This window comes from Trichoderma reesei (assembly GCF_000167675.1).
Source record: "Trichoderma reesei QM6a unplaced genomic scaffold TRIREscaffold_2, whole genome shotgun sequence".
Lineage (NCBI taxonomy): Eukaryota > Fungi > Ascomycota > Sordariomycetes > Hypocreales > Hypocreaceae > Trichoderma > Trichoderma reesei.
Window position 1 is genome coordinate 983,789 of NW_006711149.1, and position 119,829 is coordinate 1,103,617.

Consider the following 119,829-nt stretch of genomic DNA (forward strand, 5'->3'; position numbering starts at 1 on the left):
CGTTTTGTCTTTGCAAGGACCGAATGACCAGGCCAGCCGCTGGCTGGGTGACCAGTGACCAGGCCCAGGGACGGCGCATCGCTCTTGTTCGGGCCATGTCCACAGCAACGCGGATCTTGCGAGGGGCCAGAGCTTTTTGGTGCTGGAAATCCAGGGTCCCCAATGGGTCCCGTACCGTATAAAGAAGCATATCTATACTTTGCGGGAACCAAAAGCTGACCTGCCACTTGAAGTCTCGGGAGCCCTATGAGCTTGCTGGTGTGTGTGCTCCTTGCTCTGCTAGTTCTTGCACGGCAGTCCATTACATTACATACATGGCATGCCAAACTATGCGATTCACTGCATCAGCACCAACAGATGTGCAGAGCAGCGTTTTGAGGGTGATTGGGTGACCTTTACTAAATTGCTGCAGCTCTGCGAGATCGCCTTGGCCTTGACATCATTGTCTTGTCCCGGAATCTGTGCGCCATACATACAACACGTCAGTCTAGACCAACGGGACAGGGGCCAGGCAGCACAACACGACACATCCACCGAGACTGCCGCATGTTTTCACGAAGGAGGAATTCCGTACTTGCGTGTACAGAGAGCGAATCAGAGCAGCCGGGCAGCAATGGGGCCAGACGCCTCGCGATGCCCAATGAGCTGGTGGCGCCTCTTGCTCAACAAAGCCAACGCAATATCTATGCACGCGCCTCATCCGCCGTACGAACCGATTCTCGGCAGTGCCGAGCAACAGACCGTCTTTTTGTCCTTCGCTTTCACATCCAATTAGTACTCCGACAGCAGCTTCATGTGAATCACTAGTGCTGGGTATCACTAGGACGATCCTCCAGCCGATACTGAAGATCGTCTGGGCGCCGTCCGTGGCCTAGAGCCGTCTGGAGCCTCATTTGCTGCGGTCCGAGGTCACGCCTGCAAGAGCAGCTTCTTCTCTCTGTACCGGCCCGGCATGACATTGCAGACGGGCATGTCGCACAGCATGCTGCGGGTATTAATTACTAGTACATACCGTATGTATGTAAAAGTCAGACTGTCGCCTGCTTTAGCGAGACGCAGGCCCCATTTTCGACATTTCAGACATTGAGCACTAACTTGGCTCATCTCCTAGGTAGGAATACCCAGTACTAGTATTAGCTTCTCACGATGTAATTCGCGGCATGGAAACAGGGCGCTGGGTGGCATGGTTCGTGCAGAGAGAAACTCCGTGTTAGTATGTGAGTCTTTTGTTCTTGGAGAAGCAGCGGCACCTTCGCTGCAGCATCGAGAAAGTCTTCCTACTGTACGACTATTACTCGATACCGTGAATTCCGCAATGCTCGACACTCCATCAAGGATCATCCATCACAAGTGTTTGCGCGGGGAGCGATGTGGGTTCCGTTACGGCTATGTGAGACGACGTGTTGAGTTCGAGCGGAGCTGGTTCGAGCCTCGGAGAAGTGCTCCGTCTTGTTAATAACGACTACTACCACAGTATGTACTGGCACTGCTAAAACCGATGGCTATTGCGCCTAGCAATTCTGAGGTACCTTTCAAAGAAGCGCCGATGAGGCAAAATCACACACCGGGCGATATGATTGTGAGATTCCCGAGACCGCGAATGCTCTATGTGGCTAGGGCCCGCGTTGGCTTTCAACCAGGCTTTGCCGAAATTTCGCGAGCTTGACACCCCGGCATCGTCTCCAGGTGTTCCGAGAAGTTGCAGCGGCAGAGTTGCCATTGGAATTCACGCCTTCGGCTCTACTGCTACTACAAGTAGAAAGGACATCGGGACTTGCGATCACAAAATGTCGAGTTGATACTGAGCTCACATTTCGTACAGATGAGGGAGAGCCACCCCCCAGTCTACTTGCAGGTAGTGATGAGCCTCGCCAAGCTCGAGAGTCTGGAACCTGATGCTGCCAAGAGGAAAAGCAAGGGGAGTTCTTGGAAGTACCAGAGCCGGGTCCGCAGCTGCATGAGTGCTCTGTAATCAAGGTTGACGCCGTATTCGTGTCTCCGAGTCACGATGCCCCGTCCATCAACACCCCGTCCAGAACCGCGCAGGCATTATCCTGCATCCAGATTCGAGCATTGAGCCTTGGGGAAGTCGGTTCGCACTCACACGCCGTCGGTTGTTAGCTTGGCAAGCTTGGCTTCTAGACTTACAAGTTGGGAGTGAGGGTGACGTCTGACACAGATCCAACGACAATGGAATCCAAGCTGGGATCGTCCAACTGTCCAAATTTATCATTTCCGGAGCCTTCCGGACAGGTCGTCAAGCCGCCAAAGCACCGTCGTTGGCCCTTGTGCTCCATTTCTCAGAAAAGGATCTTGAAAAGGCAGCAAAATAGCCACGACGAGGAGCCGGGTCCCACCAACCGTTCCAACGCCGCGACTCATTGCCGTCGCCCTCCTCCAATGAGAGGCGCAAAGTTTGTTGCCATTTGCTAATGAGGTATTCTTCTAGAACGATTCGCCGGCATGCCAAACGACACCAGCGCCGGCATAGAACGAGGCCTCTCTAGGGAAGTTTCGAACCGCCTGTCAGCGGGCAGCGTTGTTACGGAACAGGACAGGCTGCTTGGCCAACCAGATCACTTCATGTACGATGATGTACTTGTGCGCACATCGGTTGGCACCTCTGTACAAGAGGCGGCCGCTGTCTGCGCATTCCCTCTACATACTACTACCACTGCATGCGACTTGCGGGTGCGATGGATGAATCCAAGGAATGCAGAAGCGACATATTACTAGTACTGCATGTATGCATCCAGCTGAGACCTACAGGACAACGGCCGGCTTGCAGGAAGACATTTAGCCGAAACAGTGCGTTGAGAGACAATCGTTATCAAGGCTCCTTGTCTTGATGTTGTCTGTCCAGAAGGCTCCTGCATGCGTGTACCTGGGTGTTTCCAGCCTCGCTTACACCGGCCATAACAGCCTTCCTTCAGGGGGGTCTTCAACGGAAGCCAACATGGCGAGCCTCGGCATAATGATGGTAGCAAGGGTCGCCGAATTGGCCACAGGCACCGCCTCCGTACGTATCATCGGGCAGCGGCCAGACCTTCAACCAGTCACTGTCGAGAATCAGTTCAAGAAGAGTTAAAATGTCCGAAGAGTAGTCCGCCTCCGCCACTGTGCTAGATGCCGAGACCAGCCCGGCAGTTACGGAGTAATATTGGCCGGTGCGGCGATTCATGTTTGTTGACATTCGCCGTCGCCTCTTCACCGCGAGTCGTGCAGCGCTCAATCACATGCCGCATAACACATCAACACGGCAATGTTACATACGAGTCAAATTGTCCTACCTGGCTTCTGCCTGGGGGGCGTTTAGGCGAAGACTTTGGGGTAACGTGTCCGTTTGGCTGGTTGCAGCGTGTCGATCACGACGCATCCGGTCCATGGCAACTTGCTTATGATAGCATGTTGAGACAATATCGTGTCTAACAAATGTTCGAGTCGGATCTGCTTGACACCACGATGCAATGTAGCTACCTTATGAGCTGAAAGGCGGTTCTGTTGCCTCCATGCTGCCAGTATCAGCGGACCATCCAGCCGCAACAAAGGGAGCCAGTTGATGAGAACCTTGATGGCCACCGGTCGTTTACTTAGGCAGAACTACACCAAACTTGATATCACCCCTTAACAACCTCACTGCTTCATGTATTCAAGACAGCCTGCGGGAGCACTGCCAGAGTCGCACATCCGAATCAAGACATTGGACGAAAAGAAAATCCCCAGAATGGTTCCAAAACAGTCTATGTATTGCGCGCGATATCTGCTCGCACGCCGCGAGTTGAACCTGTTTCCCAAAGACAAAACACCCATCCGCCCAAAACCCCAGAATGAACGACATATTAGTCCCAGTCGATGCCCGTCACCTTACCGCCCGTCAAAGAAGCAACGCGTCCCTTCGCCACGATCGAGCGCCTTTGTCCAGAGCCCGGAGTGCTGGCTTAGACGGCTGCCTTCGTGCAGCAACTCATTCCAGCACAAAGTGTTGCGCACGGCATCTGGCAGTCGGAGCCACCGTTTGGTGTGTGTATGGACGAGCCTCTGCCTGCAATGGGCGCCACGGCACCTTCTGTCAGCGCCTTGGTGTCATCCGTCGGCGTCACGCCTGCGCTCCCCGTGGTGGCTCCGTCGTCTGAACTCCGAGAAGCCGGTGTATTCTGAAGGGGAGACTGGTTGGGCGCGCGCTGAAGGCGCACTTCAGGCTGCAGCGTCACCGAGTGGATATCGTATGCGTGCAGGCATTGCCTGATGGTCTTGGCCTTTTCGGTGAAGCTGCGGATATCGTCGACAATGACATGGGCGGACGCGACGGTCCTGTCCTCATCGAGTTGCCAGATATGAAGGTCGTGCACAGAGTCGGGGCCGGTGGTCTGTGAAACAATCAGTAATGGGCTTCTTCTTCATCGTCACCGGTAGTCCGGGAGAAGGGAACACTAGCTCACCATCTGGATATCATGCTTCACGTCTTCGGGGTCCAACGCCTTGGGAGCAGTCTGCAGCAGGACAAGGCCACTCTTCCATGAAGCTTTCATGCCGGTGTAAAAGATAATCATTGAGATAAACAAGCTAACAGCAGGATCTGCATAGTATCTCTTTTCTCCGTGGCATCGCCAGATGATGAGGGCCGATGCTATGACGCCAAGGTTACTGATAGCATCTCCAATCAGATGCAGGAGAACGGCAAAAGCTCCATGATTCCTATGTGGAAGGGGTCGTTCGAAAGAGAGGTGCCTATGCTCATGGTGGTTGTCGGAAGCCTAGGCGGTTTGCTTGTTAGACCAGTGTGCCCGTGACGGTTCCGGCCGAGTTCGACGACTCTACTCACCGACGTGACCCCAGCTCGCGGCATTCCATTGCTTGTTCCTGCGGCAGCCTCCAGCTCGTCAAGGGCCTTGTGGTCTCCTTTGGGCTCTGAACGGTCATGTGTCAGCCATGTGCTCGAGGCGTCGTAGGAGGCTGGCTTTGACAGCAAACTTACCATGGATGATGGCGATAGTCAAGAGGTTCAGACCCAGGCCAGCGCACCCCACAATCATCACGATCATGGGATGCTCGACCGCTTTTGATGGATTATGCTGTCAGCTCCGATTGATCGATTTGGCAACTCGGGTATCAGAACTCACCAGTCATATTGACGAACCGTTCGATGGCTTGGATAGAGATGCTGACACTGAGGGCCAAAAGGAAGACACCGTTGAAGAACGAGCCCAAGATGGGCGCACGCGCCCAACCAAAGGTGAAGGCTTTCGGCGGCGTCCTCGAACTTTCAAATAGCTAGGGGGAAACATCAGCTCATGCTGCACTTTGTTTCTGTCAAGGGAAGGGAAACGGACCACGACAGCCTCCAAGGCTACCACAAACCCGATCAAGTCGTTCAACTGGGATGGGTTAGCGACGCCCTCGACCAGCCATTGGGCCTGTCATACATAGTGGAACGCATCGGCAACCAGGACGAGAGACTGAGTGTAGAGTCCGGCTTTGCATGCACGTTAGAACGGCTGGTACTCTGGGACCATGGCGAGCAACGTACCAATAAGCTCGGCCACGAAGAACGAGAAGGATATGGCTATGGTCGCGATGAGCCGCTGTTTGCGACTCAGCCGCATCATCATCTTGCCCCGGGAGTAATAGACGCAAAGTGTATCGTGCAACACTGGAAGAGGGGGGGGGGGGGGGGCGCGGGATTCTGACAACCGAACAAAGGGGCGATTTGGGCCACAGCCAGACTCTGTTGAAGGAAAAGAAGATGAGCCAATGTTTCTCAACCGAACACAAGGTACCGTATGGCTATGAAATAATCGGTGAGAGAATGGTGTCCCCTCAAGAGCCCGATATGCCGGGAAGGGGGCTGTACTAATACTTGAACACCTCTGCGACGGGGCTTGGAATGATGCAAGTAACTTGACTTGAAAACCATCAAGGCCTCAAACCAAAAAAACAACTGCAATGAAGCGCTCAATGGCTCAGGATTTCCCAGTGCCCTGCTTCGTTTGCCGGCGGGCGCTCCGTACGCCGCGCGGGTAGGGTCATTTGCAAACAAGGATTCCACCAGAGCAGAGCATCAGGCCAGCTCCAATGCTACAGCGATTCAGCAAAATTACATTCACTCGGTGCGCTCTATAGGGAACACGGATGGAAGGGCTCCGTTTCTGAAGGGATTGGCTTGGTAGCCTCACGGTATCGCCACTGCTGAGGAGGCCCACGGAAGCAGAGGGCCGGGCTGACGGCGGACCCTTTTCTACGGGAGAGGCGCGAACAGAGGCATTCTTTGACATAGCGATGGAGCCCGGGGAGCAGAACAGATGCTTCCGCGGGCAGTGAATGATTGTGCCGTTGCCAGCTTTTTGGCTTGAGCAAACGTCGTGATGGGCTGCCAAGAGAGCTATGACACGGTTTGATTGTGTGTATTAGAAGAGGAACAGCCTGATGACAGCTTGCGTTGTGGATGGGCCTTGTTTCAGACAACTACCGAGATATGCGTTGAGCAAACTTTGAGCCCTGTGTCACAGAGAGGAGGAGGAGGAAACGGTGTCAGAGCAGGTAGGAGTGTGCAGAGAGGGGTCAATTGAGTGGGAATACACAGGTGACAGCGTCATGTCGATACTGGATCCGATCACTGGTGTTGCTCATGCTTCATCTTGCCATGATTGGGAGGCTGGTTTGACTACCTTGGGAGTATGGTGATGAATCGTGTGCGCAGGCAGATGACAGATGTCTGCAGACGTTTGCTCATACATGAGCATCTACATGTAAGGAGATGCTGCCGGATCCCGGGTCTTGTATTGTTTGCCCGTCCGGCATGTCCTGTGAGACAGACCTGCTTGACTGTATGATTCAGATTTGGAGTTTTGGGAGCAGGCAGCCCTCTAAGGAGAAGTGACGCTGAGGGGGTCATGGCAAGGCAAGGGTACCTATGAGATTCTTGTCCAACATGCCATGGTCTGTGGTCTCTCGTGAGAGACTCCCCCAATTGCATGTCAATATGAGAACAATAAATCAAGACGAGAAGTCAATTGATGAACCTGTTGTCACCTACCACTATAGGTACATGTAGTACGTGGTAGGACTACAGCAAGTTGGAAGTACCTGGCAGTTCTGTCTCATCCGGAGAATTGCAGTCGTGTGAGACAAGAGCCATTAAAGTACAAGGTACCTTTACACGCACCGTCTTTGTTGCAGTCCTAAAGTTGCGGATACAGCATATCTGCATCTCCACCATGTGCATGACAGGACCCCACCAAGACATGTCGCTGACGAATCAAGCAGGCGGTGAGGCTGCTCGTGCTGCCATCAAGCTCCCATTCTGCCGCCATCATTCAGCTTCACTCATCCAACCGCCATCCCAACATCAACCGGCATCAACCACCACCGAACCGTCACGCGAACACGCATCACCAGCCGCAGCTGGCAGACAATTCTCGCCCAACCCCCCCTGAGTCACGGGCGATGCTCCCATAACCGGATCTCTCCCCTATGATACCCGTCCCCGAGCCGATTCCATGTCCCGAAATGTCGGCGCAGCGCCATCGGCTCCGCGGAGGGGACCGCCGCAGCTGTCCCGTCACCTGCGCCAGACGAGCTCAACCGCCTCAGACCGCGCATCGGAGCCGGCGCCGGCATCGCCCAGGAGCGTCTCTACGCATTCGACCGTGAAGAACGTGCGGGACGAGAAGCCGCGCAAGGCTGGGCGGTACTGCACCGTCACCGTGAATGACGGATATGCGCGCGACGAGGTGCTGCTGAACCTGGACCTGCTTGGGGGCGACGTCAAGCCGGGCACCTTGATGTCCATCGCGGTCCTCAAGCCAGAGTTCTTGAAGTCGTCGGGAGGCATCGGCAGCTTGAAGAAGCAGGCGCACGAGGACAATGGCAGCTTGCGATTCCAGAACCTGGCAAGTCCATGCGACCGCAATGACCTGGGTCACCAGTACATTTTTGTCGCAAAGGATATGCCCAAGGAGACCAAGGCGCGGCATCCCGAAGCTGAAGTCCACGTTGTCAAGCACATTGCGGACGTCTTTGGGATGAAGAAGGGATCCATTGTTCTGCTGAGAGCGGTTCGTTTAAACCCCTTACAGATTTGCAAAAGCAAACTCGCTGTGCCAGCCATGGCCGACTGACATACTTTGACCCTTAGGTTGACAACGACCATCCGGTTACCGAAGCCTCGCACGTTGAGCTGATATTCAAAGACCAGTACCTGTCGCGGGCAGACATGTGGAGGGTCGCCGTCGGGGAGCTTACGCAGCGGACGGTGTACAAGGGTCAATCCCTCCTCTTCATGGGCACCATCAAGGCCCATGTCTCGACGGTCTACGTCGACGGGAACGCTGTCCACTCCGCCTTTTTCAGCCGCGAGACGAGGCCCATCTTCCGCAGCGAGTCGGCCAGATACGTCCTGTTCATCCAAATGTCCAAGGAGATGTGGGACTTTGACTCCGAAAGCTCTGGCGAGATCATGTTCAATAAAGTTGTCAACGGGTTTCTGCCAGCCCTATTTAAGCGATGGGCGCTGCTCAAGGTTAAGCACCTGGTCAGCATTGTGCTGTTTGCTCGCGTCGAGTATGACACGGGCTTGACAAACGACCTGGAGGCGAGCGCCCTCCAATCGGACTACTACACCGGCGTGCAGTCCTATGGGAATCGGCGGCCGTACAAGGACTTTTACCGGGTGGTTGTGAGCGAAATGGCGAGCATCGAGTGGACCAGGATTCTGTATCAGCTCAAGAAAGAGCTCAACTACTTCCGAAGAGACATCACGCTGCATCACTTTTCGGCAAACCCTACTACTCAGCCTCTGTCGGGGAATGAGCCCATCAGTCGAATAAGAGCCGAGTCTTCCTTTGCCATCCATGGCAACATCCTCGAGGCCATCAACCTCGCCTGCGCGCAGTTTTCCCACGACTACATCGATCGCGACTTGACCCGGACAGGCATCTCCATCGCCGTCATCAGCCCTGGCGCTGGCATCTTCGAGGTGGATTATGAGACACTGCGAAGAACGACAGAAGCCCTGGTGGGGAATGGCATCGGCATTGACCTCATCTGTATGGCACCGATGCCTCTGCACTCGGTCCCTCTGTTCAGATATCGAAACCCGCGATTCTCGTTAGCGGAAGATCCGTCTCAGGACCGGCATCATTCGCTGTCGAGATCGTTTCACAGCCGTGACAGCACGCCGAACCAACCGACGCCCGTAATCGGAAGCTACCAGTCCACCTCGGGCTCTTACTCGCCGTCCAAAAGCAGGGACATGATGCGCCGCGTCGAACACCTGGATTCACAAAGTAGGCGTGACGAATGGTGCTATGTACTGCCTCAGTGGCTGCACGTTTCCTTCTGGACGGGCACCTCCAACGAAGCGCTCTCGTACGCGGGCGTCGCCCTGTCCGTATCCAACAGGGTTGACCAAGACGACGACGAAGATGACTTTAGGATAAGATGCCGGATGTACGATCTTCAGATGCGGAGCGCACTCGATACGAACGACATTGAAATCACGCCGCTGCACTCAGATCCTCACTATCCCAGCAACATCTTTGAGAACAGCAGTCTCACCAAGCGGCGCCAAGAGGCACTTGGTGATCTCTGGTACAATCCCCCGGCCCGTCTTTCTGATCACTTGATCGAGAGCATCCATGGGTTCCAGAGGTTCGCGCCCGAGAGGCATGCGCGTCCCAGTGAGCGCTCCTCCTGGAAGCAGCTGCAGGAGTTTGATGACTCCAGAATCATTCTGACTTACCGCAAGCGCCCTCAACACTATCACCATGGCTCTGAAGCAGGGCTCAGGTCCGACGACAGCCGTAGGCACCATTTAGAGGACATGAATGTCTTGGGATCTTCACTTCCAGAAAAGAAACTACACACCAATGTTCCTTCGGCGAGGAAGCTCTCAATGAACCAAGCAGAAATCGAGAAGCCCAACATGTTTGTCAAGAAGAGACTGCCAGACCCGCCGCCTTCGAAAGAACCGCCGTCTCCTAACCCGCCGGCACTGCAACCGCCAGCTGTCACCAAGATTGCCTCGGCATCGAAGGCGCCCAAATTCATGAGACAGATCAGCCTTGGGCACCGCGGATTTGGCATAGCAGCCCCCAAGATTGCAGCGGCCGAGGTCAAGGCAGAGACTGTCAACGCGGCTGTGTCGAAGCCAAGCGCGCCGCCACCGTCTACTCCGCGGTCGCGCCCGGCCCTGAGGCCGTCTACGCCTCTGACTACGAGGAGCCAGTCTCCATTCTCAATCAAAAACCTTAGACGGGATGCCGCCGATCCAATCCTTGAGAGAATGTCGTCGACGCCGAGCATCCCTATCCTGGTGAAGAACGGGTCGAATCGTCACGAGATGAACATGTACGATTTGAAAGTAGGGACTCCCGCCCATCACGCTTCTGCATCGCGGACACGCACCGGCAGCTTTGAGGACGACGGCGAGCTGCACCATAATATGCTCCGCACGGAAGATCACAAGGTGGTCCTGAGCAAACTACGAGCCGGCGTGGGCGTGACGCCGGAGCCTGCACCGACGATTTCGCCGACGTCAGCCATCAGCCCCTGGCTGGTGCTGTTGAACCCGTCAGACCCGGACAAGAACCAGATTGACCCGGCCAACCTGTACACGCGCTGGCAGCACATCTTCCCTCGCATATCTGAAATGAAGATACAGAAGTGGAAAGCCCTGTGTTGCCCTGCTGCAGTTCCATTGACGACGGAGTACTTTCCCACTAGGGCGCAGTTTGATACCGAGTATCAGAGGCACCCCTACAGCGTGGATCAGAACGCAGATGATGAATCGTCTGAAGAGCCCAAGTCTCGACAAGAGTTCATCAGCGAGCTCATCAGCCTACGATTCTCACAAGGTTTCCAAGTCGTCGTTGGGCCGGCCGTGGCGAGAGCGTTTGGTCAAAAGGTCATTAAGCTAGGAGACATCTTCTCGCGCGACCAGGTTCTTGAGGATGGGACAAGCATATTCATGTCTGTCGGCAACATCATTCATCAGCTCTCATGCGTCAACGGGACAGAAGTCGACGTCAACATTTACGTCAGAAAGCCCACGGCCGACATGTCTGGGCTGCCGGAAGGGTTCTCTCCCATGTACAGGCCAGCCATCAGAACGCTGTTCGACACAGATTACGAAGCTCGACAAATAGAGCTGCTTTCTATTCCGAGACCCGATCTCAACTGGAACCTGATCGACTCATACGCCGCGGGGCATCACGAAGAGATGATGGAGAGCTTGCGCTTCTGGAGAGCCCGGTTTGTCCTCATCCCGCTGGTGGCCCAGAACCCCTCAGTGCCCAGGACGCAAACCGGCCTGTATCCCGAGGAGATCAGGATAGAGGGCATCAAGCGCCTGGCGCAGCTGTGGCAGAAGAACCGCTACATCCCGCCGTCGGAGCGGCGGTTCCAAACCAAGAGCCGGCTTGATCGGAATCCCTTGGACATCATCTACAAGACGGAAGATCCGTCCGTCGTCATTGCGGCCGAGCTGGAGACACTGCCCCTAACCGAGGGCCTCGAGGGCGGGATGGCTAAGAAGCATCAGCTCGTGACGAGGAAAGAACGGTTTGAAAAATCCAACCTCAACCTTGCTGCCCTGGCAGAAGCCATGCAGCAGCCTGTGGAGCAGGGCGGTGTTCCTCTGCGGAACCGCCGCTGGCATCTCCGGCTGCATTACCACTCCTTTCTCGGGTCCGATATGACGACGTGGCTGCTGGAGAACTTTGACGATCTCGAGACGCGCGAGGACGCAGAGGAGCTTGGCAATGCGCTGATGGTGCCGCCAGAGCCCAAGGGTAAAGAGAAGGACAAGGACAAGGACAAGGAAAAGGACAAAGATGGAACCGACAAGGACAAGGACAGGGACAAGGACAAGGACAAGGACAAGGAAAAAGAAAAGCCTAAGGGGCTCTTCGTGCACGTCGAGAAGCGCCATCGGTTCCGAGACGGCAACTACTTTTACCAGTTCGCCCCTGAGTTTGCGAAATACCAGTCCGGCTGGTTCGGAAGCAAGAAGAGAGAGGGTCCCCTACCCCTAACGCCCATGACGGAGGCGTCAATAAGCTCGGGCAGGACGCGATCGGTCCACGACGACCACTCACCGTCGTCGCTGACCAGCACGCCCACGCTGTCGGCGGCGAATGTGGGCAAGAGCCGGCCCCGTGTCGTCCTCAGCAAGGTCATCAAGTATGACGTGGACCCTAGGAAGAGGTCCTATCGTCCTGAGCGGATCGACCTGCACTACGACCGGCTGCACAACCCGGACAACTGCTACCACGTGAGGATCGACTGGATGAACGCGACGGCCAAGCTCGTAGAAGACGCCGTTGACGTGTGGGAGCGCGAGGCCAGCCAGTACGGCCTCCGTCTGGTGGAGGTGCCCATCAGGGAGGCCAGCAGCATCACGGAAGTGAATCCCTTTAGAAAGGCATATCCCATCAAGCTCGCGGTGCAGCCACCAGACAAGAAGCCCGAGACGTTTTACGATCCAAACTCTTTGGGACCCCAGACGGTGCCGACGAGACACTTTTACCAAAAGGCCATCCTGCGGCACTGCGACTTTGTGCTCGACACCGAGGCGGCGTCCAACTACCCCAGCAACGTGGACATTATCTACTCCTGGGGCCGCCCGGACTACCGATACACCCAGTACATCCACCGCTCGGGCCTGCTGCTCGCCCAGGTGACGGACGAGGGCAGCTTTCTCGTGCTGGCAAACCGGCTGTACGGCAGACGGGCGACCAAGGAGCGAGAGGTGCCCGGCCGAAGCTATACGCCTATGGAGCAGCAGCCGCCGCCGCCTCATCTCATGGCGGACAGGCTCATCGGGCTCGGCCGAGTTCCCTCGTACGACTCGTTCAGCCTCTCCGAGTCAGTCATGGCGGGATCCGCGCTGCAGCACCACATGGGACATTACCAGGGCGGACCGGGAGGCTATCACCATCCCACTGCCTATATCCAGCAGCAGCAGCAGCAGCACGACAAGCACCACCAATACCACCACCACCCGTACCACTACCACCACCAACATCACCACCCGTACCACCACCATCACACCTCGCCCAGCCTCAAGGGCGTCAACAGCGCAGACGACCCCCTGAGCAGCAAACCAGGCCACCCATCCACGTACACCTCCTCCCAAGCGCTCGAGCCGGAAACCATCAAGTCCGAGTTCGAAGCCTTCTGCTCCGACGCCCTCGCCCTCGAGGCCTTCTACAAGGAGACGCTCGAGCGGGGCCAGCACATCCAGGGTACGCCGGCGATGATTGCGTCCACCACGGCGCCGTCCGGCCTGGAGGCGGTCCCCGAGGCGAGCATCCCCTCGCTGGGACTGCCGCCGGGGGTGCTGGCGTCGCTAGATGCCGCGAGCGCGGGGGGTGCGGGCGGGCCGCAGGGGGCGGCGGCGGCGGCGGCGGTGAGGATGGGGAGTCCGATGATGTTTTTGAGAAGGGGGAGCGTGCAGTTTGACGGCTTGGGGTTGGGCTCCGGGGGGAAGAAGTGAGGGCTGCTTTTTTTTTTTTTTTACCCTGCGGGGTGGGGGGGGATTATTCGAGAGGATCTTGAATGTGAGATGGTGATGGGTGGATGGATCATGAGATGCGGCGAATGCCGGGAGTTAATGTAATGAGGCCATGTATAGTATTTTGTTATCAAGCAACTGTGAATTAGCGGAAGTCGAATATCAACGACTAATTAATGTGTTCAAATGGGTATTCTTGATGGGCTGAGATTACGTTCGAAACATTGGTACTTGCATTGAAATTTCATAAAGTGACGCTTAAAGGCTTAGGAGAGAAGGAGAGAAGGAGAGAGGCTATTAGAAGCTCCTGCTCTTCTCAAACTACCTGTTACACTTCATCATAGAGCCAGATACGTACATACGTACCTAGGAAACAGGTATAAAGTAGAATGCCCATGCTATCTTATAACAAAAGACCTCTCAATCTACATACCTACTCACACAGAATGCTCTTTCTTACATAAACAGCTCCTCCATCATCCCATGCAATAAAAAATCTCACACAGATCTGTTTCCATCTCTAATATGCAAAACATTCATGTGTAGTATCTCCATATACTTTTTTTTTCCGTCGAAAATACAAGTATCTAGTACATCAGTTCCACCTCGAAACTCGAAGCAAACCCCCCCTTTCATGAAGAATCGAATCGATATGCGTTCTAAAAGATGCGAAAAGAAATAAGCGGAGCGTCCTCGTGAAACTCCAGGTCATGAATAAGTAAATGCAATCTTTTTGTAACTGTTTTGATAATTTCTTTTCTTTTTCTTCTTGTTTATGCGGTCAAGGTAAAGGTGTAGTGTAGGTAGAGTAGTAGTAAAGTTCTCATTAAATCCCAAAACAGACATTAAAAACGGAGACAAATCAACCGTAAGGCAAGAAATCGAGTGGTATCAAAGAAAAAGAGAAGATGAGAAAGCAAAGATGCGAAAATTGAAGAAAATGGTCTACGACTGAGGACCAGTGTCCTGATCGGGGTACCCTAGGGAAGGATTAGCAATTGTTAAAGAGGCATATCAAAGGTGGAATGATTGCTTTGACAACTTACAGAATGCGCAGACGGCGATAATGGCATACAGGCAAATCAACAGCCAGCCCTCGAGCCAATGGCTCTTTCCATCGCCAATCAGGTAGTTGACGAGCAGCACGGCGACAAACATGACGGCGACCTGGAAGGTGTCGAAGCTGAGGTTCATCTCCTCGATGCCCATGCCCCAGCCAATGACGACCAGCAGGGGAATCAGGAACAGGGCGACCTGCATGCTGGAGCCGACGGCGACGCCAATGGCCAGGTCCATCTTGTCCTTGACGGCGACGGTGACGGCGGTGGCGTGCTCGGCGGCGTTGCCGACAATGGGAAGCAGGATCAGACCGACAAACTCCTCGGACAGGCCGCCGTTGGCGGTGATGGCGTCGATGGAGCCAACCATGAACTCGGCGCAGAGGGCAATGATGGCGGTGGAACCGGCAAGGAGACCAACGGCCACGTAAAAATGCAACTGGGGGTCCTCCTCCTCCTCCTCTTCATCCTCGGGGTTCTCGACCCGCTCGCCCTCCTTGTTGACGATGCCGCGGCTGACGACGGAGCCGGGCACCAACAGGCCCTGCTTGATATCCGGGTTGGCGGAGCTGCTGCTCCAGGGCTTGGCCGGCACCTTTTGGCTCTGCTCGGAAAAGACGGCCTGGTGGGTGCCGAGCTGGAAGGCCAGGTAGGCGGCGTAGACGATGAGCAGGATGACGGCCGTGCCGCGCGACAGCTTGGCGACCTTGTCGGTAGGCGTGTTGGCGGCGGCGTCAAAGACGGTCGGGACGATGACGGAGGCAGCGGCCAGGGCCAGCATGGAGGCGGCCGTCTGGGCGACGGTGGTGTTGAAGTACTGCTCGGGACGGCGCAGACCGCCAAAGAAGAAGCAGAAGCCCATGACCAGCAGCAGGTTGGACAGGATGGAGCCGATGAGCGAGGTCTGGACAATGGCCACCTTCTTGTCGATGAGGGCAATGATGGCGACGATGAGCTCGACGGCGTTGCCAAAGGTGGCATTGAGCAGGCCACCGAGCGTCTCGCCTGTGCGGAGGGCAATCTCTTCGGTTGCGAAGCTCAGCAGGGCGGCGAGCGGGACGATGGCGATGAAGTTGACGACGAAGACGGCGATGCGGTCGACCGACTTGACGTAGTTGAGGGCGATGCCGACCGGGGCGGCAATGAGCAGCACGTTGATCCACGAGTTGAGCAGGGTGCGCTGCAGCTGGTTGGCCACGGTAAAGGGCTCCTTGGGCTGCACGTGGCGGATCAGGCCCGACTTCTTCTTCTCGGGCTTGTCGGGCACGGGCTCGGCGGCGGCGACGGCGGCGGCGACCTCGTCGCGGTCTCCCCTGCTGCGGTTACGCAGGCCATCGGTGTCGGTCGGGGGCTGCACGATGAGCGGCCGGTCGTGGTTGTCCTCGACCGACTGCTTGCCGGTTCCCGAGGTCGACGTGTCTCTCAAGGGTATGCTGTTGTTGTTGGCCGGGTAGGTCGCAGCATGGGTCAGATCTTCGCCGGCGGCATTGTCCTCGCGCTGGGCCTCGAGACGGGCGCCGTCCCAGGTCTGCGACCGTCTCTTGTTGCTATCCCACGAGAGGTGGCGGAAGAAGTTCCATGACTCGCCGCTCTGGCGGCTGACGAGGTGCGCCTTGCGCTTGATGTCGGCGTGATTGACTGGCAGCAGATTGGTTAGTCGGTTTCTCGCCGGTTTGCCGTCCGTCGCCTCGTGTGACGACATTCGCGATGCGTGGGGAGGGAGCAGAAGCGTGCAGCTTCGAGGGCGCGGAGGGCAAGAAGCATGAGACGGCGAGGTAAAGGAGGGTAGAACGAAAGAAGGTGCAAATTCAAGGAGTGACGGGTTAGAGGGGAGTCAGTCAGTGAGTGAGTGGGTGAGTGAATGAGTGAATGAATGAATGACAGGGGCAAAAATGCTGTCAATTCAGCCGTCTGTTGGTGTTGGTGAAGAAGATGCGTCGGCTGCAGTGGAAGAGACCCGACGAACCACGCCCACAACAGACCCATTTGTCTCGAGGCAAGGGATGGGGATCGTCGAGCCCAAGTAATCAATAGGAAATTGGCTGGGCGCATAAAAACACTGCATAACAGCACTCACATGATGACATGGTCCAAGTATTATTCGACTCAGCCCCGGTTCGACCAAGACTTGTTCCCCCACTGAGCGATTAGTGCTCCCGTCTGATACAATCAAATAAAAAGGGATCGGGTTTCGATTTCGGGCTCTTGTCACCGACTTGGCGCGCGCGTCCGTATGTATGTAGATCTGTGTTCGGTGTCGGAGAGGGTCTGTGTAACGAGTAGTATGACGAACCGACAGGATCGCTGAGAGACTTTGTAGTCAGGATCGCAGACGGGCGGCCTTCGAGCTCTGCTAGAAGCAACAAGCTTCGCCTCAAAACGCCGGTCCTTTTCCCTTTTGTCTCGGTGGCTTTGCCTCTGCGTGGGACGCGTGGTTCGAACAGCTTTTCGGCGCCGGTGATTTGGAAACGAGCCTGCGTGGGAAATTCTAGCAAGCAGGAGTTAATTCCAATTCCACTTTCTCCTGGGGCTGTGGCTTGAATGGCGCTCGCGGGCGGAGAGGAACTGAACTAGTCCCGCAGGAGTAAATAGGCAATATCCCGGGAACAGCGCCCCCCTGGCAAGGCTCCAAAACACGCGTAACGGGACGAGGCACGGAGTAGTAACTGATGGTGGTGGTGGTGGTGGTGGTGGTGGTATTACCTCGAAGGGCGGGCTGCTGTCGCAGTGACCTGAGACCTGTGCAAGAGTCGCAACAGAGAATTGAGGGCGAAATCTGGCCTTTATTTTCTCCCGGGAGCACAGGCGTATGGCCGGCGAAGGACTAGATGTTTTTCGTCTTGTTTTTTTTTTTTTTTTTCTGAGGGATGCCCAATGCGCCGCTTCTTGTCGCGCTGCTGGCGTCAGAGGGGTCGCACGAAAAGCCACTCGCTCGTTCGGATCGCTGGCCCGAGGTCTTGGCTCTTGGCTCTGGCAGATCGTGAGGCAGACTGGTCGGATTCAGGCAACCAAGACAAGAGGAGCCGGCAATAGGGCGGGGGTTGTGCGTCGTTGCGTCGGTCGGGGTCGAGAGAGGCGAACGAAGGAGGCTGTGCTGGTTGTAGCGGTAGTATAACGAGATGCGAATTGCCGGCAGCAGCAAAGGCGATGATGTGTATGTAAGTCGTAATGAAGAATGGATGATGAGAAGTGGGAAAATGAAAAGAAGGCTATGCAGAGGAGAGAGGAGCTTGGAAGCTGTGCCTTGTGTTTGTGCTGGCGTTGGAATTGGAATTCCTTCTCCTGGGTTCCGACTGTGCGCGTTTGAGTGAATGGCGGAGAAGCGCAGTTCGGCCGCGAGGACTGGATATTCCTTTCTTTCTTTTCTTTTTATTTTTCCTCTCTTGGCTGCAGGCGCACAACAAGCGAGAGATGAAGAAGAGGAAGAAGAAAAAGGCACGAGACCAGGCACACGATGGTCCTTTTTTTTGCAAACGGCGCGCCCTCGAGCTTTTTGACTTGTGGGAATCCGCCAGCAAAAGAGGGAGATACAGTACAAGTCAATGACGGCCTTTGCTGATCCCCTAGAATTCAAGGTTGTTGTGCCACCTCAAGCTTAAAAAAGCTTGCTGTTGGCGCATCCATGGGTAGGTACAGGTAGGTCACTTTTCTGTTTAGGGGGTTACAAAGGGCTGCTGGTGGTGCTTTCCAGGTTGCTGCACCGCTACAAGTGCCCTGGGCAAATCAAGTGCCGAGAAAGTACTGCTCGGGTACCTACTGCCGCCAGGAGAGAGAGAGACAGACAAGCAGGGTCGGTCTTCGATCAACTTCTCTTTGATCTTTGCACAACCACAAATGCTTCAGATGATCTCACCAGGTCGTCGTTGACGTGAGCGTATCGTGGTGGTACAAATACGCAAATACCTGCATTCCTCATTTATCTTTGTCGGTGCGCTGCATGCCTCCCGTCTCCCTCTCCTGTACTCCCAACAGACAGACAGCACAGGACTGTCCTCCATAGAACGACACCCTCTCTGCCAGCGCAACATCTGTACCTATGTACTAACTTTAGGTGTACAGTAGGTATCTACCTTGAGTTGCTTGTTCAAGCCATAGCCAATGAATCGTGCAAAGGTGACAAGGCCAAGTATTTCCGGGTCGCGCACGGAGGCCTCCTCTCACCGTCTTGATGCGCGTTGTTTGCCCTTGGAGAGAAGAAAAAAGCCGGTGCGGCAAGCTTGTCCGCGCAGCAGCTAAAACGATACGACCGGTGACCCGTCTCAGCCACCGTTTGAGCCAAACAATGTCAACCCAACAGGACGCAGCACACAGCATAAGACGCCAAACAAAGGGGAAAAGCCTACCTATTACTATATCAGTTCAGTTCAAAGGATTCAATCAGCGCGCTCCCATTAACCAAGATTGCCTAGACACAAACAGAGTACAGAAGAATAACTTTGCGAATCAGACATGGACACAAACCTCCCCTCGCATGTCCAGTCTGTAGAACCGCAACAGAGTAGGTACGAGTAGTACTCCCACGGTACTTGGCAGGTACTCGTCACACCAGATCCGCTTGCCTCCACAGAACAGAAAACCGGCGCATCACCAGCCGTCGAGTCGTTCCCCGATCAAGCCTAGCCCGTTTCCAGCATCCTCCCCCCGTCCCGCCCCTTGATTGACCGGGAAGGAGCCAAACTTCTCTTCTCCTCAGGCACAGGCACAAAAAAGAAGAATTGGTCATCATGCTCGTCAGAACTGTAAGATAATACAGCAAACTGTCCCAAGATAAAGAATGGACTCAACCGCTGCTCTATATATAATTCCAAGCATCAAAGAACCCTACAATCAGTAGGTAATCACCATGCCGGCTGTCCAAGTTTTCAACACAACACGTGTAACAGGTGCATACGATAAATCCCCCCACCCGCAAATTGGAAGCCAATCATTCCTCCACCCAGTTGCCCAACAAGGGAACCGTGGCGCCACACCATTTCATCGTCCCTTCATCACCATCAAAAACCCAATCAATGAAGTCAGCCACACGCAAGAAAATCAAGTTTCAATCTTCACTACCATTCACAACCCAAAACTCAACCATCACAACTTGCAAGTACGTCATTACGTGTCCAAGAAAATTCAAAGATCACACAGTAGCTCCTCTAGCTTCATGCACTCCTGCGTCCACCCCACGAGTACTGCATTCTTCCATCGAATCTCGTAAGAATCCAAAGCTTACCTACAGATACCCAATCCATACACACACAAAAATGCCACCCCCCTGACGTCAGATGCAGACGACCATGCAGCCAGCCAGCCAGCCAGCCAGCAAGCAACTCCCTACACCCTGCATCTTGTCTTCATGCACCTTTGTTAGTAAAAGAAAAAAAAAAAAAACTTGCAGCTTTTTTGGGCATGTCCATTGGAGTCCTGTTTGGACCTAAGATGCGGGCGCAGTCCCTCTTCGCCGTGTTCCTCACGTGGATTCCAAATTCCCCAATCGCTGCGTCTTACCTTGCATATCTCTCTCTGCTTGGCAAGGCGACACCAAGAGAGAAAACGACTCCCGCACAGCCTTGGCAAACGCCATCTAGAAGCCCATCCGTACCTTACCTCGAATGTCAGTTTATATATATATACATATATATATGTATGTATGTATGTATGTATGTCTGCGCATCAAAACAGGCAAAAGAACCAATCTTCTTCACCCAAATCTCTCGTCAGCATCGCCAGGTCCCCTTCCCTTCCTCTCCATAAACAACCCCATTACTACTCCTCAACGCCCTAAGACAAAAGGGCCTCTTTGGCTAGACATCCCCCATCCAATCCCGTTCCGCCACACATACTACTTACTACCTTGGGTAGTATTAGCAGTCGTATTCCTTCTCGCATGTTTGCTTTCAAAGTCATGCAGCTACTTCGCGCCATCACAGTCCACGCTGTCCAAACAAACTACCTTACCTACCCTAGCACCTTTTCTACCCGAATCCCAAATTCATGCAACGACCTAAATCATGCCAGACTCGAGCTTCATAGATGCCCTGTCATGTCAGGCGCCAACAAGATCCTCCCGACGCTACGAGTCAGATGCCCATGGGAGACACAGCATGACAGCACGTAGGAGCACAGCAGCCGCGTCCCAAACACCAGCTCACAAGTCGCACAAGACGTCATCTGCAATCGGTAATACATCGTCAATACTAGTACTACCAAGATTCTACTGGTTTCCTTCTTGATGCCTTTCAAGTCTTTGAGGCAAGGAAACTACCCGAGTACTCTATCGTACCTAGGTGAATCGACCTAGCAGGTATCATCGAAAATGCCCTTGAATCGTGTCCTTCCTGTAAACGCCGTATCTGCCATCAAATGCGTTCCATCCGTAGCCTTTCCTATATGCTGAGCAAAATGCACGCCCCCAGCCTGCTTTATCCGCCGTCAGACGGTACAGAAGCGATCGTTTGACCAGCCGCGCCCACTGCCGCTCCCGCATCGAAGCAACAGGGAGCAAGTAGTGTTTAAAGAGGAACAAAAACCGTTTGGCGCCGTATGTGCCGCTAAGATCAAAGAACAACAAACAAAGGGGAAAAAATGAAAAAAGGAAATGTGATGCGATAAAGAGAAATCAAGCAACGTAGGTACCAGATCGACCCAGATCGAAACCCGTCCTGGGCTCTCTAGATCCAATCCATATCATCATCTTCATCGCGTGGCTCCGCCGCTTTGCGTGGCCGACCCCGTTTGCGTGGCTGAGATCCCGAGCGAGCGCGCTTCTTGCGGCCTCCGGGAGTGCCTGCGCCTTTCCTCTTGCGACCCCGTTCGGGTGTTGCACGGTCAGCATCGCCTTCGCTAGGCGTACTTGGCCCGTCCATGGCCATCTCCTCATCGTCGTCCTGCACCTTGAGCTCCTTGTCGACGTTCATCAGCTCCACGAAGGCCTTACACTTGTGTGCCATCTTGCTCATAGTCTCCAGGCTGCCCACGTGCGCGGTCACCTCGTCCCAGAATCGCTCTCCATGAACTCCTTGCACCTTCATCGGCATCTTGTTGAGATCTTTGGCGAGTGCCTTGGCCTTGCCGTCGTGTCGGCCCGTTCCCATGCCATACAGGCGCCGAAGATGCGTACGGGCTTCCCACAGACAAGAGAGGATGACGGCGCCCGTTGTCAACTGACGCAGTCGGCCCGGGTCTACCTTGACGCCGAGAAGGATATCTCCCTCCGCAACCGCCTGCGCTTCAGTCGTCTCCGTCATGAGCTGACCCGTAACCTCATCTTGTTCCGTTTTGTCCGGGTCGAGCCGCACGTCAAAGACCTCCAATTCGATGAGGTGAGCGAGGGTCGCGCCGGTTGTGCTCACAATCTTCTCCATCATGCTCACAACTGTCTGGAGCTCTCCAACCGTCTGATACTCGAAAAAGGCCATGTTCTCAATGATGAATCGGGAGTAGTCGAGATGCGGGGGCATCTCTTCCGTTGCGTCAAGCTGCGCAATGTCAAAGTCGATCTGTCCACAGAGCTTCTCCAAAAAGCGCTGCCTGTTCTTCATCTTGCTGATCTTCAACACCTCCATCATGAGGTGCAACTTGGGCTGGAACACTTCGGGGATGGCTCCGTGAGAGTCCTTGACAATGTCTCGCTGGTAGTTGTATGCCGACTGGATAGCCTTGACGTATTCGCGCTCGAGCACCGACTCGTGCTTCTCGTGGAGTGACCGATGCTCTAGAAAGGCGAGCTCGGCAATCTTTCGGTTTGACGACGTCTCCAGCGTCATCAGCGTCACTCCCGTCTCCTTGGGATGTGTCAGGCCTTGGCGGTTGATGCTTCCCAGAACTTCCATTGCCAGAAAGGCGTGCTCGTCTAGGCTTCCCAGAGCGATGCGTGTAATGTCCTTGAGGAACCTCTGGGTAGTAGCGCTGGCCACGTCGTCAAAGTTAGTGCCGCCCATGACCGTGAGCTCCCGTTTCTTATCAGTCGCCCCGGATTCGGCTCCCTGCTCAGATCGGCTCTCTTCTGTGAGCAAAAATTCCTTGAACGACTTCAAGATCATGGATTCAAGCATGGGAACCTGTTCTTGGAAGACCTGCTGAAAGGCCGTGTAGACTTGAGCCAGGACGTAATTTCGTGGCCACGACTGACAAACCATACCAATTGCATCAAGAGCCGCCTTTCGTGCCTCCAGCGGCTGGGAAGGCGAGGTGAATGGCGAGAGCACATCTACAATGAGCCGGGGAACCGAATCTCCCTCCCATTTGGGAAGACGAGCCCGGAACACTGATTTCTGCTTATCCAGGTCGCAGTGCTTGCCAACGTTGCCCACGATGATGGAATAGGCCGAAAAGAAATTGATCTTCTTGCTGTCCAGCAATGCACCTCCAGCCCTCAGCTTCTGAATGCCAAGTATGCCTGAAGCGACCAGATTGGCCAATGGTCCAAAGTCGTTGAGCAAATCGCAGACAACCTTTGTGCATGCAATTAGGTCGTCCAAAGCACCGCGCGAAGCAATTTTCCCGATACCCTTGAGAAGTTGCAGGCGAATTTCCACCAGAAACTCATTGGGCACCGTCGGCAGCTGAGGCAGGACGCGTTTGTAAATCACCGTCACTGCTCGAAAAGCTGCCAGTTCGTCGATGCCGCTGAAGCTTGCGAGATGGGGTTTCAGAAGTCTAATCTGTTCGAGACTGAACAACTTGGGATCGGCCTTTGCAAAGATCGTGAGCACTTGCAGGGCATCACGGCCAGTCGGGCCTCCTTCTTCCGATTCTCCGCTGTCGATGAGGCTAAACATGCTGCTCACCAGCTGTGAGCAAACAGAAAATGGGCCCTCTAGCGACTTGTCCTTTGGTCGGAGAATAGACTGGAACACCTTGTCTAGAATTTCCGTCACGTTGCCTGTCTTGACTGTCTGAATGATCAGAGCCACATGCTCAGCTAAGGAGGTCTGAAAAGCGGCTGAATTGTCACGGCCGTAGAAAGGCGCGAACCAGACCTCTTCAATCATCTGGCGAGCGAGGTCGCGAACGCCATCATCAGGATCTTGGACACGTCGGAGCAGGCCATTTGCTATAGAGCTGCGAAGTCCGTTGTCGTGATTGCGGAGGTAAATGTCGCGGGCGAGCTTCATGGCTCGCTTTCTGACACCCACGCCAGCATCTTGAAAGCGGTCAATGACTTTGGGCGTCAATGGCGCTTCCAAAACAGGCCGAAGCGCGATGCAGCTTCCCAAAAGGCCAAGAGCAGAGTCTCTCACTTGCGTAGACGAGTCGCTCGAGCAGTCTAGGATAAGCTGGATCACCATGGAATCGCCATCCAGGATAGAGGGATCCGTCTCCAGAACTTGATTGATGCTCTTCAAGCTCTTGCTGCGTACTGTTGCTTGATCACTTGCCATGGAGCCAAGGAGAATGTTGAGGATCTTGTTGAAGGATTCAAAGAGCGGAGACTGCAGCAGGAGAATGGAGTACGAAAGCTTGGCTTGAGTCGCGCTCACAGCTTTGAACGTGTACTCGTTCGAAAGCCACCGGCGATCCTGGATCATCATTCGAAGGCGGTAGGCGAGGCGGCCCAGTTCCTGGTCTCTTTCAGCGTCATTGTCCTGAATGGCATCGTATCCCGTGTGCACCCGGGTGGCCCAGTCAGTGATGAGGTACGACACGGCGCTGAATAGATAAGGGTCGTCTGACAATCGAGCCTGCAGGAACTCCAGCGTCGCTCGATAAGGTCCGTCCCAGGCAACAATGTGCTCAATGGGGCTCTTTTGCTCAAGAACGTGGCACGCCAGGGCAGCCAGATATCGTGACAGCTCGTCGACGTTGCTAACCTCGAACAAGTTGGCAGTCCGCTTGACGTGGGACCGCAGACGCGATATGGCCGCGCTCATGTGACCGAGCATCTCGAGAGCCATGTTCTTGGCGGGCGCGGCTGTCCTGGGCGCCTCAAAGAGCTGGACCATCATCAACATGAGGAGGCGCAAGAGCAGCTCCGCCGACGGCCAGTCTGGAGAGTCGAGGCATGTGGTGAAGTCCTCGACGAAGAGATCCAAGAGGTTTCGGTACGGGGTGTCGCCTGACTTGGTCGATCCAATTGCTCGCTTCACTATGTAGTTGATGATGTACGAAGCGTTTCGCGCCGCGCTTTCGCTGAGAGGATCAGCAGCCGCCTCCAGCTCTTGGATGGCGACGGCGTGCTGCTGCGCGCCTTGTTCCTCGCTGTTAACAGAGGATAACATTTCCTTCTTGGTCGTCTTGTCAGGGAGCTCATCCTCGCTATCGGCATCCTCTTCCATCTCATCATCCTCATCGCCGAGGCCACGGAGTGCAGCAGTGCGACGTCCCTCGTTCTCCTGAACCCTTCCAGAGCTGGCCTGGACCAATCGCATGAGGAGTGCAGACACTGGCTGAATATTGCCGCCGTCGGCTAGCTTGAAGTGCCTGGAGCTCTGTTTGCCCACGGGAAGCTTCTCAAGGGACGTAAGAATATCGTCAATGATGCCCTGTCGCTGATCGGGCTTGATGAGGAAGATTTGGCAGAGCATGTCCATAGCAACACTGCGGATACCATCAAATCGCTGCACCCCGACCACCGAATCCTTCTCAAAATAGGCGTTCTCGACGAACACCAGCTTGGACGCGGTGTACTCTAGAGCATTCAGAACGCTCTCCGAAAGTTCAACTTTCGTGATCAACTCCGCAAGGGTGGCGAACAGCCGTTGACAGCAGACGAAAGTAGATGACAAGGCCTTTTTGTGCTTGACCATCATCCGGAATAGGCTTGCCGAAGAGGACGAGTTGCGAAGCTCAACAAGAGGGATTATGATGTCTTCGGTGACGGTCTTGAAGACGTTGAAGCATCTGGTCATGGCGCCTTCTGCGTAGAGCCGCTTATCCTCTCGGCCTCCGGACAAGATCCGCAGGCATGTACGCGCAGCTTTCATGCCCAGCTCAACATCTGGTAGCTGTTGAACCCAAGATTCAAGGCTGGCTTCATCCCAGGTTTCGTCAACCCGAAGTTCCAATGCTTCAGCCGCCCGGACGCTGTTATCGCTCAACTTCATGATGTGGAGGAGGTCCTCAATAGGGACTCTGTGAAAACATTTGAGTGAGATGGCCTTCTGCATGGCGCTCTGTAGCTTCTGGTGCATTCCGCCGTTCATGATGACCTCGTTGTGATTGTTCAGCGTCACGACTTGGTCATGTCCCGGTTCCATAGCAATGGCATGTCCAACCGCCGCGAAGACACTCCGCATAAGGGTGTTGATCGACTCAAGGGCGGTTTCTGCTCGCTGCTGTTGGCCAAGGCTGACATTGCTAACGAGGCCTTGGCCGTCTGGAGCTGCGTGCCGATCATCTTTGCGGGAAGAAAGGTTATCGGGGGCAGACGGCACATGTGCAAATTCCAGATACTCGTCCTTCTTGATATGCGACGAAGGAAGCTCGACTCGGAAGGAGGCATGGTTATAGTTGACGTTGTTTGCATCGGAGGATGCAAAGTCAGCATTAGTCTGCTTATCATCCAGGGTGGTGGGCACGGTTGGTAGTGCTTTCTGCACCGGCGATTCAGGGGAAGCCTGGACGTTGGAAGAGGCAGTGGCATCGACATAAGTTGACGGGTCAAAGCCTCTTCTGGCCGGAATCAGGACCTCAATCCTTGACCCACGAGCCTTGGATTTCGCTTGGCCATCTGTAGGAGCTCCAGGGTTCTCGGGCGCACTGCTTGGCACCGCCATGTCCGCTGCGAGTGTGTGGCTCTTGTCGCCGTTAACGCCAGCAGCGTGAGGGCCCGCAACATTCGGTTTGGTCGCCTTGAAGTAGCCCCCGACCTTCTCATAGACGACCCGCGCAATGGGAGACAGGCCCTGCGAGAGGCTAGCAGACCGCGGGTTCGGCTGCCCTGCCAGTACGGACTTGAAGTTGCTACGCAAGATGTTAGCAACTGCACCTCCTGAACGAGAGCTTCAGACATACTAATGGGTCCTCTGAGAAGGCTTGATTTCGTGCAGGACGAGGTCAACGGCTTGCTTGGTGCTTCGTGGAAGGTGAGGCTGGCCGAGAGCCTCTTTGTTCAGTCGCTCGTATTCGCTATGTGGAAAGAGATCTGAGATGGAAGGAGCGGGCGAGCCGAAACCCAGGCTAGGGTCGGGGATGATTTCTGGAGGAAGGAGCAGTGTGAGTAGCTTCCCAGCATATAGAGGACGGCCGTAAGCTCCAAGATGGAGATGATGAAGCAAATATAGAGGTAGGTAGGAAGCAGAAATGGGTGGAAATATCAAGCAGGGACACGGTGGTGGCTCACCAGAAACAAACGGCACGGTTGAGGTTTGTGGAGAGTACGGCAGAGATTCCTGCAGCGTAAATGGTCGCGAGATCGCGTTCTGAGGAGCGGCCGCGCTGTGGTTGGCACTGCCGCCCTCGTCGGAGCGTTGCATGTTGTTCGGCTGCATGTCTGCCAGAGTCTGGATGCTGACGAGACCTCACCACGGACGCATCGTCGACACGGGAGCTACAGGCGCAGCAGAGGCTCCTCAGCGTGTCATGGGAGGGATTGGACGGGCAGAGGTGCAGCTTTTTGAAGGGCCGGCCGACGGAGGGAGGGAGGAATTGAGCGCCGGAGCGGCGGCCGGTGGCGTCGAGGGCGACGGGAGGGTCGAAATTAACAAGGCATGAACAGCAGCTCAAGCGTGGCCTCGATGCATGCCCAAGATGCTGCCGGTTGGGTACGATGTTCTGGTTTCGTCGAATCCTGGACTCGCGCGCATCACCAGCCTGGAGAATCCCGACAGCCTCGCTGGACCAATCTCGTCAGCGCAAAAGACATCCAATGGCCCGTGCGGGCCGGCCGCGGCCAATCAGGCGCGCTTCCGGCGCGCGGTACCTTGCCTTATCAGTTATTCCGGATTAGCAGGCCCCTGTCAGTGGTCCTGCAAGATCTTTTGCCAGTTGTCTTGCATGACAATTTTTGTACAGCTGGTTCCACGCGAATCCCTCCATTCAGCGCTCCCACGTAGAAAATTCGTCATTAGGCTCTGCGCTGGCAATTTGGCTTGAGAAGATCCTTGGAAGAACAAGAAAAAACAATTATTGACAAGATGGCTGCCATTGGGTCCATGGTCTTCTGCACCGACTGCGGAAATCTACTTCCGGCGACCAAGGGAACCGAGCAGAATGTGTTGAGCTGCGAGTGCTGCAGCGCCGAGAACAAAGGTTTGAGAGGATTGGACGTTTTTTAACACGCACGAGAAGGGAGGAATTAACGAATGAGATCCTCAGATACCGGCGCCAAGATCATCGTGACACAGTCGAAGCCGTCGGATTTTCCTTCTTTCCTGCGCCAGAAGCTCCAGTCCAGCGTCCAAGCCGTGGAGCGTCACACGCTCAACACCGAGAGCACCGTTCGCGAGCGATGCCCCAACTGCGGCCGAGAAGAAGTCAAGTACACCACGGTGCAACTGCGAAGTGCCGACGAAGGATCAACTGTCATCTACAATTGCGAGTGTGGTAACAGCTGGCACGAAAACAATTAAGGCTCTGCATATCTCTCTATGTGGGAAATTCTACGAATCAGTAACGGGGAAATTTTTTTCTCTTCTTCTATTCCTTCCTTTCCTTTATGCAGAGGCGCCGGCCACCTCTGGGATGAGCGCATACTCCGTCTCGCCGCCCCTCTCATACTCGGCCATGTCCAACGCCACAATAACGCTCTCGCGAACAACCTGCTCCTTGTCGTGAAGGAAGCGCTTAAGGATATCCTCGACACCCTCCTCGTCTCCGAGACTACCCAGCGCCTCGGCGGCTTCGTGGCGCACCATGCTAGCCTCTTCCTGATTGCTCAGAGCCTCAGTGAGGGCGGGAATAGACGCGGGATGTGAGAGCTGGCCAAAGACAAAGGCAATCTCGTGGCGGAAGAGTGCTGAGGAATCGGCGAAGCCCTTGGCAAGGGCGTGGACGGCAGGGACAGCGGTCGGGAGGTCTGGAGGAGATGCAAGATCGCGGAGGGCAAACATGGCACGGTATCGCATGAAGAGCGGCTGGTTGGCGTCCAGCAGCACTCGCTCGAGTTCTTCAACCGACTGTTCGGACTCGGGCATGGGGGGCGCCGGGTCGACTGAAGCAAAGTCGCTGGATTATAGCATTAGCGAATTTGAACCGGACATTGGGAATAAAATGGTATAGAATAGGTACCTCTGACGCAGCTTCTCCTGCTTCCTTGCCTCAGAGTTTTCCCACTCAATGCGGTCAATGGCAATTTCGCACGTCTCCTTGACGACAACCTCCTCTCCAGCACGATCCCTAAACTGCCGTAGAAGATCCAAGCTGGAGGCCTTGCCCAGGGCACCCAGAGCCTCGGCGGCCTCGTGTCTGCACATGGGGTCCTCCTTCAGATCTGACAAGACATCTCGCAGAGGTGCAATAGCTGCGTCGTTCCCAGTCTGCCCCAGGCAGTACGCAACTTCGTGCTTCAGAAGCGCAGACGGTGAAGCGAACGCAGCGGCAATGGCTTCGATGGCCGCGAGGGCCTCGTCGGCGTCGGACGTCTTTGCGACATGCTTGAGGGAGAAGAGGGCGCGGAAGCGGACGGGGAGGGGCGTTTCCTCTGAGCAGAGGCTCTGTCTGAGGCTCGCAATAGTGGTGCTAGCCATTTTGAATGGTTTTTTTCTTTGTCTTGTTGTGTCTATATGCAAAACTTGAGGGTATCTCGAAATAAAGTCAACGGAGACCGAGCCGAGTTGCACGCACTCTATCAAGGAACGAAAATTTAGGTGGGGTGGTGGGGTGACAGTCTCGAATTTCTCTTATCAGATGCAAAAAGAGGATTGGGGCGAATGATTGGAAAAAAAAAAATCTTGATGTGGTATCCTTTATAAGGCTCAAATGCAGCTCACTGGGCATGCCATGAGAAGTGGATAACCACTTCAGCGGTTCCATGGTCTAACGGTTATGACTGCGGATTCTGATTCCGCCAGCGAGGGTTCGACTCCCTCTGGAACCTAGATTCTTCTTTTTTGTCTTTTTTTTCCCCTGCCTTTCTAATCATCACTTACCCTGTATCAATTTGCTAGGAAATGCGGGCAGGCTTATTCCTTTAACAATCTCTTCAGACATTTGTTGTTCAATGCAAATAGAATATTGGATCGTCTCTCTTCAAGTGTCCGTATCGTTCATTAAGTTCTAAAAATCTATGTGCTATTAGTAGTTGGTACCCTTGGAAAATATCCCGATCTCGGGCATGATGGCTTACCAACTCTAGCTTTCCACTGGTGTAACTCCCATTATTAAGCCTTAGCCACTCACCTCTACCACTTCCGACCGAAATACATCAACTCTTTTTCTCTACACAACATCTTGCAATCCTCGTGCCACAGTCCAATCCTGTTACTCTATTTTCTCTCTAGAACCTGGAAGAAAGACACAGGCAGTCATTCCAATCGCCGTAGCCACAAGGAGCCGTCACTGCGTCCTGGAACTCACACAACCGCCGCAATGGCGCCTTCATTAGAAGAGCCAGAGGCCGTCGCCGATGTCATCGCCAACCCCCTCAAACAGAAGCCCCAGCTGGTCGCTCCCGAGCCGGAACACTGCCCCGGCCCCGAGTCCGAGCGAGCCGGCACGGCGTCCTCATGCGAGGGCTGTCCCAACCAGGCCATCTGCGCATCTGCCCCCAAGGGCCCCGACCCAGACATCCCAATCATCACGGCGCGGTTAGAGAATGTCAAGCACAAGATACTCGTGTTGAGCGGAAAGGGTGGCGTAGGGAAGAGCACATTCACAAACCTGCTGGCGCACGCCTTTTCAACGAACCCGGATAGCACGGTGGGCGTCATGGATGCCGACATCACGGGGCCCAGCACGGCCAAGATGCTGGGCGTGGAGGACGAGACGATCCACGTCAGCGCCACGGGCATGTCGCCGGTGTGGGTGACGGAGAACCTGGCCGTCATGTCGATCCAATTCATGCTGCCGGACCGAGACGCGGCCATCATCTGGAGGGGCCCGAAGAAGAACGGGCTGATCAAGCAGTTCCTCAAGGACGTGGAGTGGGGTGAGCTGGATTTCCTGCTGGTGGACACGCCGCCGGGGACGAGCGACGAGCACCTGAGCGTCAACTCGTTCCTCAAGGAGAGCGGCATCGACGGCGCGGTGGTGGTGACGACGCCGCAGGAGGTGGCGCTGCTGGACGTGCGCAAGGAAATCGACTTTTGCCGCAAGGCGGGCATCCGGATCCTGGGGCTGGCGGAGAACATGAGCGCGTTCGTGTGCCCCAACTGCAAGGGCGAGAGCCAAATCTTCAGGGCGAGCACGGGGGGCGGGAGGGCGCTGGCGGAGGAGATGGGGATTCCGTTCCTGGGGTCGGTGCCCTTGGATCCGAGGATACGGATGGCGTGTGATTACGGGGAGAGTTTCTTTGATTCGTTCCCTGATAGTCCGGCTTGCGTTGCGTTTAAGCAGGTGGTGAGGAATGTAGGGCGGCAGCTGGGCTTGGACGAGGAGAGTGTGCTGCCAGAATAGTGTATCATAGCGGAAACAACGAAAATGTACATGTATATAGAACAGATCTAGTCAAATGATTGGATATAACATGATGGATGGACATAGCCAAAGCAACAGCGTCTTCCTCCCCATTTCCGCAGGTCCTAGTATTTCTCCGTGGCCAGCTGCTTGGGAATGTCCTCTAGATCCTCCGCCGACTCTATATCAATGACCTTGTTGACCTCGGCCGTGTTGCGTATCAGCTCCTTTGCGCCGGCGTAGAGCATTCTCGTTTCGGCGTTTGTCGTGATGGGGAGGTAGTAGAGCAGCACGTAGGGCACCGATAACCGTCCGTCGGGCTATATGTCATGTAAGCCAGTCTGATATGCTGCATGTCTGTATAGAGACAAGGTGGGTAGGTTTAAAGGAAATGAAACTATCGGCTTACCATTGTCAGGGGATAGCTGAGGAGGATGAATCGGGGGGCATGGTCGGGCAGGTCTTCGGCTATCTCGTCGAGGGAGGTGTACGTGGTCTTGTCTTGATCCTGGTGAATCTCGTGGGTCGTCTTATCGATCAGGTCTGTTCCGTCAGGCAAGTGCCAGTGATTAGCATTGGAATCGAGTTCGAGCAACGTGTTTGTCGTGTCGTGTCGAGCCGTGTCGTGATAGCCGCGGCCTTGGACGTACATACAGATGACTGCTTGCGGCTTGCTGGCGCGGGACGTCGTCAGCCGGAACTTGCGCAGGTGCTCCTTGGTCTCGCCGGAGATGTTGTAGAGCCTTGATTCGGAAGCCTGTTTGTCGCCACCAGCCGCGAGTTAGCACTCATACCAACAACATACATGGGCTTGGGTCAGGGACTTGGTCAGGGTCGAGGGGCATCGTCGGATCGTATCATGATGGCGGGGTTCTGAGGGAGTGACTTGCCATGGCTGTGGTGGTATGAAGCTGGTGACGGAGAGAATATATAGTGTCACAAGGCAGTATTGAAAAGAACTGGGCTGCGATATAGCTCCAAGAGACTGTTAAGGATGCAGACAGCTAAATGCTGGACCTTGACGTGATGCTGGTATCAGCAAGAGGTCATCCCATGATTTGGACCCTAATATTGCTTTAGGTACTTAGACCACTGTACGAGTAAGTACCTTGGAGCTCCCCTCTTCCGGGTCCCCGCTAAACCACTAACCAAAAAAACCCCCCCACCTCTCAACCAAATCAATCGCCGGCCTCGCTCGCGGATCAATGGCGTCACGGGCCGTCTTTGATGCCTTTCTTGCTCGAATTGCGAGTTTGAGAACCGGCTTTGGATGCTGGTTTTCCCCCTTCATAATCACAGGCTTGAGGCATCAATTACTCTTCAACAAAGTTGACATTGACGAGAAATCATCAATCACTTGCAGAAAGACTGATAAGAAAGACTAGAATATTTCAAGCACGCCCTCCATCTAATCGGCTCTCCCCCCACCTCTATTATCCATGTTCTCACGGCTATCCAAGGCCGCAAGTCATCGCTTACCCACCGCCGCATCTCACTCCTTCATCTCCCAATCCCGCGTTCGTCCGGCCGCTTCGTACCTGAAAATGTCAGCTGCCGGGGACCGCCTCATCCAGACGGCGGCGTGCCTGATTATTGGCGATGAAGTGCTAGGCGGCAAGGTGTGTTTTTACGGCGTGAATCCTACTACATAGTTGGCCAGAGGGCAAAAGCTAACGGCTTCGAAACAGACTGTTGATGTCAGTACATGGGCTTGAAGTCTTTTGGGGAGGCATGAGATGGAGAGGAGGTCCTGAGTTGACGCTTTCGCAGACGAATTCGGCGTACCTGGCAAAATGGTGCTTCTCCCTGGGCATCGTGAGTTTGCAGTCTCCCATCGATATCCGTGACTCTCTCTGAATACCCAAATGATTTAACCTTCTTTTTTCCGTCACAGGGCTTGAAACGGATCGAAGTCATCGAAGACGACGAGAGTGAAATCATGGAGGCTGTCAAACGCATGAGCAACCGCTACGACTTTGTCGTCACCAGGTGAGCTCATGAATATCCAAATCGGCTCTATCCCCTTAACTAACCGCCATGAACTCAACCTATAATAGCGGAGGCATCGGCCCAACGTAAGAGACAAAAAAAAAAACCCCTTCTCTCCAATCCGTAGCTCCTTTTAAACATTCTCACAAACGTCCTCAAACCTCACAGACACGACGACATCACCTACCAGTCCATCGCCAAAGCCTTCGGACTACCCCTGAAGCTCCACCAGGAGGCCTACGACAAGATGAAGAAGCTCTCCAAGCCGCACCCCAAGCAGCCCAACTTTGACTGGGACGTCGATTCACCGGCTCTCAGGGCCAGGCTGCGCATGGTCTACCTCCCGACGGACGAGTCTCGCCCTCTAAGCGAGCAGTTCATCTTCCCGCAAGAAGACATGTGGGTTCCTGTATCGGTTGTGAACAGGAATGTGCATATCCTGCCCGGAGTCCCGCTGCTCTGTGAGTCGAATACATCACCAAGCTTGCTTTAACACTCGCATAGAAAGCCCAAGGCTAACAATTTGTGTCTGTCCTCTCTACCATCATTGCATAGTCCAAAAGCTGCTCGATGGACTGAAGCCTCACATCCTCCCCCGCCTCGTCGACCCCGAAGGCAAAGGAACCCATCGAATCATGATTTCGACGCCCCTGCCCGAAAGCGCCGTGGCAGAGTTCCTCACCGAGCTGGCCGCCAAGGTCGAGCCGCACGGCGTCAAAGTAGGGAGCTATCCGCGATGGGGCAGGAAGCGCAACACTGTAACGCTGGTTGGAAGGTAAATATTCACTTCGATCCTATTACGGCCCCTTGAACCTATCCCTTTCTTCATATTCATTCATTGGACGGGGTCTTGGCTAACGTCTGTCTGTTGTATAGGGACAAGGAGTATCTCGAAAGTCTCGTCGCAGAAGTCGAAGCAGCAGTCCAAGGCAAACGCGTCTCCAAAGAAGACGAACTCGACGAGCCGGCCGACAAGAAACTCTAGACGGTCCACTGCTCACACGGCTAACTCGCAGTGTACATACTGTACTTGTACTTGCACGCCTTGGGTACCTTAGTATATATACACATTAGAGCTCTCTACACAGCAAATGTCACTGTCTCCTGATTGCCTGCCTATTACTTTGACTTGTTGCTGTTCGCTTCGACTTGGAAGTCGCTGAAGGGGTAGCGTAAGCTCTACGGCCGTCTTTTCGCCTCGCCACTTGTCGGACCGCGCCCTTTTCGGATGCAGTATCACGTTTTGTTTCTTTCGTCTGTCCTCGTCTGTAGCTTTAACCGAAGCGAGCGAACTTTTTGTTTTCCTCTGTTACTTGCATCTACGAACCTGCTTAAGACTTACCTCACCTTGGACCCTAGAGGCCAGGTATGGCAAGACAAGGCACTGAAGAGCATCTTTCAACTCAACGTCACAGACCATGACTTCTCGTCATCACGGACTGCATTATTTGCTGCCGGTTTCGGCTCGGACTATCCGAGTAAACGTTCGGATGTCTCAGTCAGTCCGTTGCAGACAATAGAACAAAAGCATATAGTAGTAGACCCGAAGCCCGTTGTAAAACCCCCAAAGAGACAGTGCTTGAAACCATCTACCTACTTCATGCGAGAAAAGGGGGGGCGTGCAAAGACGGGAGATGCACGGTAATACCAAAGTGCTTGTGTGCTGTAAAGGTAGGTAGTATGCGTATCTACCTAGGTAGGTAGTAGTATCCATGATCGCGGAAACGTGACTCTGTAGTGGAAATCTGAATCTGCAGGTGTGCAAGTAAGTAGTAAACGCTGTGAGCCCGCGATCCAGCCTGGTGCTGCGTTTTAGCTAGCTCGTGCTCATGTGCTACTAACGTTCTTGATCTACGGCTGTGTGCCGGGCAAGACATGTCTGTGACTTGGAGGACGGTCATTGGAGAGGCTTGGGTTGCCGCGTCATTCCTGGTTTCAAAGCTGCATGTTGACCGAAGCATTGCAGATGATAATGTCTGTCTGTATACGATAGTCGCTCCAAAGTGGCATGTACCTTGGATGAAGGAGGAACCAGTTGCCTGACTGACTGGTCTCTTCCACGTCTGTCTGTCTGTACCATCTCCGCCTTTCTGCCAACGTTGGTTCCTTGGGGCTGACCAACGAGCCCGCGAGAAACAAGATGGGTAGGTATCGACGAGCCGCTACAGGTACATGCTGCATCAAGCAAGTCAGTTTCCATCCTGCGTAGCATCGTGGCTCCCAGAGTGGCATGTCGTCAGCTTGACTGGACTTGGAATCTGGCCTGGTTCCTTCTCCTCCCCTTTCGAGCTCATCCCTGTCCGGCAGATGATGGTGGAAGCCGATGATGAGCTCACGGATTACGGGCATGCTGGCATCGAAGTTCATCGTAAATCCCAACCTAGATGGCCTTTTTAGGTTCGACTTCGAGACTGGATGCCGTGGCCACGACGACGCGCTAGACAGAGGAAGACGCATCAAAATCAATGTATTGTGAGTGCGGACTAGAGGAGAAGCGACATCCAATATCTGTGTGCTGAGCATGAGTGATAGCGGAAAAGGAAACGGTAGCAATACCACGTAGCATTCAACTCATACCTACCTACTGAATGATCATACTTTGTAAGATTCATGGTGGCCCAGCGAAATTCGCCAATCTTGCAGTTCCAAGGCCAAGCTCACTTGTACAAGTTCGAAAATCAGAACGAAGCAATCGACTGAAGTTTGGTGCGGGCAAGGGGGAGGCCCCGGCAAGAGTAACGATTCAGGTGCATCATCGGAAACACACCATGGCGATGAACGTCTCCGATCATACCTAGTAGTACTAGTACATAGTACACACCAAGCCCGTCTCCTGTACCCTGTATTGCAGGGAGGTGAACTTGTTGATGACGTTCTGTCAGGCTACAAAGATGCGTGTGCCTGTGCAGTTGCAAGTCGAGTCTAAGCTCGTACCCTGTACAAACACATGATGACCAGACGAGGGTCCGGCAAAGGGCGATGTGCATGTAATACTGTAGGAGTAAAAGGGGGACAAGGAGCAAATGGTCAACCGGGAGGGGAGATGAAGAGGTTAGCGGGAACGGGTGTGTGTGGAGGCGTCGGTTGTGGAGAGCAATCATTCTAGAAGGCCGATAGAGTGGTACGAAATGGAGCTTCGTGCTTGGCCAACGCTTCATTTCGCCTTGTTCATGTCCGATAGATTCAATTGTCATCTGCTGGAGATGAGACTTGAGAAGCGATAGGTCAAGTGTCCAAGTGAAAAATTCGCCAAGGATTGCGATCCAGCCCAGTTGTAAGACATGAGATGAAGCATGCTGATGATGGACAGCAAAGGCAAGGACCGACAGGGGAGGGGGAGAGAAGTCGACGGAAAGGGAGAGGGATAAGCGACGGATGATCGCTTGACAGACTCGGCCGACAAGGAGCAGAACAGCAAGAGGGGAAAGAGAAAGAAAGATAAGGACAAAAATCCCCCGAGAGAGAGGTGAGAAAAGGTTACCCCAGATGCCGGGTCGGCGCAAATTGCTGATGACGTCCAAGGCCCGGATTGCGTCCAGGGGTCGTGCCGTAACGAAGAATTGGCTTCCAAAGTTGCGATCCACCTGCGACGGGATCGTCTTGACAGAGCAGACGGCAAGGCGGGCAACAAACAGGCAAACGGAGAGGCAGACCAACTGTGACTGACTGGCGGAGGGATTAACTGACCGACTGACTGGGTCCAAGGTCTCGGTGCCCGGACCGAAAATAAGCAAGGCGGCATCACGACTCGCTCACGATTCGACGGACAGGGAGCGGCTCCGAGACAGTCGCAGAGACAGAGATAGACAGCATATGGTGTTGCAGTCGGTTCGATATCAAGCAACAAAAACCGAAGCCTGACTCGCTGGTGCGCCTTGCGTGTGCGCGCGCGTCGGGATGCACCAAGCTCCAATCGCGGCCTCACTCTGGAGCAATAGTCCGGATACTAGCAGGCAGTAGCATCGTCGCAACGGGCGGCGTGGCATGGCGGAACCGTTGATTCTGGGTGAGTCGGGGGCTCAGCAGTGGCTAATATGTGAAGTAGTCGTGGCCATGGCATCCAACCACCAGACATCACCAACTCAGTGGACATTTCGACAGATATGAAAGTGTACCAAATCAGGCAGCGGCGTTTGATCTGTCGCCAGCCCCGTTGGCGCCAGCCAAGAACTGAGGGCCAGCCGCTGGCTGCATGTCATGTATGTACGCAGTCCGGCTGCAGGTCGCCTTGCCGCCCGCCCACCTCGACGACCTGCATGAGGGTTCATGTACCCACGTAAGTTGTACGAGGACTTGCAGCTGGAGCTCAAGCGTCTGGTGTCTGATGCCCAATCGCCACCTGCAAAAGTCCGCGCGAGGCTGCATAACATCATGTCAGTCGCGCTGCTGTGCTTCCCCAGCCGCGGGCCTCTGCCTGAAGTCGGCGGCAATAGTATTAGAGCCGGCGTCGAGTCGTGTGGCCTGGAGGCGGGATGCAGATGGTGTCCATGTCCATTGATCCATCAACTTCAACTGGAGGCGACTGCAGCCTCGGTGAGACCCCCCACCGTAAGAGATATCACACGCATGCCTATGGCCAAACTTGAAGCGATCGTGGGCACCTGGATGGCGGCGAACGAGACTTGGGATTGACGGCCCCTCCACCCCCAAGAGACGGACGGGTGTGTCCTTGTCCGCTCATGGATGGATCGAATCGGCCTTTGACACGGTCTGGGCGCCTGTCGAAATGACCCATGATGCCAAAACTGGAGCCCAGTTTGATTGGCGCAGGGGTGCGCAAGGGAATTGCACCTCCACCGCGTCGTCGGACTAGGACTCGTCTGGCGTAGCAGCAGCCGATTATTAGCATGAGCGATTGAAGCTGCAGATTGAAGCTGCATGCGGTGCTAGTGACAAGAAGGCAGTGGCTTTGGGTGGGAGTGGGTAGCACGAACTGCGTCAGGGGCAGCAGAGACGAGAGACACGCCGTTGATCATTGAAGAACCTTTGGTTCCTTGTGGCTTCAATGCCCACGACGTATGGCGCCATCGGGGAGGAGCAGAGGCCACCATTGGGCATCAACTGACGACCAGGGGATGCCGCCTTTCAACAGCGCAGGGCCAGCAGGCGTGGGCGGTTGAGCCTTGTAGTACTTGTGATAGCAGTCGCACAGGCACATTGTTCTAGTATTTGCAACGTGAGCGGTAGAAGAAGAAGAAGATGATGATGATGAAGAAGAAGAAGAGCCGGCTCAAGTTGCCGCAACTGAAGACGGACCTTTTTCTTGTTGTCTCTCCCGGAGCATGTCTCTTCATCATTGTGCGTTGTTCTTTGTATCACTTGTAGATCGGTGTACCTACCAGAGAAGAGTCAAAAACACAAGGGCTTTCGATTGCCGGAGGCTGAGTGCACCGCATCCAGGGGCTGGGTAGCGAAGGATGATGGGATTAGGCAGCCAGCAGACGAGGCCGGACAATCGTGTTTGGGAGAAGTTGAGCTGAGTGGCAGGATGGACATCGAATGGTGTAGAGGCAACATTTGAAGGTGCCTAATAGATTCAGGTACCAAGTGTACCAAGGGCTGAACCGCAGGGCAGATGGAAGGCGCGTACGAGTACCTACCACGACGACACAAGGCCAGCCAATCGAGATATTCGTACCTAGGTATACCGTTGATTCTACCAGTTTCTTTTTTTCATTTCCCTCTCGTCTACGCATCTATTCCGGTTACCTGGCGAAACAGTAGGCTTGGACTCTCCCGAGCCTGATTTGATGCCATCGACGCAAATCAATGCCAAACAGAGAATGCGAGCAACTCTCTAGAGTCACACTCGGTCCGCGTAGTGCTACATTCATTATGTACTTGCCTGCAACTGTCTGTGCTGGCCACAAACGTGACCTGGAAGATGACGGCTGGCCTGCCTGTTTGGCCGATGTCAATTTCACAGGACCTGTCATTGACGGAAATAACACGACGAGCAGCATCATCATCAAGGAGGTTAGGCCACTGCGTGTCGGCCAAAACGCGGCATCCCCCCATTCCAGCGAGGCACGGACACAGAAGGACAATGAAGCTTTGGGACGACGGACATTGCCTGAGACTGCACGTGCTTTTCGTCAAAGAGGACGGAGGATTTCTTCTTTGTTTTTTGCCGTGATGGAATCTGCATGCCAAGGCAAAGAGAAGGGGAGAACGAAGAATAAAAGAATCGATAGGATGACGAGAGGAACAGTATGTAGATGGATCCATGGGTTGATGCCACACACTTGCTCTGGGGTGTACGGATATATGGAAAGAGATAATCAATGTCCAACACCACAGGTCAACTCTGTGCTGCCGCTTTCAACATCGCGAGAGGCGTACTCGTACAAGAGTCTTGTAGCTCGTGTGATTTCCAATAAGCAAGTCGATAAACATACGGAAGAAAAAGCCAATCCGTGATAATGGAAGCGAGGAGCTAATATCAAATGGATCAACGACAAGACGCAAAATGGAGCTCACGCCCCCCCTCCCTTAAAGAGCCCACGAGCCACGGCGTGCCACTTGGGCCGATTGGTAGACCGAGAGCGAGGCAGGAAAAGGGCCTTTGACGAAGGGATTTCCACGCATGCAGATCGTAGCGAATGAATGATTCGATTAAGGGTGTCCGTGATCTCTCATGATGTAGTAATACATGATTTAGGAAGAAGCAGAAAGAGCATGTGCTTCAAACAAGCAAAAGGGAGGGCCCAAAAGTCGGAGAGAAAGATGCGGACAGAGAGTCATGGGAGCTGGTAGAAGGACAAGAACCGAAGCAAGGGGGTGTTGCGCTAACAGTTCAAGTTTAACATGCAATTGATTTTGATTTGATTTGATCCTCCACTCTGGGCGTGTGTGCTTGTACAAGTATTATTACCTGCTGCTGCTTTTGTCCAAGCCCATGCGTATTTCCACAGTGGCTAGAATATGCTGATGCTACCTCGACTCGACTTGATCGGTTTGCTCTGCTCTTCTCGATGCCGATGCATCATGTTCAAATCTCGGGGTGGTAGAACGGCATTGATGCACTTCAACTGTGTGGTTACATGGTAAGGTATCTCAGGTATGAACTACCTAGATAGATACTAAGAGACGGAGAAGATGTAACGGATACGGACCCTTGACATGCACCTCAGACACGATGCACCCTCCAGGGGAGCTCTTAATACGTTAGTTGCAGCGGCAGACGCGCATGTATGGAGTCGGTCGACGGTACCTGTCCAGGTATTTAGCTGCACGGTGATGTGATGGCGGCAAACAACCTGATTCGCAAAGACGGCTTGATTGATCAGAGTGGAAGAAAAAGGGACGGGAAAGCCAGAGGAGAAGACGGATGGAGAGAGAGAAATGGAGTCCTGGGCAGACCCGGCCGGAAGGGGTCCGGGCGTTGAACAAGGGGGGGGGGGATAGCAAGGGAGATTGGGGTCTAGGCGGGTGATGAGAGGGTCCAGTGGCTGGTTTTCTTGCGTGCGAGTGAAATAAAGCTGGGAAATAAAGAAGAAAAAGAAGAAGAAGAATCAACAAACGAACACCGGTGAGGTTGGAAGAAGCGTTATCATCCGTAGTTGGGGTTTAGATACCTGATCTGAGCCAAAGAAGAGGTGAGAGGCGCTGTCCCGAAGTACAGGTACTTGTACTCGCATGTGGTCTCGAGTCGCGATTCGAATCCGCCCGATGCCCTGATGCAAACAACCTTGGACGTTGGACAAACATCAACCACATCAGATTTCCCCGTAATACTTTGTACCTCATCATCGTCATGTATACTCTTGATTAGGTACCTACCATCCTACATATGTACATTCTCCTGTAATGTTCCGAGCAGTCGAGGCAAGGTACGTGTATGTGGACTTGTCTCGATGCTCTTTTGTCACGTTGAACGTCTACACCGCACTTACAACGAGCACTGGCACGTTTGACGCGCTCTCTCGAGAGCAAAATCACCTTGGATGGGGCCGTGATAGGGAATCGAGAGTGCGCTAAAGCCGGCACCCCATGCTTCATGTTCACGGTTGCTCGAATTGCTCCGTCCTCGTACCTCAAGGCGCCTTGACGGGGTTGCGGTTGGGTGGATGTATCGGAGAAAGGAGTATCGGGTACCTTCCAGACCGTGGATCGTGTGGAGTGCGTGTACCTTACCGTTTGTTCCCCTTCCCTCAAGTACCTACAGTATTATTCCAGTGCCCCAAAGAATCCGAGGATGTCGGTGGTGAAATTCCCTTGTTGTAATGCATCCTCCATCATTGACCGGATGAAAACGTTCTATCGTCTTTCCATCATCTTTTCCTTCATTTTTCGTCCACTTCTGACCCCTCAACCTCGTCTCCTGGTTTGCTGCTACTAAACCAGGGGATCCGGCAAGCCACTCGAGCCGCTGAAGCAGCCGAACCGCGCCGCTTCTTCCCACTTTGTACAGAGTACCTACGGAGTAACAACGGAACATTTTCACTGCTCTCCAGACCACCACCAGCGGGCACTGCTGCAATTGACTCGAGATCCCTGGAGGAACGACACATACAGTATAGGAGGGACGTCCACTGGCAGGTACCCGGTACTCTCTGGCAAGTACCTACCTCCTACCTCATCGCCTGTGGTGCTCGCAGTGAGTGAGTCGCGCTGGTGCCTGCTAGCCACACAGAAACAGCAGCAGCTCGACCCCCCCCCAAAGCCCAGAAAAGGGCCCTGAACCAACTGGAACCTCACTAAAGCACCCCCCCCGATCGCCCAATCCGTGCCCGCCAATCCGCCCGACCTCCCCACACCTCGCCAGTTCTCCACCCCCCTTCCCTTGTGCCAACAACATCGAAGCCCGCCCAAGCACAGGCACAAGCACCCGTACCTGCTACCTGCAGCCGGCGCCGGTGCTAAGGCGGGCAGCTAGGGGACCATTGCAGGCCCTGCAGGTGTCGCTAGGGCACACCGACCAGTGCTGGGGCCCCTGGCTCGCGCTCTCCCCCCCCCCCCCCAGCGCGGCGGCCAGCCAATCTCTCAGCACAGGGCCGTCCAGCCTGCCGTTTAACCCCAAATTGTCGCCCGGTACGAAGCACCTGTACTCGTGGTTGTAGCTGTACCTGCGCGGTTCCTCGTCCTCGCCCAGGCCAAACCAGGCGTGTCTTGTCCCAGCCTAGTCCCAGTCCCAGTCCTTGGCCTTGTCTGCTCTCTCCTTCACCCTTTCTCGCCTTTTCCCCTTCCGCTGCCTTTTCCCGTATTCCACCCCTCTCCCTCCCCGTCTTCCATCCAATCTCTCCGTCTTCCATCTTTCCTCTCCCTCATTCATTCCTCTGCCAATCCCGCCCGCTGCGGCTCATTCTTCTTTTCTCTCTGCATTTTGCATTGTCTTCTGGCCAGCTCTGATCTTTCTTCAATTTCCATCCCTCCTCTGACCGACTTCGATCCTCTCGCAGAACCGTCGTCGTCCTCCTCTCCCTTTCCAGAGTCCGGTGTTCCCTTGTCCTTCATTGGCTGAGGCGCACCTCCTGAGGACAAGCAGGAAAAATCAAAAATAAAAAAATTCACGAGCTGCGGAAGCAATCCTTCAACCGCTAGCAATCCTCATACAGTCTCGTTCACAATGGCTACAGCAGCAACCAAGGTACGTTGGCGACTCTTGCGCGCGCGGTTTTCGCTTGCCAACCTCGTCTTTTCCCCCCTTCTCTGTCCCTTGCTTTGGCCTCTTCCGAATAGCTAACATTGGCTTCTCTGCGTGTCAGTTCCTGCGAGAGTACAAGCTCGTCGTCGTTGGCGGTGGTGGTGTCGGTAAATCTTGCTTGACCATCCAATTGATTCAGAGCCATTTCGTCGACGAGTATGATCCCACAATTGAAGGTTCGTCGCCCTTGCCCCTTTTCTCCCAGGCTTCGCGACTCGTGGATACGCATCATCCACCCATCGCTACCTCGTCTCCCACTTCCTCGACTACCCGATCCGAGCCCTTTGGCTAATCCGTCGACAACCTAAACAGACTCTTACCGAAAGCAATGCGTCATTGACGATGAGGTCGCCCTGCTCGATGTTCTCGACACCGCTGGTCAGGAGGAGTACAGTGCCATGCGAGAGCAGTACATGCGGACAGGAGAGGGTTTCTTGCTGGTCTACTCCATCACATCACGACAGAGCTTCGAGGAAATCACGACCTTCCAGCAGCAGATCCTGAGAGTCAAGGACAAGGACTACTTCCCCATGGTGGTTGTTGGCAACAAGTGCGATCTGGAAGGCGAGCGAGAAGTCACCAGGCAAGGTAAGCATGCATGCTTCGTCACCAGCGACATGCCGCTCAAGTCCAGGTATCTAACACGTCTACAGAGGGAGAGGCGTTGGCGCGGTCGTTCAACTGCAAGTTCATTGAGACGTCTGCCAAGTCCCGAATCAATGTCGACAAGGCCTTCTACGACATTGTTCGCGAGATCCGAAGATACAACCGCGAGATGCAGGGCTACTCAACCGGCAGCGGCACCAACTCGGGCGCCAACCCGCCCAAGCCCATGGACATTGAGGGCGAGGAGCAGGAGGGCGGCTGCTGCAAGTGCGTCATCATGTGAGAGCCTTTGCTGTGCAAGCCAGAGATGGGAGGCTGCATTGTCTTGTGATTCATGATGACTAGAGGCGACATTCATGGTGGAAACGAGAGGCTTTTGGACGCTCGAATTGAACTACAGCGCGCGGCGGACGGCCTTGGACGATCGACGAGCACACAATACCTCTCAATGCATCGGACGGGGAGTCGGGTTCTGACTTGGGTCGCGCATTCGGATTTTCTTTTTTCTTCTGTTGCCTTTTTCATTTTTTCCCTTTATGTCTTGTGTTTATTTCGACGAAAATATTTCTCCGCGCGTTGTTGCGAGATGAAACCGACGGGGTTAGCTGTGTCAAACGGCACACACACAGCCTGGCGCCCCTTGCCAAAGCGCGCGCGTGCGTGCGGTTCCGCAGCGTGCCGACGAAAAGGGGGGCCTGTTCGTTGCACCACCAGGAGGAGGGGAGGAAGAAAAACAGACGAGGGGAGGCGCTTTTGAATGAATCGGGCCAGGCGAGGGCGGGAGAGCATGATGACGAGGGAACTTGGACTCTGCGGCATGCGTGTGTGCACGCAGACAAAAAGAAGGCCTCGGGGAGGCCGCGGCCATTAATTCTCCCTCGTGGGCTTTTTTTGCGAGGATGGTTCTTCTCTTGACTCTGAGAATACGGGTCATACTTTCTTCTCTTATATCCCATTTATCTCACACGTGTAATTTGTTTTTTTCTTCTACTTATTGACTGTTAACTTGCATGGTATAATGAGGATTCGCTTCAAGATTCTGCTGTCCTTTTGTATTTAGGACAAACAATTTTACGGATGCTTTGGCTTCCAATTTGGTCTGTGTTGATCTTTTGATACCTCTGCCTTGATCCTTGCTAACCTTGTGTGATTATACTTCTCTTTACTGCCTTTGTTTTCTTCCTTGGCTTTTTCCTCCGATTTCCTCTGGCCCTTGTCCTGAAACTTTTGTTTTTCTGCTGGTGTTTCCTACATATACCGCTTCTATCTTGTCAGGTAATCTCTACACAAGCAGACTTCTCAGTCGCACATCACAAGTTTTGGGCGTAATGGGTGTTTTTTTTTTTTTTTTTTTTTTCGTTCCAAAATGTCAAATGTGTCACACCATGATACAAACATACCGTTACATGTACCTACCCAGCCGTGTGCGGAGGATGGGCTTTTTCCATGCCGACGTCCTTTTACTTGAGATGACCTCCTCTCTCCCCGTCATCAAACTCATCTGACAACAAACGCTTCTACAAACTCGCATCTCCTATCTGGAATACCAAAACCGAACGTTTCTCTCTCAAAAACAATTACAATACTCCAGAACGCCTATGCTGACTCTATCTATCTAGGAACCTCTAGCAAAACAGACGTTGCCTCCCATTCGCTCAACTCCAGGAATTGGCCTGACAGTTGCCTCTTTCCTCCGCTTCCATACTTAACCTTGACCGCTTCAAGGTGCCAAACTCGACTTCGCAAATCTCGCACAATTTGCAAGCCTCTGTGATTCTGGCACGGGGCAGGAAAGGATTTGGCATCGTTGCGCAGCCGCTATAGTGCGAGTGCCTGCTCGGTGGAACGGACTCGATCCTAACCTTTGTGCTGGTGCATCACCTGGGTATTCATGGCATGAGCAGCGACATCATTGCGTCGTCCAGATCCGGCGTGTCCAGCAAGCCTGTTCTGGGATCGGTGCCGTTGTGCACGCTGCGGTTCGTCCCGACCTGGAACTCGGGCTCAGCAAGAGGATTGAGAACGGGATCGAGATCGAAAGCGGTGTTCGCTCCGTCGTCGACCTGGAACGGGTCAAAGTTGGGTCGGCCTGTGTACAGGTCGAGATCAATGTCCATGTCTGCGCTGTCGACAGCTTCGGTGACTGGAGTGGGGTTGAAGTCGGTGTATGAGTTGCCGTTGAGGTTGAAGTCGATGTCGGCCATGGTGATGGCGTCGATGTCGTTTACGTTGATGTCATTCACGTTGATATCGGCCATGTTGATGGTGTTGATGTCATCTATGTTAATGTTATTCACATTGATGTTGTCAATGTCGATGTCGTCAAAGTTGATGTCGTTGACATCCATCTCGACTTCAGGAGCGGGGACTTGAAACGGGTTGAATTCGGGGTTCACCGCGTACGAGCCGAGATTGATGTTGGCGTCCATTCTTGGATCGGGGACCGGAACTGCGAAATGATCAAAGCCGACGTTTCTCGTGAAATGGGCTGGACCTGTGAAGTGAGCTGGACTTGTGAAATGGGCTGGACTTGTGAAATGGGCTGGACTTGTGAAAGGGGCTGGACTTGTGAAAGGGGCTGGACCTGGATGGAAGTCCATGTTGGGGTTGAAGACAGGGACGTTGAACGAATGGAAGTCGACGTCGGACATCATCTGGCTCGAATATAGCGGAGCGTCAAAGTCAAACTGCTGCTGGGTGGGCATATGCATCCAGGGGGTTCTGAACTGAGGTGCTGCTGCTGTTGCTCCATCCGGACGGTTAGTGATGATGTTTTCTTGACTGATGTACCCCAGGAGCCAGTGAGAGCTATCTCCGTCGACCTCGAAAGGTGTTGGAGCTGGACGGGGTGGGCTTGCGATGGCAGAGAGAGCAAGGGCACGAGCGGCGGCGATGCCAGCAGCATTGATATGGGCACGCTCCTCGTCACCGAAACCAGCTGCGTCGCGCATCAGCGTATCGCCGCTGCCGCCTTCACCATTGTTGGCAACAACGATGTTGTTGTCACCGCCATGACCGCCGTCATTGCCAGCGCCATTACCGTTGTCGTCGTCGTCGTCGTCGTCGCCGCCATCGTCTCCGCCATCTCCTCCAGTTTCGGGTAGCTCAGGGAGTCTCACCCCGGCTCTTCCGGCGCGCACAGCCTGGACCTGCTCCTGTGCCTTGTCAACGTATTCTTGATAAACATCATACTGATTCATCGGACGCGCCTGGGGCCACTGGGCCTGGATCAGCGCCGCAACCTGCTGCCGGGTTATCTCACTCGCTCGCCTGGTGAGGAGGCCCCCCTGACTGACATCACCGTGAGGCGGAGCCCCGGGGGGATGAAGTCTGGCTCGCAAATGGGCACCCAATGCCGTCAAATATTCCTTCTTCTGCCTGTTGGGAAGCATGCAGTAGACGTTGGTCGCTGGACCTACCCAATGCTCGATGGCGGACCCGTCCTTGGGGTCGTCGACGCCCTGCGGCCCATATCCCAGGGCCAGGTAATAAAGAGGCCCAGGAGGCGGGTCCAGCCGGCCGTTGAAGCAGTATCGGGCCGTGACGCCCGTGAACTCGTCACACTCATCGCCATGCTTGACACAGGAGTTGCAGGGGCGCTGGAGGTCACAGTTCCTCCCGTGCCTTGTGCAGCACGAACACTCGGGGAAGGGCATGAAGCCGCCGATGCCGACTCTGGCCAGGTCAAAGATGGGATAGTGAGTGTCGTCCTTGCTGTCGATGCAGTCGATGCCCAGCTGAGCGCAGCGGTTGCAGGCGAAGCCGTACGCGCCGGCATCGACGCGGCAGTGCTCGTGGCCGTCCTCGAGACACCGCTTGCAGTTTCTGCGGTGCGGGTTGATGGCCCTGCACTCGATGAAGCCCCAGTCAAAGACCTGATGGTTGAGGGCCCACGTCTTTGGCAGCGTCAGCTTCGCGGGACTGGCCACGATGTTGCCGCCGCTCATGCAGACCAGGTTGTGGGCTTGACAATAGTCGCAGGCCCGATCCCAGGTGGTGCGGTCCCTAAGCCAGCTGCATCCCAGCGTGGCCGTGCCCTTCTTGGTCTTGTTCTCGCAGACTTGGCACTCTCCTCGCGTCCAGCGGACGACGTTGGCCTGGGGCCGGGGCGGCTTCTCCATCGGCACGCCGTTGACGGTGCAGGTGCCCTCCCTGCAGGCCCTTGTCGTGGTGCATCCGTACCCGAGGATCGAATCAACGTTGCACTGGTGCTCGAACCTGTCGCCGCGGCACGCATCGCACGCCGCGGGCGAGTATGTCGTCGGGTCCGCGATGCCGTACTGGCGCCAGACCTTGTTGATGTTGGGGGGCTGGCACCTGTGCTGGACGCCCGGGTTCTTGGAGCGGTGGTCGGCGCAGTTCTGGCACTCGATGTAGTTTTCCTTCCAGATCTTGGTGTAGTCGCAGGGCCGCTCCTGGAACATGTCCTTGCCTACGGGGTCGGCGCCGCAGAACTTGCAGCGGTTTGGGCCTCTCCTCCTCTTGGGGGGTGGGCTCTTGTCTTTGGGGACGTTGTTGTCATTGCCATCTCCGTCCTTGTCTTCGTCGTCGTCGTCGTCTTCGTCAGCGCCAATGGCGCGTTTTCGCTTTGAACGACGAAGTTTCGGGGGTGCTTGTTGCTGTTGCTGTCGCTGTCGCTTTTGCTGCTGCTCCTGTTGCTTCTGGCTGGCTGCTCTGCTGCGGGTTATGCGACCTGTGTAGGGTGCTTCAGCACTGGGCTTGGATGCTCTTGTGCTGGGCGCCATGGCTGACTCTCTTTCTCCTGAGTCCTTGATGCGAAATGGCGCTGACGGTGAGAATGGAGCTGTCTACGGCATCACAGAGTTCTACGGGTTGGGCAAATTGAGGGCATATTGATTGATATACAGATTCAACTGAGTCCGAGTTCTTGTCTTTGAAGCAGCCCCTTTCCTACATCCATCTTGTCGAAGTTGCTAACTTTGAACAGGAAGCCCTGGCTGGCTTTACTGAAGGCTATGTGAACCTCAATATTGAGAAGCTGAAAGAGAACAGACGTTCAGGGGCAAAGGCTGAGTGAACAAAGAGGCAATAAGGAGCCATCATGAGACAAGACGACACAAAGACGATTTACACGCGCTCAACAACTGAAGACCACCAAAAGACTTGTTTCAAAATTGATGTTCATTACAATGACCTGTCTATAAGCTGACAGCAGAACAGACAATGTACAAGACCCAGGCCAGTCTGAACATGAGTCCCATCTTCCAACACACACACAACAAAACACCAATCGTCCCATCCACCAACCCTCCCACCAAATCCCCTATCCCATACCAACTACTACATCCCGCACAACCTTTACTACACAAGATCCTTCTTCATAAACACAAGCGGGACGTCAATTTCGACCCCCGTCTCCCTATCGCGCCACTTGGCCAAGCCCGTGACGTACCCAATGACCTGATAGCCCTGCCTGGCATACCAGTCCTCGTTGGAGCGGAACTGTTCCACGGGGAGCTCGGCGCCGCGGATCTTGTTGAAGATGGCCAGGTTCTCGGGGGTGGCCTGGAAGTCCTTGGTGAGGGTGTCGAGGGCCATTGTCGTGGCGCGGAGGGGAGGCTGGGTGGCGAGGCGCTCGAGGTGGTGCATTGCTGAGCGGCCGAAGCCGCCGGCTTGGATGGCCCTGATTATGTGTGAGACTTGCAGACTTTCAGGGCCTTGGAACTTCCAGGAAGAAATCTAGGTGATAGAACTTATAAGGCTGGGGCTTACCATGAGATGTAAAGCGACTTGATCCAGACCGTGCTCTGAGGCAGCTTAAACTGCTCGTTGCGGTCTGGAAACAAGTCCAGCGCGATGTGGCCGATGGGGATGAAGGAGACTGATGTTGGTGTTCTGGGGGCTTTGCCGACGGTTTCTGCCGTGTCGACGATGGCTTCTTTTTCCTAGGTGCGTCAAGGGTTGTCAGTATTGTGGCGGTTTCAGTCGTCGTTGAGAGTGAGTTTGTCTGTTCTTGTTTTTCTTAGATGTGGCTTACGTTGGGATATCGTGCAGTGTGCTTTGCTAGAAGCTCTTCTTTTGCGGGCAAATCGTCGTTCATCTTCTGTTTTATTGCTCGTTGTCAGTCATGTCCATCTAATTAGATATTCTCTCATTCCGACCCTCATGCTTCATGTTCATTCAGTGCACACACACACACACACTCTCTCTCTCTCTCACACACACACACACACACACACTCACACACACTCTCACACCAACTTGCTGCTGCATTAAAAGCCGAGGCCCAAAAACTCACAATCCAATAGAGAATCTTGTTGCCCTCACGGACTTTGCCCTTCCACTCGTCAATCAAGTCCTCGTCCCAACTACACGCCACGCGCTGGTCGTATAGGCGCGCGCAGTGGCTTGCGTTGTCGGGGTCCCAGGGGATGAGGTCGACGGAGGTATATTTCCTTGAAGGAACGGCACTTTCTTCCGGCGTCATGTTTCTTTTTTGGTCTTTTTTCTTTCTTTTGTTTTTTTCTCTAAGTTTCTATGACTTTATGTTGGAGAGTTTGTTGGGTAATTGCGTGGTTAGTAAATAGTACTGTGTTGAATGAGATTGCTCGACTCTTGTATTGATTCGTTTCGTTTAAGGGAAGAATAAGTGGTCGTATAAGGACACACGGAGCCGGCCAAGATGAGAAATATAAAGGAAACACATCGCATGAGATCAAAAAGGACCGGTAGATACCGAGTCATAACCTACTTTATCTGAGCGGAACGGCGGATGACTCTTTCGGTCCAAAGTCAAGCCATCCACCACCCTCTAATAAGCGGTTGGCAGAAGAAAAAAAAAAAACAGGGGAACAGAGCAATTATGTGCCTACATAAAAACCAACCATACGCACACAAATGCGGCGCTCACCACCAGAAAGCGATTCCCAAATGGTGCGCGTATTAGCTCCAATGTGTGTTTATATTTATTCATGCACCACATATGTTTTTACCAAGTGCGTGCTTGCCTTCCATATCTTCCTCCGTCGTTTATCTTGACATTCGTTAATACTATTCACATGTTCTATACCTGATTTGTTTCTTTCAATCCGTTTCTTTTCCATCTTTTTCTCCTGGTTGAACAGACATCGTCCAATTGACAAGTCCTGTTCAAGAATATACGCCAAATGTCCCGCCTTAGGACTACCTATGTACAGGGCGCGCCCTTCGTTAACACGTTTCAATCTGATAAAAGTACTGTCAATCCTTTTGTAACCCTCTGAGTCATCCTCGTACGCTCGACTTTCTCATACGGTATCAGTAGTTTTCTTCCAGATAGGTAGTTCAATATGCCACCGTCATCAAAGAGAGAATACCTAAGAAAAGACTGGACGCTCAAACATGAAAGAATAAGCCGAGTTGAATAGTAATCAAGTAAAGCACCACCTCTGTTCAGGATGCCGATTTTCCGAATCGGGCATTATCCTTTTTTTCATTTGCGACCTTGTTCCCGTTCAACCGCCTCTTCTTACACACATCATCAAAGCGACATCTTTCTATGCTTGACCCCCCCTTACATTTATTGTAGGTACCATTAGGTACTTCGCCCTAGGTATTGAACGTACAACAGTATCCTCTGTAAGCGTCTTGCATCTGCAGATTGAATACACCAACATGCCGACATTCCCCATCGCCCACGACACCACAGGCCAGTTTCATATGTTCGGTATTATTCCTACCTTGTTGATCTACATCCTCCTGGTAAAATATATGTCTCTATCTACGGTAGTATTTGGATATTTGCATAGTCGTCGGCAGCCCTCCCGTACAGCACCCCAGATCAGGTTCTTCCTCCAAAATCCCTCCAGTTGCCCATTCATCAACATGTCGTTCAGTGTCGTTCCTTTCTTCAACGGCTCTTTTCTTTTTTGCCCTTCCTTGACTCCGCGCTCAAACTCCATCTCCGGCTTCAATCTCTTACAAACAATCTCCCAGTAACTGCGCGCCTTGTCTCTCTCAACACGCCTAATCGCGCCCTCGTACTTCATCGCCCTCCCGCCTAGATCGAGATTGCATGGATTGTAAGCACCTATGCCCACCCACTTACTCATAATCTTCTTCTTTTCGCCTCTGTCACTGTTGCTGTCATTATGTCTTATCTTCTCACTCTATTTGCACTCACTCGGCAGCTTGTCCCGACCCACCTCAGCCGGCAAACTGGAACCTGGCCGCCTCGAGTTGTCCGAGGCCGTCTCGAGGCGCAACGTTACGGCGCCGATATGTGTTTGTGAAATCTTGCAGCAGCACCCTCACGTGCCGCATGCCCCCCGCCTCATTCGCCGCCAGTCGCTCCTTGATCTTGGACAGAAGCCTGTTTGCCTCTTCCGGGGATACGGTGCCCTGAGGCAGCAGCTGGATGGTGCGCGCGACCCATTCTGTCGTCTCCACGGGCAGAAGCTCAAACAGGCTAAGCAGGACGCCGCTGCCGTCCGCAAAGCAGTCCCTGGGGAACGTAATCATCATGCCAGCCATGCATTGCTTCACCAAGTTCTCGCCGTGGCTCAGGAGGAGATTCTTAATAATCGTCCTAATCTCTGCCGCGGTTGCCTCTGGCAGCCCCTCACTGCTCGCCGGGTTGTCGCCACCATATGACAACAGATCCCGCAGGAAGTGGAGCGTGGAACAGAGGGGATCCCGCTGCTCCAGCGTCAAGGCGTAGATGGATGCCTCGAAAATAGGTGCCAGAAGCGGGGAGGGGATGAGCTTCTGGGGATAGTACAGAAGCGCGTCGATGAGCAGCCTGAAGAAGTCGTCAATCACGTCTGGCAGCTCCTTGGGCTGAAGCTCAGTCATAACTCTCAGGAACGTCGTCAACTGCGCCTCGAAGAACGTGTAGATGTTTTCAGTCGTCGCCTGATCCACGTGCTCTCGTGCCTCGGAGAACTCTCGCAGAATGGCGGATGTGACCCACAGGAAGCAGCCCTCCCTAGATGCGTTGAAGCCGCTGGCCAGTTTGTTTGCCATCTCAGCCAGCAAAGGAGTGATGGCGGTACGGTAAGAGATGACCATGTTCCTCCAGCACCTGCACACTCTCTCGCAGATGGGGGAAAAGGTAAGGAAGTTCTCCAGGACCGTAGACAGGATCGGGAAGACCTCCTGCCAGTACTTGACGGCGGGATTCTCCTCTCCAGGGTTGACGGGGGGCATCACATTCTGCACGAAGATGGTGATGAGCTGAAGATGATCTACAATTTGGCGGTTAGTTGAAGCTGAGTCAAGGTGAGAGAAAATGAAAGAAAAGGGGTAATTTTACCTGCTACGGCCAGTTTGCCGTCGTCTGTGGTCGCATGGTTTGCCTTTGTCATCAGTCTCTGAATCAGGGGGTCGCAGTACGTCTTGAGCAGCCGATACGTCTCGGAAACGGGCTGCACAGCAAGAACGTTGGAAACACCCTCGGTAACCTCCTCCTTGCTAATGTCCGGCAGCTTGTCCAGAACCTGGTCGTAAAATGTCTGCAGCTGCAGCACCTGGCCTGAGAGAAGATGCTTGCAGTCGGTGCAGAAAAACTTGAGCGACAGGGCCGCCGCGCGGATGATTTCGCGAGAGTCGGACTGGAACGAGTGGACAATGTAGTTGAACTGAGGCTCGAGATACTCGGGATGCGCCGCCGTCCATTCCGTGTAACGGCCGAGCACCATGATGGTCGCAAACTGCAGCTTCTCGTGGCTGGGCATCTGCACCAAAAGGGGCATCAGCTGAGGCAGCACAATGTCCTCCTCCTTGTCCACCATGCGGCCGAGGGCGCGCATGGCGAACAGCGGAGCCTCGAGCTCCTGCCAGTGCGGCACCGTCGTCTCGGTGACCTGACTGGCGTACTTTTGCGTCCACACCTGGATGGCATGAAGCACCTTGGTGAGGCACTCGGTCACGCCCATGACCTCGCAGCAGTCCTTGAGTGTGTCGCCCATCTGGTGTCGGAACTCGCGGAACTTTTCCTCCTGCTCGCGGTCTCCGTCAAACAGGTCCGTTTCGCTCCCAGACTCGGGCCGCGGGTACTGCAGGTGTGAGAGAAGGATGTCGACAAGCTTGGAGAAGACGTCCACCAGCTCCACCCTGCCCTGAATGTATCGTTCCAGCACCAGATACTGCTTGAGCTCGTACCAAAAGTTGAACGTGTGCTCGATAACCTCTCGGTCCTTGTCGCGGGCGGCGCATTCGAGGACGGCGTCGACGAGCGGCCGGAACTGGGTCGGCTGACGCGCAATGGCAACCACCCAGCTCTCTGCCGCCGTTGCCAGAACCTTTGTGATGGACTTTAGCGATTCGGTATCCTCCTCCTCGACGAGAGTGGCGATGCGCGATCTCAGACTGACGACTCGAGGAAACAGCGTCTGAATAATGGCTTGGGATTCGTCGATATCGCCCGTCTCTCTGAGCATTGTGCTCAGACACTCTGCGGCCTCTTGGCTGCACCCGTCGGATGTAACCCCATGGAAAATGGCGTCCAGCAGCGGCGAGTTGGCAATGGCAGCGACGGGGACTTCGCGAAGCCACGATGTGATGCACTCCATGAGGAGCGGGTTTTGGGACGCGGCAGCTAGACAATCACATGTCAATTCCCTTGCGCTTCCATGGGACGTTCACGACAATAGGCACTTACGTGAAGACTGTGAGTAGTTGATGAGGAGCTGCACAACCTGGTCTGCGTTATCTGCCAGCAATGCTTGCGTCCGCAGTGCAAGGTCTTCTTCCTATATCCAAACAATTAGATTTGCTCTTCGGGTTGATTGCCGGCCCGCCGAGAGATATTCGCAAATGGCCAGGTGCCGTGGCGTTTTCAGAGGTTCGCGATCCACGTACAGACAAGGTTATTTTTCGACCTTCAGTCACCTCTTCGGGGAGGACTCGTAAGAAGTCGAGAATGCAAGCATGGCTCTCGGGGCTGTCGCCAAGAGACTGGACAACCGAGGGGAGCACGTCGTCCCAGTCCTTCATCTGGATGGCCAGAATGGCCAGACACACACACAGCTGGACTCGGATAGGTTTGGGGCCGGCGGCGTAGTGCTTCAGCAGAAGAAGAATCTGGTTCCGGAGAGCTGGCAGCTCGTTGGGGGGCACCTGCGTGATGAGGTCATAGGTGATCTGGTGTCGTTAGCAGACCCGTGAGCAGGAAACGGAGAGTAGAGAAATAGATGCGTGTAGAGGTGAGTGAAAAACGAACCTTGCCGCGCAGTGTAATGGCCGCGAAGAGAGTCGCCTCGGGCTCGGCCTTGGACTGGAGGATGCCGATTACCGTCCCCCACGAGTCCTTCTATACAGCAGATGTGACCATTAGCGACCCTGTACCAAATCCGACAGCGCGTCGAGCAGCAAAACCAGGCGAGCGCCGACGTACCGACTTCTGGAACCTCTGCAGGTATTCGTGCGCCTTCTTCTTCGCCTCCTGCTCCCCGCTTCGCATCGTCATGACAGCCCCAAGGACGTCCGTAGGCGCAAAGGCCTCCTGGGTGCCATTCGTGGCCATCTCGGGTAGTGCGACAGGGCGCGCAGCTGGGAGCTCCCGGGGGGGAAATGGTCGGTATCAGCGCGATTTCTGGGTATTCGAGGAGCGGGCAGCGCTCATGGGCCACCAGCCGGGGGGGTGTTGCTGGCGGAGAGTCAAAAGCTGTAATATGCAGTCGTGAGTTGAGCTAGTCGATCCCTCGTCGAGAGCGTGCCGAGGCGAACAGGCAAGGAGGATGGCGAGTAGAAGCAAGAGAAGAGGGGAAAGGAGGGCAAACGGACAGCGAGAGAGGCCTGGAGCGTATCAGAACCGCGGGCTGAGGCTGGAATCCGGATGACTGGCTCCAGGCAAAATCATGGGAGGTCGGCCTTGCCTTTGACGAAGTGGCATGGCTGCTCGCATTGGCGGGGCAAATCCGCTCGAGGAGCTCTGCAGCCGCCGCCGCGGGTTTTTCCGCTCCGGAGGATGGGAGGTGTACCTGGCTCCGCCGCTAGTGCAGTATGGGCTGCCTTGTACCCTGTCCAGGGGCCTTTCATCTGGTCCATGGAAAGGCACAGAACAAAGCGGGCGGATCATCACCAGTTGACCAGGGCCTTGTTGCTTCTCTGCCGGTGTGATGCTGAAGTGACTCTGAGATCGTTTGGATGTCCGTGTGATGGCTGCCGCTGTCAATCGTGCTACCAGTTGCTGAGAGCTCAAGGGAGGCAGAGGCGCTTTGGCTTTCGTCTGAACAGTGGTTGCACACATGAGGCTTTGTTACCATATCCTACCAAAATCATACCAAGATTCCGTGACATCGGATTGTCTGTTGACAAAGAGATCAGGACGCAATCCGTCAATGACCAAGTGCATTCCAGAAAGCTGTTCGATGAAGGTTCATTATGCGCATCGATCTATCCACCAAACGTCGCCTTCTCCCATCTCGACCACACAAAGGCTACCCTATCTTCAAGCGTCTCAACTGAACGCGGCATCATCTGATATTCTATCCCTTCAGCTTCCAGCATGCGACAAAACTCCGTGTCGTATGCTATCCAATCCTCCACATCCTTCGGCATGAGCCTGACTCCGTCACTTACGAGCCAAGCCTCTACCGTCTCACATACAAAGACCAGCGACAGAGACATGCGTTCTCTCAGCTCCTGCCAGTGATCAGATGAGGTCAGGAGCTTGACTGCTTCATCTCCAATATGGCGTGATGCGTATACAATGGGATCAAGCCCGGACCTATCCGATATGATCCATGGATTCTTCGCCAGGGCCTCGCGCTCGCTGTTGCGCTGAGCTTCCAGGATGAGAGACTGCAGCTGCAGGCATCTGGCGGGATCAGAGGTGATGTCGCTGGCTGTGAAGCCATGAGTTTTCAACACCGAGCGAGCGACTTCTCGTACGATTGTGGGAGGTGTTGTCTCGAATACTTTGGCAAACGAAACTTCTAAGGCGTTGACGAGCGAGGTTTTGCCCGTACATTGAGCGCCGATGATGTAGATGTTCTTGGGAATGAAGCTTTGAGGTGCACTGACAGTTCCCATTGCTGAAGTCTGCATCCCCGTGATGAATAAGGTAACCAGACTTCATAGGTAGGTAGATATCTATTGTAGAAGCAACACAAGAGACTTCTAGAGCTCCGTCGGCCGAATTTGAGTACTTGAATGAGGTAGTACTTCATGCAGGAGGCCTACAAGATGTACCTCATGTACCTATCACGGCTGCCTCGTGATGCGGAGAAACCCAGCCCTGCTGTGCAACCACACTCCCCTCTCGGATGAATTACCCCAGACGAGATGAAACTGTGCTGCTCAAAGGTCAACTCAACCTCAGCAGCATGTCTTCAAAGTTCAAAGGCAGTACTCAGGACATGTTCTCGCTTGCACTACTCCGAATCAACCGCATCCCTGAGCTACTGAAGCCTCACAACTTTCAAGATGCCTCGAGCCTCGTCCAGTCCCAAGCACTTTGAGCATGTCCTCCTCGACAAAATCTCCATCGATGACCAGAAATGGGAATTTCAGGTCCCGAAGCTTCCCACCGCCGAAGCCACGAACAAGCTGAATCTCATTAAAATGGTCAGCCTCTCGACAAAGGACGCTCGCCATCGTCTCGACCTCCGCTATGGTCCAGTGGACATGAACCGTGCCATCCAAGATCTCCCTCTGGATCGGTATCTCATCGTTTCCCTCGCCGAGTTCCGCTCCCTTCGAGGTGCCAACCCTTCGTCATCGTCAGAGGGCGCAGCCGACAAGGTGCTACAGCCAACGACCGCCAGAGAATGCTCAGATTATGCAGTCAGGCTCCTCAAAGCGGGCATCAGCATCCACGGTGTGCACTACAACTTCTATGGCCACAGCAACAGCCAGCTCAAGTCGCGGACATGCTACCTCTGCGCAGCCTCCAAGGAAGACATCTCAAGAAAGGTGGAAGCCCTGGGCGACTTTACAAAGATGAAGACGGTAGCCAAGAAAGCAAAGCGAATTGGGCTCCTGTTTTCAGTCGCTCGAGCAGCGATGCAGGTCGATCCGAAAATGGTGCAGGATATACCGGATATCGAAGTAGGAGACTTCATCTTCACCGATGGCTGCGGACTAATTGCGCCGCACCTTGCAAAGGAGCTTTCACGGCGCACAAGGATCGTGTTTCGAAACATGAGATACACCCCTTCGGTCTTTCAGATCAGATATCGCGGCTACAAAGGCGTGGTGACGCTGGATCCAACCATGGCAAAGGGGGTGCCCTGGCTGAAGATGAGGAAGTCGATGAAGAAATTCAGCGGAGGCGACGACTTGTCTTTTTCCGTTGTCGAATACTCAAAGGTGAGGTAGTCTTCCCATCTGATATTGTTATAGCTGAAGAATATCTTACTTTGTCTATATACTGACAGTGGATGCAACAGCCATATGTGTTTGGGCATCTCAACGACGAGGTGATTGTGCTCCTGGATGCTTTGGGCATCAGCCGACAAACCCTTCTTCGCAAGCAGCAAGAACACTTTGAGTTTTTGGCCCAGGCATATCACAACCCAATAGTTGCTTTTCGGATACTTTGCCATTTAAACATGCCAGAGGATGCCGAAAAGGTCATCATCGATTCCCTGGATGCTGTACGCCCGACAATCAACAGGCTTGTCAAGGCAGAATATGACAAGATGCTGAACAAACGCGATGAGCAAAGATGCCGCATCCTCATCCCGAAATCCAGACTCTTGTTTGGAGTCTGCGACGCCTGGGGCGTCTTGAAACCGGGCCAATGTGCCGTCAAGGTCACCATGGACGGGGACGGACAGCCGTATGCGCTCAAGGGCACGAAGGTCTTGGTGACGAGAAACCCCTGCTTGCACCCAGGCGATCTTCAAAAGCTTGACGTTGTGGAGAGGCCTGAGCTTGCGCACCTGGTCGACTGCATTGTGTTTCCTACGACGGGGCGGCGACCAACCGCGGACATGATGTCGGGAGGTGACCTGGATGGCGATACGTTCTTCGTCACCTGGGATCCGGACATCATTCCGACGACGGTTTCCCAGGCCGCACACTATCCGGGAGTTCGTGAGCCCCTGAGATTCTCCCCCATTACGGATGAGGACCGCTTAGTGTACTTTGCCAAATACACAAACGTGTCGTTGGGCCGCGTCAAGAATCTCTACCTCAAGTGGGCGAGGGCCACCGGTGCCATGAGTGCAGAGTGCCAGGAACTCAACCGCCTCTTCTCCCAGTGCGTGGACGGAAATCGCATCAAAGAGGATCACCTCAAGAAATTCGAGAAACCGCCGGAGCCAGACGCAGAAGCGCCCCCTTTTGTTCTCGACGAGCTGCACGAAGCAGCCAAGGACATTATTATTCAGCAGAAACGCAATATGCAAAACCATATGGATGATATGGATGGGTATACCTTTGACGGTCTCCAACTGCTGCTGTGTAGAGAGGACGTTGCCATTTCTGAGCCTGAGCTGATCAGAATGGCTGTGAGATGGTGCAGGAGGACAAACACTTCCTTCTACGAACTGATGCACATGTTTGACCTGAACTCGCTGAAAGCAGAAGACAAGGCATGGGTGCTGGCTCAAGTGCCTTCATACAGCGACGCGCCCAGTCTTATCTACAACGCTCTCTGTTCATCGAGTCTGCTCACGGAGGCGGAGCTGAAGCATTTCCATCTCAATTATCCAGGTCTGCACTGGAAACGCGTCTACACATCCGAACAGGACCGGCTCGCCACGTTTCTCGAAGCAGCAACTCGAAACCTCGAGCTCTTCCACAAGAAGATGATTGTGTTCCGGCCAGATGATCGGCTGACATTGGCCATGTACGTGCCGCAAAAGATTACTCCCGCAGATGACTTCAAGGTTGGCAACCAAGTCAGGCTCTTCGCCTTTCCACACTCCCAGGGAAGGGAAACGCAGAGTAGGCTTTCCTTGCCGACCAAGAAGGAATATCGCCTATATTGCGATGAGAACAGACTGCAGCTGTTTGACGGCAACGTGAGGAATACCTGGGTGTTCATTGGCCGCGGAGGATCCAACGACAGCAGCTATCGAAATGCTACCCGAGAACAAGACCGCCGGAAAGCAAGGCAGGAAACGCTTGCGAATGGAACCAACTTCGACTACAGAGCCAGCATAGCGCTGGACAAGTTTAGCAGGAACCTGCAGACCCATATCGGGAGGCTACAGAGACAGGGCATCTTGGCTGCCGAGATATACATCATCAGCAACAGAGACGTCAACTCAATGCGCAACCTGGATTTGTGGGAAGACTACATTGGTACAGAGCAGACACTACCCCTATTTCCGCGCGAGCCCAAAGAGTACGACGTCCCCAAGCTGCAGGATGTTGATTGGTCTCTGGGCGCGCAGCCTCCTCTTGTGGTTGAAGTTGTGAGAAGGGGGAATTTCTCGGCTCTGCAAGATGTGTTGGATCCTGCGAGTTTGCATGAGCTTTTCGACTGGCTGGTGGAGCATGAGCAGCGAGGCTTACTTACTCGCTGCTACGAACACTTAATTGCGAGCATCAAGGACGACAAGGTCATGGCTCCGGCAGAAACCCTATCTACCATGACCGAACTTGTGCACAGAATGCCCTACGTCTCGGCTACCTTTGCAATCCTAGGTTCATGGCGAGGACTTCCCGAGGACCTGAGGGACATTATGCAAAATAGCAGCCTAATTCTGCTACGGGGCATCATTCTCTCGGAAGCGGAGTTTGGAGAGCTTGTGCTGGCTCCTTTTCACACCATCCTTGACAACGTGGAGTGGCTTTCGCTCGCCTGGTTTGCGGACATTGTCGAGTTGATTGCGCTGACCGTCCATTCGTCGTCTACAGCGCTGGATCTCCTTCTCGAAGGGCTTGATAGACAAAGCTTCAGGCTGTTGACAGGACGGCCAGCCATTGTCCAGAACTTTGTCCGGAACATGATTGGAATTGCCGTGGAGCACATAGGGGCTGTTCAAGAAGAAGCCAAACTTCGAGACGAGCTCCTGAACATTCGAACTACCACCGACACTCAAGCAGCAAATTCACAGCAAGGGTCTCTAGTCGAAGTGTCTTTCAGGATAGATGCCATGGGCGGAACTCCGATATCCAATACCCATGTACGACTCATCACAGCCAGCCCGCCATCCAGCTCGATAGTGGACGGAAGCTATTCGATGGACGGACTGGTGGTCGAGAGCAGGTCTGGCTACACAAAGATCCAATGCTTTCATCCGCCGCCGACGTACATTGAGAAATGTTCGTGGGTATTGGAAGAGTGCGGCTTGTTTGTGACTGCAAAGACAATGTTGGATGCTGTTCGTGACCTTGCGACTTTTGAGCACGCATGCTGTGGCGTGCTTGATCAAATTGTCGGCATCCAGCCTCAAGCAGCTTCCCAGACTGAGGACGACGATGTGTTTCCGAGTCCGAGTCCACCAGCCGAGGCAGATGCTTCCTTGAACCCCAGCCAAAGAGCCGCAGTAGAAGCAGCCCAACGCAACAACCTCATCTGTCTCTGGGGGCCCCCAGGAACAGGCAAAACGCAGACCATTGTCGCAATCATCCGCACGCTGCAATTCGACCCCCGTAGCGCCAGGATCCTCGTCACCGCCCCAACTCACAATGCCGTGGACAATGTCATGCGGCGATACCTCAAGCGGATCGAGCAAGAAGACGCTCTGCAAAACTCCAAGATTGTACCCCTGCGCGTGGCTACAGAGGTCCGTAAAGTCGGCGAGGATCTTCGCAAGTACACGTGTGATGCTTTGGCTGGCCAGGAGGTGTATTCCAGTCAGGATGCCATGCGAAAGGCGAAGAAGCGTGTCAAGGAGGCGGGAATCATCTTTACGACGTGTATCGGAGCCGGACTGGGACTGTTGAGGGATCAATTCTTTGATACGGTGATTGTTGATGAGGCGTCGCAGCAGACGGAACCAGCGTCTCTCGTTCCATTAATCAAGGGGTGCCAGAAGGCGATCCTTGTTGGCGACCACGTCCAGCTGAGGCCTACTGTGCAGAACATTGCATTGGCGCTCAATTTTGACGTCTCGCTCTTTGAGAGACTGTATACAAGACAGGAAATGACTCGTGGCATGGAGAAAGTGATGCTGGACACGCAATATCGAATGCATCCGTCCATATGCAGCTTCATCTCAAAGGAGTTTTACGACGGAAAGCTGCTGTCCGGGCTGACAGGCAAGGACAGACCAATGCCGCCTTCATCGTTTCCCTGGCCAGAAGCGCCGAGTACCAGTAGCTCGGCCTCGGCTCCTCGGATGATCTTCATCGAATGTGCCGGAAGAGAAGATTTGGGCCACAAGTCCAAGTCGAACAAAGAGCAGGCAGACCTGTGCCACTCAATCTGCAAGCTCCTACGCACGTCTGCCGCCGGGTCTTCAACCGAACCAGAAGCAAACGACGATGCATCCATAGCCGTATTAACGCCGTATTCACGCCAATCAGAGGTCCTGAAGAGACTCCTGAGCGGGATCCCCAATATCGAAATCTCGAGCATCGATGGGTTCCAAGGGAGAGAAGCGGACATTGTCATCTTCGTCACTGTACGCTGCAACGAGAGCAGGGAGATTGGCTTCCTCAAGGACCTGCGTCGGATGAACGTTGCTCTTACGAGAGCCAAGTACGGGATGATTATCGTAGGCAACAGGGCGACCTTGACGGGAGGGAGGGAGGAGGAAGAGAGCACGGGGATGTGGAGGAGGCTGTTGGCGGACCTTTCCAGTGTTGTTCTTGATCTCAACGCATGATAGGAGCAAAAGCACCACGTCTTGAGCATGATTCCCACAGCCTTGGCTGAATAAAAAGAAAACAAAAACAAGTGGTATCATGATTCGCTTACTGCTTCAACTGCCTCAGCATCCGGCGACAGCTTAATCTCCCCATTGCCCAGGATCAAACCGTGCAACTTCCTATCAAACTGCCCCATAGGCACCGGCTCATCCGCCATCGGATCAAGAAGCTGCTCCTTGAGCGCCAGCCCGTAAAACCGCAACACGTGCTCCCCGCCCGCCTCATCATGCGGCTTCGTAGCAAGATACCTGTTCAAGAAGAAGTCATAGAACCCCTTGCCATGGCCCAGCCTCCTCACGCAACCCCTCTCGTCGGTATCAAACGCCACGCCCGGCATGAGAATCAAGTCCAGCGTCGTCGCCTGCTCCGAATTCTGCGCACCATCAGGACCGCCGCCGCCGCCACCACCTCCAAGGATCCGCTGCCTCAAGTGAACCGTAGCAGGGTCAATGCTCGGGATGCCCCATGAATCCCGCTGCAAGCCGTCGTAGTCGCGCACGTCGCGCAGCTGGACCATGTCCATGACGCGGGCGGGCGTGCCGGGCTCGTCGAGGGGCGACTTGTGTAGGTAGGGGACGAAGACCTGCTTGCCCGAGGCGAGGGCGTGGCGGACGATGGCGTCGGTCTGGATTTCGGCGGCGGGCATGGAGAGGTAGATGCTGATGCGGCGGGCGTCTTGGTAGGGCTTAAAAGACTTGAGCATTTCGAATATTGTGTTGCCTTTGAAACAGTCAGTTTGGGTATGGTGAAAGGAAAGGGGGGGGGGGGGAGGAATGCTGTACTTTGAGCGAGGATGGATTCTTGAGAGACTTGGGAGAGACGCTGTTTGAGGAGGCGTCTGAGCTGCTGTTTTGCGGCAGCTACTGGAGAGGTCATGATGAGTTCTGATGGAGGACTCTGGAGTTATTTGATTGAGAGACAGAGAGAGAGGGGGAAAAGAAAAAGGAGTGTGTCTGGAGAGCTGCAAAGTGAGTGTAAGAGTTGGCGAGTGAGTGAGATGAAATGAGGCATGAGATTTGATAGGGTGAGAAGTTGAAGCCGATGGCGGGGAGAAATCGGATCGGAGGTCCGTGGTCCGGCGCCGGGGCTTTGATCTGGTTCATTGACATCAAGATTCGCATACAGGCACGAGCACTATATACTTGTAATCGGTTTCGGCCATTGCAGTTAATTGAGTTGCATCTACATGAAGAATGAGGGTGAGTTACACAGCAGTTTTTTTTTTTTTTTTGGATAGATCTGAGGAGCTGAGCGAGTTGAAGATGCCTGTGTATAAACCGGAAAGGTACATGTACTGTGGATTGAGCCGGAGTAAGAGTGGGTAAGATGGTAGAGCTACATGTGCTCTGTTGTTCAACCTCTTGGTATCGAGGCTGTAGATGCCGTTTAGTATCTGGATGATTTGATTGAAATTGATGATCTGCTACCTATGCTTCTTTGACTCGTCTTGTCTAGCCCAAGCCATTGATACTGCTTCATAGTGGTCGTGACAATGTCTCACATGTGACATGATGCACTCGCCGCATTCATCCGACAAAGAAACAAGACCACATCACGTAAGCTCTGAAATACACAGAAGGCGAGTGGTTCTCATCCCTGTTCGTACAATAGACAAATAGCAGAGCTGCAGGAATAACAGTTGCAAATCAAGTCGCGCCCATTGGGCCATCGGCAAAAGAATCAACATGCATGCATATGTATAGATTGCCGGCGTGACTAACTCAATGTCGCAGGGGATTGATCCAATGCAATGCTTCCACCTTCAGGCCAGGGACTTTTGGTGCATGTGGGATTTCACTAGCCGGGATCCGGGTGACGCTGCATGCAGCTGGAGAGATACACGGTAGATTGGAGAGTTCTTTGCAGCAATTGACTGCTCATGAAAGAATAGAAGCAAGTCTACATGCAATTGAATTCTGATTTCCAGCCTCAGGTGTCAATCTCCAGTCTCAGCCGTCATCAAATGCTCCAGTCCCGAGATTTCAGGTGGGCAACCTAAGCCTTGGTGGTTTGGTAACTACATGTAGGCCCCAGCCCCCCCTCCAGCGCACAGTCGCCCAGTTCCCAGCGCCCGCATTAGCGCATCCTCCGCTATAACCCGCTGTCCAGCCCTCCTGTCACCACCCGACCTCACCTGGAAATTTTCGTCACCGGTCGGCCCCCACCATTCGATCAATTAATGATCCGCCCACCAGCATCCATCTCCAGCTCCTCCCAGCATTTTTCGAGCCCACATCCATGCGACCTCGCCTTTTCGCATCCGCCCCGCCATGGGTCGAGCCGGCGAATCCAGCAGTGACTCGACAATCTCCAGGGCCTCGTCGCCGGCCAGCACTCATTCGGCCTCCTTTCCGCCGCAGCATGGCGTTGCGCTGCAGACTCTGGCGCCAGCAGTAGCAGCAGCATCACCACCAGCCTCAGCACCAACGTCGCCCGCTGTCTCGGCCGCTGTCTCGGCCTCGGGCTCAACCCCAGCGATTGCCGTCCCACCGCTCCAGCCGCAGTCCCAATCCCGTCTCCGATCCTCTAGTAGCATTACTTCATCTTCCCTCTCCTCCTCCTCCTCCTCTCTTCCGCCTCCTCTCCCTCCCCTCTCGACCCAGCATGATCGCCCCGGCCTCGACGAGGCTGTAGCCCAGCCTGCTGCGTCTGCTGCCATGGCCCCCTCCGGCAAAGCCTCCTCCAGCAGGGCGACGAGAACAACAGCCTCGGCCTCGACAGCAGCAGCAGCAGCAGCAGCTTCGGCAACGCCGCCTCTGCTCTTCGCCGATGGCCACCGAACCGACTCGTCGCCCTACGGGTCCACCACCATGACCCCGAACCGCAGCCCGTCCCCCGGCTCCCGCCCCGGCACCGGCCACGGCTCCGACTCCAGCGGCCGCCGCCGTCGCTTCGCCCGGTCGACCAGCCGGAGCGCCAGATCCAGAAGGCAGTCGTCTCGCAGGTCCGGGAGCTTCGACGGCGCGGCGCTGGTCTCCGGCCTCGAGGGCCGCTTCGGCATGCCCGAGGCCATGCTGTCGAGCGTCGTTCTCGATGACGACGACGACGACGACGACGACGACGTATCAGAGGACGGGCCGCTGCTGGAAGAGGACTCGGGCGCCTCGTCCGCGACGGAGCTGCCGGAGCACGATGCCGACGAGAACTCGCCCAACGAGGCTGTGCGCGCCTCCGTGTCCCCCATCGACGACACGACGCTGTCCATCAACACGCCGCGCATGTGGTGTCTGTCCATCCTCTTCTCCATCCTCGGCTCCTCCACCAATCTCTTCTTCTCTTTGCGATACCCCAGCGTTGCCATTACGCCCGTCATTGCGCTGCTTCTCGTCCACCCCCTGGGCCACCTGTGGGACTACCTGCTCAAGAGGCCGTACGACCCCAAGGAGGAATTCACAGACGGCGTCCGCACCGCCGTCTCGTCGCATAGCCACGACGCCCATCGCCATGGCCAGAAGAAGAGGCTCGACTCGCTGCGCCTGTGGCTCGCCCAGGGCCGGTGGAACGAAAAGGAGCACACGTGCGTCTACGTGAGCAGCAACGTCGCCTTTGGCTTCGCCTTTGCCACGGACGTCATCGTCGAGCAGACGCAGTTCTACAACCAGGAGGCGCCCATCGCCTACCAGCTGCTGCTGACCATTTCCACGCAGATCCTGGGCTACGGCTTCGCCGGCATGGCGCGCCGCTTCCTTGTCCGCCCCAGCGGCATGGTCTGGCCCGGCACCCTCATGAGCGCCGCCATGTTCTCCACGCTGCACAAGCAGGAGAACAAGCCGGCCAACGGCTGGACCATCAGCCGCTGGAAGTTCTTCTACATTGTCTGGTCCTGCGCCTCGGCCTTTTACTTTCTCCCGGGCCTCCTGATGCCCGCCCTGAGCTACTTCAACGTCATCACCTGGTTTGCGCCCAAGAGCGTGGTCCTCGCCAACCTGTTTGGCGTCTCCTCCGGCCTCGGCCTCTTCCCCATGACCTTTGACTGGGCCCAAATCACCTACGTCGGCTCGCCTCTGCTGGTGCCCTTTTGGGCCGCCGTGAACGTCGTGGGTGGTCTTGCCATCATCATGTGGATCATAGCCCCCCTATTCTACTACAGCAACGTCCTCTACTCGTCTTACATGCCCATCCTCTCCACCGCCGTCTTTGACAACACGGGCAAAGTCTACGACGTCAGCAAGATCCTCACTCCCGACTTTCTCTTTGACAGGGAGGCCTACTCCAACTACAGCCGCGTCTTCCTCCCCGTCACATATATGCTCAGCTACGGCGTGCAGTTCGCCGGCCTCGCAGCTCTCTTGACGCATACCGTCTGCTGGCACGGCCAGGACATCTGGCACACCTGGAAAGAGTCCCTCGTCGAGGCGCGAGGACAGGGAAAAGAAGGATACCAACAAGTGTCCGACTCTCCCGATGGACCGTCATCACCTCGGGAAGCAGCAGCAGCAGCAGCAGCAGCACCCCGTACCTCATCGTCGGGATCGCATATCGAAGGCCTGATGAGCCACGAGGATATCCACAGCCGCCTCATGAAGCGCTACAAAGATGCCCCCCTGAGCTGGTACTTTTTGACCTTTATCTCCATGGCCGCCATTGGCATCTTTGTTGTCGAATAGTAAGCCCCCCCCTTTTCCCAACTTGACTCAATTCACATCCTCCAGTCTCAAGTCTCACAAATTCCATCTCAGCTACCCCGTCCACCTCCCCTGGTACGGGCTCCTGCTCGCCCTCGCCATCGGCGCCATCTTCTTCATCCCCAACGGCATCATCATGGCCATCACCAACCAGCACAGCAGCATCTACCTCATCTGCCAGCTCATCTGCGGCGTCGCCTTCCCCGGCCGCCCCATCGCCAACATGGTCTTCGTCACCTACGGCTACATCTCCTCCGCCCAGGGCATCAAGTTCGCCTCGGACCTCAAGCTGGGCCACTACATGAAGATCCCGCCGCGCATCATGTTCACCGTCCAGATCGCCGCCACCCTCGTCTCCTCCGTCACCCAGATCGGCGTCCTCAACTGGATGTTCGCCAACGTCCGCGGCCTCTGCACCCCCGAAGCCGTCAACGGCTTCACCTGCCCCATCGCCCGCGTCCACTTCAACGGCTCCATCCTCTGGGGCGTCGTCGGCCCCGGCGAGTTCTTTGGGCCCCGCGCAATCTACCGTGCCCTCGTCTGGTGCTTCCCCCTCGGCGCCATCCTCCCCGTGCCCCTGTGGCTCTACAGCCGCCGCAACAAGCACAGGACCCTGCTCCGCAAAGTCAACCTGCCCGTCATCTTTGGCGCCATGGGCTGGATCCCGCCCGCCACGGGGCTCAACTTCTCCGTCTGGGCCCTCGTCTGCTTCCTCTTCAACTACCTCATCAAGCGCCGCGCAAACGCCTGGTGGGGCAAGTACACCATGACGCTGAGCGCCGCCCTCGACTCCGGCCTCGCCTTTGGCATCGTCGTCGTCTTCTTCGGCTTCATCTATCCCGGGTGGATGAAGGGCTTCAGCTGGTGGGGGACCGAGGTGTTCAAGAGGGGCTGCGACTGGCAGGCTTGTTCGTACAGGAACGTGAAAGACGGCGAGAGGTTTGGGCCCGATTCTTGGTGATTTCTTTGTGTGTGTGGGATGCCCCTTTGGATATATATATACACATATATAGACTATGTTTAGGCAATTTTTCTTGGATATCATATGAGAAAGAAAAAAAAAGACAACTTTGATCTACATTATATAGCGAGCGATATCAGCAGCAACATTAAAAATCACCTTCTTTTCCCCGCGATTTCCCCCTACCTCATGAATCAGACCAACTGATACCGTGCTATGACAAGAACAAAAGGGGATGATATCACGCAGCCAAAACTGTAAAATCACCCCACAGAGGCTCATTTTTGTCGATGGAAATTTATTTCTCTTGTGGCGGACGAGTAAATTACTACTATACAGCGCTGTATTTCGCCCCCCTTCCTGACCCTTTTCCCCCTTCGAAGCTCGCCTTGCCCAGGAAATCTATATCAGCTGTTCCCCCTTTGATTGTTCCTTTTTCGCTTATTCTTTACTTGTCCGCTTGATTTACTGCTCTGCCTGCCACTCGGGGTTCTGCACACACATTAGCCAACACATTCCATACACGACCTAAAATCAAGCGAGAGTTATTGAAGGGGCTTACCTTTCGTAGAATCACCACACCCTCCAGGAGAGTACTATTCAAGCTAATGTACTCCTCATCCTCCAGCTCTGCTCGATCGCCGTGGCTCAGCACCACCGGCGTGCTCTGCGTCTGCCAGCCGGTAATCGTCTTGGGCCGGCCCGCCTGGCCGACAACGTCCACCGCCTGACCCACGCGGACGTTGACCTTCAAGAGGTTCAGGTCCTCGTCCACAGTGACGAGGAACCTCGGGTGCATCGCAGGAACGAGGAAGTAGAGGAGGTAGTGCGAGGTGGAGGCGATAAAGTCCTTGGGGTCCAGCATGGCGATGATAGTCGTCAGCAGACCAGCTGTGGCAACGGGGGAGAGCACCTGCCGGTCCGAGTGGAAGGGGTTCAGCGACAGAGTTCCCTTGCCCATGTGCAGAAGACCCTGCGCAATGCGGACCATGAACAGGGCATCCTGGTCGCGGTGGTAGTAGCTGGCGAGCTGGCGGAGCAGCTGGGCCAGTCGGGCGTTGTTTGTGCCGGCGCCCAGCATGCCCATGGCGAAGATGGCATTGATGGCGACTTCGGGATCGTTATCGTGGCTGTATCTTGACAGCGTGTCGTAGACCTTCATCTGCGGGTTGCTGGGGCTGATGAGGCCCATAGCCAGGGGCACCGCCTTGCGGATGTTGGGCTCGCCGTAGTGCATGAGATGGCCAAATTGCCTCAGTACCATCTCCTGGCCAATGTCCTCTCCCATGGACACGAGCGCAATGCCCAGCACAGCGTACGCCTGCAGGAGCTCGTCGCCCTTCTTATCGTCGGACTCTTCCTGATGCTCGTTGCAAATGTGCAGCAGTTCCTGGATCTTGAGCACAGCGCCGGTCCCGGCCCAAGCACATATCTCGGCCAGGACGGCCGTCGGCTTGGACATGGGGTGGTCTACGGCCTTGAGTGTCTCCAGAATGACATCAACCTCTTCCTGTCGGCCGAAGAAGAGAAGACCCAGGCCGAGGGCCAGGAACCGCGTCCACTTGTCAGTCAGCTGGCTCTTGCGCTCCTCATCCATCAGCGTCGTCACGATAGCCTCGCTCACTTCGGGCTGAGAGGTGCCGATCGCGATGAGACCGCAAGCGAGAGCTGCCATGGCGGAGATCTGCATGTCCTCCTTGGAGTCGGAGATCATGGGCATGATGAGATCAATGACCTCCTCCTTGTTAGAGCCGGCGTAGGCCAGGCCGAGTCCCATCAAACAGCCAGTGCGAACCAAGGGATTCTCATGGTGGAGCTTATCGGCATCTCCCAGGAGCGCAATGGCCGGTTCGGATTCCAGGCGAACGCCAGAGTTCATAATGCCAATAGCGAGCATAGAGCCAGCGGTAATCTCCGGCTCTGTCGCATACGTGTACCTGTCCACGCTGTCGAGCCCATTTTCTATATCCCACATCAAAAGGGTGCCGAGAGACGCAACAGTAGACATCATGCCCTCTCCCTTAGTCTTCCACACCCAAGCCTCCTTCTGGGAGTCGACAAGCATCATCTTATCATTGCCGAAGCCGGCATTGACAAAGGCGTTGACAAAGGCGGCGGCGAGGTTGTGTCGAGCAGAGTCCAGGTTGGTCATTCCGGCTACCCGGCTGCTCTCCAAGTGGCTCTTGTAAATATCCTCGGTAGACTTGGGATCGAGAATGTTCAGCTCCTTGCCCAGAGCCTTGAAATACCCTGACAGCTTGATGTTGTGCAGACACTCGTACAACTCCTGATCTTCGCCCTCGTCATCGCCTTCCTGAACCATGGGCATGATGATCCTCTGGCGAGAGATCAAAAAGGCCAGCTGCCGCTTCAGAAGGGGATCCTCGGCCTTATCGAAGTCCTCCTGCAGCAGGTAGTAATCATGGAGCCGGATGGCGAGAATAACAGCCTGAGTATACTGCTTGTATTGGATGTAGATGCTGTGGGCAACACGAAGGAAGGTCTCGTTGTCGGGGTACGTCAACAAGTTCACCATGGTGACCATGTAGAGGCACACTCGGGGGTAGGTGTTCTCGTCGACGAACTTGGTAATCTCCTCAATGATCTCGAGCTCGCTCATCAGGTCCACGGCGTCGGCCTCCTGGTTGCTCTTGATGAAGAGGGGCACCAGGATCAGCGCCAGGTCGATGAGGTCCTTGGTGGGCTCATCAGCCGTGATGCGCTTGCTGTAGACCTCGCCAATCTCGAGGGCCAGATGCCGGACGTATTCGTGGCCCCATGATCCAATGTCGGTTGTGGGGGCCAGCAGTCGGTACTTGAGTGTGTCTTGCCTGTCCTCGTCGGAGAAGGTCATACCAATGACCGACAAGACGTCTGCTAGCGAGACCTTGTTCTCGTCATTGGGCCACTCGTCGTACAGCTTGGTCAGGGTCTCGTAGTGCGGTCGTAGGAACTTAAGCGGCTTCGGTACTGCTGTCATTGACGATGTGGACGTCTTGATTGCGCTCTTCATCATCTCCAAGGCGGACTTGTAGAGGGAACTGTCGGATTCCTAGAGGCAAGAGGTAAGCTTCCACAAGTCCTCACATAGATGGGTACGCAGCTGCCCCTCTTCTCATCTTCTCGTCTCCCCTCCCTTCTCTTCGCGATCGGTCGTGGTATTCGGCAATACTTACTGTCAAACGCTCCACCATCATGTCTAGCTCACTCTTGAGCTGCTGGTCCTCCTCATTGAGCTCCTCCTCGGCAGCTGAGGCACAAAAGTCAGCCATTGATGTCAAGCCAGCAGAAGGGCGAATGGTTGGGAGGGGCAATACCATCTTTCTTGTCATCCTCCTTCTTCTTGCCGTCCGCGACAGCCTTGTCGTCCTTGACGTCGTCCACTGCCTTGCCCTTCCCCTTGTCCGCAGCCGCCGCCGGCTTTGGCAAATCGCTGTCCTGGGCCATGGTGACGTAGAGTCGAGAGATCAGGCGTCTATCGTGTATACGAAACTCCCCCCCAGCAGCGACGTCGGGGCGGCGGGTTATATAAGGCGAAGGAGTGTCGTGAAGAGGCTCGTTTGTAAGACTGTTGGTGCAACGTATCGGAAGCCCCAGGCGAGGTCGAAGCTGCTGCTGAGTTGCGGGCGGAATCAGGTGGAAGAGGTTGCTGATGGAGAAGGTGCTTGGTAAAGCTCTGGGCTGCTAACAGTAGGTACAGTTGAGTAGGTAGCAAACAGCTGCTGCCATGGGCTATTACGCGAGGCGCTGCCGCCTACGGCGAACAAGCTACGTACTCCGAGCCCCAGCCTTGTAATCACGTGCATTCGCCGCCTCAAACTGGGCTTTAACACGAATGAGGGCTAGCGCAGCGATGCCTGCTTCGGTCGCGCTTATCGATAAGATCCGGGCCTGAATATCTTTCATCTTTTAGCAGTGCTTGCTTGGGGAACCCCACCAACATTTTCGAGGGACCCCTCTAACAATATCAAGATTCAAGCGACACATGATACCCGGATGGCCAGATTCAGTTTTCACATCTGATTCAGCAGTAACACAGCAATCGCCGCCAGTTTTCTCACACAGCCAGCCATGAAGTTGGACACCAGGGCAATGCGCCATTTGGCGGCCGAGGACTGGAAGGTCCTCACAGCAGTATGCCATCCTCAACCTACCTTACCTACATCTTATACACACAAAAACCCTACCTCTACCTACCTGCCTATACATCAAGACAAGATATCAATCCTAACACACTGTAATCTCTTCAGGTCGAACAAGGCAGCAAAAACCACGAAATAGTGCCCACCCCCCTCATCGAGAAACTCGCCCGCCTCCGCGGCGGCGCCAGCGGCGTCCACAAGAGCATATCCGCCCTCGCAAAGGTCGGCCTCATCGCCCGCGTCAAGGAGGCCAAGTACGACGGCTACCGCCTCACCTACGGCGGCCTCGACTATCTCGCCCTGCACACCCACGCCAGCCGCAAGGCCGTCTACAGCGTCGGCAACCGCATCGGCGTCGGCAAGGAGTCCGACATCATGGTCGTCGCCGACCACTCCGGCAAGCAGTGCGTCCTCAAGATCCACCGCCTCGGCCGCATCTCCTTCCGCACCGTCAAGTCCAACAGGGACTACCTCAAGAACCGCAACGCCCAGTCCTGGATGTACCTCTCCAGGCTCGCCGCCATGAAGGAGTACGCCTTCATGAACGCCCTGCACGAGGAGGGCTTCCCCGTACCGGTACCGATAGCGCAGTCCAGACATACCATCGTCATGTCTTTAGTAGACGCATTCCCCCTCCGACAGATCAGCGACGTCCCCGACCCTGCCTCTCTCTACGCAGACCTCATCTCCCTCCTCCTCCGCCTCGCAAGTCACGGCCTGATCCACGGCGACTACAACGAATTCAACATCCTCGTCAAGGAGATCAAAACGACGGCCGAGGATGGAACAGAGTCTATCAAGCTCGAGCCAGTCATCATCGATTTTCCGCAAATGGTGTCCATGGAGCATGTAAACGCCGAAATGTACTTCGATCGAGACGTCAACTGCATCAAGCGTTTCTTCACACGGAGATTCCATTTCACACCAACACAGCCCGGGCCCTTCTTCAAAGACGCAAAGAAGACTGTTGGGAAAGGCGGTCTCAAAAGATTAGATGCAACTGTTGAAGCATCGGGCTTCACCAAGAAGATGCTGAAAGATTTAGAGGCAGCCATCAAAGACAAGGAGGGAGACAAGGAGGGGCGAGAGGGGGCCAACGATGAGGAGGACGATGGCGAGTATGACGAGGATGAGGATGACGAAGAAGATAGCGAAGAGGATGGTGATGATGAGACAAACGGACAGCCTCTACTAAGCGATGAGCTGTCCAAGGGTCTCTTGCAAGACGAGCCGAGTATAGACAAGGCCAGCAGCGAGATGGCCAAGCTAGCAGTGTAGTTGTTTGTTTACTTGCAGTCAAATAAAGCACAAATGGCTTGGGGAGCGACATTCAATTCCATCAACATGTAACAATTCATTCATGAGCACAAAAGCGGACGTCCACAATCTTGATAGAACAATATCTCTTCATTGTTTTGGTCAAACTCATGCTAACGCCGCCAACCTTTGCCACAGCTGCCATTATCTAGACTCTAAAGTACAAGGCTCGTAAAATGCTCCCTCCTCGCAATCTGATCCCTCAACTTGGCTGCCCCCAGACTTAGGACATGTGTGCTTCCAGCGTGTTGCATAAGACTACCATGACTGTTGGGCTAAGTGGTCCCAAAAAAGTCCAAGGCAAGTAGTGGTAGACATGTTGAACCAGTCGGCATATTATGGCACAAACGTGCAGACCAAAAAAGGGCACAAACACAAAAGAACCGGGAGGGCAACATGCCTGATTACTGGGACTCCTTCTTCGAAACATCCTTCTTCACAGTGGGGGATGGCTGAATGTTCTCCTTGCCAACGGTGGCGACGACGGCCGGGTCCGCTCGAATCGTAACACTCTCATCGCACTCAGAGGTGGTGGGAGTCGAAATCGTAGCGTCCGCGCTCGTGGCCGCCCTAGAACAAGAGTTAGAACTTCGCAAAAATGCTTCGTGTATAACCATACGCAGACTGTGCACGAGGCACCGAGCTTCGCGTAGCGTGGCTCTCGTCGAGCGACGAGGCGGACAGGCCGCTGTGAACTCAACGTCAGCGACACACACTATGACTCAAAGCCGGCGGAAACAAACCTTCGAGACTGCGGCAAGTTGCGTCGCCATGTTTGCTGGCTGTACAAGGCAGGGCTCAGGCCAACGAGAGGAGTGCCGTAGGCACCAATGTTGTACTCGTTGGTACGGAACTGGCGGCGTTCGGCGGTGACTCGCTTGAGCTCCTTCTGAGCTGGAGTATCGGCGTAGCGGATGTTCATGGGAAGACCTTCCTCACCAATGCCGACACCGTTGAACTTTCGAATAATCTCGTCGCAAATCTCGCGAGAATCAAATCTAGACCTTGTCAGAGAACGAAGGCACTTGCATGACCTGCGATGGGATTCAAGAACCTACCGAGCAAAGCCAACACCACGGCTGTTTCCCATGCTATCACGAAGGATCTTGCTGGACTGGATGTGGTATCCAAGGAAAATGGTGGCAAGTTCCTGCACCAGAGTCAGTAACAAATTAACGACGAAGAAAAGACTTGCAAGCCAACTCACCATCTCGTTCAGAGACTTGGGCAGGTTGGAGATGTAGAGGTTTGTAGAACCCTCATCGCCCTCCGCCTTGAGTCGAGAATTGAAAGACTCCTGAACACGGTCAGCTGGTGCTCCCTACAACGACAATGTGCCGGAAAGGGGCGAAGTGGGAGCATACCCGAGCGAAGCCAATCTCGTAGCCGAGGCGGTGGAAAGCTCGAATGCATAGTTCAGAGTCACGCACATCGTAGAATTTGGCGAAACCAAATCTAGGTCTCATCAGCATCATCAAAGGCAGACAGATCGGGCAATGGTGAGCAAAGCTTACCCCTTACAAGCTCCAGTGTTAGTGTCGATGATGGCCTTGGACGTCTCAACCGCACCGAAACGGGACGTGAATTGGTAGAGAAGCTCGTCATCGGTGGTAGGATGAAGACCACGGATATAGACGTTGCGATTGCCGGGGATACGATTCTCCAAGCTTTGCTCGAGAGTCTTCATCTGGCCCGGTGGGGTGAAGACGGCTGGGACAGCCTTGGGAATAGCCGGGTCCTTCTTGAGAAGCTCGTCGATGGTACGATCCGAGATGACCATGGGAATTGGCTTGGTGTTCTCCATGGGGGCGAGTCCCGTGGCATTGGGAGACGGAGTCGTGTAGGAAGACCGATCAAGACTGGCAACACGGGGGGGAGGATAATCGCGGACGATCGAAAACGCACCACCATAGTACGGAGTGGCGGGAGCGGACTCGGTGGTCGAGTAGGAACCGCGGCGATTCTCGAGGCCTGGGACGTCAGAGTGGCCACGGTCGACACGAGGCTGAGTGGTACCGGGGCGGCCCGGGGTGAAGGGCATGATCGGCATCGAAAGGCCAACATAGGAGCCTCCGTAGCCACCTGCAGCAGCTGGGTAGTTGAGATAAGGGTTCTCATTGCCATGACCAAGACCCATCGGCTGCGCAGTCGGCACCGGAGTGAGAACAAACTGGCTGTCCGAGTTGACCATGAACGCATGACCAGGTCCCATGGGGACAGGAGCAGCGTTGTTGGGCATGCTGAGACCACCCAGAGTCACCCCATTGAACTGATTGATGAGTGCACCGAAGTCAGTGGTTCCATGAGCGCCTCGTCCGGTATAATAAGGATTGGCAACACCGCTGTTGGCTTCCATTTTGGTATCGGCAGCAGTGTGAAGTTGGTAAGACATGTGTTTGCCTGTTGTAGAAGTGGTTAGTAAAGGCTTCGAGCTGGAGCGGCTATGTGGATAGAGCTGGTCCCCCTATCTAGCGAAGTGATAGAGGCATGAGGGTATCCGTGACGGGTGATGAGAGACATCAACGATGGGTGTGGCAATCGGCCAGTGACCATGGTACAAATTTCAGGTCGAGAGGCAAGGCACAAATGGTGCAATAGCAGATCGACCGAGAGGAGTGACGAGCCCTGAAGCCGAAGTGGGAATGACTTACCCAAAGAACAGCAGATCGGTCACGATGGTGATCGAGAAAATGACAAGTATTCGACAGAACGACGGAAATCTTGAGATGATCGACGAGTCAGCAAAGCCCAATCGAGTAGAGAAGAGTAGTGCAGTAGCTGCCTAGCGCAAGACCTGCTTGACGGAGCCAGGCGTGGAATGCAGGCAACACGGCGAAGTGATGGAGATGCTAGAGGAAGGGATGCGAAGAAGCCATCATCTGCATCTGGGAGGAGGAGAGAAAGGCCAAGATCCATCCACCTGCTGGTAGTGGAGGGCTTGTCCTTGTGAAGGAGACAGAGGCAGAGAGAATCAGAGAAGAGAGCAAGGGCCAGGAGGGAAAGGCGAGTGTCAAGAGGCATCTCACCCCTACCCAGCCTTGGGGTTACGTGGTGTTGCAGACAATGAAGCTCGAAGGCCGACACGGCAAATGTGCTACCAAGACAATTGTTTGAGATGAAGCGAGAGTAATTAAGATAGAACGAGCTATCAAGCAAGATGAAGGTCTCGAAGAGATCCGGCCGCGGCAGAAAGCTGCAAGAGAGTGACGGGAGACGAGTTGATGTGATGCTGTGAGGAGAAGGGGAAAAGAAGAAGAGAAGAGGATGAAGAGGAAGAGGAGGAGGAGGAGGAAGAAGAAGAAGAAGAAGACGAGCCCCTCTGAAGTAAGCGGAGACAGAGACGAGCAGACTTACCTAAGTTCCGCAATTGCGTAGAGGAGGAAGCTGCAACAAATTCTATCGGGCCAAGAAACGGAAGGAGTCGCTGCTGATAAGGTCGTCCAAAGAGATTCTGCTGCAGGCGTGACGCTCGTGATCAAGCACTGGAATTACCGCGAGCCCAAAAGACGCGTTCGTGAGGGAGGAAGAAAGGTGGAAGAGGCGAAAGGAAGCGAGAAATGACGAAACGCCTTTTATGTGCCCGAGTTTCTGGCAGGTTAGGGCTCGGAAGTGCTGCCAGCTGCCAGCTGTCGACCTGCTGCTGCCGCGTGGCTCTGCCACTCTGGTGTTGCAGGCCCTGATTCGCCTTCTACCGCCTGTTGTTTGCTCAAGCGAGGAGAGAGGCACCGCCTGGTAATGCGAATAGCTCGGGTAGGATGAGGTGAGTGTGCTGGTTTGCTGGTATCGAGGCTCCGGAAGCGTTGCAGGTCAGGAACTCCCTGGTGTTTTGCTGCGGAGGCGGCGTCTTGCAGAGTCCCTCTGAGACTGGCTCAACGCAGCTGCGCTATGCTCACGGCTGACTCTCAATCGTGACAGGCTACCAGTGGCTTTCGATCTTCTCACAGAAGAGTATTGTATCTGCTTCAGCAAGATCCAGATGTTTGAGAGAGTCCAGTCGCGTCATTAGGGGTCTGTGCTGAGGGACAGTTGATGCTAGATTCTTCGACACCAAAACGCCCTTCGAGGCTGGCAATGCTCCCTACTTCTGTCAAAGCTCGTAGGCTCGTACCTTGCTGTTCAACAAACACAAAACGCCCAATACGCCTGATACCCCAGGGAGACTCGGCGAAAAGGCTTCAACACTCTTGGAACATACGCGACCAAAGTCGCCTGTCTGCCACGCAACGACTAACAACCTTAGGTATAACACAAGTACGGGAGAAGATTAAAAGAGGTGAGGATTCGATCGGCCCATGGCAAATTCTCAACACGGGGAACAAAAAGGCTGGGGGCATGCTCTTGACGGACGCAACCGCTGTCGAGTCGTCGCCTGATTTCTGGGGCGCACCGTCTTATAACAACAATGGAGCAGAGCAGTGCAACGCCCCTGAGTGGGTGTCATGTTGCTTTACCTCGACAGCATGGGCAAGCTAAGTATCCAACAGAGAGCGTACCACTCACAATGATGCGACGATGCTCTCGTTTCCTTTCTTTTTCTCTACTGTCTGTCAGAGACGCGCAGAGCCAGCCGTGATTCACTATTTGAGAGCAGCCGAAGTACGTTGGCCAACCGGAGCTCCGACATCGATGAAACCAGCTCCATCTTTGGACTGGGAAGACCCCCATATACTGCACGAATGCCGGCAAAGGGTCCTAGTCGACTCGCTCGTTCGGACCTCTCGAGCCTGTTGACCCTTGCAAGAAGCACGGGGCAAGCGGGAGCTGGCTGTATTTGCGTCAATACTCAAATCACTGCCCAGGTTTTACTGGTCGGGGTAAGATTGAATTGCTTTTGACAGGCCCATACTAGTACCAAGACATGTTGTCTGTCTGATGGCCGATCTGTGCTTGGTCCGAGCCCACGGGATGTTGCTTTTCATTGTCCTTGCCGTCTAGGTATGGGACCTACCGCAATCAGCATACCGGTCATGCTGGGCTTCCTGAGGAAGCAGATCCATCGCCCTTCGGCGTCCTGTCGAGAGGACGAGTGGATATCAGCTTTGCGGAAGCCCCCGGTGATCCTGCAGAGCCGTCTCTCATTGCCATGACGACTGGAGCCTTCTACAGCGTCTAGAGTCTCCCTCTCTCTGTGCCAGCCGTGGCATCCAATGCCCAACCCCGCTTCCCCCAAGCCTGGACTGACTTTTCTTTTTCTTTGTCGGGAGGCGACTGGGCAAGCAAGGAGGATGGTGCAATTCCGCTTGCCTCCCTGGCCAACACGCAGCCAATCCCTAGATGACTTCGCGCCGGCCACCAACCGCGACAGCTCTGGGATTGCTTTTTCTGCCCCGATATGACAATCTGCCTTGGATATAATTGTCAAGGGTCGCAAACGCCAGAGAGACTCTAAGGTCCAGAGTACGGGCGCAGCATTGTTGGCCCTTCAGACAGACACAGGTCCTGACAGGTCATCATTCGCATCTTACCGTAGTCGTATCTTTGTGGTTGAGTGGCTGACTAAGACCGGGCAACATGAAGGTGAAGTCTAGATTATGAGCCGAACTGAGACACTCAATCAAGACACAGTCTCAGATGACTTCCCAACCATTAGACGTCCCGTGACACATTAGGGACCCAAGGATACGAGGTGATGCAAAGCACAACTTCGTTGTTATCCAAAAATCCGTGATGATATTCTCATATTTGCTCAGAGCCGTCAAACTTATATCCAAGCCACCCATCCATTCATCCCAATTTCTATATACCCTGCCTGTCCACGCAAGACATTGACGCCCACCTGTCGGCCAGGCGTTTGGCATCCATCGGCCTTAATAAAAGTTCCAAGACATCCCAGCCCGTGGGCAGCATTACGAGCCTCCTTCCCCTCCCCCATACTAGTATATATTAACAAAGACAAACTCCTAGGTCCGACCCAAGAATTCTTCTTCGCGCCGGTTCTTTCATGTTCTAAAACAGAAGGCAAGCAAATGTTCCATGAAAAGAAATGCCAGGTTTGTTTGTGCAATGCGGCTTTGGTAAACGGACGAACGGCGGCAAATGGCTGTGTTGGCGGTCGATAAAAAGGAAAAGATTTCGCCTATCCCTTATTCTGACAAGTATTTATGGGTGTTTACTTCTTTGCTTTCTTGTTTTCCTTGGTGTGGAGAGAGAAGGGGGGGGAGTAATTCGATTCTCTCTGTGACCACTGGTTCACAAGGAAGATGGTACGTATAAATATACTTGTGCGCCACGCAATCTTTTATGACCAGACATCCTCCTGTAGCGAATGGGTTAGACACTGCATTGTTCGGTTCGGGAAAGGGCGTATCTTTGACAAAAGGGGATGAGACATACCTGGTACTGATTGGCAGCCCTCATATTCTTGACAATCTCCTCCGCCTTGGCTTCGGAGACGCCCCGGCTCTCGGCAACGATCTGAGTCAGAACATTGTTGACTTCGCGGGCCATGTTGGCAGCGTCGCCGCAGACGTAGAAGAAGGCCTTTTGGGCGAGCAGCTCGCCGATCTCGGCGGATCGCTCCTTGAGGCGGTGCTGGACGTAGACCTTTTGGGAAGTCTCGCGGGAAAAGGCAGTGACCAGTTCGAACTTGTCGCCAAGAGCCTTTTTGTACTCCTATTCGGTAAAAGAGGCGGTTAGACATTTGCAGCGAATATGTATGAAGGGAAGAATTTTAAGAGGGGGGGGGGGGGAAGGGGGCACATACTTCAAATTCGGCTTCGTACATAAAGTCCTCAGTCCTCTTACGGCAGCCGAAAAACAGAATGGTACGACCAACGTTGATGCCGTCGCGCGCCTGCTGAGCACGCTCCTGGACGAAGCCTCGGAAAGGGGCAACACCGGTTCCGGGGCCGACCATGATGATGGGCTTGGCGGGGTCGGAAGGCAGCTTGAAGTTGGAGTGGCGGATGTGAACCGGGACGTGGATGCCATCGTACTTGTTGCGGGGGCCGTGCAGCTCGTAGGTCAGACCAAAGGGCGACGGGTCGGGGTCTCCATTCTGCTTCTGCTTGAGAGCGAGCAGGTAGTTGGTGGCGATGCCGCGGAACGGGTCCTTTCGGCCGACGACCATGGCCGACTCGACGACGGCGGTGACGGAAACCTTCTTGGGCTGGACGAGAGACGAGGACGAGATGGAGTAGTACCGGAACTGCAGCTTGTTCAGGCCTTCGATGAACGCAGAGAAGGGGATCTTATCCCAAGTCTGTCCGTTGCTAACGTGTTCCAGGAGGCGGGCGATGTTGAGGAGCTGGGAGGCGGTCTTCTCGTGGAAGTAGTCCTTGTCGCTACCAAGCCGGGTCATCTCGTTCTTGATTTCCTCGTTGGGAGCGAACGCAGCGAGAGTGGACACGAACTGACGGGAGACGGGAGCACCGATTTCCAAATGGTACCGGATGATGGCGTCGTAGGTGGTGGGCGTGGGGAAGGGAACCTTGGCAGTGGGCTCGAGAGCCTTGACGGTGATGACCTGGTTGCGCTTGTCGATAAGGCCCGTGATGCGCAGGAATCGATCAACCTCGTCGCCGGGGTTGGTGGGCCAGATGGCAATGTGGTCGCCGGTGGTGTACGAGAGGGTAGAGCCGCTGATGTCAATGTCGAGGTGGATGCAGTTCCTGTCCTTGACCTTGAACAGCTCGTAGGATTCGACAATGGGGGCAATGTACGGGTTGTGGGCGTTGAAGGGACCCTTGGAGGCGCCCTCGAGGTGCATCTTGTTGGGCTCGCCGAGGTAGACTTCGGGGGACTCAGGAGTCAGGCCCTCGCGTTCCACAATGCCAAAGACGGGTTCGTAGACAGCCTCGCGCTCCTCGAGGCCCATGTGAGCAGCCAGAGCAGCCCACATGGGTTCCTTCCAGGCCAAGAAGTCCTCTTCCATGGTGCCCGCGCCGTCGTCGCCTTCGCCAGCGTTGCCAATGCGATGAGCGCCGTACTTGGTCAGGAGCCTGTCGACGTCCCTCACCATGGAGTTGTAGTGTTCGTAGGTGTTGTTACCGAGACCGAAAGCGACGTAGTGGAGGTTGTCGAGGGGAGCGTCCTCGGCGCCGCCGCCCTGCGAGAAGGCGACGTCCTCTCCGTTGAGGAACTCGTAGAACTCGACGGCGTTGTCCGTCGGCTCGCCCTCGCCGTACGTGGCCAGAACGAAGAAGGCGATCTTGTCCGAGGGCAGCGTGTCCATGATGTCGAAGTCGTAGTCCTCGAGGTCGGCGACCATGGTCTCGAGGCCGAAGCGGCTCTTGCCCTCCTTTGCCAGGCGGGAGGCGTAGTCCTCAGCGGTGCCGGTCTGCGAGCCGTAGAAGATGATGCAGTTCTTGCCGGACTCCTCCATCTTCTCGACAAAGTTGCGCGTCCGCCCGACCCGGTTGGCATTGCCGTTGAGGTACGCCGGGTTGGCGTAGGGATCCTTCTGCTTGGCCCATAGCGTGCCCTTTGTGAAGTAGGCGACGGTTCCCAGCAGGATGACGCTCAGGACCAGGATGTCCAACGTGTCCAGTTCCGCCATGGCGGCCGGTGCTGCAGCGGCAACAGGGCGATGATGCGCTGCTGTCTTCTTCTTGAGGTCGCTCAGCAGGTCGGTAGAGACGGATTCCGAGGCCCGACTCGGCGAATCAGCAATAAGCACAAAAAAGAAGAAAAAAGCACAGCGGAAACCGGGTGCTCGAGAGGCTGTCTCGCAATCGAGTCTCTCTCTCCCTTGCAGCAGGCAGAAAAATAAATGTGGCCTTGGTTCGATTAAATAAGGCTGGCCTTTCCGACCAGCGAGCGGTTCTGCGCGGTCTAGGCCGGAATTCTAGCACGGGGGAGGGGTATCGGCCAGAGAGATTGGGTCCAGTGAGTGGGCCGTGGCGCGGAATCGAGAGAGAGAGAGAGAGAGAGAGAGAGGAGCAGTAGTACTAGTATTAAGTTGAGAGGCAGCACTGGGGCAGAACTAGAGTCGGGATCGAGCCAGATAAAGGACGGGGCGAGGCTGCCGGTCAGAAGCCACGGCTTATGATGGGATGGGATGCTTTGCCTCTATTTTTGTTTGCGGGCAAAAGTCAGCCCGGCCTTGCTGCTGTCGTAAATTCTCACTGAGAAGCCAAGAACATGAATGTGTACGGGGTAGAAGAGAGCAATATAGTACCTAAAGGTAAGGTAGAATGAAAGCAATGGCAAGGAAACGAGCAAAATGAAGGAGAAAGACGGCTACCTAGGTTCGGTTGGCCTTTAAGAGGGGGACACAGCATCCTTTTCAACAGTTTTGATGCTCAGCTTATTCTTACCAGCAGTGCTTCTAAGGTTGGTTCTAGTACCTTTGTACAGGTACTGGTACGCTGCTCCTATCTGACGGGAGGAAATCTCCGCATCAGTGCCGGGCCCGCTCCGTGGACGGATTACGGAGTCGTGGTGCAGGCCGCGTACAAGTACTTGGTGCGAGACACAGACGGGAGACTCTCAATGAAGCCTGTGACAGCTCTTCGACAAAGGTGCATCTTGTGGCAAGGCTGGATTTGGGTCCGTGCATCTGCTTACTACCTTACCTAGGTAGGCGGTACCTTTCTTTGCAGGTCTGCAGTTCCGTTGATCCTGTTGAAATTCCATCGAGCCATCTGACTGGCCGAGTTGATGATAAGAGGCCACGTTGTAGGCATTACCAGCTACCTACTATACCTACTGGCGAGCAACAACTCGAAACCCGCTCATGTGCCATCGATATATATGCATCATGTCTTGTAATCACTACCTAGTCTCGATCAAATGAAGCTGACTTTTCGGTAACTAGAAGTACCTACCCAAGGGAGTCAGGTAGCAGCGGGATTGAAGAAGCCAAGGAGGTGAAAGTCTCTTATAGCAATCAACTGCAATCAGACAGGCCCTTTGGTGACAGAAAGTCCCTGGCGATACACTCACTCACTGCCGTTTCTGGAACCCTGCTTGAGCGTGCTTTGACCAGTCCATGAGCCATTTTCATCCCAACAGCGTCGAATCCTGCACCTGTTTGCATGCTAGTTCTGCACCCGGCACACTCTCAGCGGGGCGGATGGTCTGAGATTTGCTGATTCCTCCTTGCCAGAAAGTCAAGCAAGACACGACATGCAGAACCCGAGTACGGCGTATGGAGTCCGAGTCGTACGGCCGCCGTCGGTGATCATCGAATGGCACCACCGGGGTACGGACCAGTGCAGGAGTCTACGGTAGACGGCCAGGTATCACGCTGGGCCTCTTTCATAATCGGGTAGGTACTTACTACGAGTAAGGGACTCGTACTCCCTGAGGCACTTGCATGCCCGGTACGAGTACGCCAAATACCGTGCTGTTATACGCGTAATTCATTTCGAGACACAGAGGGAGACGACATAGTTACTACTACTAGTACCTAAGAGTCGATGGGAATAATCGAAGATGAATTGGCTGGCTGTGAGGGGATGTCTACGATCGCGATGGAAAGGGTTGTACTACTCATGATCCGTGCATGCAACAGTAAGCCATGACTACCTACTATTAGGCTGGTGCACACAAGTGATGATGCCTATATTGTACGTACGCATTCCCGAGATCCTTTCCGTTGTCCAGCTTGCGATGTGACGTCCGCCGGGGCCCTTGCTCGCTAGTTAATGTCAAGGACCAGCATTCGAACAATCGTCCGGAGCCCTCCGGACTGCAAATGCAATAGCACGCTGCCGCAGGTCTGCCATCGCTCCGGCTCAGGTTAGGCGCCGGCGCCGGCGCGCAGGGAGTCGCTGTTGATGGGCTTCGATCTGAAAATGAGCAGCGTCATGGGCGTTGCTCCTCGATTTTGGCCAGGGGCGTATTCGGGAAGTCCGCGGAAACAGTTGGCAAGCTCTCAGTCAGCCGTCGGAAGAGCCTCCTGACTTGATCAGCTACCAGAAGTCGTCCGCCTGCAGATCACGAATGGAAAGACAGCCGCAAGTAGACGAAACCTGATGCCGAGTACAGAACCGTTGAGGATCTATCCGTTCCCCGCGAACCTACTGTATCCATTGCCGATTCCGATTCCCCCGTACATGGGAAGTGCTGGCGCTGTTTGGTAGGCAGTTGACCTCTATGCTAGAGTACGCCACCTGCCGCTATTTGGGCCACGATGCCGGCAATTTGGTACTGTCAGGTTGGCATCGAGCAGGCCTCGGCATGGAGCTCGAAATCCACGGCAGCTGTTGAGGGTCTCAATGACAATCCCTGCTGAACACCTAGTTGGGGTCGATATCCCCAGAAGGCCAGGTGTACTTCGAACGCAGCTGTGGGACGTTCCTAGCACTCAGCTTGTCCCGATTTTCACCTCCCCGTCTTTTTTCAGTAATACTACCTACTAGGTAGGTATTCATCACCATCAGCTCAACGCTGCGAAAGAGTGCATAACCGCCATGACGACAGAGGCGGTGGTCATGCTTCTCCCCGGCGGCAATGGCGTCGATGACGGCCGCCCATTCGCTACCCTGAAATCCGCAAGTTCTTGCCTTGTATCCCTTACATGCTGCAATCAACGCCGCCCAGAGCAACCCCGCAAGCATCAAAAGCAAAGCGTCAAGGGAGCAGGATGCAAGGGAGAGGCGAAAAGGAGGGCGATTACGGAGTAAGGTAGACAAGACGATGTTGGAAGAGACCCAAGAGGCAGCGCAGGAGGGACAAGACGATGCTGCTATTCAGATTTCGACTTAGCTCCGCACCCGGAGGACCCTTAATCCGCGCCCAATCGCCTGCCCGCCAATCTGCCCCTCCCTCTATCACGTTTGACACAGCTGATAGGGCCGGCCTAAACGCCCTTGCAGCTCTCGCAAGACACCTTCTAAGAGCCCAGGCGGCTGGGGAGATAAAAAAAAAAAAAGGAAAAAGGGAAAAAAAGAGAGTGGCAGAGTCGAGAGAACCCAGAGACCGGGGGCCATATAAGGACTTAGCCGTGCTCGCTCGGGGCAGCGTAACGGGGGAGCCCAGGCTAAATTGACTCCAGCCTGCTGCTGTGCTTCCCTGCTCTGTGCTTCCCGGCTGCAGCCGTGTCTGGTGTACTGGCTGAGAGCTGTTTGGCGTCACCGTTGAGACAGCGCATGCTCCGTGTCGAAGGCAGATGATGGGATTGGGCTGCGGTCCGCTTCGAGATGGGTGAGTAACCGAACGACAGGGAGAGGGAGAGAGCGAGAGAGAGAGAGAGAGAGAGACGGTGACAGCGGCGGAGATGAGGAACAAGGGGAGAGGGAGCGAGAGCGAGGAAGAGAGGGAAAGGAAGCCGAGAGAGAGAGCTGCGTCGACCCTTGTTCCCCATCCCCAAAAGATTGATCGATCGATCAAGTCATTGATTGGTTGATCAATGCCGTCCATATACGATCGAGGCATCGGACGGCGATGCCTTCAATGTTGTGCGGCGTCGATGGGCGCACTACAAAGACCTCGCTTCTCCAATGGGCTAATTGCTGACAATTGATCGCGCGCAGTGCCCTCGCAATCGGCGCCGGACAACTCCCACGATCCTACCAAGTTCCCGAGGTCTGCGGCGAGGCTCGATGAAGATGCCGAATGGGATCAGACGTATCGGCCTCCAGCCGTGGACCCGGCCTTGCGCCATCCCCATCCAGCGCCTCCCCCAGAACCGACCGAGAAGACGATCCCAGTTCCTTTGGTCCTGACATCGCCGCGAACCCTCGGCCCTCACTCGCGATCCAACGCCGCCGGGGTAGCTGACCAGCCCCTTGGCACGGCCAAATCCGCCTATGGCCATCACCGCCAGACGTCCATCGTCCATGGCATCCAGCACTCGAGGAATGGCAGCGGCGCGAGCTCCTCGTCCAACCCGCTCAGTCCCCAGATGATTGCGGCCGCTGGACTGGGGCTCGACCGCATGGACATTCAGTCGGCCATAGCACGCCTGGAGGGAGATACTACTGGCTCGCCGCGGCCTGTCGCTACACCGACTGGGCAGATGACAAGCTCCGGCGATGGAACATATCCGATGAAGCGGTCGCCATCCGGCAACGGCGTCACTCCCCCAAGCACAACTTCGTCTCGCAGGGCAGAGAGGATGCATAGCAAGTCGAGGCGCGACCATCCGTCGCGCTCGTCCCGCCATCACCGAGACGAGCAGAAGACTGTAGGCGAATATGCTCTGCATGTGCTGTTTACGTCGGTGAGTTGGACCCATGACTGGGGCTCAAATATGAAGATGACATACTGACAGACTGTTGTTGTACAGTTCATCGCCCAAGCGGAGGAAAAGCTCAACGAATGCATCACCACCCCGTTCGATCCCGAACCTCAGATTGAGAAGATATGCGGTCCCGGTGTCGACCCGGCTTTCGACCAGCTCATTGTGGCCCTTGGCCACATCGCGAGCCCTAAACCGAAGAATCTGATCGACTCAATGATGCTTTGGAGGAAGAGCAAAAGCGATGCTGCCAACGAGGCGAGAGCTCAGCTGCAACAGTCACGAGCGGCGCAGCCCATGTCGCCGCTGCTGCGCAGAAACACCGAACCCGTCCCGATAGGACCAGTCATCTCGAACGGCTCCGACAGTGGCCTCTCGAGCGGCAGCTTGCTGGCCTCGAAGCAGGAGTTTGTGGCACAGCAGGAACGCCGCTCGACCGTGTCCATCTACATTCTCTGCCGCGTGCTGCTCGAGGTCATATGCCAGAGTAGCCTGGCAGCCATCACTCCCGAGGTGGAAGACAAGCTTGAGAGCATCATCTTCGGGCAGCTCAAGATTGCCGATAGCGAACAGCTGCTGGCGTCGCCTTTGAAGATGGCCAACTGGAATCTGTTTGCGCTTCTCCTCGGCCACATGAGCGACATCAACTTTGCCGGGGTCACTCGGAGGTTTATTGAAGATCTCGACAATCAAATGAATGAGCGCGTGACCAAGAGCCCGACCTCTCTGTCTCTCCGCGATGTCAATGAGGGAAAGATGGACCTTGTCCTGGGTGGCATGAAACACCTTCGCATCAAGATATCGCCCGAGGATGCTTGGGAGCAGTCGTGCGACTTCCTTGTCGCGCTGGGCCGCCTCTTCAACAGATCCCACGGCCAGAGGGTGAAGACGGCCTTTTGCCAGATTATCGATCTGCTGCTGCTCGGGATCGCGTCCAAGGCGAGCAACAGCCACCTAATGCATCCAAAGTGGATGGAGGTCGTGGCGGCCATCGGACCACGGTTGGCCCAAATGTTCACCAAGCCGCGACACTGGACTGTTGCGTTTCCGCTCACGGCCACGATGCTCTGCGTTTCCTCGCCCGATAACTTTGGAGCCCAGTGGCTGCAGCTGATCCTGCCTCTGCAGACGAAAGTCAAGGACAGGTTGACAAAGCCGTTGTGCCTGCAAGTCATTTCTCGCCTGGTATGGACTTACCTCTATCGTACCAACGACACCTTTCAGAGCGTGGCGCGTAAGCTGGAAGATGTGATCAAGCTGGTGCTACCACCCTCGAAGCGCAGCATTGTTGCATCTGACGCCACCATCACGGAGCCCCTGATTCAGATTATCCGCATCATCGGGTTCAAATACCCCGAGTTTTGCTTTCGCACCATCATATTCCCTCTCATCAATGCCGAGCTCTTCATCGCCAACAAGGAGCTGAGAGTCGAGCAGCTGGACCCGGACAGGATCGTGGTCGGCATCCGAGCCTTCCTGAGCATCATGTCTGATTTGGAAAAGGGAGAGCAAGGCCGGCCACCTTTCCCCCAGGTGTACGATTCTGGAACCACGGCCATCCCTGAACGATTCCCCGCATCGCCCATATTAGCACCGCCTCGCACTCCTTCTCTGTCTACGTCGGCCTCTTCATCTTCATCAATCAGGGAGTCTCACGTTTCGCGTCCCGTACTCACTCACGTACTTACCGACGGTGTCCGAGAGTACTACCTCAAGTTTTGTGAAATCCTCGGCAAGATTACCATTGTCTGCGACAACACCTTTGGTGGCCAGGCTGCCTTGGACGAAAAGTTTGGCAGCCCTGGCCCCAAGACACCCATCTCTGAATCCTTCACCTTTTCACGTCGTGATGAGCATCAAAGCGCGGCAGATCAGAAGCAAGCGTTTTACGAGCTACTACACGTTGCCGTGCAGGCACTCCCCCGCTGCCTCTCTGTCGATATACCCTTTAACTCCCTAATTAATCTCTTATGCACGGGCACTGCTCACGTCCAGTACAACATTGCTGAATCTTCTGCCAACTCCCTCAAGGCCATTGCTCGCCAGTCCCACGCGCAGCAGGTCACCATGGGCTTCGCACGCTTCATTTTTAACTTTGATGATCGATACTCGACCATGTCTGACGGCGGAATGCTGGGAGCTAACCACATCGAAAACACGCTGCGGCTCTATGTCGAGCTGCTGAAGATATGGATAGAGGAGATCAAGCAAAAGTCCCGAGACGCCGCCGCCGCGGGCGATTCCGAGGCAAACGGCTCCGACAACCGAGCCCTGAAGCTGGATCTGTCCAGCATCTGGGCGGAAGTTGACCAGGCCGAAGCACACGGGCTGTTCTTTCTCTGCTCCCAGTCACGGCGCGTTCGGTACTTTGCAATCACGGTGCTCCGCCTCATCACCGAGTTTGACAAGGCTCTCGGAAAGGACCCATCTGAAGAAAAAGACTCGCTGAGACTAATCAATGTTCTCGAGAATGACTCGTCTCAGGTGATGAACTTCAACGACGAGCATCTATCCGTCGCTGAGCGAAGCAGACTGCAACGGGGCCTGCAGAACGGCAACGGCAAAGGCGCCCTCGTTGAGCTCTGCACCAGTGAAGTGACCTATGATACGACGTTGTGGTTCAAGATCTTCCCTAACCTGATGCGGATTGCATTTGAAAAGTGCCCGTTTGCCGTTACAATCTGCCGAGACCTGATCTGCAACCGCGTCCTTCAGATGTACAAGCCCATTGTCTACCTGTCCGAGCCCTCAAGGGGTCCTCTCCATACTGGCGAGGGCGTTCACCATAACCGCCCGGTGCCTCGCTCGCCTACTACGCAGCCGGAGTCCATCGTGGAACAGTGGAAGCTGTATCTCATCTTTGCTTGTACCACCCTGGCAGATCCCGGGAGCCCGCCACAGAGTATCCCCAAGGAGGCCATTCAGCACACGCGCAAATCCTCGAAATCCTCTTCCTCGGCGGACAAGATCGTGACGGCGAGGACGCTTTTCAAGTACCTCATCCCGCTTTTGTCTGCCACATCGGCGTCGGTACGGGATGCCGTCGTCGTTGCCATGGGCTCCATCAACATACATATATATCAGACACTGCTTGAAGAGCTTCAAGGTCAGGTATCCCGCTGCAATGATGAAGCCCGTGCGAGAATCCACCAGCGAACAAACAGCAGCCCCCGCAGGAATCGCAAGATGGACCTCCTCAGGACAGAGATTACGCATGTTTTCAAACTGACGTCGCATTTCCTGAAAGATCCCATTGTCTACCAGTCCGACTTCTTCCTGAGCACGTTGACTGCCTACGCCAGAGACCTCAAGCTGTTCTTGATGGATGGAGAAGTGCAGATGGACTGGGAGTTCCAAAAGCTGCGGAGATACTACTGTGGGCTCATGGAGTCGCTGTATGAAGGCATCAACCGGACCAGCGACCCTACTCGCTGGATGACGTTTGAGTCTAGAAAATCGGCATTCTCCCTCATGGAGGACTGGTGCGGTTTCTCGCCCAACCAAAACCAGGTCCGGGCCAGAGAAGACAACATGCGGCAGAACCTGATAGACCAGCAATCCCTGGGCGAACGAGGCACGGCCACCGCAGCCATGGAGATTGAGAAGCGCAACCTCAGAACTGCGGCCCTGAGTGCCATGGCTTCCCTATGTGGCGGTCCCATCAGCTTGACGACGGAGAGCGGTGCCACGCTGCAGTTTGACATTCGCCGAATGCTCGCGTGGATCGAGGCCATCTTCAACTCGGGCAGCGACAAGATGAATGTCATAGGGAGGAGGGCTCTCAAAAACCTGGTGGTCCACAACAAAGAATACCCGTACCTGCTAGAGCACTGCATTGCGCGCTGTTACCTGGCGGACGTATCCAAAGTGCTGGAGAGCTACTTCATGGTCACGGTCGAGGTATTGCAGGACCACGGCGATTATCCCTGTCCCTTCTGGAAGCTCATAGCCCTGTGCCTGTTCATGCTCGGCAACGATCAGAGCGAGGTCCGGTCCAAGTCCTCGACTCTGCTGCGAGTGCTCGAGACTCGTCAGCAGAGGAACTCCAAGATTCAGGACTTTGACATCAGCGTTTCCGATAAGACGCAGGCCGTGTACAAGCTGGCCCAGTTTGAAATCTCCAAGCGACTGGCGAACCAGTATACGGAGCTCGCCTTCCACGTCATCTCCGAGTTTACCTTGTACTTCAAGGACCTGCAGCCGGCCATGCAGCGAAACGTTGTTGCCGTTGTCTTGCCGTGGATCCAGGCCATTGAGCTGACGCTGGATCCCAACGGGGGTCCTACAGCCGAGTCCTACGTCCTCTTGGCCAACCTGCTGGAAATCACAATCAAGTCAGGAGGCGCGCTGCACAACGAAGTCCAGGCGCTGTGGCAGGCCCTCGCTACGGGGCCACACCCCGGCAACGTGCGTCTCGTGCTCGATTTCATCATGCAGCTGTGCCTGGAGCGACGCGAGCAGAACTTTGTCGAGTATGCCAAGCAGATTGTCGTGTTCCTCTCGACGTCAAACAGCCCGCCGGGCAGCAAAGTGGTCGAATTCCTGCTGACGCAAATCACTCCAAAGGCCATGGTGCCCATCGAGAAGAGGGAGATGGCGCAGACACCGCCCGACACCAGCAGCATGCCTTACTGCGCCGACCTGGCAGAAGCGCTCCCCGTCGGCACGAAACAGGCTGGCTTTTCTCTTGGCCAGCTCTCGCTGATTCTGCTCGTGGATCTCATGGTGTCTCCGGTGCTTCTCGCGCCGGATAGCGTGCCACTGCTGTTGCATGTTGTTACCGTGCTCTGGGATCACTACACGCCGTTGGTACAGGACCAGGCTCGCGAGATGCTGGTGCATCTCATTCACGAGCTGGTCATGTCGCGCATTGACGACCAGACAGATCCGCATCACAAGGAGTCTATAGAGGAACTGATAGATTTAGTTCGTCAGCATGATCGTTCCGTGGTGTGGAGCTACGAAGACAGCAACGGTAAGGTCTACGACCATGAGAACAAGGTGCCCCCCGGCATGGAATACCTCACCAACGAGGTGGTCAGGACCTTTGAGGTGTCGTTTCCGGGAATCAAGGAGCAATGGGGCAGGTTGTCGTTGACATGGGCTACGTCATGTCCCGTTAGGCACTTGGCATGCCGCTCATTTCAAATCTTCCGCTGCGTCCTCACCTCGTTGGATCAGTACATGCTTGGAGATATGCTTGCTCGCCTGTCCAATACTATTGCGGACGAGGACCCTGAGATTCAAGCCTTTTCCATGGAGATCCTGACGACTCTCAAGACGCTCATTATCAAGCTGGACCCTGAGAAGCTCATCACCTTCCCGCAACTATTCTGGACTACGTGCGCATGCTTGGATTCAATCAACGAGCGAGAGTTCCTTGAGGCGGTGGAGATGCTGGACGTGCTCATTGACAAGGTCGATTTCAGAGCCCCGAACGTGAGGAGGGTGATTGCAGACGGACAGCCAAGCCGGTGGGAGGGCCAGTTTGAAGGACTCCAGCCTTTGCTGCACAAGGGTCTGAGGTCATCGCTGTGTTGGCAGCCGACGCTTGACATTATGGACAAGCTGGTCAAGCTCCCCGGAGACGGCCTCATTGGCGACGACAACCGGCTGTTCTTTGGTCTGCTGGCCAACTTCCCCCGATTCCTGGATGAGCTGGAACGCGGTGGACTTGGTCCGGAGGCTCTAAACACAGCCAAGATCCTGCTTTCCGAGTCCGATCGGCAGGGCCTTGAAGGCATTGGACATGTTCTGGACGGCTTAATCTCCGATCGCTTCCAGAGCGCCGAGGATTTCATGGTTCAGCTCCATGCCGCGCTTCGCGAGTTTTATCTGCCGCACATGGAGTTCAAGATGATCACGTTCCTGATGGGACTGTTGACGAATTCGCTGTCTTGGGTCAAGGTTCAAACCATGCGGATCCTCTGCGTCGTGATTCCGGATATTGACATGCGAAACCCGGAGATTGCCGTTCACGGGTCCGATCTCATATCGCCGCTACTGCGTCTGCTGCAGTCCGAGTTCTGCATGGGGGCTCTCGAGGTGCTGGACAACATCATGACCATGTCCGGAAGCCACATGGACAAACAGCACCTGAGGATGAGCATGGCTCGCTTGACGTCGAAAGCGGTGCGAAAGGAGTACGAGCGCACCCAGAGCCTGTTTGGCATCCCCGAGCTATCCGGATGGGCCATTCCGGTGCCCGCGAAGAAGACGGAGGCGACCAGAGCCAACATTCATGCCGCGTTTTACATGTGCCAAAGCGCCGAGGGCTCATCGACCGAGCCTACGCCGACAGCCGGCGTCGAGTTTCATTCGGAGGACTTTCCGTATGGATACTTTGACTCGTTGGATCGGACGGAGACAATGCTGTCTGATGAGGCGCGGGGCGATGCTCATCCTGGCGACCTGGTTACGAAGTTGGATAGCCTCGATGACTTCTTTGATGAGCCCGCGAGTCCTCACACGGACGATGACGGGCGTTCTTCCATGACCATTACAGAGTTTACGCCCGAGTCCTACGAGACGGGGACAGAGCTGTACGACGAACAGATCCTGCCCATCCTGCACGAAGCATCCAACAACGGCAACACTTCGTTCCAAAACGGGTTCGTCGATCGACCGGCGGCAGTCTTTTCAGGGGTGAATGCCTCCAATACAATGACCCCAGGTGCATTCTCCGTCGGCGGCGTCCTATCGCCTCCCCGGCCAGGCCTCCACGCTCGCTCAATCACATCGCCTTCGGCACCACCGTCGCACTACCCGCACGATTTCGCGTCCGACGATGAGCTGGCCATGAGCGGGTTTTCGGATGCAGACGATGAGCGGATCGATCTGGGAAGCATGGACGACGGGTCATCGTTTTCGCTGGAGAGCACCTATGGGACGACCCAACGACAGGGGCCGCCGCCTCCGCAGCCGAACTTTGTGCGGCTGACGAGCAGGTCGAGGGAGAGGCAGAGGGACAAGGCGCCTCCGCAGCCAGTGCCCAAGATGTCGAGCAAGCTGTACATGACGAATATTCCTGGGCAAGGGGACGTTATTTAGGTTGGGGGGAAAAGCGGGAGCGATATAGACGTGTGTTTTGTTTCCCACTCCTTTGACTATACAGGCCCGCGTTTGTTTGTTTTTTTTTATCTTTTCTTTATGTCTCTCTTTTGGGTTGGATTATGAATGTCATGAGGCATGTGGGAGTTTTTTCTTTATTTCAACATGAGCCGCAATGTGATGAGATTTTGAGGGAATGGGAGGAGGACGGATTTGGGCAAATCATAGATGAGTCAAGTCAAAAAAAAAAAGCAAATAATACCCTCTGGCAATTTTCTGTTGGAACGAGAAGGGGGGGAGATGGGGAGAAAACTTGGGCGTTGGAAGGGGAGGAGTTGGTTGGAACGAAAAAGGGGGGCGTTGATGTGATGTCGAGGGTGTGTACGTATGTGTGTGGTAGATGTTAGATATCAGGTTGAGTCTCCTATTCGAATGATCAAGTGCAGTGATGACGTTGAGATTGAATGGGCAATTGATAATTGCAAGCCATTCGTTTCTGCGATGGAATCTGAGCTGTAAGTTGATTCGTTCACAGGGGAGTGGCCTGATGGCATGTCAATTCGGCATCACGAGAGCCAAATGGGTGGTCCGAAGAGAGCCAGGCACGTGATCCAGGTTAGGCACTTGGTCCGGCATCTCAGCCAACTCCGCCATTGAACTCTGTTTGAATCACCATCAACCACGACTCGAATCCTCTTCTCATTGTGGCTGATCCCGAACTTCTTCCATTGACACACAAAAAAAAAAAGAGAGGAAATTGTCATATACGGCTTGAACGTGGTTTCGTTGCTCAAGCGAGAAACACGTAGTCAAAAAGACCGGGCTTCAAGTACAGGCTGGGCATTCACATAAGGGAGCAACTTTAGTCAACCTCTCACTCTCTCAGTCTCTTCTCTTTTGCCTGGCTCTCGGCTACCACACACTTTGCGTCATACTCAACGCCAATATACAGAAAACATACGATTCTGTCGTGATTCTCGTCACTTTCTACATATCTTTCAAATCCGTCACAATGGCCTCAAAGCAGCCAACGACAGAAAAAGACGAAATGGCCTCCGCCATCTCCAACCTCTCCATCGACACCCCAAAGGCAACAACACCCTCACAAACCAAACCCAAGCCCAAGAAGGCGAAGAAGAAGAACGAGCCCATCGCAGACTCATGGGAAGACGAAGACGTCTCCGACGAGGAACCAGCACAAGACAAGCATGACAACCAGCAAGAAGACGCCAAAGAACCACCAGCATCATCCTCATCATCAACGCCCTCCTCCTCCTCCTCCCTCACCACCCCCGCCGTGCCCCCTCCAACCCCAGCCTCGCCTCTCGCCCTGGACGCCTCCTACGAATGGGCCGCCCTCGCAACAGCAACAACAACAACAGCAGCTAACCAAGGCCAGGGCAGTTCCCCCGGCGGAGGGACGCCCGCGCGGAGGCCGGAGAAGACGGACGCGGTGGCCAGGCGGATGATTGCGGCGGGGCTGGGGCTCAAGGCGCCGCGGCAGACGGAGGAGCAGCGGGCGTATCAGCGGTCGGTGAGGGAGCAGGAGAAGAAGAGGCGGGAGGCGCAGAGGGCGGAGGAGGAGAGGCTGCGGGAGGCTGCGGAGCGGGCCAAGGCGGCGGTCTGGGAGGATTGAGGCGGCGGTTGTCCTTGGATGGAAATTCATATCATCATCATCATCATCATCATCATCATCGAATCATTAAGGCGGTGTTAAGGGGTTATAACTGATAGCAATTTATAACATGAGAAAGCAAACAGATGCGAGCCAAGTCGCTTGTGACTTGTGTCAGGGATTCCTATTGCCTGTAGGTAGATGGTGATATCCTAATGTCCCGGTCCTTGAGCTCCCAAACACGCCGACAAATGCCTCTATCAACCAACTCTCTTTTCCAACTTCCATCACCACTAACCATCACATAAACAGCACCGGCTCCCCATTTCTAAAAAGCACGATTTCATCCCCTTCTCCTCCTCCTCCTCCTCCTCCTCCTCCCCTCCTCACTCCCACGCCCACTCCCTCCAGCCCAAGCTCCTCCGCCCTCCTATTCCACAGCATCTGCCTCACCTTGCCCCCTCCTTCTCCTCCTCCTTCTCCTCCTCCTCCTCCTGCTGCTGCTGCTGCTGCTGCCCCTTCACACCAAACATACCCCATCGCCACGTCCGCCCGTCCCAACGCCTCCCTCACCCCCCTCGTCGCCCCCCTCTCACCAACAAGCAGCCCCAGCACCCCTCCGCCTCTCCATCCCGGCGGCGCGCCCGCAAACGAACCCTCCAGCTCGCGAATGAGATGCGGGCCAATCCTTTGTCCGCCGCCGCCTTTGCACTGTATCAAGACCCGGATCTTTATCGCCGGCGGCGAAGCTGACAACGACGAGGAGGAGGGAATCGTCCATTCGCCAACGAGGTCAATGCCATAGTCGGACGTCTTGCCCACGCGCGTCAACGAGAAGCCGTATCTTGATAGGCGCGACGCAACGAGGTACTCGTATCGCGTCCCCGTGAAGAGCGTCGACTTTTCGTCCAGGCCGCGCCGTTTGGCGTCGTCGAGGTAGGATGCTAGGTCTGAGTGCTGCTGCTGCTGCTGCTGCTTTGGCTTTGGGGACGATGGAGATTCAGCATTGCCTGGGCTTGGTGGCTTGTTGGCTCTTGGCTGTAGTCTTGACGCTGTTGTTAAAGGGGTTGTTGGTTTTAGCTTAGACGCTGAGGCTGAGGTTGAGGCTGAGGTTGATCTGGGTGAGGATGCTGATGTTGAGGTTGCAAACGAGCGGATGGTCGTCACGCGAGATGATGCTGAGGATGCATGGTATTTGAATACGCTCTTGAAGTGACATGTGATGCCATTGCGTGGCATTGTCTGGCATACAAAAGCCAAAAGAGAAATGAAATGTTAGTAATACTTTGGATGAGATGAGAGCTTGGAAGAGCTTCCTGCTTGAGATGAAGCTCGTATTCAACAAACGGGGCGTATCGCTCCGAATATACCGCTTACTGAAGTATCAGATCCAACCACCGACATCATCGAAACGATTAACATAGAAGTAATGTCTGGGTATGTAGAAGAAGCTGCGATATGAAATTCATAATAGTAGAATTATTATAATTGATTATGTACTCCTCGTCTCTCGCAGCGTCTTGATACAATTGTTCAAAGCTCACAACTGTACTTTTTCGAGCTCAAACTGAGTCTGAAACTACAACAACTACTTACATAGTCGCAGCCAAAATATCCAAACAGAGGCCGGAGAACAGACAGTACTCTCTATACGGAACCGACAACATATCCAACAGCTTGTCCAGCCAAAAGCGGCTCCAATCAAGGTGAAGCCTGACGCCCAATGTCCAATAGCGCCCATGATGAGTGTAGTGAGTAGTGATAACAAACAGGCTTCCTACAGAAGAATGAAAACAAAAAGAACTCAGATCAAGATACAGGGCGTTCAAACAATATCTAGTTACAAGGCAGAACGGTGCCGAGCTACTCACTCAGGCGTCTGCTGAGGCTTCACGCCCAGGCTGCGCAGACGCTGAGAGAGCAGGCTCTCGGGAGCAGTCCCAGGGGGGCTGGCGGCACCTGAGCGGCCGAAGGCGTTGCCCCCATAGCCAGCATCGCCCCTGTTGAGCTTTTCGTATTGTGATGGGCCCCACGTGCCGCCAGACCTCGAGTCGACTGTAGACGGACCAGTGTTGGCCTGGGAAGACGAACCGCCGTCCTTGTTCTCAGCGGCTATCGACTGCGGGAGACGCAGTGGAATCATCTCAACAGGAATGACGCCGCCGCGGCCAGGGCTGGGAGATGGAGCCGCCATCAGCATCCGGTCTGGAGACGGGGTGCCGTCCATCCCATCAAAGGTGGACATGTTGCCGCTCATAAAGACGCCCAGGCTGCGTCGTCGTAGGGCCTTTTCGTTGGCCAACATGGCCCCCGCACCGCCAGACGTCGAAAGCGGAGGATTCATCACCCGGATCGCCTTGTAGGGGGAAAAGCGCGGCTCCGGCCAAGTGGTTTCGTTGCGCAGCTTTTCTTTCCCGTCCGGCACCCTGTTTGCAAACACGACTCGGATGCTCTTGTACAGGTAGAAGCGCCCCTTGGCAGGACAGCAAATGTGCAAGTGGACGAGATATCGGAGAATGGGACGATCGGCGTCCGCTTGAGACATGTTCGGCACGTTGTCGATAATCGGGCCCGCAGAGTAACTTCGCTGCCGGATAAAGGTCTTGGTTCCTGGCATCATGCCGGTCAAGTCGTAGGGCACGAGGAAGAGCTTGACTGCCGTTTTGTTTGGGTTCTTGATGACGATCTGAATCTGCCCGGTTTCCGGGATCCTATAGCTTCCTCCTGGGGGTGCCCTCGGCGCACCCGACGGGCGCTTGAGCCTGCTGGGTCTGCGTCCTTCTCGATCCGCATCCGTGTCTGCTTCTTGCCCGGCTGCCTCGCCACCGGCCTGCTGCTTCATGTCGCTGTACCGACTCTGAGCCTTTCTTCGCGACCTTGAGTCTTCTTCCTGATTCGACAGCCCGTTTTCCAGATCAATCTGGCCAACGTACGGGCTTGGGCCATCGTCAGACGGCGATCGACCATGAGAAGCACTCCCGTAGCTGTAGTAGACAGCCGGAAAGGGGAGTGTCACATGTCGCGGGCATCGGAGGCTGGGCTTGCAGTTGCCCTTGCCCAGCACGCCGATCTGGGCAAGGAACTCAAAAGGCTTCGATGGCGTTGTTGACATGCGTCCCCGCAGGATACTCTCTTCGTATGAACCAACCATGGAAGCGTGCTGGATCGGCGACGTGTCTGAGCCAAACGATTGGCGGCGTGACCGCATAAAGGCCGGTGTCTGAGGAGAGGAAACGGTGTGGTGGTTGTGCCCAAAACTGGGCGCCGAAGTTAACGAGCGCCGAGGCTGGTGTGCCTGATACGGCAAGGCACCCTCTCGTCGTGACGAGTGTAGGCTGTGCAGCCGTGTCCTCGCGGAAGAGGAGACGAGCGAAGACGCAGAAAGGCTCGAGGTCAGCCGTCCTGGCTTGTGTCTGGCCGAGGCAAACCCGGGGGGCGTGGAGAAATCGACGTCTTCGTTCGACTCGGACTGGGCGAGGGGGCTGGTCGGGGGTTGGTAGACGAAACTCGATAGCGACGTCGACAGGGGCGAGCCGTCCGACTTGAAGCCATCCACGCCGTCGTGTTCCATCAGTCGTGCCCTCCCACCATGGGCCCTTCCGCCGTACGAAAATGGCGTAAAGTGCCTTGGCGGCGATGTCGTGAACCAACCATGCTCAGACGGCCCTCGCTCTTCGCGGGCGTCCCTGCCTGGGCCGTTGTGTTGCCTGTTCTCAGGTGCCGTTCCGTCGCTCGTAAAGTCGCCGCTGTGGAAGGCTGACCTCGGCCGCTCGATGTCAAGTCCATCTCGCAGTCTCGCATCGACATTCGCCGGTGACTTGAGCTTCTCGGGTGTGATGGTCGCTGGTGGTAAGAGATTGGGCGATTCGGGCGAGGCTCGGCCTTGTTCTTGCGCGTTGTGGGTGTTTTCTTGCTGAAGGATCGACTCAAGCTTCCAAGGTTCAGGTTAGTACATGTATAGACAAGACAAAGGGCCCAAAGTACAAACAGAGACCATGCCTAGACTTACATGCTTGCCGGGGATCCAAGTCGGGCTCTCTCCTCGTTTCAGCCTCTGTATCAGCTCGGCCCTGTCTGAGATGCCGGCCTCCTCGTCTGCCTTTGGCGTCGAGAGATGCATGGGGCTATCGGGGACCGGTCCTTCGCAGAGCTCGGTTCGAAGGCTCTCCTCGGAAAGGCGACGATTCCTCGCGGCCGCCGGCTCGATGCCGCCGGGGCTGGAGGCCGGCGATACATGGCAGATGTCGTCCTGGAAGATGGGCATTTGCGTATCGTTCGATGGTGGTGTTCCGCAGCAGCTTCGAGGCAGCTGGGGAATCCCGGATCATGAGGAGATGGAATCATGAGTATGGGAGACTTCAGCGGCCGGGACGATGGACGCAGCGGTAGCGAAAAGCGTCACCATCGGAGCCGGTCTACTGGCCAGGCGGTTCATCCAAGCGGGACGCTGTGCCTGAGTCGAAGCCTGAAGTCGAGCCCGATGCTGAGCCTGATCCTACTCGAGTACACACACAGTACAGGTCGGGGAGATGCCGGCTGAAGAGAGAAAAAAAAATGGAATCAATCCAATGCTATATTGCCTGCTTCGGCTGCTGCACGGCTGCTGCAAGGGTTGCCACACGTCCGGCGTACAAGGCACAGGCACGAGTCAAACGAGGGGGAAGCGTCACAAGTGAAGACGAGGGACAGCGAGGGCAGAGACGGCGCCGCTTCTGGTTGGCGGAGAGCAGGAGGCTAAGAGGTGCTCCGGTTGCACGAAGGAAGCCGTGAGATGGTCAAGGTGAAGTTTGTACGAGCATCATGGACGGATCGGATAGATGTCTTACCTTATGTTTATCTTTACTGCCGGGGCAGTTGCTTGGGCGGTGAATCACGCAAGCATTACGTCGGAAGCCCAAAATGGCGACAGGCGGACCCCCGTGGCAAGCCGATAGCGGGAAGCCGAATAGCGCGCGTTAGCGGAGTGTAGGGGATCGATTACAGCGGGCATGGGGCGGGTGTGGGCGCTGTATCTGGACGCGGGCGGGCACTTCGGCCCTGATTCAACTCGCCTAGTTGCCATTCAGCAGGTTAGATAGGATGCATAAAAAGGTCACTAGTCTTAAATTAGTAAGGATTTTCAGCATAAACGCAGAAAAAAATACATTATAAAGCATAATCCCTAACACCCCCTTATTAATAATATATTATACTAGCAAGGGCTGCATAATTATTTATTATAAATATAGTTATAAAGAATATTATAATAAATTTACTAATTTTACTAATAGCTATTATAAAAAAAAATAGTTTATAATACTAATTAAATAATATACTTACTATCTTACTTATTAGCTAGTTATAGCTAAACCTCTTTTTAATATACTATAAATTTAATTATAATTACTAGTAATATATTAGGCATAACTTAATTATTATTATATATAGTTATAAACTACTATTAAGCTTAAGATAACTTATATATAGCTATTTTTATATTAGTATATATTGCCTTAATTATTAAGCCTATTACTAACTTACCTAGCACCTAGTTTTTTAATAATAAGAAGGTATTAGCTAGTGTTAAAAATACTAACTTATTACTATAAGGCATTTCTATTACCTTATAAGAATACTATTAGTAGCTTTTAAACTTACTAAATGCATTAATTAATACTCTTTTTTATATAAAAAAGGCTATATTTTTTACCCTTTACTAATAGCTTTATACTAATAGCAGCATTAGTAAAAGCAGGCAGCAGTTAATTAAGCAGAAGGTTATAGTATTCTTATAGATTTATATATATAGTAAGCTATAAAGGAATATAATGCTATGCTTTTAAACTAGCTAAAGTATAGTATTATAAGTCTTTTATAAACTTAAAGATTTTATATAGCAGTTATATATATATTTTATTTAGCAGCTAAAATTAATATATTTATTACTAGCTATTAAGCTTAAGACTAAATTCTTTATATTTAGTAGTATAATTAAAGCTATTAATAAAATGCTTATCTTAGCTTATATTTTATTAATAAGGCAGTAAAGATTCTAGTTAAGGAAGAATAATATTTTATAAAATATATTTATAGCTATTACTTTTAATAGCCTATTTTACTATATTCTTATTAATATTAAGGGATTTATTAATAATATAGCTTTTTTATATTAAGTCTTAATTTAGTTTTTCTTAATACTAATAGTATAATATTAGCTAAGTAATACTAGCTTTAGGCTATAATAAAAAGTTATTACTCCTTATAGTAATAATATATAATATTATCTGCAGAACTAAAGAATAATAACTTAATAACCTTAAAATAAAGAGGAACTCTTTAACTTACAGCACTCTTAAAAAAGAATAATTATTAAGTAAGTCTTTAGTAAATATAAGCAGAAATAAAAGATAATATATTATAATACTGCTAAGTATAAATTCCTTAACTAGATTTATATTATATATATAGTAATAGGCCTATTTAACTTTATTAAGCTTAAAAAGAGGATATTAAAGTAATACTATATAAAAAAGTAACTTATTTTAACTAACTATAAATAAAATCTTATAAAAATCACTTAAAAATATACTAAAGCTATTATACTACTATTAAATAAAAATAAACTATAAAAATATATTACTAAGTAGGCTTAAAGATATTATTAGCTTTATTTAGAAAAGTAAGATAATAATATAGACTTTAGCAGTAATAAAAGTAATAAGACTAATAAGATTAATAATAATAATAATAATAATAAGGAATAGAGGCTTAAGGCAGGCAGCTAGGGTTAATTTTAATATTATAAAGTAAGTAAAGAGGGATAGTAAATTAAATAAAGTGGAAAATTAATAGTCCTTACTAAGTATATATTTTAAAGCTATTTATAACTTAATATAAAAATATTAAGAATTTAATAAAAAGTTTATAGCTAATTATGCCTCCTTTACTTTTTTTAAAAGCATTATATTTTATATTAATAGATTTAGCAGATTTTTATAAATTTATTAAACTAATTAGCTAATAAATACTATACTTTATTTTTTTAAAAAAAGGAAGTAATTTTAAATAGCCTTTTTAAAGTCTTCTGCTTTAATAGCTTATTAATTATAAGTAATATAATACTTTAGCTGCTGCTATTATAAATTATATACTATTATAGCAGATATAACTTTATAAAAGCTATTAGCTATTATATTTAAATTTAATACTCTTTTTTTCTTCTTAACTACTAAGCTATTAATATAAAATACTGCTAATAGTATTATTAATAATAATTATAATTATATAATAAAGACTGCTTAAGGTATTACTAGCAGTAGTAATAATAGTATAAGAGTTATAAGAGTTACTGCTAGTAATATAATAAGCTTAGTATTAGTATTATTATTACTAGTCTTTAATAAAGTAAGGGCATTACTAGGTCCTCTAGTCTTAGCTACAGGCTAAGTTAAATTATCCTCCTTAACCTTAGCAGTGTTATAAATAATAATATCTTTTAGGCCTGCATTTTAGCTGCCTTTAATAAAGATAAGCTTATTAATTACTTTTATAATATACTTACTAGCAGGCAGGTTATTTAAATAAATCTCTTACTATAACTTAAATATTATTTTATTATTAATAAGAAAACTAGTTATTACTATATATTACTTAACTAGACTATACTATTAAATAATAAGCTTTTTATTCTACTAGCTTATTACTAGCTTTCTTATTTTTTAATTATATAAAGTACTAGATATTTTCTTTATAATAGTAAAAACTCTTTAGAATTTCTTTAAATATTAATACTTATTTTTTAATTACTTAAACTCTTAAATATGCCTTAAAAAGCGCTAAATTATATATAAAAGAAGGTTTTAAATACCCTCCTAAAGGTATACTTTTTTTAATAAATTTATCTAGCCACTTTACTGCGCTTTAAAAAGTAATAAGAGGAAATAAAGGGTTTACTTATCTAACTACTTAATAACTATATTAGTAAATAAGCTAACTTATAATAATATAATAGCTAATAATTAGCTTATAGTAATATAAAATATAATAATAATACTATATAATTTTATATATTAGTAAGCTAAAATAAAGGAGAGCTATTAAATAAAGTTAAAATTAACTTAAAGGCAGTAAAAGCATTATCTTATTCTAGTCTAGCCTTATTACTAGGATTTCTAAAATATAAGATCTACTAACCTGCAAGTTGCGCTAATAAAAGGTATCCTTTTCAGCCTGCTAGATGGCCAACTAGGCGAGTTAAATCAGGGCCTTCACTTGATGTTCGCCCTGGACCTTGATGCCGTGGACACCTGACGCAAAGTCCTCTACAGCACCGGCTCTCTATGGAAAACTTTACACCTAATATAATAGTATCAGATAGCAGGAAAATGAACAGAATTATGCATTGCGCACCCTGTCTCACCTTGAGTGGCGTCACATGGATCGCTGACGCTGTTGCTGCTACTAGGTACGTACTAGCACTGACTTGCATCCAGCTGATGAAACCAGACTGGGCGCTCGGCCGCCGCCTATCGAACCCTCGGGTACCTGCTCGTTGCATGCGCTCACGCAGCCACCGCCTTGTACCCGTACTCCATCCCTTACGGCGACTGCTTCAGCACCCCACCTGCCGGCACTGCCGCTGGAATACAGAGCCCATGGCCAACCTGCAACTGCATTAGTGCGCCGCTCTCAGGCGCCTTTCAGTGCTCACCTGGTGCTGCCTCCACTTTATGGCACGGAAAGGGCTTAGCGGCTTATTCTCACCTCGCACCTCACCGGCATCTCAATTTGCTGCAAAACGTGAGAAGAGGAAAAAACCAAGAAGGTAGAAAAAGTCATCAAGGGACTTACACCAGCGCTTTCATCGCGACAAGACAGGCTAAATGGCCCCCAAATCGACATCAGAAGGCGCGAATACAACGGCCGAGGCTACAAAGAAGAAGCACGGCTTCAGAGTTGGACCTGAAAACCTGCCAGACGGGCCATGGCGTCGCAAAGGTAGCGTTCAATCTTCTCACTACCTCACATGAGGCATGACCCACGGAGCTCACATACAACGGAAACTCACACGATGACCCATCTGCAGTTGATAAGAAGAAGCGTGAATTGATCCACAACGCAAAGATCAAGAAACAGTACGCGAAGATCAAGCAGCAGGAGCTAAAGGCGGCAGAGCCCAAGCCTCAGCCCAGTCACAGCAACGATGAGAATGCCCAGCACGATGGCGAGGATGAAGCACGATCAGCTCAAGGAGATGACGCCAAGGGTGAAGTCGCGGAGGAAGGCGAACAGATCCATCCCACAAGACAGCTCATGCTGAAGGACGAGAGCATGGCACAAGCCGGCGCCGAGGCAGACAAGACGACTGGTCCTAGCGATGGCCAGCGACGCAGGACTCGGCGTCCCGGCTACTACGACAAGCAGCTGAAGAAGGCGGCAGAGCGTCGCGAGGAGGCTGAGAAGAGGAGGAAAGAGTGGGAGCGGCGGATGGAGGAGCGCGCGCAGAAGCAGGCTGAGCGGGAGAGGTACAAGAAGGCCATGGCCAAGACGAGGGACAAGGACGGCAAGAAGAAGCTGGGCAGGGAGAGCTCGCTGTTGCTGGAGAAGGTGAAGAAGCTTGTTGGTCAGAAGTGAGGGGAGGCCGAGGATTGGGTTGTTTCTTCTTTCATTCTTGCATTGTTCGGTGTTGAGTTAGGATACCATGGCATTGATATCAGGGTTGGGAGACGGTCGGCTTTGCCCTACGTACGTCTACCCTACGGTAATAACCAAATGAACTGGCTTTGCTGCCGATTGTGAAGAGCAAGATGAATATAATGCGCCGAATGCGGGAACACGTCTTTTCACTTTACAGGGGTTTTCATTGACTCACAACGCGAACCTATACCTACCTAGTTGAGCGTTGGTTATATTGAAGTAATGGCTTGAAAGTGGTAATGATGGGAGTTGCGTATGTACTGCACAAACACTTCAGCTCGTTGCGCTAGTCTGGCATAGGTACCGAAGCCTCGGAGTCGTGTTCGGCGCAAAGAAATAGTACGAACGTTTTCAGGGCATGAAAACAAGCAATACAATACTAATCCAGTTGAAACAATGGCCACGGCGAGAAGTCTAGTTGCCTTATGGAGATACTACATAGAGTTCAATATCAACAGCTGGGCGAGCGGCAGGGTCTCGTCGGCAGATCGACAGCTCGACAAGGGGTATCGTGCATGGTGGTGAGATTGCCATGGGTGTAATCTCATGCATTTCTAGACTTGTTGGGGACAGTTTTGAGTCCGATTGTACCACATGATTGTGAACTTTTGCCCACCAAAGTCTCCGTGGGCCGAGACAGTGGGAAGTCTGTGATACTCGGTACGTTTAAAGTGGAGAGATTTCTATGATATATGAGGTGTTGCTTTGAGGCCTTGATCAATGAGAATGAAGTCGGTGTGCAGCACTGTGTTGAGCTTAGATACTTAGTAAGTTACGGTCAGAGAACGCTGCATGTGGGAACAGTTGCAGGGTTCGGATAGGCGCGGGCTGCGACAAGTGCGGATCAGGAAGTTGGTTCGGCCAAATTGACGGTGGATTTGGTGATATACATGAGGCGTCTTGGTGGTGCTGGTCTGTTGGCAGAGATAGTGTTGTGTCTGGGGATAGAGGCGAGTGAGGCTCTGCTGATGCCTTTCTATAAGTGAAGGAGTGGCAATGAGAGAGTCTTATGGTATATGTCATGTTTTGATACTCACTTGATATGGAGTACAGGAGGCTGTTTTCAATTTTGGTGGCATCGTGAGTAAACCACATCATCACGAAGACAATGGTAGCTCGTACAGGATAAACCTGGTACTGGTAATCAACTGTAGGATCTAGCGTGCATGAGCCGTCTTAAGTCAATCCTCTCATTCGATACGGCAAAATGATGGGCTCATTTATCACTTGACGTCTTCATTTGACACTTCAAGCAGCATCGAACCAACGGCCCCTCTGAGCCAATCTGATGCCCGCAACGCTCGTTTCACGTTGGCTGGCAAAACCCGGGACAAGAGTCCAATCAAGGTGAAACACGGCCCTAGTGGGAAGAAGGGGGGTCAAAGTCATGCCGTGAAACACAGCGCGGATGCTGACTAAAGTATCCTTCAATACTTTACCATGACATGACCTTTGCTTCTCATTCCCAACGTCCCGGAAATGTCGAAATACATATTGGAATGTGGGCTCGATGTTTCGGCTGGCGGTTTCAATTGAACAAAGATCATAATGAGACGAGGTAGAGACACAATCGATGCAATGGGAGGGGCTGATATGTAGAGATGAACACTCTACATAGTAAGTCGAGGTCGTCTCGCTGCTGGATTGTGGACTCGACTCACTCAAGCCGTCACATCCCCGCGGGTTGTTTTGGCGGTGGGATCCCCTGGTTTTCGTACCTACTTAGTCCCTTATTCGATACAGGTAGATGAGGTACCTACTGTCACTAAACTTGCTCCAGTGTCAAGTCAAGTCAAGACACAGTTGACGACACGGAGTACGTTTCAATACCTGCCCTTTCAAGGCCTTGATTGCAAACAGCCTCGGAGGCAGAGACGTTTCAAAAAAGGAGAAAACAAAAGAAAAAAAGAACAAAAGAAAAAACCGGCCTTTACGCTAATGTCGTGTACCGAGGGCTATTGGTGGCAAGTGTTGTTCAATCAACGTTTTCCTTGCGCAACCAGACACAAGGCACCCTGCATGTTACTTCCTGGTAGGCCACAGGGCGTCGTTTGTCGAAGCTTGTTCTGCTGCAGAATGTGGGAATACGCGGTACTCTCTCTGCACATACATGGATGATGAAAAGACGTAGTAGTAGTAGTAGTAGTAGTAGTAGTAGTACAAGAATGCTTGTGCAACTCGAAGCTCTTATTTTGGCTCCAAATGCTGCGTCAGCTGAACAACCTAGCAGAGCGAGTCTCGCTGCTGTGACACATGGTGACACGGATTCCACACTACATGCATCAATGGACGGACATATGTGTGATGAGTTGCAGTTGGTGATAGTATTCTACAGTGTTGGTTTCAGCCTCTTGCGGGTGTGAAAACAAAATGAATCGCGTCCACGGGTCATCTCCCCCATACGAACCATCCGTACAGCCCAGGCGGTAACAGAATAGACACGCGGCCGATCCCCAGGCGGCGCCAGGGCAAGGCCGCTACACCCGCTTGGAGCCTAGAGGCTTTCGCCATGGCTGTTGGTCTTTGTGTTTGTGTTGGTGTTGGTGACCGCTCGTCTGAGGTCCCTTAACCGTGGAGGCGGTTTAAGCGGCTTGAGGCGAGAGAAGCTCCAAAGAGGGGGGACCCGGTAGCTCCCTTCATTTTAGGCCTGGGTAGAGGTACCTACCTACTTACCATGGTACACGTAGCCTACTTAGGTACACCATTACGAAGTTGCGTACTGGTTTCGAGATGCCGTACAATATGAGGTGAACGAGGATGCCAGTAGAGAGATTCGCTCATTGTGCTCCAGACGAGTCGTCCATGTGAGGAGCTGTCATAGTTGGGGCTCAAGGTCAGGATTTTCTCGAATCACAGACGGCAACGTGCTGCTGTAGACTCCATGGACACTGCATGAGGCCCCTTGTACTTGCATCGACGCCGAGTGCATGTTTCAGCCTTTACCTCATCGAAGATTCACGACGGTGAAATACATGTGTCTTGGTAGATGAGTATCAATATAAAAGGAAGCAATTTGCCTCCTTCACAGCGTTATATTTAGTGTTACTACGTGCAGGCACCAAACCGGCACAATTGATGCTCTTGTTCCTGTTTCTGAAGAGCAGCACCTCAACCCCTGAGCTTGGCTCGACTTTTGCAGTTGGACAAGCTGCGCCACGCCTCCTGCCAGGTACAGGTACCGGTACCGGGACCGGGAGACAACAGAGTCCCACACCGGCTCGTGTGCGTGTGCTTTGGTGCGAATTGATGGAACGACTTGCAGGACTCTCCGTACATGTACGAAAAGGCGACCGCCTCCTTTAACAGTCTTGTCATTCTTGGTATGGGGTACCCATTACAGGCCTCTCCAGCCTCTCGTCAAGTCTTTTCAATTCTAGAAGCTGTGTTACTTCCAGGTTTCTGAAGAGCTCGCGAGGCTGTTGGGTGGTCGAGTCTGCATGTCCCTCATGTATGTACGTGTAAGGAGGGAGTGGGCACCGCCTTGCATGCAGACAGACAGATGGTGATATCGAACCATGTGCTTTTTTTTTTTTTTTTTTTTTTTCCCCGTCTCTTCGATCTCAGCTGGAACAGCCTGTGTGCGCGAGGCGGTACCGACTGAAGTCGACTGTTGTAGCACCTGCGCATCATCATTCCAGACGTCGGCATGGGATTCTTCTTTAGAGAGGTACCACTTACTGTATACCTCATCAACTTCCAGGTTGTTGAGACGTTCAGGGAACTTTTCGCGGGTAAAGTCATCCAGAAATGGCGACTGGAAAGGAGACGACCGACTGAGTCCATCGGCCTCTGTAATAATACTAAACAGGACAGGTCGCCCTGCATCTTTTATCGAGTCTTCACCCATCACGCGCAGCTGAGTTGCGTGGCTTGCCGCTAATAAGGTACACGACATGAACCAGGCAACATGAACGTGCCAAACGGCCCTCTGCCATGAATCTGCACCGTCTCACTTGGGGTAGGTATTTGGCCGGTACATGTACCTGGCATCTCGCCAGGGACGCAACAGCGCAGAAACCTGGAACACCCCGGCAGCGCTGGGCAATGTACTGTACTCGTGCAGTACCTCCATGCTTTAGGGGACCATGGGGGGGGCTAATCCTCTACGGGCGGCATGCGAGGGCCGCTATGGGGGGTTCTGGCAATGGGGGGGTCTGGTCCTGTTTGGGGGGGTCCTTTTCGGCGTGGCAGGCCCTGGTACCTGCTTCTACATGTCCCAACCAGCAGCACCAAACTCGAGGCCAGCACAGCACATCCCCTCCCCGTGGTCCATCTCCATCCTTGAGCATCTTCCCTCCGCCTCTCCTCTCCTCTCCTCTCTCTCTCCTCGTCACGGCCACGATCCTCCTCCTCTGCTCGCACCAGCCGCAGCCTCCCCCTTGCCCTGGACCAGCGACTGCATTGCCCTGTGTAGCACCAGCACCGGCTCCAGCCGTCCGCAAGGCCCGACCACGACCACGACCGCCTCTTTTCTGCTGCAGCCGGAGCTTGCGCCAAGACGCCCTCTCCTCTGCAGTCTCTTCTGCTCCGGCCACGACGAGGCGAGGCGAGGACTCCGAGGCCCGACGATACGGAACGGATTCTGCTTGCTGAGCGTCGCCATATCGATGCCTGTGCTACTCAGCCCGTAGCCCGTCAAACAAGCCCGCCTACAACGACCCGGCCGTCCACGCTTTGCTGACGAGAGACATCCGAGACCGCACCGCCTGCAGTTCCGCATACAGACACGACGCTGGTCGCTCTATATTACGCATATACCGTGTTCGCAGGACGTTGTTGTCATTCAGTATTCTCCGCCATTTAGCCCATCATGTCTGCCGGCATCGTGGACGATTATCTGGAGACGCCGATGGAGGCGGACGATGCGTTCCCCTGTAAGGGCTGTGGTGAGGTTTGTAATCCCACTTGCGCTGGCGGGATGTGCCCCTGGGTCAAGGCCTCGACTGACAGCATTTGCCCTGTAGATACTCGAAGAAGGCAAAGCTTTTGAATTGGGTAAGTTGCTGCTTTCCAATGCAGTGTCTGGCGAAGTGAGAACGAGCTCTTCTCCATGTCGTCGCAGACGCTGTTGGCGAGGACTTGCCCCCCCCCCCCCCCCCCCTGTCCTTGACCGCCACGAGCTTTTGTCACATATGTCTAGATCCGTGATTTTTCGTTCCAACTGTGTTTTTTTATCCCCTGAGTGTATGTAACTAACACATGGCTTGCCAGCTGGCAACCGGTGGCATCTCGACTGCTTCCGCTGCACCACCTGCGGCTCCCTCCTCGACTCCGATGCCAATCTGCTGCTGCTCGGCGATGGCTCCCTCATCTGCAACAACTGCACATACAGCTGCACGGCCTGCGGCAACAAGATCGAGGACCTGGCCATCCTGACGGGCGACCAGGCCTTTTGCTCGACATGCTTCCGCTGCCGAAACTGCAAGCGCAAGATTGAAAACCTTCGTTACGCGCGGACCTCGCAGGGCATTTTTTGCATGGACTGCTATGAGACCTTGATGGCGAGGAGAAGGAAAAAGTCCAAGGCGGCTGCGGCAGCCAAAGCGCGGGAGAAAGACCAGCCGCCAGCGGTGCCGGAAAAGTCTCTGCCTGCCCTCCCGCCGGGGGCCATTCCGAACAATGCCTTCTCGGACGACCGCGTCGACCCTGACGGGCCGACAGAGCTGTCGCCTCGGCCTCGCACCGGCCATCGACACAATGAGTCGTCGTCTCGCGGCGGCTCCAAGGCCTCGCGCTCCCCGGAACGTGCAGCTGCCGATGGCAAAGATGGGCTTAGCCTGCCATCAACCACGTATCGCAGGAACCGCAACTCGACTATTACTTCCAACAACGGTGATGGTGGCGACGGCTTCTTGATATCCGTGGCTCTCGACACAGGCGCCCAGTCGCCCAATGGCACCTCGAAAGAGAGCAGCACCAGCGAGGCAAGCAAGAAGAAGGACAAGGACCACATGAGTGCGCCTCGGCCGACCATGTCTGATAAGCGTGCCGATTCGCATTCCTCCGCCACGCACATCGCCTTTATGGGAGCGGCTGCCGCCGCCGCCGCGGCCGACCCCTCACAGTCCAAGTCGGGGTCTCGCTCGGCTTCCAAGTCGGACGCCAAGGCGTCATCATCCGCTGATGATACGAAGCTGCAGGATGCTCCCAAGAAGAGAAGACCTACCGAGTCGCGGAGCGATAGCTCGCAGTCCGTCCCTCAGCAGCAGCAGCAGGACGGCACTCCCAGTCGGACCGGCACCAGCACTCCGCGGAAAGACAGCACATCACAACAGTCTGATCCGCGAAGGGCGCTGGACAGCACTCCAGGTTCACGATCGTCTTATGATTCCAAAGCACCGGACGACGAGATTCCCACCGCCAAGATCGGACCTCGCTCTGACAGCATGAACAAGACCATTCCGCGAAAGGAGGTCCCGTCGGCATCTACCCGCTCTGGTACTTTTCACCCGCCTGTCTTTCTTCTTACACATGATGCAACTACGTGGACGTTCGCTTTACTGACATTTCTGTGCTCCAGTCAATGGCAGCCCGAGCACCGCGCAGGGCAAGTCGTCCAGCGAGGATGCTACACGCCAGAGCCCTCCCTCCAGGTCCGGTGCTACTGACAAGGCCTTGACTGATACGTACATGCAGCCCAGAGCAGCGCCTGTCCCCCCAAGCAGCTACACGCAGAGCCCGCCCAAGGAGCCTGCGCCGCCGGTGCCCAAGGGCGCTCACGCTTCGCCGAGCTCGCCCAAGCTTCCTAGGTGGAGCAGCGGCGCGGACTTTACCATGGAAGAGGACATGGTCAGGATACTCGGCGCCGACGAAGGCTCGTCGTCGATCCTCAGGCGCGTCTCCAACGCTGTTCGCCACGGCCGCACGAGCAGCGTTGAGTCCAACCAGAACCTCGCGGCTCGGAGCACCCACACCCGCAGCATCAGCGAGACAACGCGCGGCGCCATCTCACCTCGCTGGCCCAAGTCCCAAGACGAAGCCAACGGCCAGGACGTGGGAAGCCCTGCCTCGCTTACGGCGCCGGATAGTGCCGCGGTGCTCAAGCAGCAGCTTAGGTCGTCTGAACAGCGAGTGGCCGAGCTGGAGAGGCAGTTTGGCGCCGAAAAGGACTTGCTGAGCATCAACCAGAAGCTCATTGAGAAGAGGAAGACGGTTTCCGTGCTGGACACCCAGACCGAGATTATGATTCGACAGCTCGAGGTGCTGGCCGGCTACGTCGAGCGCGCAAAGGAGACGCAGGCGCCCATTGATGTCAAGGAGCTGGAGGAGTCCGCCATCAAGGAGTTTGTCGAGAAGCTCGAAAAGGTCAAGCAGTCCTTTACCGAGGAGATTGAGCGCCTCCACGAGGAGCGCGATCAGCTCCTTGAGGAGAAGAACCAGGCGGTGACGGAGCGCGACCGTGCCCTCATGGAGTTTGAGCAGCTGTCTTCCAAGAACGCCCAGCTGGCGGACATGAACAACGACCTCACGCACCAGATCCAGGAGCGCTTCAAGTCGCAGATTGGCGGCGACGGCAAGTCCAACGGCCTGGGCATCTACAAGGGCGGCGCCTCGTCCATCAACCTCGACACCGCAAGCGTGACCACGGGCACGACGCTCGTCCCCGACGAGGATCCTACCATTGTCGAGCACGGGCCTACCGTCGTCCACGTCCGCAAGGGCCAAGTCAAGAAGTTCAACTGGAAGAAGGGCTCCAAGACCATGGCCCAGAACATCACCAAGGGCGTCGGCCGCGCCGTCGTTGCTTTCCAGAACGATCGCGAGAGGATGCAGCAGCAGGGCGGCATGGCTCCCGGCGGCGACAGCATCGGCATCCCGTACAACATGACCGTGGCGCAGGGCGACGCCTCCACCACTGGGTCTTCCAGCCAGCCTGCTGGACGACAGCATCAACAGCAGTTTGGCTTCTTTGGAAAGAAGAATGCGTCGGCCAAGACGGGCCCGGTCGCCCCGGCCAACGTCGTGGTCGCCCAGGCAGCTCCCGAGCCTCCCTCGACACTGTTTGGATCAGAGCTCTCGGAGAGATGCGAGTATGAACATCGCCAGATTCCCAGTGTGGTGACTCGATGCATCGAAGAGGTGGAGCTGAGAGGCATGGATCAGGAGGGCATCTACCGGAAGACTGGTGGCAACTCCCAGATCAACCAGATCAAGGAGGGCTTCGACAAGGACGAAGATTATGACATTTCCGACCCCGACCTCGACATTACTGCCGTCACGAGCGTCTTGAAGCAGTACTTCCGAAAGCTGCCCAACCCTCTGCTGACGTTTGACATTTACGAGAAAGTGCTGGAGTCGAATTGTGAGTTTGCTTTCCTGCACCCGCACCCTCTTTGCCGACATGAATCTGTATTCTAACGTTCTATTGCAGCCATCCTGGACGAGGCCGAACGGTGCTCCTATCTGCACAAGGTCTTTACTTCGATGCCCCAGAGCCACCGCGACTGTCTGGAATTTCTCATGTTCCATCTTCATCGCGTGGCGATTAGGGAGCCCGAGAACCTGGTGAGTCGTTTTATCGTTGCCTAATGACTTGCTCGTTCTAACCTGCGTGTTAGATGTCGCCGAAAAACCTGGCCGTCGTGTTCGCGCCAACCATTATGCGGGACCTCAGCATTGAGCGTGAGATGACGGACATGCACAACAAGAACCTTGCGGTCCAGTTTGTCATTGAAAACACGCACAGGATCTTTGACGATGAATAAGTGTCCTATGCTAACACGCACTTGCGGGGAGGACCATCTCATGTTGGTTGGTCAGCCACAGTGTTGATGGTGTTGGATCCTATTGTCTCGCTGTTATGCGCACACGGCTTCTGGTGGTTCCTCGTCATGATTCGATTCCCCCTTGCTTTCGGGTTTGTCGGTTTTAGCGAGACGAAAGTTTTCTTTTGGCGTTTTGTGCTGCTTGTCCCACGAAAAGTAATGTCGAATGTTTTCATCTTTCTTTGTACACCGGCTTCAACAAAGAGCGAGATCGCAGCGAAGGCGAGGCTAGGGGGGGCACTTTTGTCTATCTTTCGTCCCTCTTCCGACTTCTTGCACCGTGTCCCCCATTCGCATTCATCTTTTTTGCAAACTGCTACTTACTGTTTGTCGGTGGCTTTTTCTTTTTCTTTTTTTTCTCCCCAACGTTTCGTCCGCCCGGTTTTTGGACTCTTCTTCCTTTTTCTTATATCATGGGCGCGGCATGACACGTATGTATCTTACTGCTTCAACTGGAGCTAGCTTTGTGTGGCTTGTATCCCGAACAAGCAGGCCGAATGATTCTGTTTTGGTTTCTTTCATGAATGCTTGAGGTTTATGCATGCTTTTCTGAAAGAAGTATGGTTTTGCATTATGCGTTGCGAGCATTGATGAAGGGGAGGTTGAAAAATGAATGATACGGGAGAGTGTAATGTGATGACTTTGTTTTTTTCTGGCTGCCAGTTATTATATGTCCCCCTTTCATGTGAACATTCGCCTCGAAATCAACATTGTTTGTGATTATCACCTTGCAATATCATTTGTTTGTGGTCTTTTGTACTCTTATACTTGAAATATACCTTTTACAAGGTGGAATTGGATATGTGTGGCATTATGGCGCTGAGCACGCAGGCGGACATGAAGAATATAAACGAATAGCTTCTTTATTCTGAAGTCCTGGGCAAATGGGCTGATTGCTCTGAATCATATCAGGAACTGAGAGGAGGGAAATCAGATAAACAGCATCTACCCACGCAAAAAGGAAGAAGAAGGCTAGGGAAGATATGTATGTATGTATGTATGTATGAATTTGTGAATATTGATTCTTTGGTGATTCTAGATGTACTAGAGATGCATCTACTTGCTTCTATTACCTCTGCAAACATTTATATTTATACACTTTATTGAGAGAATAAGAAATTTACTCTCTATAGTGTGTTACCTACTTAAACGCGTTAAAGAAGAGAATTGTATGGTGTTGTAAGGTGATATAATAAACCTTTAAAAGTGAAGACAAGAGAAACAAATCTAGCTTTACTAAGTTTAAACCTCACCAGTTAGTTAGAGCCATATTTTCTATAAAGACACCAGATAAAGTGTGACAAAGATTACAATACTAATACCTAATAAACTAAATGTCCATTTATCAACCTTCAATTACAAAACAGTTGGGTAGTAAGAAAAAAAAAAAAACTAGGTAGCAAGGCCAGCCGCTTAAATATCACAAGGCAAAATAACTCAAAGAGCTCGAAGTCGAAGAGAAAATAAAAAGGGGCCAAATGTCACAAATACTAAATACAGCTTTTGCTTTGGACAAATAAAACAAGCAGAAGGGAAAAGGAGAAGAAAAGGAGGCAAAACTTTGGTTTACAAGACAGTATTGGTAATAAGACACAAGAGACGAAGATAAAAAAAAAAAAAAAAAGCACAAACTAGAAAAAGGTGTAAAGTAAGAAGAAGAAGAAGGAGAAAAAGAAAGAAGAAGAAGAAAGAAACACCTTCTCACAACGTAAGTCTGTTTTCCCTCCCTTCATTCACAAAACAACCACATATCCACGTATTCCAAATCACGTCTCCTGGAGTAAAGCAATGGTTCCCTCATTCTGCTCCTTTTCTCTTTGTATTTATAAAGGGTCGTCTGTTCGCGCACCGTCCAGAGAACAAAGCTCCCCTCCTTTCCCTTGCTCCGTTCTCCAGACGCCTCCAGACTCCGTCTCAACGCGATTTGGGGCATCAGAGTGTTTTTGGAAAGAAAAAAGGTGAAATAGTCCAGGAGAGAAAAAAAAAAAAACAAAGAGCAGACCTCATGAAAACATGCCGTCCTCGCGCTGCTTCTTGACGATATAATACGTAATCAAGCTCTTCGGATCGTCCCTAATCTCCGCCATGCCCTCCCAGAAGGCCGCCTCGCCGACGCGCGCATGCAGCGCCACGCAGAGCTTGACGGCGTCCATCCGGACGCCCGAGTCCGTCGACTCCAAGCACCGGCCCGCCAGCCCCGTCAGCCGCAGCAGCTCCTTGTGCGTCGGCACGTACTCGGGCCGCTTGTCGAGCATCTCCTTGAGCACGTGGAGCCCCATGCTGAGGGTGCGGCAGCCCTCGACGGTGGTGTCGCTGCACGACTGCAGGCGCCTCGTCAGCACAACGGCCGTCTCGGAGCCGTCGCTGAGCGTCACCAGCTCGTCGGCCAGGAGCTCCAGGCCGCTAACCACGTGAGCCCTGGTGTCGTAGCTGCCGCGGGCCTGCAGGAGAGACTCGAGCCCCCGCGAAACGTGAGGCTGAAAGTTCTTGCGCTCCTTTCTCAGGAGGAGCTTGATCGTCGTCAGGATCTGAGCCTTGACGTCCTGGGCCTTGTCTGCGGGGAGGTCGGCCAGCGGATCCTCCAGGTACTGGAACAAGCCCACCAAAAGAGCCTCGAATCGCTGATCGGTAAAGACCGTCCTAGGGTCTCGAATCAGGGACTGCAGCTTTCGGAAGCCGTGCACTTCCAAAGTCTTGGACCTGATCTTGCTGATGCCGCTGTCCAGCAGTCGAGCGTTTTGTCCATTCTTCTCTGGGGGGCCGGACTCGTCCGACAGAGGCGGCGGTTGCATCGGCCTTTGAATGTTAGCCGCGTCTTCGTTGAGCGCCCTCTCTTCCAAGACAGGCGCAGTTGGCAGCGATGCAGCCGGTGTTGGCTGGTCGTCAGTGAAAGGATCCTCGTATACTTTCAGCGTCCGAGGTGACTGTGAGTTTCCAGAGGGGAGCCCAGCGGGAGGCGAGGCACGCCTGAAGTCTGGCTGCCGAGGCGACTCTAATCTGGATGTAGCCGACTGTATGCTAGAAAGCGTCGGCACCACCAGCGTAAGATCGTCAGTCGCCCTGGTTGGGCTCAAGGTATGAAGCATCGTCTGAGAGTGCCTGATCCTGGCTGGGCTTGCTCGCGGCGAGGGTATTCCGGTTGGTCGAGCGAGCGTAGGCGAGACAACGCTCGATTCGCTTGCGTGAGATGCATGGTGAATCCTCGAGGATGGCCTCTTTGGCGTCGTCGCGCCTCCCTGCCTTGAGGAGGTCGATGACGCCGCAGAGGTAGACTTACCGCCCTCTGGGCTGTGAGATTCCACAGACGTGCGCTGGTCTCGGACGGAGTATGGGCCTGCCGTTGCGGGACGAGCCACCTCTGGTCGTCTCCTGGCTGGCCGCATGGGCGCGACCGACATGCCTCCTGCGTTGACCGATACCGTGTTGGCCTCGGTTCGGTGGCGAGCCATCGGCTTCGAGGCAGTTGAGCTGAGCTGCGGGTTCGAGGTGTGAGGCGAGGCGGCGGCAAACGAGGACATGGCGGATCCAGGTCGGCTCGGTAGATTCCTCGTAGCCAGCGCGGCCTTTTTCTGGGCCATCATGGCGTCTCTCAGACTTGGCTTGCTGCTGGTCGCGGTGGTGCTCCGTGAGAAGCCGCCTGGCCTGGAAGAAGCAACTGGTGCTTCTACCTTCTTTCCAGCGTTGGGATTGTTTGGGTCCTTGAGGAGCAGCTTCTGGGCGGTGGTATCCAGGTCGGCCATGAGTCTGTGTTCAAGTCAATTGTTAGACCAGTTCTCTCTGGATATGCCATAGTGTGAAAAAAGACTTACGCATCTGCTCTCGCTGGCCAGATGGTCCAGTATCTCCAGTAGCACGCCCGCATCTTTTCCCTGACGGTCGGGTTGGCGTCGCCAAGGGCCTTTTTGATACACTTTTCGATCAAGTCGACACCCCCCGTGTGCTCGATGTGACTCTTGTGATGAGCCTCCTTCTTCAGTATGGTAATCAACCACCCGGCCGCATACGTGCGCGGCTGCACATTCTTGTCCTGGACGGCGCCCCAAATGTGCTGCATGATACGGGGCGTGTAGGTGACCTTGCTCACAATGACGTCTATGGCAGTGTTGGCCATCTGGGAGCTGATCTTCTTGGTGTTGGCAGAGAGCTTCATAAACGTCTGCATGAGCAGCTCAACCAGCGGGTCCATGGCAGGCCCAAACGCGATGGCCATCTCTTGGACCAGGCTGCAACCCTCCTTGGACAAGCTTGTGCGCAGCGAGTTGATGGCCTTGATGATGCCATCCAGCAGCGCCTTGAGGCCAACAATGAACGTGTCCTGGAAGTCGGCCGGGGCGTTGCCAGCCACCAGCCTGCGCAGCGTCACGATGCTCTGCTCCCTCTTCATCCAGTTGTGCTCGGATTCCTTGCCGTCAAAGTATGGCGTCATCTCCCTAAGGATGTCGTCCAGTTCGCGATGGGTGTTAACGTATTGCGGTTCAACGGATTCGGCTGGAGTCTCGGCCATCGGGGTCACGGGTCGTTCGCTGGCGGCAAAGGACGAGGGCGCGGACAGGGCAGGACGGGAGACGGCGGGCGCGGCATCGGACGGGGTCTCGGAGCGAGGGCCGGTGGGCGCGAGAGCCTTGACGATGGCCTGTTCGATGGCGGGTCGGACCTTGTAGTTCTTGAGCTGTCGCTTCAGGTCGGACTTGGCAGCACCGGGCGCATTTCTGGGGGGAATTTGGTGTCAGCCGGTTGTTACGCAATGCGAGGGGGTGTTGCAGAGTGAATCTCACTTGAAGAGTTCGATAACGGTGCTCTTAGCAGTATCTCGGACCATTCCGTCCGCATCCTCCAAGAGCTCCATGAGCATGGGGACAAAGCTACGAAACGGCAGTCCGTGCTGTTGATGGGTCTAGGAAGAGAAAAGAGAGAGTGTTTGTGATTAGCCCCCAGCCAGCCCAGGCACGCCTCCACAGGATACAGAATGCGATGAATTACCTCCAAAAGCCACTGCATGGACGCCTCCTTGGCCCTCGGGTTCTTGCCGACCATGGCCGTGTTTCGAATGGAGCGCTCAACGTCCGCGGGCGCAACGGCGTAGAGCGTGTTGAGGCTCTGCAGCGCCAGGGCGCGAGGCTTGTCCTTGGAGTCGCCGAGCTTCTCGATGACGAGGGGCAGGGTGCGGGCGGCCTCTTTGGCCAGGTACTTGGGCTCCTGGCGCGACATGCGCGTGAAGAGGTGGTTGAGCGCTGTGAAGCCGGCCGTGGCCAGGGCGACGTGCTGGGAGCTGGAGGCGAGGCGCAGGCCATCGAAGAGCTGGGGGATGCACGTCTCGGGGATGTTGTGCTGCTTGATGCCCGTCTTGATGGCGTTTACGTACTGGACCTTGACGTCGAAGTGGGTGTTGTCGTTGCGCAGGACGGCCGCCAGGTTGTTGACCTGGTCGTCGGTGAGCTTGGTGTCGGCCATGGCGCCGGTGGAAGCTGCGTGCTGGAAGATGACCTGCGGCGTGTCAGCGTCAGGCTTTGGCTTTTTGCGCATCATGTGTTGAAGCAAAGGGAGTGACTCGCGCTGTTGACTTGGCTTTGTCGCAAACAAACCAACAGCAGCAGCAGCAGCAGCAGCAGCAGCCTGGCGCAGCGCAAGTGTACTCACAGGAACAACTTGAGGTCGTTTGCGCGCCTTTGCGTCTCAGGACAGGCTCACGCTCTCTCTCTCTTCCTCTCTCTCTCTCTCTCTCTCTCCAAGAGGGTGTCCCTTTTTCCTTTCTCTTTTCCTTCTCCTTCTTCTTGCTTCGTCCTCTCGTGTTGTCGCTCGGCCGGCAAATGCTAAGGTCTCAGACACACGATGCGCAGGAATCGCTGGAATGGCGATTGCATCTGGAGCTGGAGGGGCAGCGCAGATCCAAAGCCTTATGTAATTCGCAGCTGTGACGTGCCCCCTTTTGCCTCCTCTGGATCTCTTCTATCGCCTTTCGATGTGCTTCTGCGATTATTATTCAGTACTATCGACGTTTCGATTCCGTGGTTGCGGCGCGCGCGCGCGTGGTTTTTCCTGGTGTTGTTGTTGTTGTTGATGTTGCGGCAACTGTGTTGTGATGGTGTTGTGTGTGTGTGTGTGGAGTTTTGGTGCGATGGTTCCCGTCCAGCTCATTTCCAACCCAAAACAAATGGGAAAAAAAAATAAAATAAAATAAAATAAATCAATCAAAGGAGCGAGTTTTTGTTGCGGCGTGACGTGACCATGGCTTGCAGGCCTGTTGCCCCGGTCGCCGGTTGCGCCACGCGTGGCTTAGCGGCTTTTTGCTGGGGGGGAGCTTGGGGCTGTGATTGGCTCGTGCGGGGCGTGATTAAGCAGACTGGAGTCGAGCGAGCGAGGGGGGAAGAAGCAGAGAGAGAGAGGGGCTGCGGCGCCGTGTAGACGGTACTTGGACAGGGGCCTTATTTAAATGAGATTTGGCGGGTCTAGTGAATCTCTCCAGGGGACTGCCAGTGGACACTGCGGCGTGGCGCCCCTGAGGGCGACAGGTATCGGATACTTGAAGCATGCCGGGAGAGCTTCAGGGC

At 53.9% G+C, this 119,829-nt stretch overlaps 29 protein-coding genes across 29 annotated transcripts; 13 read left to right on the forward strand and 16 right to left on the reverse strand.

Annotated features, from left to right (window-relative positions):
* Positions 1-3,938: 3,938 nt before the first annotated feature.
* Positions 3,939-5,127, reverse strand: TRIREDRAFT_103712 (uncharacterized protein; the record flags this gene model as incomplete). Its single annotated transcript, XM_006962294.1, has 4 exons — positions 3,939-4,367; positions 4,440-4,627; positions 4,976-5,056; positions 5,121-5,127. 4 exons carry the CDS (start codon positions 5,125-5,127, stop codon positions 3,939-3,941), a joined length of 705 nt encoding a protein of 234 aa, XP_006962356.1.
* Positions 5,128-7,496: 2,369 nt separating this feature from the next.
* TRIREDRAFT_55406 (Pleckstrin/G-protein interacting factor) lies at positions 7,497-13,495 on the forward strand (the record flags this gene model as incomplete). Its single annotated transcript, XM_006962087.1, has 4 exons — positions 7,497-8,054; positions 8,135-11,770; positions 11,894-12,748; positions 12,980-13,495. 4 exons carry the CDS (start codon positions 7,497-7,499, stop codon positions 13,493-13,495), a joined length of 5,565 nt encoding a protein of 1,854 aa, XP_006962149.1.
* A 1,032-nt stretch (positions 13,496-14,527) lies between these two features.
* TRIREDRAFT_55595 (Ca2+ transporter) lies at positions 14,528-15,793 on the reverse strand (the record flags this gene model as incomplete). The annotated part of the gene is made up of 1 exon (XM_006962295.1): positions 14,528-15,793. A coding segment is annotated over one exon (1,266 nt), but the record flags the coding sequence as incomplete, so codon positions are not given.
* Positions 15,794-19,414: 3,621 nt separating this feature from the next.
* TRIREDRAFT_103715 (uncharacterized protein) lies at positions 19,415-20,674 on the forward strand (the record flags this gene model as incomplete). The annotated part of the gene is made up of 5 exons (XM_006962088.1): positions 19,415-19,663; positions 19,796-19,922; positions 19,955-20,170; positions 20,239-20,272; positions 20,419-20,674. The coding sequence occupies 5 exons, from the start codon at positions 19,415-19,417 to the stop codon at positions 20,672-20,674; spliced, it is 882 nt and encodes a 293-aa protein (XP_006962150.1).
* Positions 20,675-21,227: 553 nt separating this feature from the next.
* On the reverse strand, positions 21,228-26,972 carry TRIREDRAFT_72158 (DNA repair and meiosis protein; the record flags this gene model as incomplete). Its single annotated transcript, XM_006962296.1, has 3 exons — positions 21,228-26,460; positions 26,512-26,695; positions 26,840-26,972. The coding sequence occupies 3 exons, from the start codon at positions 26,970-26,972 to the stop codon at positions 21,228-21,230; spliced, it is 5,550 nt and encodes a 1,849-aa protein (XP_006962358.1).
* Positions 26,973-27,632: 660 nt separating this feature from the next.
* Positions 27,633-28,067, forward strand: TRIREDRAFT_55660 (uncharacterized protein; the record flags this gene model as incomplete). The annotated part of the gene is made up of 2 exons (XM_006962089.1): positions 27,633-27,747; positions 27,814-28,067. The coding sequence occupies 2 exons, from the start codon at positions 27,633-27,635 to the stop codon at positions 28,065-28,067; spliced, it is 369 nt and encodes a 122-aa protein (XP_006962151.1).
* Positions 28,068-28,125: 58 nt separating this feature from the next.
* On the reverse strand, positions 28,126-29,208 carry TRIREDRAFT_120147 (uncharacterized protein). Its single transcript, XM_006962297.1, has 2 exons — positions 28,726-29,208; positions 28,126-28,662 (listed from the first exon to the last, which is right to left on the reverse strand). The coding sequence occupies exons 1-2, from the start codon at positions 29,181-29,183 to the stop codon at positions 28,152-28,154; spliced, it is 969 nt and encodes a 322-aa protein (XP_006962359.1). The 5' UTR covers positions 29,184-29,208; the 3' UTR covers positions 28,126-28,151.
* An 816-nt stretch (positions 29,209-30,024) lies between these two features.
* Positions 30,025-31,050, forward strand: TRIREDRAFT_55335 (uncharacterized protein; the record flags this gene model as incomplete). The annotated part of the gene is made up of 1 exon (XM_006962090.1): positions 30,025-31,050. The coding sequence occupies one exon, from the start codon at positions 30,025-30,027 to the stop codon at positions 31,048-31,050; it is 1,026 nt and encodes a 341-aa protein (XP_006962152.1).
* Positions 31,051-31,175: 125 nt separating this feature from the next.
* TRIREDRAFT_103720 (uncharacterized protein) lies at positions 31,176-31,895 on the reverse strand (the record flags this gene model as incomplete). The annotated part of the gene is made up of 3 exons (XM_006962298.1): positions 31,176-31,370; positions 31,460-31,807; positions 31,845-31,895. The coding sequence occupies 3 exons, from the start codon at positions 31,893-31,895 to the stop codon at positions 31,176-31,178; spliced, it is 594 nt and encodes a 197-aa protein (XP_006962360.1).
* A 699-nt stretch (positions 31,896-32,594) lies between these two features.
* On the forward strand, positions 32,595-34,024 carry TRIREDRAFT_21481 (uncharacterized protein; the record flags this gene model as incomplete). Its single annotated transcript, XM_006961921.1, has 7 exons — positions 32,595-32,669; positions 32,821-32,865; positions 32,945-33,039; positions 33,108-33,125; positions 33,208-33,500; positions 33,595-33,814; positions 33,916-34,024. 7 exons carry the CDS (start codon positions 32,595-32,597, stop codon positions 34,022-34,024), a joined length of 855 nt encoding a protein of 284 aa, XP_006961983.1.
* Positions 34,025-42,322: 8,298 nt separating this feature from the next.
* Positions 42,323-44,398, forward strand: ras1 (Ras-like GTPase). Its single transcript, XM_006962091.1, has 4 exons — positions 42,323-42,628; positions 42,747-42,861; positions 42,998-43,273; positions 43,339-44,398. Exons 1-4 carry the CDS (start codon positions 42,608-42,610, stop codon positions 43,572-43,574), a joined length of 648 nt encoding a protein of 215 aa, XP_006962153.1. The 5' UTR covers positions 42,323-42,607; the 3' UTR covers positions 43,575-44,398.
* Positions 44,399-45,180: 782 nt separating this feature from the next.
* Positions 45,181-48,036, reverse strand: TRIREDRAFT_103725 (uncharacterized protein; the record flags this gene model as incomplete). The annotated part of the gene is made up of 1 exon (XM_006962299.1): positions 45,181-48,036. One exon carries the CDS (start codon positions 48,034-48,036, stop codon positions 45,181-45,183), a length of 2,856 nt encoding a protein of 951 aa, XP_006962361.1.
* A 577-nt stretch (positions 48,037-48,613) lies between these two features.
* On the reverse strand, positions 48,614-49,739 carry TRIREDRAFT_56048 (uncharacterized protein; the record flags this gene model as incomplete). Its single annotated transcript, XM_006962300.1, has 4 exons — positions 48,614-48,935; positions 49,025-49,197; positions 49,290-49,355; positions 49,551-49,739. 4 exons carry the CDS (start codon positions 49,737-49,739, stop codon positions 48,614-48,616), a joined length of 750 nt encoding a protein of 249 aa, XP_006962362.1.
* A 1,462-nt stretch (positions 49,740-51,201) lies between these two features.
* TRIREDRAFT_120152 (uncharacterized protein) lies at positions 51,202-54,755 on the reverse strand (the record flags this gene model as incomplete). The annotated part of the gene is made up of 6 exons (XM_006962301.1): positions 51,202-52,476; positions 52,545-53,828; positions 53,892-53,982; positions 54,092-54,373; positions 54,453-54,506; positions 54,627-54,755. 6 exons carry the CDS (start codon positions 54,753-54,755, stop codon positions 51,437-51,439), a joined length of 2,880 nt encoding a protein of 959 aa, XP_006962363.1. The 3' UTR covers positions 51,202-51,436.
* Positions 54,756-55,627: 872 nt separating this feature from the next.
* Positions 55,628-57,378, reverse strand: TRIREDRAFT_2343 (uncharacterized protein; the record flags this gene model as incomplete). Its single annotated transcript, XM_006961885.1, has 2 exons — positions 55,628-56,227; positions 57,358-57,378. 2 exons carry the CDS (start codon positions 57,376-57,378, stop codon positions 55,628-55,630), a joined length of 621 nt encoding a protein of 206 aa, XP_006961947.1.
* On the forward strand, positions 56,660-61,962 carry TRIREDRAFT_55637 (Hypothetical protein; the record flags this gene model as incomplete). The annotated part of the gene is made up of 2 exons (XM_006962092.1): positions 56,660-57,526; positions 57,625-61,962. 2 exons carry the CDS (start codon positions 56,660-56,662, stop codon positions 61,960-61,962), a joined length of 5,205 nt encoding a protein of 1,734 aa, XP_006962154.1.
* Positions 61,963-62,084: 122 nt separating this feature from the next.
* On the reverse strand, positions 62,085-62,950 carry TRIREDRAFT_44928 (uncharacterized protein; the record flags this gene model as incomplete). Its single annotated transcript, XM_006961972.1, has 2 exons — positions 62,788-62,950; positions 62,085-62,725 (listed from the first exon to the last, which is right to left on the reverse strand). Coding segments are annotated over exons 1-2 (735 nt in total), but the record flags the coding sequence as incomplete, so codon positions are not given.
* A 1,712-nt stretch (positions 62,951-64,662) lies between these two features.
* Positions 64,663-67,591, forward strand: TRIREDRAFT_55034 (uncharacterized protein; the record flags this gene model as incomplete). The annotated part of the gene is made up of 2 exons (XM_006962093.1): positions 64,663-66,611; positions 66,685-67,591. 2 exons carry the CDS (start codon positions 64,663-64,665, stop codon positions 67,589-67,591), a joined length of 2,856 nt encoding a protein of 951 aa, XP_006962155.1.
* Positions 67,592-68,056: 465 nt separating this feature from the next.
* Positions 68,057-71,239, reverse strand: TRIREDRAFT_120153 (uncharacterized protein; the record flags this gene model as incomplete). The annotated part of the gene is made up of 4 exons (XM_006962302.1): positions 70,909-71,239; positions 70,768-70,841; positions 68,154-70,643; positions 68,057-68,083 (listed from the first exon to the last, which is right to left on the reverse strand). Exons 1-4 carry the CDS (start codon positions 71,036-71,038, stop codon positions 68,057-68,059), a joined length of 2,721 nt encoding a protein of 906 aa, XP_006962364.1. The 5' UTR covers positions 71,039-71,239.
* Positions 71,240-71,662: 423 nt separating this feature from the next.
* TRIREDRAFT_55803 (uncharacterized protein) lies at positions 71,663-73,011 on the forward strand (the record flags this gene model as incomplete). Its single annotated transcript, XM_006962094.1, has 2 exons — positions 71,663-71,725; positions 71,842-73,011. The coding sequence occupies 2 exons, from the start codon at positions 71,663-71,665 to the stop codon at positions 73,009-73,011; spliced, it is 1,233 nt and encodes a 410-aa protein (XP_006962156.1).
* Positions 73,012-73,454: 443 nt separating this feature from the next.
* Positions 73,455-75,406, reverse strand: TRIREDRAFT_56003 (uncharacterized protein; the record flags this gene model as incomplete). The annotated part of the gene is made up of 6 exons (XM_006962303.1): positions 73,455-73,674; positions 73,767-74,048; positions 74,109-74,200; positions 74,258-74,347; positions 74,415-74,505; positions 74,565-75,406. The coding sequence occupies 6 exons, from the start codon at positions 75,404-75,406 to the stop codon at positions 73,455-73,457; spliced, it is 1,617 nt and encodes a 538-aa protein (XP_006962365.1).
* A 3,332-nt stretch (positions 75,407-78,738) lies between these two features.
* Positions 78,739-81,733, reverse strand: TRIREDRAFT_120154 (NADPH cytochrome P450 oxidoreductase). Its single transcript, XM_006962304.1, has 3 exons — positions 79,754-81,733; positions 79,384-79,662; positions 78,739-79,306 (listed from the first exon to the last, which is right to left on the reverse strand). Exons 1-3 carry the CDS (start codon positions 81,545-81,547, stop codon positions 79,289-79,291), a joined length of 2,091 nt encoding a protein of 696 aa, XP_006962366.1. The 5' UTR covers positions 81,548-81,733; the 3' UTR covers positions 78,739-79,288.
* Positions 81,734-85,136: 3,403 nt separating this feature from the next.
* Positions 85,137-93,226, forward strand: TRIREDRAFT_120156 (uncharacterized protein; the record flags this gene model as incomplete). The annotated part of the gene is made up of 3 exons (XM_006962095.1): positions 85,137-85,140; positions 85,470-86,158; positions 86,225-93,226. 3 exons carry the CDS (start codon positions 85,137-85,139, stop codon positions 93,224-93,226), a joined length of 7,695 nt encoding a protein of 2,564 aa, XP_006962157.1.
* A 1,048-nt stretch (positions 93,227-94,274) lies between these two features.
* On the forward strand, positions 94,275-94,862 carry TRIREDRAFT_103739 (uncharacterized protein; the record flags this gene model as incomplete). The annotated part of the gene is made up of 2 exons (XM_006962096.1): positions 94,275-94,523; positions 94,626-94,862. 2 exons carry the CDS (start codon positions 94,275-94,277, stop codon positions 94,860-94,862), a joined length of 486 nt encoding a protein of 161 aa, XP_006962158.1.
* A 279-nt stretch (positions 94,863-95,141) lies between these two features.
* On the reverse strand, positions 95,142-96,582 carry TRIREDRAFT_103740 (uncharacterized protein; the record flags this gene model as incomplete). Its single annotated transcript, XM_006962305.1, has 3 exons — positions 95,142-96,083; positions 96,219-96,292; positions 96,438-96,582. 3 exons carry the CDS (start codon positions 96,580-96,582, stop codon positions 95,142-95,144), a joined length of 1,161 nt encoding a protein of 386 aa, XP_006962367.1.
* Positions 96,583-96,708: 126 nt separating this feature from the next.
* Positions 96,709-99,105, reverse strand: TRIREDRAFT_55818 (uncharacterized protein; the record flags this gene model as incomplete). The annotated part of the gene is made up of 2 exons (XM_006962306.1): positions 96,709-98,772; positions 98,851-99,105. 2 exons carry the CDS (start codon positions 99,103-99,105, stop codon positions 96,709-96,711), a joined length of 2,319 nt encoding a protein of 772 aa, XP_006962368.1.
* Positions 99,106-103,702: 4,597 nt separating this feature from the next.
* TRIREDRAFT_2348 (uncharacterized protein) lies at positions 103,703-104,453 on the forward strand (the record flags this gene model as incomplete). Its single annotated transcript, XM_006961886.1, has 2 exons — positions 103,703-103,817; positions 103,906-104,453. 2 exons carry the CDS (start codon positions 103,703-103,705, stop codon positions 104,451-104,453), a joined length of 663 nt encoding a protein of 220 aa, XP_006961948.1.
* Positions 104,454-109,326: 4,873 nt separating this feature from the next.
* On the forward strand, positions 109,327-113,221 carry TRIREDRAFT_74848 (GTPase-activator protein for Rho-like GTPase; the record flags this gene model as incomplete). Its single annotated transcript, XM_006962097.1, has 6 exons — positions 109,327-109,407; positions 109,481-109,511; positions 109,728-111,006; positions 111,047-112,818; positions 112,888-113,021; positions 113,075-113,221. The coding sequence occupies 6 exons, from the start codon at positions 109,327-109,329 to the stop codon at positions 113,219-113,221; spliced, it is 3,444 nt and encodes a 1,147-aa protein (XP_006962159.1).
* Positions 113,222-115,284: 2,063 nt separating this feature from the next.
* Positions 115,285-118,732, reverse strand: TRIREDRAFT_103745 (uncharacterized protein; the record flags this gene model as incomplete). The annotated part of the gene is made up of 4 exons (XM_006962307.1): positions 115,285-117,025; positions 117,091-117,990; positions 118,057-118,175; positions 118,262-118,732. The coding sequence occupies 4 exons, from the start codon at positions 118,730-118,732 to the stop codon at positions 115,285-115,287; spliced, it is 3,231 nt and encodes a 1,076-aa protein (XP_006962369.1).
* Between the last annotated feature and the right edge of the window lie 1,097 nt (positions 118,733-119,829).

Bases quoted from the DNA above. Each gene is read 5' to 3' on its own strand.
- TRIREDRAFT_120147 (XM_006962297.1), bottom strand. From the start codon at position 29,183: ATGGCTAGCACCACTATTGCGAGCCTCAGACAGAGCCTCTGCTCAGAG. The intron at 28,663-28,725 runs GTACCTATTCTA...GCTATAATCCAG, and splicing joins CAGGAGAAGCTGCGTCAGAG to CGACTTTGCTTCAGTCGACC.
- ras1 (XM_006962091.1), top strand. From the start codon at position 42,608: ATGGCTACAGCAGCAACCAAG. The intron at 42,629-42,746 runs GTACGTTGGCGA...TCTGCGTGTCAG, and splicing joins TGGCTACAGCAGCAACCAAG to TTCCTGCGAGAGTACAAGCT. The intron at 43,274-43,338 runs GTAAGCATGCAT...ACACGTCTACAG, and splicing joins GCGAGAAGTCACCAGGCAAG to AGGGAGAGGCGTTGGCGCGG.
- TRIREDRAFT_120154 (XM_006962304.1), bottom strand. From the start codon at position 81,547: ATGGCGGAACTGGACACGTTGGACATCCTGGTCCTGAGCGTCATCCTG. The intron at 79,663-79,753 runs GTATGTGCCCCC...TTTACCGAATAG, and splicing joins TGTACGAAGCCGAATTTGAA to GAGTACAAAAAGGCTCTTGG.